The sequence below is a fragment of the Hypomesus transpacificus genome, chromosome 19 (genome assembly GCF_021917145.1).
Source record: "Hypomesus transpacificus isolate Combined female chromosome 19, fHypTra1, whole genome shotgun sequence".
Lineage (NCBI taxonomy): Eukaryota > Metazoa > Chordata > Actinopteri > Osmeriformes > Osmeridae > Hypomesus > Hypomesus transpacificus.
In genome coordinates, this window is record NC_061078.1 from 4488235 (window position 1) to 4628893 (window position 140659).

Consider the following 140659-nt stretch of genomic DNA (forward strand, 5'->3'; position numbering starts at 1 on the left):
AGAGGAGGCTGTCTATCTTTGGCTTCCTCCAAAATAATCTCAGCCTCGGTTAGACTTGGAAACCTGTTTCCTGTCAGCACTCTTCACTTAGGAAAAGTGTTACCTCCGTCTTCGACTTCATTGAGGAATGTGTTGCCTTGCCAGTTTCTTTTCAGTTTGTTTTACTCAGGAACCAGTTCTCATGTTCAGTATGTTCCCCTGCTGGCTGATAGACAGCCCACAGGGGAACTTCTTCCTATTCTGCCCACTTTACCTGTTTCAACTTTAGTTCCCCTGCTCAGTTTATTTTCTTTACGTCAAACCACTGAACAAAAAAACCACAGGGGAAGGTTTTTCACACCAAAAACCTAATTTAATGAAGCCATTTGTCATCATTCAAAGAATCCACATTGAGTTAAGTGCAGTGAATTGATTTCCTTCAACAGCTGTTGGAGACTTCTTTTGAGATTTCTTTGGGTCCCAGTTTGGCAGCTGTGTCAAATGAGAGCTGGGGCAGGCCAGGCTGTAGAATTGGTTCCCACACGGCCGCCTACCCTGGATCAATTCTCCCAGAGAGAGTGGAATGTTCCCAGCTCCACTGTGAATGAAGCACAAAGCTTTCAACTTCCTCACAAATATGCAAGAAATCTGCTAAGAATTTATGTTTCTCCTCTGGGTCACATTTGCACATTTGTGGCTAATGAAACCATTTGTTGTGTGTTTCACAGTTCTTGGAGTGTAGCCCTAATGGTAATTAATTGATTCAAAACACAACTGTATGGCAATTACACCATTTCTAGGGAGAATTGAATGAGGCTGCCAACATGTTCTGCATTAATAGCATAACCTTCGTTTAAACAAAAAAGCTGAATTTGGGACATCTCACCAAAGAGACTGCTCATTAGTAGCAAATGTGTTGAGTTGTTATTAAGGGATTTTTGGCCCTCGTTTCCCTCTTCAGTTGAGTAACAACATTAAAGACAAAGCTGTAGTTCTTTATTTCACTTAAGTCTCTCATGGTAAAACTCAAAAGACTTTTGTTTAGAGCATAAATAAGTGTCCATTCAGCATCATTCTTCAGTCCAGAATAAGGGTGAAAAAAACTTTTAAAGCTGTTTTTATGTTAATGTCAAGCTTAATTGGCATTAGAAAAAATTGCTCTGGCATGCTGAGGGGCTCCAAGATTAGCTAGAAGAGAAAGAACAAGATAAAGCCTTCAAAAGGCCCATTTCAGAGGAATTATGGTTTCCTTTGAACATCTTCCAAGTTTTAAATACATTAAAAGCCTGTTGGCATACATGTAAATTAAGCAGTACCAAAGCCTTTCCAAAGAATTCATGGTGAATCAGACCAAGAGTGCAAGGACAAATGCAAGGGAAAACACGTCCCAGAAGAAGTGGGCAGGAACTCTGCCATCAACCCACTAGCCCCTCTGTCTGTCTTTTCTTTCCCCTGTCCGCTCTCCCTCCCTCTATCCCTCCATCCGTGAGGCCAAGTGGCTTAGCGGATGAAAAGAACAACGTTTTGTGGAGCTCCCTGAGCAGCCGCAGATCCCTCACCCACGTCCAAAGCCCAGTGATGGAGCGTCCTGCGCACAAAAGCCTGTTCAGCCCCACTCAGAACACAGCGCCAGGGATCCTCCTGAATCCTCCTACCACAAGGCCAGGAATGGAGGGCAGCATCAGGGTTTCATGCCAAGGGAAGAGGTGGCTGGCTAAGTGATCACATCAGCCAACACTACACAGGGGATGGAAAGATTGGATAACATTCCAATATTTTCTAATTGTCTTGTGCACAGCATATGGGTTTTCTACTTGTGAAGACAAGGCCACATGAACTGCTTCACTATATTACTATCTAACTCAAAAGTCATTCATACTGATTCAGGAATGGCACACATCCTCTGAAATGCTATGCTTTGGGATGGCTGTGCCATTGAAGACACATGGCAGCATTAGATTCTGTAGGGCATGACAGACATCATATCTAGAAAATCCTCACATGAAGCCATGGTGGTCTTCGTCATAAAAAGTATGCAAAGTGCTTGCATGATGGGGTGACAAATTGCATCCTGTCCTACAGGACTCCATCAAAGTTTGAGTTTTAATGTGAGTGGTAATGCTATGGTGTGTGACACACATGAGCCAATCAGAGTGTGTGCTCAGGACCTGGAGGTATTCTGTGTATTCCAAACATTGGTGGCCCTCACACTTAAGTCATCCCACTACCACCTCCATGCCAATTTTGTCAGGATGATATCAAACAGGCAAGTACATGAGAGAAGAGAAAGAAAACATTCCCTAAGTGATTGGGTCATTACCTAGGTGGTGTCATCTAATGTTACCCTCAGTTAAGGATTGGTTAATAGTCTTTTAATACCACATCTGTTTGCATAATTAAATAAGGAGGTAGATTTCAAGTTCCTTTCAAAGGAATTTCAGGTAGTTAATTACTGTGACCTCTTATCATTCAAATACGCAAGGTCACATTTTCAGCTCGTTCAGTCGGTGGATACCGGAACATCCACGTGAAGTTCTCCACTGTACATGATCAAGTCATCTGTTTCTCCAAAAGGATTTGCGTCTTCAGACGAATAGTGACTTGAAAGCTCAGAATCTTCAAGAGGCTGAAGCACTTCATTTAAAGTTAAGAAGATTTAGATCAAAAGGTTAGAGAGAAGAAAAAAAAAACACTCAAAGGACGAACCCTTATGAGAAAAAAAAACGTGGCCCTCACAGTTTTAAGCTGGGCGAGTTCACGGCCATAGCAGGACACAGTCCGTTCCTTCACAGCCTTCAAGAGATGAAAGGAAAGACTGTCCGCTGGCTGTAGACGCCAGGGCTCTTTTGATTCTGGGCTAAGACACAGCGCGGCGACGTCCAAAGAATGGCTGGCAAAGTTTGTTTTTCGAAAAACCTCAAAGATGCTTTTTGAAAGTCTCCCCTATTAGAGCGAAGCGGGCCCAGAGAATTTGTACAATGTTAATTACTTTGGCTTGCTGTGATGCCCGGCTCGCAGCTGGGACTGCATTGTGTTGCTGAGCTGTTTGAGACCAGGGAAATAAGGGGATGATGACAGAGAAGCTTCGCTTTGTTTGAACACTTGATCAACAAGCCCCCTCAAAAAAGTAAACAGGACTCTCTTGGACTGGTCGGTCTGCTATGTGCATTCGAATGTGCTGATCCCTTTTGGAGGCAGAATAGAAAAGTCCGCAAGAATAATACCTCTCTACCACCTGGTGTGAGACAATAAGGGGTTTACCAAGCCTTACTGGCTCTCTCTTCATGCATTCCCTTGTTATAATCTTTGAGTCTCAAAGAACAGCAGTAAAAGAGAGCTGTTATTTTATTGTAGGGGGAGTGAGGTAATCTGCATCTTATATCATGTTTATTGATTATAAAATAGAGTAAGAAGATGATATGAGTGGGGATATGGAGACTCTCCTGATATCAGCAGTGATTAAGTTAGCATCCAGCTGGACAAACTGACGTGATGTGAAACACAAGCTGTGCTTGCTATCCTAAAGTAGTGTGTCCACTCAGGAAACACACTTCGCAAGATTTTCATAAATGTGTTTCGTTTGCAGAACATTTGCAGAGATGGAGTTCAGCCTCTTTGATGCCAGCTCTGAAGAAATCTCACATTTCTGACATTCCCAAGCTTTGGATCAGTCAGACAGACTATCTGTTTGAAATGAATCTGTCAAATAACTTCCATGTGAAACCTCCATGTGAAAACGAAAACCATGAGCATCCATTATAAGTTCCACTTCTGATGTACTGTAGATATTGAAGTGCTTCCATATGAAGAGACTTTTGACAGTAAAACAACTTCACAGACATCTCCAAGTAAACAATGATAGGAGACAATATTTAATCACATGCATGAGCTTGTACTCAAGTCTGCGCATCTGAGTTTGACTTCAACAGGACTTCAAATGCAGATCGCTTTAATTGACACGGCATTTCATCTTCAAACTTCCTTTGACAATGAGCGATTCGAGAGTATAATAATTACATAAACAATGCATTTAAAAGGCCTGTGTGAGTCGAAGGATAGTCCAAAACCCGACTATCAGAGAGAACACAGAGAACACAGAGAACACAGAGAACACAGCTCTGTGTGATCAGAGCTGCCTCGGACTGGGCCAGGGTGTGGAGGATGGGGGGGAGCTTTTCAGCCGTCTGCCGCTTCAAGACACACATTATATATTTCACAGTGCTAATTAAGCAGGCAATCACTTAGAGACGTCTTTCACCAGGTCGGCTTTGTAGTCGTGTGGAATTACCTCTCCATCCCCAAGAGAGAACTCTCTCACAGTAGAAACGTTCAAAGTTCCTGATGTTATCTCTCTCTCTCTCTCTACATTGGATCAATCCCAGACGCCTTCCCGTTTCGCCTTCCCCGTTCAGCCATCCTTCCCGAAAACAAAACAGGCTCAACAACTGAGCGGAACAGGAAGACTGCGTTAACAAAGTCCTGCCCAGTTACAAATCGGTCTGCCCCTGACACGTACGGTCACCTCGTTTCCTCCTTCAAGTAGGTTGTGTTGAAATACAGGAGTACAGGAAAGGTGCAGGAGGCCCAGAGTGCTCTCACTCCAGGAAGTATACTCCTCCTCTGCTGCACCACTGTCCTGAGTCAGGATCAAAACATGGGAACGTTCTTTCTCCTGGATTCTCTCTGAACCCCTCACACCATTCAGGGACAGATCTCTTTAAGCAGACACTGGGGCACCATCATTTCTGCATGGCTAAACATGGGCGTTCAGATGTGAAATATGAGGCCCGCCACCTCAAACAATTCCAAGGCTCTACTGCTATGTGATGTTGGGCGTTTCTTTACCATTATCTCTGTGTGTAGCATGCAGTGTTGCGTATGTCCTTTTACAGCATTCGGTAATTAGAGTTACGATCAGACAGAGACAGCTGAAACTCGACTGGGACTTTGTCAAGGTGAAGGCAAAAGGAAGGGACATCTGGAAGTGTTTTCGACATGGCAAGGGGACAGAATACATGGGGGAGGTGATTACCAAATAAATCTTCTGGGGAATGGTGGCTGAACTAATGGGATCGTTTTCCCAGTACTGCAGCTAACACATGGTCGCACAACATCTCCATGGCAAGAGATGGGCCACCATAAACGTAGGAAAACTCCATGAATTTGATCAGATGGGGTTACACAGGCGGCAAGAGTGTCAACTGTGATGTGTGCAGCCAAGATAAGCCAATGCAGGGGGTAGGGGATAGCAGGAGGTATGAAACATTTATTTAACCATTTAAAGACATAAACCCTCAGACAGCATATGACATGTCCTGTGAAGCATATCCACTGTGTTTGGCTCCATCCCTAGACTACAGCAGCCATTCGCTGACAGGGACCTCCCCATAATAGCGAGCTTGTGGGGGAGGAGGAGAAAAAGGCAGATGCGCTCCACCCAGCCAGACATACTCCGGCAGCCATGCTACTGTCTCTTGTTTTGACAGCAGAGACAGGCGTGCCATGAGTCATTGTTGTCTGTTCAGGGTGAATACCCTGCAGTTTTGAATCGCTTGGCTGGTCCGCGGGCTCTTCTCCTCTCCACTGGGTCTGTTGTTGTTCCCTGCCTGGCCCTGCCTTAGTTGATGGGGTAGTAGGTTTGCAGTGTTTCTTCCTCCCCCCTCCTCCACAAACCCCTGCAGTCAGACCCCTGCAACATGGATGGGTTGTGCCTCTGGAGACTGGGGCTTACAGTTCACCCTGACCAGGGAATCCTCTGTTTCAATTCATTGTTGTGATATTTGATCACAAAGTAGGAGTTGAGGATCCAACAATGCACTCATTCTATGAATTAAAGTTCATTGATCTGCTATATCATAAGTCAAATTCGATTTTCGTGAAGCAAATACTTTTTATGTCTATTTGTATTGGACTCCAGGGGTTGTATAAGCAGGCTCATGTGGTAAATGAATCCACAACGCTGCCTTTTGGGAACAGTTCTAGACACATGGCCCCTCATTCCTGGTATGCACATAGCAACTCTGACTGCTCCCACATTGAACACATCTGGTACGCAGAGCGCTGCCAAGCCCGAACGAATGAACAATAATTAACCTCCGCATTGATGTCATTGTTTGAAGCCTGCGACCAGTAAAATAACGAGCAGAGAGAAAAGGAAAAGCGGATTTAAGCACTTTTGATAAATATTGATACAATCATTAATCAAGCCAACCGTGCTAAAGGACTGCCCACACGTTTAAATTATTTCTTTGTTTATTTTCCACCCTACGGCAATCGGCTCTTCCATCTTTAGACCTGACTAAATGCGGAGGCATGACATTCTGATGACTGTGTAAATGTGCTCTGCAGTCTCATAGCCTGCTGACAGGTCGCAAACCGTACTCCTTTGTGCCGCCGCGTGGATTCCCAAAGTACACCGCGACTAAATCCCGTGCGGCTATAAACGATATTGCAACAAATGCTTTACGACGTGTGATGCTTAGCGGTGGACACTATTAATGGCAGTGCCTCTTTTGCATGTGTAAACTGGTCTAAGCCATAGCAGGTGCCCTGGAGCGGACAGTCTCTGCACAAAGAGGGCTGCTGTCTGGGGTTTTGTAGACAGGATATCCACAGATGTGGAACCAGACCAGATGGCATGTTCATCTGAGACAGAGGCAGACACTGGAGTCAGAGGGATAAAGAGACGCAGGGACGGAGGGGACAGGGCCCAGACGCAGGCCCCGGCATTAAGTCATGTGAGCACGACCATATGCGGGTGACTTTTTCAGCCGCTCTCCATTGGCTCAGCCTGTGTAGCCTGCGACATGCCTGCAGGCCACTGAGGACAATGGCCGCCTTTCTCCTTCAATCAGCATCAAAGGGAAAGATGAAAACAACCAAGCCATGGAGGGTCTCTTAGAAGTGTAAAACACAAATGTAATATGTGAATTATGTCCCTGTGGTGTTCTCAGAGCTGGACCCCAGTCTTTAAACAAACTGTCCTTGTCCAAGTACAGCCAGTTCAGGCTCCAGTCATTTCTGAGGCGTATTTGTCTAGAGAGAATGCCAGTTATGTGAGGGGAAACAAATGCGTGAAATCAAAAATGCTAGTCTTTGTGCTACCAGTCAAGTCTTTTACATCTGAACCCTAAATCCTTGCAAAACAACAATGGCACAAAGGGAATATCAGATGAAAGCATTAAAGATGTAAATAGCTTTTCTGCTGTGTGTGTGAGTGAGAATGAGACAGAAAGAGAGGCAGAGAATAGAGAGTGAGAGGAATAGAGTATCAAAGAGTGAGAGAGAGATGAGTGCAACAGGACACTGTGGCCCAATTAAAGGTTCAACACAGCTAGGGAGACAGAACGATTGAGCTTGTCGCCAAACTACAGTATAACCAGTGGGTAAGCAACAGACACAGTATGTCTCTCATCCCTTTGTAAGTAAACGGGTAGCAGACAGACACATGCACGGACAGACAGAGAACCCAAATGGGAATATGAGGGGAGAGGTGTACACAGCTGGCACCGTCCAATCTGGAGATGGTGTTGACAAGGCCAAACTGTCCATCTGTGCTGCCCAGGGCTTGTGTTCCACCCATATACAGTATTTAACTAAGCTCTGCAAGTCACTCTGGATAGGCTAAATAAAGACATAATCATAATGATACAAGTAGGACAGGGACAGGCAGCTAAGATAGAATTCTGTGACTGAGAGGGGTAGGTTTGGCCTCTGGCACACCCGGTCCGTTAAGGACAGCGTTAATATGACCGGTCTTCTCACTGGGAACAGAGAACAGAGTTCTGTTGCAAAGAAAAACCATATAACATGGAATTTTAGTCCAATTTGTCATCAAAAGGGGGTAAAAGAGCTCATTATGTGTGCTCTGCTCTTTCTTGACTATTAGATTGGCTAAGAAAGAAAAGTTAGTCATGCCTGCTTATCTCACAACCTTATAAGCACAGGATTAAAAGATCAAAGGCTGGTTGGGTTTAATATTATAGAAAATGTAAGCCCTTTATAGACATCCTTTAGACCAGGCCCTTTATCCACTTTCAATACTTAGATCAAAATGCTGAAAATTCATATTAAGTTCATCGAAGGTCCGATGTGAAATTTATGACCACACCTCTCTCCCATCCAGAGTGAGGATGGAAGCAGCTACTGATGTATTTCAAAGTGGAACCTTTAAGACCTTCAAGTCAATTCCCTGTTGATTACACGCTCCTCAAGAGTGTCTCGAATAAACACAGAAATAGGAGTTTAAAAGAGAAACTTTAAAGGAGACTAAGCTGAAAGTGAAACCACACTTGCCAGCTTGCTTGGACAGCTTCACACACACACACACGCGCTCATGTTCACACACACACACAATAACTCAAACTTAAGAACACACACAATCAAACATAGTCGCACACGCAAATTCAGACTTAATGAAAAGATCCAATAAGCACTCAATTATACACTTGAAGGAGACTGATGCAAACACAATGGCCTTCAAAGCATGAGATGGGAACTTGATGTTCTCAGGGGCTCTGGGCCACTCTAACGAGGATGTGTGTTTCTGGCACTCACATCAGAGAGCAAATCCAGCTTTGCTGTCCGACAGCCTCATGCTCATTATTCCACAAGGGGAATGTGCTCCACAACAACTAAAAAGGGGACATTGACTTTTGTGACAGACAGCATGCCTCTGACTGGGCCAACTTTGGGTGACTGGAGAGTTTCAACTCACCTCCTGCCCCTCAGCTTCACTCTGAAATCCCATTTATAGGAAGACCTGGACAATGAGCAGCATCCAAACAATTTTCTGTAAACTTTGAAGTTATCTTCTTTTAATCTGCACCATCGGCCTCATGCCAAGGCTTCAGCATGCCTGAAAAATGTCCTGTTTGATGACTTGTAGAGCCTAACTGGTAAGATCAACTACTCCCTATCCCTTTGAAGCCTCTACACACTATGTATACACACACACTGTCACACACACTTACACTAACTCAAACACACACAGCCAGGTGAAATAAAACAACTTGAGTGGGTGTTTTGGAACCAGTTCAATCACAGGTTTAGAGAACCAAGCAAGTTTAAAGGATATCCAGCTTGTTAGCACAACAGGAACTTACTTGAGAGACTTCCCATTGTTTCAAGGCTCAAAAAGTTCTCTAGGTATGGCTTTGTGAGGGTTGTGCTGAGAGGAGCTGTTCACTCAGACCAACTGTCAGGTACAACTCAACGTTTCCTGTATCTGACCTCTCCAGCGCTACTTTGACAAGCTGGCTTCAGCAGGGACTCTGTGAGACATTCTGATGTATTGTATGAGAATGTCACTCAGCATTAAGTGAACCTTGCCCAGTTATTCAGCTGGGATGTGACAGGTGCTGATGTTAACATGAGAGATGCTGAGATGTTCCCTCATCGAGTCACGGATTGTCTTTTCCTTCCAGAGCAGTCAGGAGAGGTAAGTGAAAATGACTTTATGCTGCTGTAATAACAACCTTCAGATGTTCTTAGAGCCAACGGCGAGGAGTATGGTTTCCTCCCAGAATGACCTGACCAGTTAGGCAGGAATTTCTTTGGACTTTTTTGATGCTGGAGCGCTGCTCATCATCAGTGGTTGAAAGGCTGGTGATTTGCACTTCACAGAGAGCTTTACTCTGAGCTCTCCCAAGCTCTCTGCCAAGTTCTCTTCCTAGGCTTCCATGTCTTGTTGTCGGGGCAGGTTGCGGATAGCTCCTCTTCTCTGGACTTAGGTACGTCATCTTAGGGCCCATCAAGATAAGAGATGAGCCACACATGCTTGCGATTGCCTTGGCTCTCAGATGCTTAGATGGACTTTATCTCTCTTTCTCTCTCTTTCTCTCCAGTCCCTCACATCTGGTTCTCTATGTTCTTAGTGCTCACAGGCCAATAAAAGCATGTCTAGGGATAGAAGGTGAGAGGGTGGAAGGAAGGGAGGAGATGGGTGGAGGGGAGTGGGGTGAAGTATAAACAAATGTACAGCTTGAGAGTTGGGGTGTGTGGTTTGTTTCTTTACTCATCTCCTCCCATGGGCTGTGATAAGGTCGGTGTTGGAACCCGGCAGCACCTCAAACCTTAACTTAAACAAACTGAGAGGAAGAGGCTAGACAGAGCGTCCCAAACAGCACCAGTGGACAGGATCTCTGAGGTCTGCCTCGTGTATTTTCGTGGAGCCGAGTGTGGGAGTGAAGACAGGGGAGCCAGGCCAGACGGAGGATCATTAAGGTTCGTTAGTGTCCCCCGATCCCCTGCCGCCTGAGGCCTAGTGTGGGGGCCGCCGCTCGCGTTGCCTCTCCTCTGATCCTGCTAAGACGGAGGGAACATGGAAGTAGGGGAAGGGAGGGATTGAAGGGAGGGAGCTAGGGAGCAATGGGGGGATGGGGACCACGCCACTTCCAGCAGCCCCAGAGACATCTGACGGCTCTGCAGGTCTCATTTCATCTGCCTCAGCCCCCAAAGCCATTAGACAGTTTAGCAGGGAAATGGCTGTTTAAATATACATCTGGCTATGTGTCAGCACATAGCAGCTCACATAGTAGATCCCTTCCAACTGCACACCGCAGCCAAGCTGAATGATCAATTCAATATTTAATCTGTCAGTTGCGATAGGCCGTTTAATGCATGCTCTTAATGAGCGCCGTCTCTCGCACTGACAGAGGTGTGGAGAGACAAATTGTTTACTCTGAGAGAAGAAAACAGTGCTTAGTGGAGTTTTCTCTTCAAATGTTTATGGCATCTGATGGGACAAGTATATTTTGAACAACTGCACAAATAGTGTCCAATAAAATGCACCGCTCAAAAATCTTACTTCCACTCCACTTCACTTTTTCCTTTCTACCCAGACAGATGATTTTCTGAAATCAGACACAAAGTTTTTCTTACCTATAGGCTAAGAGTTTAAGCATACAATGTATGCACGATGCCTTAGAGGAAATCAGGATATATGCATAACTTTAGGAATGTATACCTACGTATAGTGATATCTTGAACACTCCAGGCTATTGTACTGTAGCATTGATACCGGCTTCTACACTTTGCATGCATAGATATACATAAATGAATGACTTGCATAACATCTACAGGTTGCTGTAGCTGTTAATGTATAATAGCAGTACATGTACTGTGCAACAACTCAATACAAGTTCAGTGGTTCTACTCTTTGATCCTATTCTGTGAGCAGACTCGACCACATGTGATGTCAGTGAAGGTTAGGAAGAGACTTGACTGAGTGTGGAAGAATGAGTCTCAGGATAGCTTTGCTCGGTATATAGTTGCGTGTGCCTGTGTTTGTGTGTACCGTGGGGCCATCTAATGGGATTAGCATTTGAGCAGCTTGTTCCCCTAAATGCACACAATCAGCACCCCCCCCCCTCCACACACACACACCCCTCCCCCCTTTTCTCCACCAGTGCCCGGCTGTCTTACTCCGCACTTACCCTGACCCCTGTGACCCCAGTGTGACAGTAGGGGAGACCATGATTTGCCCCAGTGCACAGTTAGAAACCACGTGGGTGGGGACACATGAAGGGAAGGAAGAAAAGAGAGAAAAATAAATAAAAGATGTGCTGGGGAAGAAAGATCAAAACAAAATGTTTGGGAATCAATGTTTAGCAGCAGGATGAGACAGACTTCCTATCTGGAAACTCTCTGGCCCCTTGCTATGTTAAAAGAGAGAATGGAGCATGTCGACCAAAGATCAGGACAATGAGATGTTCTGTGGGGATGTCAGCTGTTACAAATAATCCTCTGATCTCGATACACCACAAATATTTTCTAAATATGGAACATGGACTAGTCAACCAAATGTCTAAACAACCAGATATCTGACACAGATTGGATAAGTCAACAAAGATCGGTCAACCACGGGGTCAAGCACATCACCATAAAATTGAAAATGTGATCTGTCATAATCTCTTGCGTAACTTCAAACCCCTCACCCCCCTCGTCATCTACCCTTCGGTTGTCACCTTCATCCCTTCACCCACTCCTCCTCTCCTTATCCTCCTACTCCTCCTCTTCCCACCCACCCTCTTTATGTGTGCTGATGGATGGGATCCATTGCGTCTTGTCATCCTTTAATCCTTCATATTCTTTCAGAACGCTCAGGCAAGCACATAGGCAGGTAAGCGCAGGCAGATAGGCAGGCAGGCCCAAGGAGAGGGTGTGGGCCTCTGGAGCTTAGCATTTCCCCCCAGCAGGATCTCTCGCTCTCTGTGGACCTCCCCTGGGGCAGGCAGAAGATTAAAACAAACAGGAGTTTAATCAGTGGGCCCCGCTCTTCTTCGCTCAGCCTCCAACAGAAGGAGCCCTCTCCAGGAAGGCTGCCGAAAATCAAAGCTTCCTGCTCGCCACTCGCTGCTGCGCGGATCCGTATCACAACAACAAAACCAGCAGAAACAATTATTTATTCCTTTTGATGTGGGTTTTTGAAGTTACCCTAACCTCCCCCCTCCCCACTCTGCCCTTCTCCCCTTCTCTTCCCACCACCCATCTTCCCTTCTACCCCCCTCTCACCCCTCCTCTTCTTCTCTGCTCTCTTATTTTTTACTCCAAGGAAACAAGGTCACGCAAATCCTCCTCCAAAAAGGGGGGCTTCTTTGAAAGAGGAGAAAACACAGGAATTATTATCTAACCCTCACATCTTGTCATGGAGAGCAGCTTTTTGATTCACTCTCCTTCAATTAGAAGCGACATGTTTCCATGCAAGCTCATTCCTGTAATGGGCCGTGTAGGAGGGTGATGGACTGCTTTATTCAAGCTGGCATTCACCCAACAGAGACAGACGCTGGAGTGTGTGGGTGTATGTGTGCTATGTGTGTGTGTGCATTGTTGGCAAGAGGTTATGGAGATGGGTATGTGTGCATAGTATGGCTGGATAGGTAAGATAGAGAGGCCCGCTATTTGATGCAATTAACAGCAACCCTTTATTTACAAAATGGGTGGGTTAGGGTTCTACAGTAATACTTTTTGGCAAGAAAAAGTTATTATTATAGAAGTATTTTGGCCATAGTTTTTTACGTTCTTCCTCAACATCTCTTTGTATTGTTAAATCCCTCCATTGCCTCATCTAAAAGGTTTGGCAGGAGAGTTCAGGAATAACACAGATGGTTATCACGGTCTCCTTATTCACTGAACGTTTTGATACTCAATTCATTTAATTAGCCGTTACATAATTGAACCCTAACATTCTTTTGCCAAACAGATTTTTTCCAGGTCAGATTATGTGCCATGAGAAACATCGGGCAAAATGTGGTTTACAGTGTCATGGTTGGGTGAATCTGGGTAACATTTTCACCATCTTTTTAAAAATAGTTGAGAAATTGGATACAAATAAATCCTGATCTAAAATTAGAAAGGGTGCTGCCAAGTTCTGCATACTGGATGGGTTTGAAATACAGTCCTCTCTTTTTTTTTGGGACAAAGTCAGCTTGTCTGTTTTGCTGACACGCAAGCTATGCACATAGACTGCAATCTGTGAATTGGTTTAAATAAATCTTGATATATAAATCTAAAGTTCATAATACATTTGTGCCAATTAGTGTAATTAGTGTAGTGTTGGCTAGACTAGCCCAAAGTTGTGCAGACCATGGCCAGCACAGTGGAGAGTGCTGACAGGGGCACTTTGTGTGACATGAACCAGGCAAGCTGTGGCCTGCTGGCCTTTCTCAAGGCCACATAGCCATGCTTGGAAAAGTAAGATCCATCCCATGCTCATGCAGCACTCATACTTCTATGTATGGATACCAGTAGAGGGCACCCATAGATGTTATGAAGGAGAATGGTGTCTATAAAATGACAAGTAGTTAGATAGTAGTTAGGCCTACCAAATACACAAAAAAAGGCACCAACATAATTTGAGACTGACTTGTGTAAGTACTGACTTCAAACGATGCTGAAACTTATTACTGCAAGTACGTTTCAGTTCCAACTGAGAATTCCGACATTGTAGTATTATTATTTTACTGTGTCATAACTATAACCGGTGGGAGAAAGACCACTTTAGATGTGTTATAAAATATTTATTGACTCATATTTTAAATATAGCATCAGCTTTTATCACAACGTTGCAGTGGCATGGAACCCACAAAACTGTAAACAGACAAACTGTAAAAGTTTGCCATTTAAATCATGTCCTTGAAGACCAAGTAGAGCTTGTTAAGCATTGCTTTTCTGTTTTACAATCCTCTTTAATTTGCCTCTCTGTCTGCCCATTTGAAATGAGTCTTTAATTAAACTCCAGCTAATTACACAACTCTAGAATGACTCTTGAATCGGAAAGGCTGGTGTAGGAGTAGCTGGCTTTGCTGGTGCAAAAACGGAAACACCAGATGACACCTAGACATGTTCTGCTTTCTCTGCTCAACGATATCGAATCCTTCAAAACACATCCTAGTAGCACCAGTGAGTACTTTATTGATCTCAAAAGGGAAATGAAGGCATTGCAGCTGGCAGAAAGAGGAAATGAAAATAGGAAATAAAATAAAACAGGTTACAAAAACCACAAATATAATATACAAATACAAAGAACAAGGCTGTACATAGGGTGAAATACAGGGTTAATACACATGTGGATCATGCACAATACAACTTACAAATCAGCTGAATGCAGGTGATCCACAGGGCAATGCACAGGTGACACAGGTAATACTGCTTACAATTCCTGTAGGGTGCTGTGGTTAGTCCCCAGAACAGAGCCTGCTTACCCGATCAGTTTGTCCACAAAGGTATTGGCCAGAGGCTCGAGGTGCAAGAGAACTAGCTTCTTCAGGGTCATGGGATGTAAGCAATATTGGTCTGTTGTTGTTCAGGACAGTGGGGTGTTCCTTCTTGGTCACTGGGACCAAGCACAAAGTCTTCCACATCACAGGGACCCATTCAAGGCTTATGCTCAGGTTGAACAAATGCTGGACTAGTCCACAAAACTGGGCGGCGCAGCACTTCAGCACCCTTGGGCTAAAGCAATCAAGGCTAGAAGTCTTGCCCCTGTGAAGCTTCTCCAGCTCTCTCTCAGCCTGAGCAGTGGTGAATGACAGGGTCGCAGTTGTGGGGGGAGGTGATGATGGGTTATTGGTGGAGAAGGGAGGTAGTTGGGTGATGGTGGGGACCAGGTTGAAGGGAGGGCAGACAGGTAGTGGGGTGATGGCAGGGGATAAATTAGAGGGATGGCTGAAGAAAGAAAATACAAATAAGATTGAATCTGGGGAAAGTTTGTTTAAGGCAGACTACAAATATAGAGCAAACATTAAAGAACAACTACCAGTCATCATCAACTGATAGTTGGAAAAATGTTGCACAGAAGAGTTGGACAAATGTCAGACAATTTCTCTCATCCAGCATTAACTACATAAGAGGCATCAGCATCATAAGCACTCTGCTTTGATGAAACATCTTTGAGCGCAATGGCATCAGGTAAACACCTGGATTTGACGCATCTTGAAGACTGATGAATATTCAAGTGGGATGTTCAGATGATAGGGAGGATAACGAAAGCTTGATGTGTTTGACTGAATGTTCCATTGACGAGTGAGAAGCTCCGGTTCTGCATATTGTGGTAATCCACATCGTTCAGGAAGCCACAGCACCTCTCCTAAAACATTTGACAAGTACTAAGCCCAGGAGCTCCAAAGACTCTTTTAAAAATGGTGCTGCCAAAAGTCAGTAGCCTGGAAACGTGTTCTTCTATCCACCTGACGTTATTAAAGGTGTGCTATTCTCTGCACCGCAACAACAAATAAGTGTCTTCTTAACCATGTGAAAGTAAGGGATTGGCCTGGGTTACCTCACACAGTGTAATCCTCAAAACCTGAAACCATTAAGAGCTTTGACAGGCTTGCACAGTCCAGTAGCTTGTCAAAGGACTATAGGGAAATCTGCACAGTAGTCTACAATTGGGGGAGAGAATCTCCAGCCAGACAGCAGCTAACAAGTCCCCTGTCTCTGGTGCAGAGCAGGGGAGCAGGGGTGGGGGCTGTAGACTATGACTGATCCAGCCTGGCTCCACTAAGCACCTCTATACATCCACAGGCTGGTAACTCCCTGGCTGGTAGGCTACACTGCCTCCAGAGACGACCCTTTCTACAGCCTCCATTCATCACACCCCACCAAGAACGTGGAACATTAGGATCCAAAGAGAGTTTGTCACAAAGGTTCACATTGATTTGATTAACATCTACGCGTACAGGCTGTATGAGCGAGGCCTGTATGGCACAAACCATCCATTTCAGTTCATATGATCATCAACCTCATCAACTACATATGGTAATTCCAATAGATCTTCGCCTTCTGAACGAAGAGGCCAGGCCAACTACATTGAATATAGTCCTGTTATCTGCAAATACATGGTCCCTTGAAAGGAAGCACATTTGTATTAAGCGTTTGATATTTCTGCTATCAGGCATCAATGTATCAGAAAAAATGCATAAACCTGCAGTGAACTGAGAAGCTACATTAAAAGGAAAATTAATCATCTCAAATGAACTGAAGGTTCTTTGTGAGGAATGCTTGGCAAGTGGTAGATGAGTCCAGCATGGGTGTGACCAAGTCCTGTGTTCCTCTGATTAATACTGGGCTTGACAGCAGGCATCAGGCCTGACTTACACATCAAAAAGACTACAAACTACATGGAACTGGTGGTGGCATTTCCTGCAAAACTCGAAGCAATTGGATTTCTCCGCCGTCCTCCCTAGCATGCAACGCTGCCTCTACCCCGTCTCTGGCACACGGTCCATTTGGGCTTGAACTGAACCTCAACTGGGAGCAAATGCTTTTAAGATAAGTCTTAGTGGGTGTGTTGCTGTTTTGGGGGTAACACAAAAGACCCGACAAGACCATTTATCTATAGATACTTGAAAGAAAAGAAAGAGGAAGAAAAAAAGTGTATTTCTACCTGATGTTCCCTTTTTTCTGGCAGGCTCTGCCAGCGCCTGCAATCCCTTTATCTGCCTTTCATTAGCGCTTCGCTCGCCCTCTTAGCAGGGCGGGCGTCTGGGAGACAGTCACTTTCTCCCAGCCTCTGATGTTCCTGCCGATTACAGAGCGGCTTTGAAGCTGCTGCTCTCTTCGTTGCTGGCCTCAGACAGCCCCATGCCATCTGCCGGATTGCCACCAAAGCAGCGGAATGGGGCAGAGACGCCCTCTGTTGATCTATGTCTTTCATATGTCCCATTTGGACGTGAAGTCACACCTATGCAATCTGCGGTGGGAACCCACCCGAGAGAGCGGCCCCTGCCACAGCACGCAAACACACACACACACCGACGAGAGGGAAGTAATGGCCCTCTGTAATTACCTGTACCTGTGGGCATCTGTCTGAAAATGAGACAATTACCGTCATCCTCTCCACAGTGCTTTTCCCCATCCCCTCCCACTCCGTTGAAGACCAGAAATGACATTCATGAGGGTCTTTCAGTTTTCCACCAGCCTTTAGGAGTTGATTGCACTATAAGGGCATGAGAGAAGGTGGGCTTGGTTACAAAAGGGTATTGAAAAAAGCTATCTGCCGACAAGGTATCGTAAAATATATCTAGAACTTATATTTACAATAACATAATAAGCTATATATGTTGCTAACCATATGACTCTGGTTGCTGGTATTGGAAGTTGGCGGGTGTCACATTTCAGACTCATTTTTCAGGGTTTAATGACAGGTCACATATTAAATCCTGAATGATGATGAGATTATATACACACACTGCATCCTTGTCTAGGAATACCACTCCCTGAATGAAAAAGAAAAAGTATTTGAGTTTTCAAAGACTATTTCCCAATGGCTGCTTCAGTTTGTATGAACTTTTCAAACAGCTTAGTATCTGACAGAAGACCGTCACCATGCTCACTAGCTTTGAACATGGGTCCCCTGGGAACTCTCCCCACCCAGGACCACTGTCTTCTGAGGCTTGTGGAGAAAAAAGGCCTTGAGCGACAGAAATCAGTGGCCCTTTCCCCTCCACACCCTCCCCTTGTCTCTCTCACACACACAAACACACCCACACGTACATACACACACTGTCAGCCTCCCAATAAACCTCCCCACAGAGTCACACATCAGAGTCCTTTTCACACACATGCGCACACACACACACAAACTTTCACATCCATTGTAATAGGGCTTTCAAAAACAGAATAATACATTAAAGTACCTTAAAGCAGAAGACACAGAGGGTGACGTGAAAGCATAAAAACATTAAGTAAGCCCAATGAAATATACATTACAGTAATTGGATCAGAGAAGACTTAGGCTGACGATAGGAGGAGCAGCAGATGCTAATGACAGCACATCAAATGACTTCATGTGGCACTTCACATGCCTGAGTCTATTCAGCAGCAGCAGCACCATGATTAACCAGCAGCACAAAGCTACCATGATTGTTGAAACTAGTTTGGATTTTGTGCAGGACAATAACACAATATGTCACTGAAACAGTGAGAACATGTAACATACTCATTCCTCTGAGGGCGGCATTGTCCAGCACAGGTAAGGGTCTTTTAACAGGCAGCAATTCTACATACAGTCTTAGGTCACATGGTGGGACAGACAGGAATAGTCTGATCGAGACAAACGGTGGAAAATCAAAGAGGAACACATGATGCAAGGCTCCAGATAGACATAGTCAGGCCCCCACATCACGATCACTCTTTGAGTGGCTGAGTGAGTGAATGATGGAGTCTCAAAGACATAGCTGTGACAGATCATCTGGCAGGAGAAGCAGAGGGACAGAATGATTGGCTTCTTCTCTTTGATGTTTCTATCTGTCTTGCTTTTGATGGCTGGTTATACATCTTCAAAACCCTTTACACGCTGACAGGCGTGATGACCCTAAACATTCATCTGTCACATCAGAACAGGACTCTACCAACTGTCAGGTTGAACAATAGACTCTCCTGACCAATCCAGTAAAACAGTGGTTATTTCTATTATATGTAATTTGAGTGCAATAAGACTAAATCCTTTGTGTCTTAGATAATAATTTTACATTTAAATCAGTTTGATTAATGTTGTATTGTTTTTTTTATGCACTGCGCAGTATTGTAGTTGCTTTTAATAGACAATAGCAACTGTTATGTGCAAGGTCAAACTGTTATGAATCATGACGGAGCATGACAAATGTCAGAACTACTATTCATGACACAGTATGTTATGCTAACACTGTAGAAACTGGATTGTTCCACTACTTTAAATGTCTAGAGATGAGTTTGGCCTTCAATGACATCCTGTATATATACAGAACCGGTTCAGTCGAACCATGTGCGCGACAGATAAACCATTCAAAGCCTCCTTTGTACTGTATGCATGTTTGTGTTTTTGTTGTGTATGTGGAGACCAAAAATTCTAATTCCATACTGGCCACAAAGTGGGAAGCGGTTTCCCATGGTTCCGTTGGGATGGTGCTTTCATGTGGAAAGGAATCTCTGGGTCCTCTCTGCCCCTGTGTTGTGACAGAGGATAATGAATTTCACAACATCTGCTATTTGTTAGCCCTGTTTGGTGTAACTGATCTCCTTTTAATCCCGAGACGTCCACGGACTTCCAAAGCGTGTGCAGTGCTGTGGCTGAAATGAAACAGATGGATCCCATGGCCTATCTGGGGAAGGAAGCAGGAGAGTGCAGGCAGGCCAAGCAGAGGCTGGCACATACTCTCATCGTCCCGTGCCCCCCTGTCCCCGTCCCCGCCAGTACCAGTATTGCTTTACAACTTCACTCTAGAGTCTGGGTTCTCCAAAGATCTAAATGAGATGGGGCCTTATTTTACTTATAGACCTAAACATTGACCCTTTTTAATCACAAAGAGAACAGAAACTCTAATCCTAAAATATTCAGATGTCATCAGGGGGAACCTCATCTTGATCAAAGTGTAGCCGTGCTGTTAGCACTCTAAAATCAGTATAGAGTTCGGAATGAGGATTGGTTTGACTAAATGGAAAATCGCATGTCAAATAAAACCTCAGAATCACCTCACCTCTTCTGAAGGAAAGTATGGTCGGAATGGTAATTCTGTCTCTTTTCGTTCCAAAAAATTTGGAATATGAGTACTGTATTCTTTGCCTCCATCCCCTGTCTCTTCATAAAACCTGGAATGTGCTTCAAAGTATGCACACTATCTTCCCTCTATGAATAAAACATCTGTCATTCATCGTCCCGCACAATATGTGCCGATTTAACAGAGCATATCAGCTTGGAAGGAAATGGAGGCACTTCTGAGTGAGGTGCACGGTCCTAATGGGCTCAGCCACATCCAAGGGATAGCCTATCTACCCTGTTGGACAGTTCCCAGTTAGCTGGCCTGGGGCACAGCGACTATGAAATGACGTTTTTGGAAGCCACAATAACAATGGGATGTATCACTAGGAGAAAAAAAAGGTCCTACAAAAATGTCTGTTTTAAAGCAGGTTTTCATGTTTGAAGGGGTTTGGTTGTTTGAACTTTGGAGAAGTAATGGTCTGGATGGCCTGGGGCTTAGTCTTTAGGGCAGCTACTGTTACAGTACAAATTATCCTTAGTTGGCCTTGCATGCTGGTCAGGTGAAGAGTCATAGTCACAGAGAATGTGTGGTGAGCACCATGTGGATCTTAAAGCTTTATGTCAAGCACCACAAAATGTCCTTGTAGAAAAGTTATGAGATCAAAGTGACAGTCTCTGAACTTCCTTTGCACATGTCAAACACTGTTCCCATTAGTTCCAAGTACTCTATGTCATATAAATAAGGTGGGAGTTTTTCATAGCGTACATATATTTTCATACTTTCCTGTGAACTAAATGGTATTTAAATGAATATCTGAATACTATGACTTCTATATCTTTGTAATAAAGGGCCGTTTAGGAAATAATTCAGACTGTCTTTCCACAAACATTTAACAGAGGAACTTTTTTTCGAAAAACTTTATTATAAAATATTAATCAACGTAACAAAAAAAACAGTTCAGGTGAATGCGCTTCATATGTGTATTATGCGAGCATTTCACATACGTGGCTGTGAGTTTTCAGTGTTATGAATGTCTATGAATGTTTCATATGTGAATGTGTATGTGTTTCATTTGTGTTTGTGTAAGGACAGTCTGAATTATTTCCTAAACGGCCCTTGTATCTATGACTTGTCTTACCGTCTCAACGTACTTCTTGTCTTTGTGGTAATGTTGAGATGATAGTGCCTCCTACTGGAAAAATATTTACCCGTGTTTTGTTTATAATATTGTCCTGATTATGATAGTTTCTCTCTTAAACCGATTCCCCATGCATATGTTATAAGGTCGAGGGACATCCTCACTCAAAAAAAACATTTGATCGATCTTTCAAAATGTATTCTTAATGCAAAAGTAAAAGTTTGTTGCGCCAAGCGTCATACTTTAGGACATGGCTCAGGCTATGCTTTTATTTTGAAAGGGAATGTGCAAAACCGGAAATGATATTGACAACCAGTTTCACGGTCCCAAGAAGAAGAATTCAACCGGAAATTGGATTACTCGCTGAGGCTGGCTTTAACCTACTCACAAAGAAGATCCCGCGGTGGTGCATCAGGATAACATAAACAATGGGAAAAAAGCACAAGAAACATAAGTCCGAAAAACACGGATACGAGGGTAAGACTTTAGTGACCTACACGATCACTGCCTCAAGTTGCAGAGATCTTGGCTATGTATGAGCTTTAGTGGGTGTCGTGCCCCAGGCTTGAAAGCTAGCTACTAGTTAGCTACTAGTTACCTAGCTCATTATTAGCCCGTCATATATAGCTCACACAAGCCTGTTAAATTACATTTACATTGCAACGTATTAATTTATCAGACACTTTTATCCAAAGCGACAAATAGTGCATATATAAAGTTCAGCAGAAGATCAAGTATCAGAAGTGCAGTAAATTCTATAGTGTAGATCTATATATTTCGGTATTCAGACTTGAGAATCTGACTATTTACATCGCAACGTAACCACACATCTCAGCAACACACGGTGAACCAACAACAATACTATCAATGCAGCAATAACATGTCGATCATAGTAGCATGCAAATAAATGTATGTTGAGCAAAAATAACAATACAACTGTGTTGCTCTTTTGCCATTTCGGCAACATACTGACATTCGAGAAGCAATACATAAACACATGGTTACTCCTAACTATTTAAAAAAGAAACAACGCTAGCTAGCTATTTACTCCCGTACTAACGGGCTGACTGGCACGGAACATCTTAAAGTTTTCAGCTGGCTATCTTTAGTAGACTCAATGCACTGCAGAAATATACTCACTTGTTACTGTTTGATTGCTGCTGTCCGCAGACTATGGAGAGAGACCACTCAAATTGGTCCTGAAGGTTGCGGGTAATGAAGTGACAGCCGGAAGCTCGAGTCTTGATAATCCTTATGACGAACAGGCCGATTACGACAAACCCAGCAAAGATAAGAAGAAGAAGAAAAAGAAGAGGGAAGACAAGGAGAGAAGCAACCCAGGTTCACCCCTGGATGACAAGAGAAAGAGAAAGGTACATTTTGAATGTCTGTAGGATGCCCCTGTTTTCCATGGAAACGTGCTGAAAATGAGAACAATGTCACTTTTTGTAATTTGCTTTTCAATAGTCGTTACACTACTAAGCTTGCTGGCTACATCTGTCACTGTTGTGTGGAGGGTAGTCCATGTTCTGACCTATATCTGTACGGTCTATGTAGATGATTAAGAAGAGAAAAGGACAGGACTCTTTAGACACAGACTGGGATGACAGGGAGCAGAGTCGGACTCCTGTCCGGTCAGAACTGTCGTCCTGCATGGCAAAAATGGAAGGTAATAAATATTTTTATATTTGCCTTTTTACTTCACTGATGTCCACTTTGAAATGGTCTTTGGAAAAATGTAATTTTATTAAGCACTCATAGCCAACATTATTATCTCTTCCATCAGAAAAGGAACAAACCCCTCTTCAGGTAGCTTTGAACCAGCTCATCAGACAGCTCCAGAGGTGAAGCATCCTACCAAACACATAACAGACCTTTGATTGAAATTGTATACTCAATTGCATTTGCATATTACATTCTAGTCATTGTATTCCTTTTTCTTGTAGGAAAGACCCCAGTGCTTTTTTCTCATTCCCGGTGACTGATCTCATCGCCCCTGGTTACACCTCAGTCATCAAAAGGCCCATGGACTTCAGCACAATGAAGGACAAAGTCAAGAAGGAGCACTATCCATCTCTGGAGGACCTGAAGGTATATCTGCACACACTGGCCTTCTTTTTCTCCTTCTCAAACCACCAACACACAGAATACCTCATTAAATAGTTCTGGTTCTATGGAGTGAAAATGATAAAGAGAGGATCTACCAACATTGCCCACTACACATGTGTGTCATCATCGGTCATTGATACAGGTGGATCTCAGAATCATGTGTGAGAACGCCATGATCTACAACAAGCCTGAGACAATCTACCATAAAGCTGCCAGGAAGCTGCTCCACTCCGGTATGAAGATACTCAGCCCGGTAAGCGTTTGCCTGAAGAGTAAAGTGGATTCTTGCACAAAGCCTTGTACTTTCAATGAAATGACACCAGAGGGCAGCAGCAAGCAGCCTGTGGCTCCACATTGCTACATGTCATTACAGTCTGCCACTACATTGCTGCAGTATCCCTACAATATGTTCACATACCTACAAACTAATTTATGTATCCAGTAATAAATATCCAACTAAAGTTGATGTTCTGTACCCTTTCAGGAGAGGTTGGAGAGCGTCAAACAGAGTATAGAGTTCATGGCTGACCTGGACAACCCTGCTAACAAGCCAGGAAAGACTGAGGAGGAAGGGGGCTCAAGCCTGGACCGCTCTCAAAATGGTGCCATTCCCACTGACACCAGTGAGAACTCCCAGTCCCCCTGCACTCCCAGGTGCTGCTCCTTACCCATGCACACAGATGATACTAAAACACCATTTAAAACCTGATTTAGGAGAGAAAGGAACCCTGATTTAAACACACGTTGCAAACATCTCAAGGTGCAATTACTGGCATGATCTTGATCAGACTAGCCTTTGGAAGGAAACTTCAACCGGTAATAAAAGGATCACGTCTTCCAAGTGTCACAATAACCTCTGATGTTTGACAGAGTTCATTTTTCACATTTTGCACAAGTGTGATTGATATTCTGTTAGTTGTTTGTTGTTGCCGCTGATGTAGTAACAAGAAGTGCTGCTGTGCTGTTGCTCACTTGAGACTGTTGTGACTGAGCTCATTTGTCAGAGACACGAGAGCCAATCAGGAAGTGGCACAGCTCTGCCCCCTGACATTCACATGTTATGGATTCCCTCCCAAGTGCTGTGGGTTTGTTTTCTTCCCTGTCTTTGGTGAATCAGTTCTTTCCACAGAGACACTGAGAGCTCAGAATGAAAGGAATGCCTGTGAGCGTGTTGGGTCTTGCACGCTGTCAGCACTGCACACTAGGTTTTACACCAGGGAAAAAAACATGTCTTTGAGCCTACCATTTCTTGGCCTCAAACTACCAAAGTGTTAGCTAGGTGAAGAAGCATACTTTTGACAGATAATATCGAAACATTGTGGATTAGTTTAAGGAAGATGCTGACTATGGAAACAAACATATGCAAAACATACTTTTTTGTCTCTGTCCTCGTTTTGGGTCATCAGAGTGGGTTCAAATGTCTTCCTTCTGGTCGCATCAGATAATCACAGCATCACTAATGGCTGTCCACCGCATTTGGGCCATATTGTGAAGCCCTAATTCTCTGGGTCAAAGCCTCTTACTCATCCACTCTCCTCTTTGCCTCTGTGTTCGGCTGTGTTTCCAGGTTGGATAAAGACTCTAAAGATGAGGCGTCTAAGGCTGTGAGCCAGGCAGAGAGAGAGCTGGAGGAGATCCGCAAGGTCATCCAGGAGTCTGGAGGCAAACTCTCCAACAGAGGACTTCAGACCGAGGTGGGAGATCCCCCTAGTTCACTTTCTTCATTTAGTATTTGTGCCATGGATGTCCACCCGATATGCAGTTGCTTGACACATTTGCAGACATACATAGGTACGATAGCCGTAGGTCACTTGACTTATTGAGCCTCAATTGTCAGATATCACTACGTGCTTAAGTTTTGTGTCCACAACCATGTTTTACATGCAAGTAAATGATACAGTGTTGCTGTTGTTTTTGTAGCTGGAGTTTAAGAGGCGGAAGATTGATGGCTCCACCACCCTGGCCATCCTTAACCCAGCCGATTTATCTGCCGGAGGTAGGTGCAACCAGGAAGTTCTCGGGCTCTCCTGCCCACTGTGTGCACGAGGGAGCAGTTGAACTGTGACATGTCACTGTGTCTTCTGCAGATGTGGGCTACTGCCCTGTGAAGCTGGGCATGATGTCAGGCAGACTGCAGAGTGGTGTCAACACCCTGCAGGGCTTTCGGGAGGACAAGAGGAACCGGATCACCCCAGGTAGGATGGAGGGTTCAAACACAGCAGTGGGAACATTTCACAGCCAATGTGCCTATCCATGTTTTTAAAAAGCCTACAGGGTTTTGTATCCATATCCGTTTCATATCATGAAATCTGTTCGTAGATGGATTGCATGTGTATTTCCAAACTCCCAGCCAGTCCCTTCCCCCCGTGTTGCTGTGTGTGGACGATGCATTGACGTGCATGCTCGGTGCTCCACAGTGTGCTACATGAACTACGGGCCGTACACCTCCTACGCTCCCACCTACGACTCCAGCTTCGCCAACATCAGCAAGGACGACACGGATCTCGTCTACTCGTCCTACGGAGAGGAGCCCAGCCTCCAGGGCTCTGAGAGGTACGAACCTCTCTCTCCTCATTCCTCTGCCCTCTCTGACTACCACTGGGCTGCTAACAGCAGACATTTGTGACATTTACAGTATAGAAGAAGATTAAGTACTGTTTTAGACAAACACGCTATTAGGATTCCTGGATGATTCAAGGCCAAATGTCGTCCTCTGAAGTTATGAGAGGAGGTGTTGGCGTGGGTACAGCTCGCCAAGGCATAGCTTCAAGCCACGTTAAACGTAATCCGAGCCTGCTACTTGTGCTTGCGGAGGGAGAAACTCTTCCGATTGTTTTTTGTTTGAGTGTGTGTCACTGGGTCCACAGCATCAAAGATTTTCTGGCCAAATCGGAGGAGCACATGTACAAATTGGCAGACAGTCTTTTGGATGCGATGACCAATGGAGAGCACTCCAAAACCATAGAAGAAGTGGTGAGTACTCAGTCACTTCCTTCTGACACATTTAGTTGGCTGTACGGTACTTTGTTGGCTGTACTGTTCTTGCGTTTTGCAGCCAAGCATCCCTTCCGAAAAAGACAATGGTCTCTGCTTGAACGTATAATGGTTCAATCGAACTGTAAAATGTTCTACAGTATTGTGTACTTGATGATGCTTGCTTGCCTTTTAGATTGTTCAAGATGGAGAGGAACGAGAGAAGACTTCAGAGGCCAGGGTTGAAATGGAGGTAAGACCCAGATAGACTACAGCACTAATAGTGATCCCAACCTGAGCTGAACCCCGCCTAGACTGCTTCTGCACACGGCTGTTGTGCGTCCCAGCTGTGTCAACAGCACAGCCATGGTTTTAAGCTGCCAACATCCACATGTGGAAAAGTATTTCCCCATAAAAACGCACCTCCCTCCACTACAGTCCCTCTTCCCTTCCTGGGATCGGGTGCATCCAGCAATCTCAGGGGCTCAGTGTCAGGGATGAGGAAATGCCTGTATTTTCTTTCCAGCTCCCCCCCTCCCATCTCCCGGTCATTTGAATGGGCTCCACACAGGGGTGGCAGGGCTGAGGGGAATCTGAAGCCACCAAACCCTGCTGAGCAACACTGCAGCCTCTGTCCCCGGCTGTTTGCTGTGCTTGGCTGCTCTCCAGATTAGCCTTCTTCCCTGCTCGGGTGGTGCTGCTGCTTTTTCTTTCTTTGCAGCAATTTCTTGGAAGCTGGGAATGTGCTGCTTTAAAAAGGACTGTTCCCTGAGTCTCCATCTCAGTCCTCTTTTGAGGAATTGGTGATTTCTAAGAATTGTCAGTTGCCAGGTGAGGGGAGTGCTGAAAAGGAAGGCCAAAATAATGTAGCAAACTGACTCCTTTCTCCTCACTCAGGTGATTACGCCCAGCACTACCAAGCAGAGATCAGCGTCTCTGAGCTCTGTGATTGGACTGGACCCGGAGACTGTGGAGGACCTCACTGAGGGTAAAGATCTTTGGTGTGACCTGAGGTTGAGTTCTCCGCAGCTAGCCTGTTAATTGGAACCATGAGTCAGAGTGTTTCATTGTAAATTCGCGTAGGCCTGTCAAACAGGCAATTAGGTAGGTGATTTTGAAGGGCTGCATGCTTTCCCTGGCCACTTAAGCGGGGTTTGGTTGAACGTACCCTTGTGAAAGAGATGTTGTGTTTGAGATCCAATTATATAGGTTACAATTAACTTAGGAAAATGCAGGTGTGAACCCCCCCGGTGTTTGTGTGCATCACAGAAGCCCAGCGTTTCCAGAACAAGTTGGACGAGACGACAAAGCTCCTCAATGGGCTCCAGGAAGCCCAGAACGAGCGTCTGAGCGCCAAGCAGCCCCCCAATATGATCTGCCTGCTGGCCCCCACCACCAAGGAGCTGCAGCTGGGTATGACTCGCTCTCTCTCTCCCACACACACACAGTCTCTGTAGGGTCATTCACAACCCTCCCTGGATGTCAACTCTCACTGTACCTTTTCTCTTCTCCCTGCAGCTGAGAAGGTGACTGAGAACTTGGCCCAGCTGACCAGCCAGGTGGGTCCTGGAGATGTGAGCAGCCTGTATGGTATCAGGAGGGCCATGGGCATCACACTGACTCAGGAGCCCCTCGTAGACCTGACCACAGGTAAGCCACCAGACACCAGTCTGCTGGTGCTCTTATCAGAGCTAACATATTTGATTTTGTATTAATACTTACCTTGTACAAAACTCATATGTTCCTCTTCAAATAATGACTTTTGTGTCGGTCTGGTTTTCTTTATAGTGGAGACTGCGTCCATGGATATTTCGTCTGTGGGTAGCTGAGCTTAGGATGGCTTCCCATCATAACATGAGATCTGTCTTGAACTGTACAAAAGGTGCTTTTTGTCTGACATTTGTAATTTCATCAAATAAACTTTTTATAGAAAGTTTGCTTTTGGTTGTCATTTACTCAGCAACTGCAAGGTCCTTGAACTATATGAATGACAATGTCAACCACTCAAACTTGCAAAACCATTTATAACATTCCATTACTGTACAAAATGTGAACTTTGTTCCTTGGTGAGACAGCATACAATTCACAGGAAAGCAACCCAATCTATTATAGCCCACCTTAGTCAGTCAAACACATAAGGCCCCACAGCAACAGTTTTCAGAGGCACACAGCGGCAAGAACGAGAGCATTCAGTGAGTAGACAGTTCTGCTTACACACAAGATACAAGACAGTCAGTATTGGGGGTTTGGGTAAAAAAAAAAAAAACTAAACGTGATTTACACCTTGAGTTGATCCCAGCTCTGGTCAATACAGCTAGTTATTCCCCAGCAAATGCGGAGAGGCAGCATAAGACATTCATACAGGTAACAAACAGGCCTACTCAGAAAACACTAGCTTTGACATACTGGTCAGCTAGTTATAATCAAGTTAATTTCAAATACTGTGTTTCTTACATTTATACCAAAGTTTAAATATTGTACTTCCTTCTGTTACGCCCATGTGTGACAGGACTGGTTGAACAACCAGGCAGAACAAAGCAACATTCTATTCAGCTTCTGTCTCATTCATTCAACAGAGAATGGCAAGTAAACTCAGTTGGCTGAAACAGTATTTGGCTTCAATATAGTACATATACATTTGTGCATCACAGGCAACAGCCGAACGGGGATAGAAGAAATATTATGAGACCTTTCACTAAACAAAAGTATCTAGTTATATTTTAGAAAACATCAGCTGGAAGGAATATTTACATCTGCCCTTTTCATGCATTTCATTATCACCACCAGAATACGAATCCAACCAGTCTCAGACAAAAGGGGGCCGACAAACTCTTGTCAAGTTCAGTGCTTGAACACAGTCTATTTTCATCCCTCAAAAGGGACAAGAGTGACAATGAGTTCTTGCCCTCTCAATCCAATCCTCTCTTCAGTCATATGCGACACTGCAACACTGATGATGGTCTAGAAAAGCTGAATGCCCCAGGGCCATGTTTCTGGAACCCTCTGTGTAGAGAGAAGGGAGGGGGGCCTATGTGTGGTGCCCCATGTCCTGTGCTCCTCTCCCCTCCCCAACAGCAGGCCAGCCGGAGCCTCCAGGGCCAGTGGTGACTGAGGCTGGCCTCAGCTCAGGCCCATGCCCTGCTGCTTGCTCATGTCCGTGCAAACAAAGAAGGTCCTCAGCTCGCCCTTCCCCTTGACAGTGATGAGGCCTCGGCACTCGCAGGAGTAGCCCAGCTTCTTCAGCACATCAGATGTTTCCTCTGTAACCTGTTTGGGGAGGGGGGGGATCAGACATGGATCATTTAAAATATTTATCAGAGCTTGATTGATCTTGCCTGGCATAGGGGGACCAATTGTCTAGTAAAAAAGGGGCTTCAGGGGCTCGGAAACTTTTTCAAACCTTTCAAAAATATTTTCTAAATTTTTTGTAGAAAATATTTTTCAAACATTTAGAAACCTTTTTCCCCAGAACCTTTTTAAAACCTTTAGAAACTTTTTTCCAAAACATTTGTAAAACCTTTAGAAACTTTTTTACTACAGCCACACCAAGAATTGTGTTAGCCCCACCATGAAACAAGCAAGAAAATTGTGTATTCTATTGTGTATGCATTCACATTGAAATTCAGACATTGATTTGAGCCCCACGACTGTATGGATTACTTGAATAGTGTTGCAAATAACCTAGACCCATGTAAAAATGCAAAAACACAACAATTTACATTTTGGGACAGGTCAATTTTGGGACACTACTGGGACAGTGAGGAAAAAAGTTTGTTGCGAGCCCTGAGTGACGCAAACACAAAGTGAAATAGGACACAACAGGCTTTATTGTTTTTGCAGTACCTGGATCTTGCCCAGTTCTCCAGTACTCTCCATCCTACTGGCCACGTTGACGGTGTTGCCCCAAATGTCATACTGAGGTTTCCTGGCTCCAATCACCCCAGCTATAACAGGCCCATGGTTGATCCCTGTGAAGTAGCACACAACATTACAAAGGTCTTAAAGACAAAATTGATCTATTTAATTATGTTTTTAGTTGTAGGCAAAATGTAGAGATTTATGCCTCCACTTCCGGCAAGTCAAGGGACTATCATCAGTCTGGCAAGAGAGGCCAAAGCCAGAGCCGTATGTAAATTTAACTTGTTGGAGCCTCAGATTTTTAATAAAAGTGTCTTTCCGCAAAGGAATTCAGTTCAATTATGTGCTGTACCAATTGTTTTGAAGAGCGAACCATTTCTTTCAAAGCTGTTTATGTTGCATTTCATGCCAACTTTTCCCCAGTGTTTATGTTATTCTTTTTATCATAACGTGTGCTTTTATCTCCCAAGTATTTTAAATGTTTCTACTAAGCTTAGGGGATCTGCTCAGAGTAAGCTGTCTGAGAACTTGGCTGGATCAGAAGACACTGGGAGTGTTCTAGTGACCAGACAATGCAACAGACAATGCAATATATTGAGACAAGGGTCTTGTAAGTGAATAGCGGATGCATGAGGTCCATGACACGTTGAGAACTGGAACAGGATATAGAGCAGACAGCACCACACCAGGCTTGGACACAGACTCCCCAAGCTCACTCACCCACACGGAGACGAAAGCTGTTGAAGGAGTGCCTGTTGATGCCATCCAGTTTGCCAATGAGGGCGATGGCAAACTCCACCATGTTTCCAATCTGGGCCTGCTGCCTGTCTCTGTCCTGAAACCACACAGGGATGAAGAATACAATTTGTTGTATCAGCAGGTCATAGCACTTCAGCATCTTGCCAATTGGGTTGTCTCACATATACAAGTTATATAAAGAGCTTTTGTTTGGTTCAATTCCCTTCAAGTATTTAGTTTGAGATCCGTCTTAGTTCATTGTATTAATGACGGTAACATCAAAATCAAATGCTTAATCCTACCTGGTTGTTCTCCTGTCCTGGTGTGCCACTGAGACCGGCAGCAGCCATGTATGTGCTGCCTATAGTCTTGATCTTCTCCACTCCACTGAACTTGGGTTTAGAGAGCAGCTGGATGTGGAAATGAGGATGGGATGAGAAGAAGGGGTTCGTTTTTTAATTCCCAAATATGACCACAGCCCGTGGCCTCACCTCATCAAAGTCGGCGATGATCTCGTTGAGCAGTCGCAGGCACTCCAGGCCCTCCTTGTTGATGTCACACTCTGTGTAGAACTCTTTGAAGTCGGGCACCGAGGCGAACATTACACACACGCAGTCGTAGGATTTGTAGTACAGGTCCTGATGAACAGAACCGGAGAACAAGTGATAAAGACTGATGCCAAGAATCATTACATCATAACCAAGAGTTTCGAACAGATAAAGGGGACGTTTAGGGTACACAGGGAGACATGTTTCTATGAAAAGGGCAGTGAAGATGAGTGGTTCTATGAGAGGGTGTCGGGTCATGTCCCCAGGGTCAATGCAAGGCTAGGCAAACACCTGTCAGCTCTGCTATAGTCACCTCTTGGACCTCCAGTACTCCCAGGATAAAAAATAGGGCAATACTATTTTTTTTCAGTTCTCATTTCTATTCTACAGTACACCAAAAGATGATATTGTTGCAGGTTTTTCCAGTATTTGATTTGACGTTGCTGTTCCAACACCAACCCAATCAACGATGGGCTGGAGTTCTGCTCTCTGCAATAAGAGAACTCGTAAGAGAGAGTGAGACTTTCCCAGGCACCCAAACACAAATAAATCTTTTCAGATGAAGAACAAAAATATATATATAAATGTCAGGAGTTAAAACAATTATGTGAACCTATATAAAAATTAATTTGTGAAGAAACTTGGAATTGGCAACATCTGTGAACTGGATTGTGCACAACACTCTTATCAGTGATTTGTAAAATATATTGATATGATGTCTGTTTTTTGTCAATTTTCAGTAGCTGAAGGGGTAGTGGCAGAGTAGAAGCTTTCTCCACAACGCTGACACTTAACGATAACCAGCATGTCACAAATCACAATAATGATACATTGCATTTAAATCCCATCTACCCAGAGGACACAAAATTCCTGCATCCTGTGGTGTGAGGTGTGAGTTCGACCTTTGATCCCAGAGGGAAGACAGAAACAGTACAGCTTTAGCAGAGACCGTCCACTGGGTCAATCTAATCTAGACACCACCTCCATGGATCGCTACTGTAAGCCAGTGGAGATAGGACCCTGGTGTGAGACACAATGGAGAGGAGACGATGAAAGGACAGTATATGGGAGAGTGGAGAGTGAAAAGGAGGAGAGTATTTAGGAGAAAGGAGGAGAGTGTGGAGGAGCAGAGAGGACGAGGGGAGGATGTGTTGGGCTCATCCATCCATCCTGGACCCCTACCTTGTACTTTTCAGTAAGTAAAGTGTTTGTGAGGAATCCCACCTCGTTCTTTTTATTCTCCCCGACAAACAGGGCGGCCACGTGGGCGGGCAGCACGTTCTCCAGGAGCAGCCGGTTAAGGTTCTCCCGGGTCTCAATCTCGTCCTGCTCTGTACGGTTCTTGTTCTTCAGTAGGAAGTCTTGTCTGAAGCAGGACTCGTTCTGTGAAGCGGGAAGGGGGGAGGGGCGGGGGGGGGGGGGGGGGTTAGTGGGTGGCCGGGGAGAATATAGGGATGGAATACAAAAAAGGAATGGAGAAGCAAAAAGATACAGAGTTTTTCTTACCTGCTGTGAGATGAGGAACATGGTGACCAGGAACAGAGTGATGTACATGCAGCTCATCACCCTGGGGTCCTTTACGAGGCCCAGTCTCTTCAGTATGAGATCTCCAGAGCTGCAATACAGAGGTCAGGGGTCACCAGGAGTAACATCACGACCCTCCTCCCAAGCAGACATTCTTCCTTCCTCCCCCCTCCTAAGTTCCTCGCCTGTGTGGCATGCTTGAATCGGTCCACTCGAAACCACAACATTCGACAAAATCGTGTTGAGCGGCGCGTGTCCCACCTGCTACAGTTCAAGTTGTCGTTGAGCTGAGCATACAGGATTTGCTCGTAGGAACTGAACAGATCACTCCTGGAGCTGAGGATTAGGATGTAGTAGGCAGTGGAGGCCACTGTGAGGAAGAACACCTTGAGCTCGAAGCTGACCCTCAGGAAGACCCCACAAGCTATGAGTGCCAGGATACAGCTGTACACAGAGTACTGTATGTGAGTCAGAGAGAGGTGGGGGAGAGAGCAAGGAGAAGAGAGGGAGGGAGATCCAAAAGGAGTGAAAGAGAGGAGAGAGAAATGCAGAGACAGATATGATTAGATGGATGACAGCCTCAAAGGTTGAAGCTCTCAATCCTTCAACTGTTTTGCCCGTCATTTCCGAAACAAATCGGTGGCAGATCTAACTAGAGGCGGCACCGCCACTCACGGGCAGGTAGAAGAGGTCGCCGTGCTGGTCGTGCAGGTGCGAGTCATTGGAGCGGGTCATATCCAGAATGTCACAGACAGACTGCACAGGTTCTGTCTGGATGAAGCACTGCAGGGGGGAGAGTGGACATGATTGACAGTGGCTAGTGTATGGGTCAGAGAATGTGAAGCACTTGGGTATGACGTAGCTAAAGATAGAGCCACTCGTGATGCTTTGGTCTTCTGGGTTAGATAGAAACACCACAGAGAGCTGAGACTATGAGCTAGTAGTATGGAACCAGGTGATGTAACCGGGAAGTCTGTTACCAGGTTGAAGACGGCGAGGATGACGATGACTGCAGTGGTGATGGTGGCCAGGGGGAGGCGCACACATGGCTTCTTCACCACCGCTTCTGACACGGCAGACAGCCAGTGGCAGGTAGACAGCTTCTCTGGAAACAACCGCTGAAAAGGAGAAGAAGAGAGGGGCATTGAGATGAGGTTGAGCGAAAGATAGAAGGGGGGGGGGGGGGGTTGAGGGAGAGAGAGAGAGAGAGAGAGAGAGAGAGAGAGAGAGAGAGAGAGAGAGAGAGAGAGAGAGAGAGAGAGAGAGAGAGAGAGAGAGAGAGAGAGAGAGAGAGGAATGGATGGAGAGCGGGAAGCAGGACGAGAGAAGGGAAGTCGTTTGTGTTATCAAGATGAGCATGTGACACAGATATGGTCATCCATCTAAAGACTCATCATGTGTGATTGACGCAGCACTAAACGTTCCGGCTATTTCTAGAAGGGCAGAATGTGTGACAGGATGCACAGGCAACCCGTCTCCCTAGATTGGCTCTGAGATGCTATGAACCAGGTGTCATGGTCCAATAGAGGTTGACTGTGTTTGCTAATAAAATAACCAGTCAATGACATTGTCACATTAGTTATCACAAGCACTAATAAAGTACTATCAATAATCCCTCATAGTAACACTCCCAGGGCATAAAGTAATATTTACGATTACAGGTAAGAACGATATATAAATGTATCAACCTCCCCAACCTGTTGGTTTGACCACTTTTGGGGGGTCCAAGTCTTAATTAGGGGGGTCAACCCCCCCAAGCCCCCCCGTAATTCGAACCCTGAAGTCCATGAATAGATGTGTGGCTGTGTTGTGAGGTCAGTCTAAGCCTCATACTGACCTGTAGATGACCCGCAAAACAGATGCCCAGGGTCAACAGGAGGACACAGGCCAGCACTCCAAAAGAAATGCCCAGCCTTCTGGGACTAAAAGAGGATGAAACACTTGTGGTTACTGTCTGTATATGTTACTTTGAAAAGCAAATATGCATTATTTTAAACACCAAAAAGGAAAAACGATTCAAATGGCAGGTGAAAATCAATTGGGGGAAATGCCATTGGGACATTGTGTGTCGAAGCATATCACAACTCACTCTTTAGTGACAAACATCTGAACCATGAAGATGCAGAAGAAAATGAAGGTGGCACAGCTGATGTAGTGCTTGAACATCGGCAGGTCTATGGCGCGGTACTGTAAAGAGGAGAAGACATTTATAACCTCTGTCTTAAGTTTTGTTTTTCACTCCAAGAAGGAAGTTGTGTGTGTGTAGGCGAGATGTCAGAGTACAGTGCGTTCTGAACTGTGTACTGTGTTGCTGAGCTATATTGAGGGGAACGAAAACGTTGATCTTGCTTTCCATATGAAAGCTAGACGATCGGCCTTGAGAGAGACTGACCTGCTTCTCTAGCTCTTTCTTTGGGAACCACAAAGCTAGGCTGCTGATCTCCTCAGACTTCACCCACTGCCTGTTGACAGACAGACAGACAGACACGTGTAAATACTAAGGGGGAAACAAATTACACATTCTAGCTGTGAACATCTACTCTCAATGTGTTATTAGTCAGAAATGAAAGACAATGTTCTAGTATTGTCTCTTCAGAGAGACTCACTTGTTGCTGAGCTCGTCGATGGTCGTGGTCATCTCATTGTGTAGCTCCTCGTCAAACTTGCTCTTCTGAGATTTGTTCCTGGGTACGGGCAGAACGTAGTAAGGGAGAGGAGGACAGATGGACCCAAAGACCAATACACAAAACGTCCAACGATAAGGGGGAAGGAGACAGGGTCATGCAGGTTATTCTATCCCAGTTAGCGACGAGAGGAGGCAACTGGTTTCAGGCCATTCCAGTGAATTAGTGGAAAGACAGGTTGGGTGTGTGCCAGTGAGAGCGGCCTACTGCGTGTGTGGCGGAGGCAGGATGTCGTGTGTTAGCTGAACTCTGGGGACAACAGGGGATTCTCCCAGCAGTACCCCCTGCTTTGTGCCCCATGGCCCATCAGGAAGGAAACGTGCACCCACCCACACACACACACACACACTTCTCCCAGTGTTTACAACAGCGCATACCTTTAGTGGGGAAAGAAAAGACAGTTTAAAAAGCACTTAGTGAGGAGTGGTATCAGCCAGGCTTATGGGAAACTTGTGGAGACCTCGTGTCGCCCTGTTACCCAGGAGAAGAGCAGGATGCAGCTCTTCACATTGCGGAGGTGGGAGGGAGAGAATGGGGGGGAGAGGGGGGTAGAAGTGGCCTAGAGGTTAGTGGGGGAACAGCAAGTCTCTCCTTGTGTGGGAGGAGAGCTTGCGAGCCAGGCCGTACGGCCCACACTCACTTATGGGTGCTGGGGGGAGCGGGCAAGGAGAAGGGCTCCTCTACAGACTCGTCAAAGCTGTCGGAGAACAGCAACAGTAAGAGACACATTGATAACGGTGACACAGAGAGAGAGAGAGAGAGAGAGAGAGAGAGAGAGAGAGAGAGAGAGAGAGAGAGAGAGAGAGACAGAGAGAGACAGAGAGAGACAGAGAGAGAGACAGAGACAGAGACAGAGAGAGAGAGAGACAGAGAGAGAGAGAGACAGAGACAGACAGAGACAGACAGAGACAGAGGAGTGTGACCGAATGAGAGAACACACTTCTACAGACCACATCACAGGCAGAATGCAGGGGCTGGAGCTCTTACCCATCCACTTACAGGATCTGCATTCACTAACCACACGCCAGACTAAAGGTCTTATAGGGCAATTTAGCTGCTGTGCTCACATGAAGCAGCTTTGCTTTTTGACTATCGTGGAAAAAAGCTACTTCTAAGCCCTTGCGCCCGAAGAAAAAGACCACATAAAAACATGTTTGTGCTTTTTGCATGTTGGTGTAACGTTATGTGGCTTGGTGTAATCACGATGATTTAATATTGCCATGAGGTCATTTCTGTCCAGCTGTTAGAAAAAATACAATTGGATCCAGCTTCATACAAATCCATGAACATACTCAGAGTAAGCGGTGTAAACATACAGTATGAGTAATCAGAAGAAGTTTGTGACGTAACAGTAGTAGCATGAGGCCAGTCCAGACCACATGTTTACTTTTGAACACATGAGGCCCTCGCTTGTAACAGCGCAAACACTTCTCACCTCTCAGGGATCTTAGAACAAGGGGCTGAGCGCAGGGGGATGTCCTAAAGAGAGACACAAAACGTGGGAAAGAGAGTGACCTCGTTTTCACTTGGCATGGAGATAGACATGCATGTACACAAATCAGTCGACATTTGAAGGGTCTCGTTCCGTATGGTACCTTGCAGCGGGCCTTGCCGTTGACCATGGCGTCAGTGGTGTAACTCTCGCGGCTCTGCAGGTGAGCGAAGGGCTTCACGGCCCCCCAGGACTCCAGGTAGCGCGTCATGCGCACCGACGCTCGCATCTTTAGACCGTCATTTACCCTGGGCTTAGGGACGCTGCGGCTGTTGAGGGGCTGGTCCTTAGACTGACACCACACACACACACACGAGGATGAGCGGCCTTACATTCAAGAAGCGTTAAAGGATATGAAGGTAGCCCAGAACAGGGATCTCACTCGTGGGTCTATGACCAGGTGTGTCTGGATGTTGAGCTCCTTCAGGTAGGTGTCCCTCAGCTGCCCGTTGCCTTCCTCCACCTCATAAGCCTTGTTCAAGTGCTTGAGGGTGGCTTTTGTGATGTGGACACGCCTGATCAGTGAAGAGAGGAGTTACGACAAGATGATCCATTATGAAAAAAATGGTGTGTTAATAGGTAATATGGCCTTAGTAACTCATTTTGGCAACAAATTGTTAATAAACATCTAATAAATGCCTTATTAGCTATTAACTGATGTTTATTACAAGTACCTGGATCTAAAGCGTTAACATAAGTTTTCATGAATGAATGTTGTGAGTTTTTACATACACAGTACATGTATGCAGATATCATACACAAGTATGAGTATACATGACATCATGTAAACTGCATTTCGGCATTTCCAACTCAAATCTGAACTTACCCAGGTAAGCCTCCAGATTCCATGTGATTGGCCAGGGTGACATCATGTGACCATACGTCAAACTGCCATTTCCGAAGACCAATCACGCCACAGAGCACGTTGCCGGAATGTACGCCCACTCTCATGTTGATGTCCACACCTGTGGCCTCGCGCACCTGTCTGAATAGGCAGGATCAGAAAACCTGTCAGCGCTGTGGGTCTCTCACCTGGGCTCTGTGATCCTTTCTTATTGCTTTGATTTGACATTACAGCCATCTGGCAGGGGTGCTCCAGTATTAAGGTTTTCTTCTCAGATGAAGCTCTTTGTTTTGGCTGGGCAGAGAGAAGCAGAAATAACCCCTCCCCCTTCTCCTTTTCTCTCCTCTCTTGCCCTCCCACAAACACTTCATACCCCATTGCATTCCTCTGGACTACACACACACACACACACACTATTCTGTCAGACAGCCTACTTCATCACCTTATCCTACTGGATTGTTCATGCCTAAGATTCCACCCCAACAAAGTCAACACCGCACTACAGCCTCCTTGGAAGCACTCCATGTATACCAACACTACAGGGGACAATAACGGTTAAACGTCGTCTGGAACTGAAAGAGGTTAACCACATCTGATAGTTCAGTCTTTTCTCCTACTGAGACCCAGTGTTCAACCCCCCTGACGTACTTGATGGCCTCGCACATATCCAAGCCCATCTTGACGCAGTTCTTAGCGTGGTTGGGCAGAGAGACAGGGAGGCCAGACACACAGTAGTAGCAGTCTCCCAGAATCTTGATTCTCATGCACTCGTTCTCCTGTGAAGAAGAAAACATACCACCTTAAAAAAAAGGAGGCTTTTTTTGTAGATATAGCAAAATGTTCAAAACGTGGCTTAATATGTAATCAAGAATTGTCTTGAGAAAGTACATAGCTCTGCTTACGACATTTAAACCATAGCTGGGAGGTCAATATTAACTTAACATATGCACCAAAGATATGAATGATTGACTCACCTTGGCAATTTGGTCAAACTTCCCAAACAGTTCATTGAGCATAACGACTAGTTCCTTGGGAGAGCAGTCGCTGGCCAATCGGGTGAAGCCCACGATGTCTGCATACAGGATACTAACGAAGACAGAAAAACAATGACTTCAACACCAGCAGAGAGGGCACAAACAGAAAGAAGGATTCCACTGGCCGTGAGTCAACAAAGGTCAAACCTCTCAGATGGCGCCATCATGAGACCCAAGTATCAGTAGTCTATCATCAGTGGGTTCTGACAACCACACTCAGCTGGTCAATCTCTCTGATGTTGCCCCAACTAGGAACACCATTGTCAGATAAGAGTCAGACTCTGAGGGCGTTGACATGAACTGGTAGTAATTGATTAAAGCTGGCTGGACAGTGCCAGGAGGGAGGGTATTTAGGGAGTGCTTTGACCCTTACTAACAGGGGAATATGTTGTGATATGAGTTTGGCCTGACTCACTATCTACTCAGAGCACCTGACCTGTTTTATATCCAGTGTGTCTAATCACCGGCTCGCTGTTGGGACACAGTTCTGCAAGATCCATCTTGCTGGCTGAGAGAATGGCTGGGAGGCCGGTTGTCTGGGAAGCTGGCTGCAGACCAGCACAGGACACATTAAAGCAGCTGGCTTGAAAGCTAGCATCAGCCAGACAGGGACACACCCAGATGGTCAACATGAGCCAGTGGCAGCACCACATAACCAACAGCCAGGTGGTTCTCACTGGGCTAATGATCTAGTGTGTTAGTCCAGGTGAATTACAGGGGTCACATGGGGATTCCATTGGGTGTATCCTTCAGCACTGCTTTGCGATGGATTTAGGAGAGGATAAGACTTAGCACATTAATCTGTCATAATGACAATTGTCATCCATTCTCTACAGGTAATCTAAGGGCACATTGTTTTGTTTGGGGGGGAGGGGTTGAATAAAAAATAGCTACAAACATGAAGACAAGACTTGAGTCTGAACAAGGGTTCAATTGGTTCACAAATCACAGTTGAGGTAAGCAGACACTGTCCCATCTCTGCATGGGATAACTATAAGCTCTCTCTAAGAAGTTCTCTCTAAGCAGTGCCAACATCAGCACTCGGCATCATCACTTTCTACATGAATGAAAGCCCATAAAACAAAAAAAAGCTTTATCTGGGTCACTGCAGCAAACACATCTCATTTAGAAACTCCAGTCTCAGTTCACACAGGGGTGAGGGGTATACGTGTATGTGTGTGAGGGCTTCTGTCATGGGTGCGTGGCTGGCGGTGCAGCAGGGGGGTTTTGTTTTGAATGAATGCCTAAATATAACACATTTTCCATGCGGACCGGGCACTATGAGTGTAAATGTATAAATGGACATTCCATTGGATGCAATTGGGAAAGGAAACTAATTTGATTTGTGGACCTCAGTACTCTTAACTATTCACACACTACAAACATGCCACAGCAGAAAAAGGAAAGAAAGTAAAAGAGGGAGTAAAGTTTAGCAAAGACATAAAAAAGAAGACTGAATGGAAAGGAAGGAAAGAAAGATAGGTAGGCAAAAAAGAGGTTCAAATAATAGAGAAAAAATAAGGGTTGGCTGAATTTTTCCATGGGGAGAAGTGTATTTTCTTGATGGCATACTGTGGCCAGTTTTTACAGTGTATAGCTGTGCTATGAGGCCCTGCAGTTGTTAGAGGGGGGGGGGGCAGTATCTGGAACTCAGGAAGAGTCTCTGTTGTACCTCACGTTCTCGTGCCTCTTGACATAGAGGCTGTGGAAGTTGTTGTCTTTTACGAGTCGCTGCTGCGCCTCCTTGTCTTTACATTCCTGCAGACGCTCCATGATGGCCAACTTCATCTTCATAGATATGTAGACCGGCAGCACCGACTGCAGCAGGTTCTCCTGTGTACGCACACACACACGTCAACGCCACACACTCTGGCACACCAAACATTATGAAGCCATAAAAGAAAGCCCAGTCTGGTTATCAACCAGCTGTCACAGTGTCCACCTGATCTGCTAACTGGACTAACAAGGACCCCCATTCACCCAGCTTACTGTTATAAGCTTCATGATCAGTGAGAGGGAACATCACATATGAGGCTTATGAACCCATCCCAGTCAGCAGGCTATCAAGAACAAAAGGCGATGATGTCTCTAGGAATCACTACACAGTCATCCTTGTTCTCTCCATCATGGCGTGAGTCTAATGAGAAAGGTGTCTGACCCTCTCTTCTAACTCTCTCTTCTCAGCTTTTTGGTTTTTGTTTCCCCGGTACTTCAGCAGGAGTTATATAAAGACCTCCTTTTGCCAGTCAAACCAGCAGTGACTAGATATAATCTAAGTTGTTTTACCACCTACAGGTTCAAAAGACCGCTCCGCTTACAGTGAAGCTTCAAAACTTTCTTTTATCCAAAGTGGCCTTGGTGAAGTCAGAACTGTAATTGATCAGGCAGATCTTATCTGGACACAACAACAGTGCCCTAGTTCTCAACAAAACTGTTAGTATGTGTGTGTGTGTGTGTGTGTATGTGTGTGTGTCAGTACAAGCCGTTTTCAACCCTACCATCCCCTTTCTGTGACTGTACTCTTTGGCTAACTGTATACTGTTCCTTTTTGTCAGGCTCAATTCAAATACAACAGAATGTCAAATGTTAACGATTATATCATTCCCTTCTGACGTGCTGGGCAACAGGGCAGCCTTCCTTTCAATGTGATTTCCTTTCCTTAGCGACAGTCATAACAAATGAAAAAATGATTGCAAAGGCCATTTCAAGCAGAGGTCTCAGTAGACATTACTTTACAACTCAATATCGTTTATCCTCACAATTATTCCAATCAAATTTAATTTGGTTTGGATTTGTCTGTTAATGAAAAATAAAGTCAGCTGGCAAGCTCCAAGGGCATTGGGTTTAAATAAAGTCCAAATGGAACCAGGTTGAAGGCATGCCTATTCAATCACCAAAATAAATTCCCACCCTTTAATCGTTTTATTAAGATGGTATTCTATTTTATTTAGTTGTTTTTTTAATTGAAACGACACACACACAATAATCTGAATATGGCTTTAGTGCCCAGTATTTAGAGTGTGGAAGACCTTCAGAGTTACTTATATGAAAACATGTAGCTATTGCTAGGGTCGGGAACTGAAACTCCCTGACCGGTATGTACTGGACTGAATCAGAATGCAGATTTCGGTGCCACTTATATGCCTGAGCGGTCGAAATATTTGCCCTCTGGTGCTCCGAAACGGACCGAAACACCACTATAGCCTACTGCATTAATGTGGTGTCGGAATGATCGGAAAAATACCCCAAATGATACCCAACCCTCAGCTGTAGCCAGTCCTTCAACACTAGTCAAGTCTCAGCTGGTTGAGGAGCTGTAGAGATGTGGTGCTCCTGACCTGCTGTCTCTTCTCAATCTCCAGCTTCATGCGGATCCCCAGGCAGCGCAGGGTGTCCTGGAAGGTCTGCCTCAGGGTTCTCTCCATCAGGACCTTGTGGAAAGCCCCCACCACGCTACCACACAGGAACACCACCGCATTGGACAGGAGCTGGGTACAACGGAACAAATCAGACACAGTTAAAAGGACCTCCTCTAATGGCCTAGTCGACCATACCTCATAAAATGGCTCTGTTAAACTCTCCTCTCAAAGTACATCTAAACATCTCCTCTCATAGATATGGTAAACACACGCACATACACACACACGAGTACTCTGAGGTGCCATCCTACCTGGCTGGCTAGGTGAGGGGGGATGTGTGTGGTGAAAACGGTGAGCCGCAACGTCAGGACCAGGATGTGGGCCAGCGAGGTGATGATGCTGAGAAGAACAGCGTTGGACATGGGGAAAGGCAGCATGGTGTAGACCGTGAAGATGATGAAGAGGAAGAACGGAACCTGGGGAGAGACAGGGAGAGAGAGAGAGAGAGAGAGAGAGAGAGAGAGAGAGAGAGAGAGAGAGAGAGAGAGAGGGGGGGGGGGGCAAGAGAGAAAGAGAGAGAGAGGGGGGGGCAAGAGAGAGAGAGAGAGAGAGAGAATCTGTGAGATTGGGCATAGAACTCCACAGACTGCAGGAGAGTCAGTCCTGTTCCCCAACATGGTGTTTTCTTCATTGAGTCAATGCTTTTGTGTTGTGTGTGTTTGTGTTACTGACATGTTTGAATACGAGTTCAAACCTTTTAAAAGCACACTAAGGTGCAAGTAGTAACACAACGGCATTCAGTATGCATTAAGGGTGACACTAGATCTTCTGGGTTTTTTTATGCTATTAGATATCAACATTGCGTGTAAGGACAACCACAGACAAACACACTTCCCATCAGGATGGAGGAAGATAGTACCTGGTCCCAGGGCAGGATGAGGGGTCCGCTGAAGATGAAGGTGAACCCCATGGTGAGGTGTGTGACCCAGACCACCATGCCCAGCAGGCGTCTCCATCTCTGGGTCAGCGTCTCGGTGCACACCAGCACGAAGACGGCCAGGAACACGCACAGGCCGCAGCTCACCACGCTCACAAACGCAAAGTGCTCCTCCGCACTCTGCAAACGCAAAGCCGCCGCGCGGACACGGGACACATGCTACATGAACAAAAACGATCACCCTCGCCAAAGGAGGACGCAAACCTTAATGACACCTGCGACTGCGTGTGTGTCTGTGTGTTAGTGTGTGTGTGTGTGTGTATGGCACACAGGAGACAGACGCAACACTCAGATCAATACAGGAGACAGACAAGAGACTGACAGACACAGTGTCTGCAGAGCGAGCGAGTCTGGGCTGGTTCCTAGCAGACCCTCAGAGTGTCAGTCTCTTTGCTGTGTGTTTGTGTATGAAAGGGATCCGGTATCTCCGGCAGTGTCAGAGTCTATTCATGCTTATATCAGGCTCATTCCACATCTGGCTTTGCGTCACGTCCTGCTGCTGGAGGCAGCATCTTCCTGATTGAGTTAGGTGGCTGGGTGGCCGAGTTATAGATTGGGGGGGGGGGTGCCTTTGTGTGCTTGTCTTGTGTGTGTGTGGAGTGAGAGAAAGAAAACGAGATTGGAGAGAGAGGGAGAGGTGGAGAGAGACAGAGAGAGAGGGAAATATCGAGTATGTAAAGGTCCCTACTCTAGGAAGGCCATCGCTGCATTGTATATTGAGCATGTTGGTTGCCATGGTAGCAAGTCTGAGGGCCTGTACTCAGAGCGCACAGAGCTAGCCCGCAGCCCAGCCCACTAATAACAGCCAATGGGCTATGCCCTTACCAAGCCTTGTGTATGGACAGAACTGTGTAATTATTCTATATGTTTATCTAGTGAACCCTTTTGGAAACTGTAATATCCTACAGTGAGGGCTAAACCTATAGGGGCTAAACCTACACACACACACACACACACAGAATGTTCCCAAGCAAAGCTATGAGCCCAAAGCCATGTACAAAACCCACAATCTGAAAGCATTCTCTTACATTCCTCGATCCCTTGTTCTCCCTCTACTCAGTCAGAATTTAAAACACCTTCATTTGACTGCAAACAACAGGGCTCACCGAGCATTTCTCTCTGTTCTGTCTGCCTCCATCCGTCTACTGAAGTGCCACTTAGAAGTGAATGTTAGCACTCTCTCTCAGCGCTGGACCCATGCCCTCACACAGGTACCAGCCATGGAGAGGAGAGTTATACAAGTTCACACAGACTTTATGACACCACCCTCAGCTCACACAAGGACTTGTACTTAACAAAAAAACCCTAACCCCCCCCCCCCACCCCCCCACTGGGAAAACATTCCATCCAGATCTCTGTCCAGCCCTAGCAACAGCCAGCCATCTCAGACACTGCGTGTGAGAAGGGACATTTTGACTTTAATACCGGTGGATGGAAGCCTTCCCATATATCAGTGTGTGTGTGTGTGTGTGTGTACATGTGTGTGTGGGTCCAAACGACACAAAGACTAGGAAGTAGGTCCTGTCTCATAGGGAGAGCAGTACTGAGAGCCGCTGATGAACAGACTACAGGCTGACTTGGGCACCACCACGGACACTTAGGCTGAGATAAAGCTGCTTTGCTCCTGCCAACCTGGTGAACCTAACCTACCCCCATTCCCTGGCGGAACTACAAAAAAAAGGGCCCTGAAGACTACACCATCAGTCACGCAACAGTGCGGAGGACTGTGGGGATCAGCTCTGTACATTTCTACCTGGAATAACTTCCTCCATTTCATTCCTCAAGTAGTTGTTTTATGACAGTTACATTGCCTGCCTGAAAAATAAGTGAAGAAAAAAACACACACACACAGAAACCAACCACCCCCTTTGGACAAATGTTCCCCCCATATGACGGCTGCCTTCATACGACGTACAGTACACCTAACAATGGTGTCTTTAATGTGTTAATGCCCCTATCTCCCTGCATTAGCTGTCCCTTCATTCATTGACTCCACTGGAGACAGCAGATCCCTGGGGTGAGGGATATCCACAGCTTTATCTGATTACATGTTGGCCTATAATTAACAGGGCTCTGTGTGTGTGTGTGTGTGTGTGTGCATTCTATGGTGTGCATGTATGTGCGTGTCTGTGATTGCACGTATAATCTGCTTGTCTATGTGCCCGTGCGTACATCTGTGTGTGTGTGTGCATCTGTGTTTGCATCTATGTGTGTGTGTGGGGGTGTGTGTGTGGGTGTGTCTGCTCACCAGCTGCAGGGCGAAGAAGAGGATGAGGAGGACTCCACAGCAGAGTATGGACAGGCCCAGCAGCAGCACCAGTGGCTGGAACTGGCTGATACAGGAGAACTTGCGGTACAGAGCCTCATGTTTCAGCTCCTGGTCGTTCAACAGGTACTTCCCCTTGGCTGGCATGGCGAACACTCCTCCTCAGACTGGCATAGCAGGTCCAAATAGACGTTAAACCAACCCAACTCACTGTAAGTGTGTGTAGTGAGTGTGTGCTTTAGAGTGTGTGGGCCCAGTCTGGTCCACAGTTGCCGGCTGTTGTGGTTCTACAGGCTGTTTTAAGTCATGATGCAGGAGTGCAGTTGGTGCTGTTTTTCCATCCAAGGCATCTCACGGGTCTTGGTCCATTTTCTCTCACCGTTCTTTGCCCTTTTCCCTCTCTCTTTCTCTCCTTTTTGTTACCCTTCTTTACGCTCTCTCTTATCTCCTTTTGTATTTGGCAAAAAGACACCGTTCTTCCTTGCTGGTTACTGGGCTCCTCTCCTTAGAGAGGTTGAATAATAAACCAGTGGCTGGGAGGGGAGGAGAGACAGAGGGAGGAGGAGGGAGGATAGACGGGTCGTCGAGGGGTCCAGCAGGATTCAGGATGTCCCAGAGGCACTGAACAGACGGAGAGGCCCGCGGCAATTCCACCCACTGGTGATAGTACAGTCACTGACCTGGGGAAGGGGAGGAAAATGAGAGAGAGAGACAGAGACAGAGAGAGAAACAGACAGAGACACACACAGAGAGGGGTACAGAATTAACGGTGAGTGCAGTAAATATACACTGTGGCCTATAAAGAGTTAATGACTTTGCTTTGAGCACTTTCTCTTGCGCTATTACAGGGTCATAAAATTCAGTAAAATCTTGTTGCTTTCCACCCTAAAAGTCACTCTCTCACACATGAACAAACACACGCAGATACACACACACAACCAAAAACAGGCAAAACTAAGCACATAAGCTTTCCTTTGAAATGTCAGCTTTGAAACTAATATGACCTCTTATTAACCAATATTACTTTACAATCTTTCTTTTCTACAGAAACATCAGTGATAAATTGAAACAGGCCCTCTGTGACATGCTTGCGTGTAAAAAGGGCTACACAAATAAATGTTGATTTGAAAAAATTACAGCTGAATCCATTTAACAGGAAATGACTAAACTGTCTGCAACTGGATAGAGTAGTTAGACATCCCCCAATTACAAAGACAGCGCTTATAAACCCAGGGCAGGGGTCTGTAAATATATATGTACACATTGAGAAAGCCAATGAGTATTCTCCAGAGTTCTTCCCAAGCTTAATAAAGCCCTGTCTGTGTTCATCCCAGCCCCAGCCCCAGCCCCAGCCCCAGCCCCAGCCCCAGCTTGGCCCAGGCGTCCATGGAGAGCTGCCATGATGACGACAAGCTCCTCTAATGAACAACATTTCTATGGGGCAGCTTTGCTGGACTATATACGCCATCGAGGGATGATCTCCTACTCTGTTGAAAATCACACTGACGGCTTAATTTTCTCCGACAGATCACATGAGCATTGTGGAGTGGGATTAGTGCATGCTAAGAGCAATATATTTTCTAATGATGTCCATGACAGAGTAGTAAAAGATTAACAGAAAAAGCACAATGGACTATATTGAAACTGAGTCACGCACACTCCACAGTCCTGTCACAAGAAACGACTGTTGGAAAACATCAATGAGGGCCTTTTGAGTCAATATTGTATTACCTGTGAGACAACAACAGTCTACCAAGTTAACATGACCGATTGGCTGGGTTATGTGGCTGTGTTGTGTTGGCTGTGCTTTGTGCGCCTATCCTCCTCTCCCAATAAGAAGGCCTCTAAAATGTCCATATTGGCTGTACTGTTCCCTCTCCATCTGCTGGTTGGCAAACAGGAAGTTTGCCCAGTGAATCACAGGGGCCATGTTGTATTTACAAATCAGATGCTGGAGGAAGGAGCTTGCCGGGCTCTTTTGGAAACACACAACGTCCTTATCTGTCAGTTTAATACGGGAGGGAGGGAGGGAGGGGGCAACGGCTGGTCTTTGTCTCACCTAATGATAAAGAAAAAAAAACATAGAACAAAGAATCATAGCTAGATAAAACTTTTAAGTACCAGGAGGCCAATGTGACTTCTCGGGTCCGAATAGAGGGATAATGTGAACAAACCTGGCATGTTAATCAATAGAAACCTAATTTGTGTCCATCTGACTGCTGCAGTGCACAAGCCTTTGTTCCTAGTTTGTCTCCTCATGTGGTAACCATCACCAGATGCTTCATGCCATAAAAGAGCTGTGAAATGCAGAGGTGCTGGACCAAAAACAGGAGACACAGAGAGAGGGAGGAGGGGGTGGAGGAGGAGGAGGATAGGGAGGAGGGACACCTGTGGGATGTGTTAATGGGGAACCAGCCAACCAGTCAGGAAGCCAGGCAGGATCTTCCACCCGGCACAGGAGCAAGCAGCTTAGTCACAGCGGAGGGGATGGGGGGGCGTGTAACTGTGGTCTTGTCCCATTTACAGCCAGGTTTACATTTTCCCTTTCACTGCTTCTGACTAGGACAGGCTCCTTGTGGCTCTGATGTGTACATGTGCAGTGCTGCAGCATGTCTGGTAACGCTGGGTGACTACCGGCTCACCCAGCCCCCTTGCCTCAGTACACCATGTTTCCCTACTCAGCGGCACCCTACATTCTGTGTATAAAGGGCGGTAGTTAAAGCAATGAGGAAGGGGGGGGAAAGCACATACTGTAGTCAGGATCTGGCTTTTCTCTGGGCAATAGGGACCTGAAGACAACCTTCTTAGACATCCACTCACTGTTTACAAATGGGAAATGACCAATTAGGACAATATACAATGCAAACACACACAGGAACATCTAGGCTACTTATCCCCATATCTTGTACATGGGAATTGTGTAACAATAACTAATTTAGATGAATTGGTCAGTATGAAATGTAACTTCTGAATCTCACCACCTACCGATATTGATAGTTCTTGGCAATGATTGGGTAGTCGTGCATAACAATGAACATCAGTCTTGAATTTGTCACAGGTACACACATTCACTGGCATGGCAGTAACTTGAAAGTGGGAGTGCCTGTACTGTATGTTACAGTATGACACAGTAGTGAACGTGTGAAGGACACACCCACATGCACACACACAGGATTATCACTAAGCATGACAGGGCTTGAGTATGGCAGTCAGAGTGGCCACTACCTCTGCCTCTCTCTTCACAGAGAACAAGGGGACGGTTATTATCTACAAGCCTCAAGGGAAACTTCTGCTTATCACCATTCCACAGGGACCATTTCTCCTCTCAATCTGCTCTTGCCATCCATTTAAACTGAGGGGGGGGGGGGGCGGGGGGGTCACTAACTAACTAACTAGCACACAGGTTGGTATCAACCCTCCATTGTTTGTTTTTGGCTCCCTTGCCATGACTCTTGTAGGTGATGCTCCCTGTCACCCTCCCAGTCTGTTCAGCCCATGTACTGAATGACAATTACAGGGCGATGTTGTTGTTGTTTTTAAAGGATGACGCACTGTACAATGCGCAGTGGTGAAGAGGTCAGGGCAGCTGGAGGCCAAGAACACACAGAGGCCAGACAGATGGCAAAAGACTGCAGAGCTTCCAGAATGTTTCGTTTCCAGACACTCGCCTAGCCGCTCGAGACAACGGCTTGATATTACAGTCCCTTCCCTGACAGTGCTTTATACTGCATTTCTAAAGTTGCCATGGCGAGCAAGGAGCCAGCGGATCTGAGTCCCCGATGCCGAAGCGAGGCCGGGAGAGCGGACAGAAGCGTCCGCTTCAATAGACTGGAGTCTCTCCACCGCAGCATGAATAGCAGTAACTGCACTGTATTGTCTGGGAGGCCTTTTTCCCCTCTTTCAAAGCCAGGCGATTGAAGGGAGGAGGCGGGGGTGGAGAATCTCAGAGCGGATTCCCAAAACTGTCGTTATTGACTCTCTTAGAAAAGCGCCAGCACAAAACCCTGCTGACGTCAGCCGCGGACAGAGCCATGCAGGCCTCAACACGCCGTCTCAAGCTGCCTGGCCACGCTGAGGCCCGCCCAGGGAAAGGGGGAGACACTGGAGCTTAAGAGACACTGGATGTTGCTTTGTTTTTGTTGTTTTATCTGAATGTCAACAGGGATTTTATTATTAAACCGAAGAGTAGGTGTTGAAACCTTTGAGGGTGAATATGGCCTGGGCTACATGTGGGCGTGAACTCTTCACTTTTTTCATGAGGAAGATGGCAAGTGCGAGTCATCCACCAGCTAAATCAATCCCTTCACATATGAAGCAATACAGTAGTGTAAGCGGATAACCTATGACCCACTATTATTTACTGCCTTAGTTACTACGAATAAAATGCCCAATGGCAATCTGGCAAGGCCTTAAACAAACCAACACAGGCTTTGTGGGCTTTTTATTGCGAGCAAACAAGCAGGTCTGTATAAATCCTTTCTAGTGTCCTGCTTTCACGGGTTCCTTTTGGGTTACTCTCCACATGGTTGGACAATGAGAAAAGGACAACGGTCATCCTTTATGATAAGCCCCATTCACGGCTCTGTCCGTTTTTAGGAAGCCAGGTCAGGTCAGGGTTGAACATTCTAACCTCCAATCCTGGCTCCCATAGATCAGCCAGCTGGATCGTGCACAGCTACCTGGCATCATCAGAAATCCAAAACCCCAGCAGTCATTCAGAACTGTTTGTATTAATAACAAGAGGCTACTCTTTACTCGGCAAACAATATATGGAAAATACTGATTAAATAAGAGAGTGCAAATGCTCTCTTGAGTAGGTCAACATGAGAGGGCTATCTCTTAACCATTGGTAGTGTGTTTCATAAGCCAGAGAATGCTTTCATATTCTCTAACCTGACAGAGGTACCTGAGGATTCACACAATACTGAAAAGCCTTGCCCATCTGTTGAGGATAAGCATACTGTAAAGCTCCATTTTATAAGAGAGCAGAGAACTTTTCGCTGTAGTGGAAAATGTGCTTTGGACAAAATGGATGGAGGTCCAATACAATCAATGGTCATCTCTAACTACTGTGACCACATGCCACAAAAGGACAGAGATCCAAACCTTGCATCACATGGCTCTTTCAGGTAATGTAATGTACCTGCACTGCAGCAAATCCTTGCTGGACTGAAGTTGACACTGAACCAGGGATTTTACAGACTAATGATGACCAACTCTGCTGCCTGACGTCGTTATCTAGTTATGCAGAAGCCTGTTAACGACCATTCATTTGAATCAGGTGTGTTGGAACAGGGAAATATCTAAAACATGTAAGACGGGGTACCTGAAAACAAGGGTTGAGAACCACTGCTCTAGTAGATCTGACTCTAAATACAATGGTGTTTTCCATCCAAATAGATCCACGGGATCTTCGACAAATGGTGATGTCATTTTTCAAGACGATTTTGGTTGGTCAGTACGCGGTGCTTTTATTAGGTGTTGATCTGTTAACTCGAACTTAACCTGCTACGGAGCAGGTCAGGTGTGCACATGAATTACCATGGTGATCTATCCTGGTAAGAAGTGAACCACCGTGGTTACACTGAAAATCCAGAGTTAAACCGGAAGTTGCCTCACTAACCCTAAATCCGGCTTCGTAGTATTGGGCTCTGATCTGAATGATCTGTAAACACCTGTAAAATCCCCAGCACTTTGTCTTTCTCTTCTGTCCACTACGGCTGTGTTGAACAAACTCAAAGAAAATGTTTCGCTCTCTCCAAACAAAATGTTGCCAAGTTTCATAAGGAGACTGTTCCATTCATTTACGAGGTACTCTTTAAAGATGTTATCCTTGTAATCCAATGATGATGTCTGATCAAGCCCCAGGGGCCAACACAACCCAGACAGTGGACAGAACACACCCCCACACACCCCCCCACACTAAGACCATGCAGGGACACCAGAGTCCACCTCATCCCGGCCTCACAAATCAGCCAACTGGCTGCACAGCTGGCATATGTACAGCAATGCACATGTGGGATTAGATTAGGCACCCCACCCCTCAGGATCATCCAGCCATATTGAATTAGCGCCGTGCTGCGAGGGGAGCTGCTAAGTGCTAATCATGTTAACAGGATCCTGTCTCAGGGCTGCTTTCACCTCGTACCGCTTCTTTCTTGAGGATAAACACACACAGGAGGCGCTGGTGAGAGGGCCGCGAGGTCGGAAGCTGCCCCTTGTCCTTCAAGTGTTTCACATTCACTTCCACAAATGCGCTGTCACGCGGTCACAAGTGGAGGCTATCCATTTTGTTGCAATAGCAAGTCAGCACGCATCCGTGCACACATACACACACACACGCTTCACTTCCTGGAAAGAACATTGATGTTATTGGTAAGAGATACAAAGGATATCATGCATGGATGTTAACGCAATCTTACAGGGGAAAACCAATACCTACGTTTGATCACTTCCATCAGACAGGGTCATTTCCTGTTGTTGAGATAGTGGTAGTATTGTGATGAAAGCCACTGCGTACACACACAGCAGAGCAAGACAACATTCAAGTCAACAAACACGCCTTCCCTACAGTTCAAAGCACCCTAAGGGTCTGAGAAAACCAGAGCCTGACAAAGAAAACCCAAAAGGAAAGAATACACAGAAAGGAAGAAGAAGAGAGAATTGTTTTCCAGTCAGTGCAGCCAACCACATCCCCATTTCTGGTTTCATAACCCCTCAGTCAGCTGGCTTCTGGGACAGCCCTGGTCAGGGCCCACTGCCAGCCCCTGCCTGGGCACTCTCAGAAGCTTAGCTGTGGGAAGTGGCTCCTATACAGTCTCAGACGCACCCCCTTCCACCACCAAGACCCACCATACACCACACAAAACCAAGATGCCTTCTTCCCCATGCTCACAGACGAACCCGTTTTGTATGGTTCTTCCCTTTGGCACTTACTTGGTTTTTGACAATGTATGCTTCATGTTTTGGCTGCTTGCAATATTTGTGGCCATCTCGTTATGATCAGTGACCTATGCACTTTTGTAAAGCTTTCTCTTGGAAGTCGCTTTGGATAAAAGCATCTGCTAAATGAATAAATGTAATGTAAATGTTTCGTAGCCATCGAAGTGAAACCTCGACACAGAGGCCTCGGCATATCACAGCAGTGGAGTGCTCCGCCAGTTAACGATGGGACGCCATTCTTGAAAAAGGTGTTGTTCGGGCCCGGGAGGACAGGATACTCAGATCTACGTAACGACGGTCATTTTCCTCAGTGCCATAAAGTTGAGGGTGTTGACAAGGCCATCTGGAGCATGCTTGGTGCACCGAGCTGTTACACTGACACAATCTCCACTTGGTAATGAGTGGAGCAGTTATAAGCCTCACGTCCAAACACCAAACTGTGTGTCTAAAGAGTGGATACAGTAGCATGATTTGGGGTCAGATGGCTGAGCGGTTAGGGAGTCAGGCTATTAATCGGAAGGTTGCTGGTTCGGTTGCTGGTTCGATTCCAGTCTTGCCAAATGACGTTGTGTCCTTGGGAAAAGCACTTCACCCTACGTTCCTTAGGGATAATGTCCCTGTACTTACTGTAAGTTGCTCTGGATAAGAGCGTCTGCTAAATGACTAAATGTAAATGTAATGATTTACTTATATGGCCTAACAGACCTAATTGTCCTGTCTATCAATAGATCATATCCACCCACTCATCAAGTGTCCAGCTGGTACTTTCCATACTGGGATGTTGCTTTGAAGCTAAAGAACTAAAGCAGGCATATTCCTCACCGTATTCCCTGTAGGGCATCACCAGAGGTTCGGAGGAAACATATTCCATGATGTTCCTCATTAAACACATGCCCTGTTTTCTTTCGGAAGCACAGACAATGGAGGTGGAGGAGACTGGAGGGAAATCCCTGCAGTGCTGTAATGTGCTGACCTGCAGCCACTGGGTTACTCCCCTCGAACCATGCTGTCTCCACCCGTGTGTGTGTGTGTGTGTGTGTGTGGTGTGTTTGTGTGCGTATGACTGAGTCAGTGAGACTGTGTGTGTACATTTGTCTGTCGTTGTGTATGTGTGTCTCTCTGTCTCTCCATCTGCATATGAGTGTGTATAATGTGTGTGTGTGTGTGTAAATGAAATATACATTTAATAACGTTGCGAATGAATGAAATCAATTACAAGGCAAACATGTTACAAAATGAAGGTTAACTCTTACCTACGCTACCATGATTATTGTAATTCAGAGAGACAGCAAGATGTGAGCAAAGAGAATGAATACAAGGACAAGTCAGAGCTGAGGAGAAGGTCTCAGGAGATGAAGGATCCACAGAACAATGCTTCACCGTTCCATTTATATACAAGGACAACCAATCAAACCAAATCTTGACCCTTACTTATCAACATATGACTAGCAATGCACAGTAAATTACACAATGGGGTGAGAGCCATCAAGTAGAGACCCCGTCCAGCAACTCCAGATTTTAGCATATGAGAGGTGGGGGCAGGATGACACGCAGCCTTCCAAAGGCTTTCATATGGAAACAGCTTGGAGATAACCTCTGTTCCACAGTGTTTGTGGAGCAGGGGCAGGTTTGGTTTTGAATGAACAACAAATTGGGGGAAGCCACTTTTACACAGATAACGTGACAAAAAACTGACAACAAAAGAATGACGCACTAATGGGTAACGCTCTTATTCCCTGTGACTAATCACCAGCAAATATAGGAATGAGGATACATTGGTAGCACTTAGATGAGCACAGTCAATTCACAAGGGCATGATAAATAAAAATGCTTATCATCATGCAGTAGGTCTATCAGACAAGAACACACACACACACACACACACACAACTATCATATTGCCACAAAGAATCCATTCAGGCTCAAACCGCAATGTTCAGATGGACCAATCCAATGTTCAAACGCAGCAGTGCATTAGTGTAACACTAGAATGAAGCTTTTAGGGACAGGGGATTAAAATTCCCTGGGTGAGTCCGTGCGCAGACTCTGATTCTTCCCCACCATCAACCGTGTTTTTTTAATCCTTGCTAGTGTATATCATATGATCTGGAATCATGTAGCCTTCATATTCTCATGGCCAGCGGGGGATTAGAGCTGTAACGAAAAACTTCATTGAAGAGAGCGAAATATTGTGTGTGTCCTCCTGCAGTGGCCGATGGTGATAACCCTAGGGCTGATGGTACTGATGATAACCCTGGTGATAACCCTAGGGAGGGAGTCAGATGGCTGAGCGGTGAGGGAGTCGGGCTAGTAATCAGAAAGTTACCGGATCGATTCCCCGCCGGGTCAAATGATGTTGTGTCCTTGGGCAAGGCACTTCACCTTACTTGCCTCGGGGAGAATGTCCCTGTACTTACTGTAAGTCGCTCTGGATAAGAGCGTCTGCTAAATGACTAAATGTAAATGTAAACCCTAGTGCTAATGATAACAGTCCCGGGGCGTTCTGATACAGAATCAGACTCTTCCCACATTTGGCCTCATGCTCTGTGGCCACTTCATCTGAACAGTGGCTCTCATGACCCAACATGGACGGTCCTGGCAACACCCCTGACAGATGCACGATAAAGCCTTATACAGTCTGATAGGTGTCACTGACATTACATCCACTCTCCTTACTTGACACTTTGCATTCATTAGCCAAGAGAGTTGAAGGCATTTTTAGAATGCTTCAAGGATGTGTCAGTTCTAAAATCTAAAGATTCAAAACTGTCAATTTCTTTACTTTGAGGACTTCAAAAGAGCACAGTGTGTCAACCTGTCAGTTAACTGCAGCATGTTAATCATCAGGGGCACGACCACTTACTCAGTTACCACCGTGTTAGAAGCAGAACAAATCTCTTTCAGTGCGTTGATCCGAGTGTGAATGTTGTTAACCTCTAGGGTGACACATGCGCCATGGTGAAGTAAGTAGTTTGACGGTTAGGTCAAGCAGGAAAGGCCTTTTAATTGATCTTCTGCAGCTTGGAATTGCCTTTCTGTCTGATGCGACCACTTCCAGCAGTTAAAGAAGGACAGGAAAAGCAGCAGCAGCCTATTACTATGAAGAAAAAGAACAGGAAATCACAACCCTGAAGAACAGCCTTGTACGCTTTGCCTGAGCAAAATACAAAAGAAACAGGAAAAACTGTGTGGTTTGTGTGATTAAAAGAAATGTGTACTGTATACATCAGAATGGAGTTTTGGAATAGGCACCAGTGTGTATACATGTGGTACTTCACTTCAACTTTTGGTGACGAGCGTGTGTGTGTGTGTGTGTGTGCCAGGTAAGCCAGTGCACTTAAAAAGCAACAGCTGCCTGGCCCCAGGCCCAACCACTGAGGACCAGAATGTCTACCCACACCCTCACACACACCCTCACACACACCCTGACAGCGCCAAAGAGCATAGCAGTGGAGTGGAGCATGGATAGACACTGGACAGCCTGGGAGGACACAAATCACCACTCAAGCAGTGCTCTCTCCTTGATGAAGTTGCATCAACAGCTGGCCCTTTCAGCAACTGGGGGAAAAAAAATAATCTATCCGATACGGTGGACTGTTGGGAAATTAAGTCAAATCTCGCACATAAGGGCTAAACTGTGTTAGCTTCTGTTGGCCATAACAGCTTAAAAACATTTTTTTTTTTACATACACTGAAAGTCCAAATGAGTGGTTGTCATGTACCCTAAGTGTAGCACGACACGCACAGTCAAGGTCTCCATTACAGCTGCTCTGCACTAAAAAGACATCCAGACAGAGGGAGTGACGCATGAGAGGCAAGGGGGAGCCCAGGGGAGATCTCATTACCGCAAAACGTCCCCTCACAGGAGAACTGGAGTGGATAGAGCCCGAGGATTTGGCTAATGGCATCCCTTTCCCTCGGCTGCTGTCTTGTCATTAATGTTGATTATGGTGCTGTGTCCAACTCTGGGTTTGACTGTGTGTGTGTGTGTGTGTACCCTGTCTGTAGCCAGAGTAAGATGTCAGGCTCATCGATATTATAACCAAAACATCCTGTATGACATGGTACCCCTGCCTCTAGAATTGTCCCAACCCCTCCTCATCTGCCTTGCTGTCTCTGATGGCGTACAGCACCTCCTCAGTCTCAATGCACCCCTTGTTTACAGCCGGCCGGGCCCATATGTGCAGGGCTAGGGTTACAGGCCCAATTTAAAAGCTCCCCCTGTATTCACCACCAGGAGCCAAGGAATGTTTCCGAAAAAGATTATTGTCTAGCAACCCACACAGGCCAGGAATGTCTGGAAGGACGAGCACCCTTTCAGTGTGGGTTCTGTGGTAGGGATGGATGGTGAGGAGGATGGAGGGAGAAGTTTTCTGAATGTGTCTGCTCCTCCCAGGCTGAATCACTTTTGGAAAGAGATGACCCTCATCTGGATTCATGAGTATCCCTCCCAACACTCACCCCTGAGTCATGGTTTATTCACCACTGCTCTCCCAAAGTCAGTATGAAGACACCATTTCAGGGCTTCAGCACTAACCCCTTAAGGTATGTCCATCACTCGAGTGCCATTGTCGTGATTCAGAGTCGTTTACAACTTTAGGGACCCATGAAACCTATCTACATGCTCTTTTCAACTTTAAAGAGCAATTTGACATGGCTTCAAAGCATAGCCCTCAGAGGTAGCTAATGTAGCCATCTGCCCAGAAGCCACAGGAATTTCCCTACTTTCGCTAGATTTCACAGGGCTCATTGTTCAGAACCTTCCAAATTTCCACTTACCACCTGGTGTTAGATAACTACATACATATACTCACACACTCACTCACTCACTCACTCCACATGTATGAAAAACGGGGTGTGGGTTTGAAAAGGACCCATAAAGCACAAAAGTTGAATGTTTTTTATGAGGTGTCCTTCAGCTCCACATGGTATGCATTTCCACTGGCAGTGTCACATGTTTCAAAGTAGTCCTGCCAAAACAATTAATTTCAGTTCAATTTATTATCCTAATGATTTTCATTGGCTACACCATCATAGACGATGACGTTTTGCTAGAAGACACAATCACGCTCCTCTGAACTCATGGTGTTGCTTCTCATAAGTAAACATTTGTTGGGAACTAAGCCATTGCTGTAGATGTCATGGAAAGATTCTGGCGAGGAAGACATGAATTATCAACGTCATCTCTCAGGACAGAAAACCGTTCTCTCTCCATCTCTCTCACTACACCCCAATGAGGATGACTCGTGAGTACTTCTTACAATGTTTAAATGTCTGAAGTGTCAGAGCAGGAAATGACTGGCCAGGGCAATTGTTCTTTACAAACTCTCTCTCCATCTCTCTTTCACATAGAAATGTCTCAAACGCTCGTCTGCTACAAGCAAGCATTATGTTGTTCTACCTGAGCCATTCTTGCCTCAAGGCCAACCTTAAACTGTGTCATGTAGAAGTCGTCAACCACATCGCCTCATTTCCTTGGCAACCATGACTCATTTCCCTGACAACACTCTTGCAGGGCAGATTCATAAAGAGAAGCTCTAGCAGCTGCAACAGTTTCAGTTATCAGATGTGGACGCACTTTATAATTTACCATTATCCCAGAACAAAGCTGACAGTACATCATCAAGTTTTCAGATTGAGATACCTCTACCAAACTGCTATACCAGAACCTGCAAACCCCCACATAATGTTAGCCCATCCCAGGCTCTAAAGAATGTATTTAATATTTGCACCTCGACCAAATACCTCTCAAATAATGTTAAATTTTTCGGATCACGTATGAAAGTTAGGTAGAATCCAGAACATTGTAGGTGTAAATCTATATCTGGTCTGACCTCACCTGAAAGCCAAGACTGTAGTAGCTTCCACAGGGGAGGTCACTGGTACATATGACAGCCTAACAAAGACACTAGTGTGGGGGGAGGAAGCCCCATCCAAGTTAGCAAGTTACCCACAAAAATCAGCCACATTCACCATCACATAATCCATCATTCATCCACTTTAGGGAGTCCTCACAGCTCTACCTCACCCACAGCCTCTCTTCTCACCGTAAACCATTCACTCGTAATCAAACTCAAAACAATATGTCTGTTCAACCAGCCTGTAAGACATGGCGTAGCATGGAAATAAACTTGTTAGAAAGAACCTCCACCAGCATGACACACACATACTACTATGACAAGCCAGAACATGCCACCTAGGCTACAATGGGCTATCTGCCTAAAACCCTAAACACACAGTATTACGTAATGCAATCATATGCTTGGTTGTTTAGCAGTAATTATTGTCTTGTGAGCCCATGTCAGACCAGTCTAAATTCAGAAAACAGAACTCACCAAAGACCACACCCTTCCAAACCATGTGGGGTCGCCCCAGGTACTTAGTTACAGGTTCAACTCCACAGTACGGCTTCCTTCAGTCTTCCCAGTGGTGTTGATCTATGCGAGAAAGAAAGACACACTGCTAAAATAGGTGAGCTCTGCAACTCGCCGTCCTCAATGGCACTTCTCCGGATGGGGCGCTGTCATAGGCATTACATAACACCCTTGAGCCACAAGCACAAAGAAGGCTAAAAACGCCATGGAAGAGAGAGAAACACCCACAGATGAGCACCCAGCCAAAGCGCCCGCATATATACTGTTAGCTACAATCACATGGATTCACAGATACACTTATCACAGAATTCTCACTGACGCAAGCATACACTTGACCATGGAATGCATGGTCATCTGGGATGGTCTAGATCCGTTACTAGAACTACTACATCCTTCGGTCAACGTCATCACCACCGTCAACAGTGTCAGCATCTCTGTGTGTTATGTTTAATGCCTAAACGAGTCTTGATTTTGGAATGTCTGTTCCAGCTCCAGCCACCGGAGCCATCGCTAACGAGCAGTTTCACAAAGAGCATGAAAGGAGAAGCCACCCTGTTAATTGCACAATTAAGCAGACAATATAGTGAAGAGCCCTTTCTCCAATGATGGGCTAGAGTACCCTAAGCCCAGCGCCACTGAAACAACGGCCCACCTCGAACCGCAAAAAAACTAATGGATTTGAGGTCCTCTGGATCCTAAAGTAGGCTTATGAGCCTTCCAGCTCTTCAGAAGAGGTAGACGGTGCTCAAAGCCATAGGCATTGGTCAGGCTCACCATTAAAGGGTCTCCCACCTATAGCCATGCGGTTTGCTGTAAAAATCCATCTACAATCTGTCCAATAAATGGACGTCTACGTCCCTTATTCAGTTTCCAATATGTGTGAATTTAAATAAATGATTAGGTGTTCTTGTAGGAAAGTGTACATTGCACACAAAAGCTGTGCTTTTGAGGATTTGCTTGGAAGTGATCTCCTAGCCAATAAGATGTCAGACAGGGGTGGACAAGCCATCAACCATGTTGTTCTGTTAAACTGATCCTATACCAAATTAGCAGGCGTTAGCTCGCTTTCTTAATGCTTACACGGAGGAGTTGGTTTGAGTGTGATTTGATTCAGCGTGAACCAGAGCACGAGAGACACATATGTCCATACGGGATTCAGGAAGGGTGGTGAATGATGCCGATCATCACTATCCCAATCCTAATCACCGCCACCACCAGCACTAAAACAGTCCTCAGCAGCAGCTGAGCAAAAGCTCCCCCAGACACAGTCCACCTCGCCTCCTTTCTCAGAACTCTCCTTCGTTGCCAAACTGTGAGAGAAACATGCCTGTCTCCCTCTTGAATGTCAGGAATTGGTTGTTTGATTTGGATTTGGTGGCGAGACGCTTTGCTCAGTTAACAGCAAGAGAAGCCATGTTGACGATTGGACTTATAGGACCAAGTGAAGTTCCAAGGAAGAGAGAGGTCAGTCTAACTGCAGCTCACTGTGTAGTGCATCACCTCAAGCTGTGGAATTGTATCAACTTTAAATGGTTTAATATCAATACTACATTACTAAGATAAGCTTTAAGTATGCTGATATAGAGCGGTCCAGGTACACCTTATGAAACATGGTCCACATGCCCAGAATGGACCCACACAGACCCATCACTTAATAACACAGCCACTGAGTGAAGAGAGAGAAGGACAGAACAGGGGGAAGGCTCACTGGGAGAGACTGACCTGATGTAACAACTTGGGTTGAGGTACCGGTACAACGCAACAACATGAAGTTTGATCTTTCATTGACTTCTGAGGACGCTTCCTCCAAATGATCTTCTCTGCCTTTTTTGTTTTGGAGTGGAAGAATTCCTTGGCTTACAGGGAACAATAAAGGGGATATCCTGGGAGTGACAACGGAGGACGTTACCCCAAAGGTTATCTTTTATCAATGTGCTGACCTCATTAGGTATGGAGATAAATACCTGCCAAGTTTAACTTTCCAACTAGATCAAACATGTTGGTCTTGAATGTATTCTGTTCAAAGCTATGAGAGTATGTACTTCCAGCTGGAACCTCTCACATTGCAATAACCCCTACCTTGCAAGTCAGGCTTTGACCTCAAATGTGTTTATTCCAAGATCTGCAGGTTTCATCCTCACAAAAAGCATTGGTATTCTTTTGTTTACAAAATTTAGAAAATTCAGTCATCTCTATAAATGTGTCACCAAGCACTGTTCATCAAACATGAAACAAAATACAGGTTTTAAATGGCTGTAAAGTCACTTGTCCGGTTTTATATTTAGTTTCAACTGCATGACTAGAATGCAGGATTAACACATGGATCCGAGTGATGTCTGCATTTTAACATGCTGGGTGGGATTGAGCTAAAGCAGGATTAGAGAGGGCCTTGGCAGCAGTCCATGCAGTCATAGTTAATGAGTCAGATTACTGCTCAGTGTTTTTCCCAGGGATTAGCACACTGTCCACACCGAGGCTTCCCCATGTCAAGCCTGACATGGGGGAGAGAGACAGGAAGAGGAGGGATGGGGAGCAAGAGCGACAATATGAAACTATTACATCTTCAATTAAAGTCTGCTGACATCATCGCTGGTGAGAGGATGGAAGGATGGACTTCTTGCATATTTTATGTATGTATGTGTGTGTGTGTGTGTGTGTGTGTGTGTGTGTGTGTGTGTGTGTGTGTGTGAGAGAGAGAGAGGTGCTCCTGAAAGTGAGACAGATACGGAAGTTCACCCAGGAGAGAGGGAGGGAGAAAAGAACGAAGGAAGGAAGTCTTTCTCCCGAGTGATAAATCAGCCTGAGCATATCCTCCCTGCGCAGTGATAAGAGGAGACAGAACTGAACAGGACTGTCCACATCTCATATGACTACCTGAATGGAATTCACACTGGCTCCTCCAGACACAGCTGTAACTTCACTGTTACACGCATGTCTTTTTACAGAAGTCTTGGAACAGTTTGGAACAAAAGCACCCGATTAAATGTCAAGATATCAGTCTTGGGGTGGAGAGAAAAACCTCCCCATGCGCCTCACTGGATAGATAACAACACTAGAACTGTAGCAGAGAGTTGAAGTCTGTGTGAGTGTTTGTGCGTGTGTGTGTGTGTGTGTGCGCGTGTGGATGGGGGGAGTGTACACGTCAGATTCAGGCAGCTCTAACTGATTGTGACACCCCAAGGTCCAGAGAGAATGTACACAACGTCACATCTTCACTTCCTGTGATTGCTGCCAGTTTCACTGGATATGATTTCCATAAGATTTTAAAGTCCCTTGATTTTACGAGTGTGTTTGGGAGGTGATTAGACCCCAGGATTACATTTCTCCAGAGTGGAAAGAAAAGGGATTAGTGATGTAGTCACCCAAATGATTAACACACACACACTTTCAATCTGTAGGCATACTCCTGTACATAATATGCAGAAAGTTGCAACCAGCAATATAAATGTGGATGTGAATCGCTGAAACAAAATGGCAACAATCTATTTAACATTGAGACATTGGTTCATGACAAAAAGAGAGAACAATCCTGCTGTTACTTAATAGTAGCCATATTAGGTATTAAGTTTGCAAGTGACCGGAGTCATACACCTTTGCTGTGTTTAAAGTCCCCCACATCCAGATTCCAGACCTGTGCTTTCCATGTCAGGGCTTTTCATTCAATCTAGGGTCAATTAAACAAACGAACACGCATCTTGATGATTATTTTTTTCTTCCAAAAACTGTGACTACGGTAGTCAATACACTATGCCTCCGCTTTCAAGGGAACATTCGTCTGTTATATTTTTCAGTATACTGTAGAGACAACAGTACAACATTATTTGATTAAATATGCAATGGGATTGCAATAAAGCCCCGTGTTTATCCTGGGGGGAAGCAGATGAATTAATCCAGTTGATCTGGTCAGGGCACTAGAGAAACATGGAAAACCTAGTGATCTGTAAAATACTGAGCGTAAATATAAAAAGGATAAATCTTCTTGGGTCACATTCTTGAAAGATTATATCCTGCTGCATATTTGTTAAAACGTACATTTCCTGTACCTAAGGTTGAAGCTTGGACTGTTTCAACAAAAATATTCTCATAGTCAAAACACAAAATAAGGTATTTTGTAGGATAGCCTACAAAAGATGCTATCTTCGGTCAATATTTCGAATCAACGGACGTCGTTTACCATGTAATGGCTTTGTACTTTTTGTAGCACAGTAGCCCATACTACAAGTCACGCTTTTTTGTTAGGTTTTCAGTGAACTACTAAAAAGTCGGTGCAATTTATTAAAGCAATACTGAACGTAAACTTCAGGTGAACCAAAAAGCCGACACTTGAGACAGTAGATGCAAGTATGTAGCAACATTAGACGACAATCATAAAATAGACCATCAAGCCAACAAATGACAGAACTTATAACATTTTAGATAGGCTTATCGAAACCATCATAGCCAAGGTATCATTCACCACAGACTTCATAAACAATTTCGATTGCTTAAGCTTCTCATAATTTATCTCACCTGTGGATGTTAATCTGTCGACTCACACGCGTGAAAGAATTGCGCTTTATTTTCAAGGTGGAGTTTGACGGACACTTCACATGCTCTGGTTTAATTTCGCCGCGAGCATGAATGTTCGCGTGCGCTATCCGGTGCGCGCCCCTTGAACTTGCTTTTCAATGCGGAAAAGATGTTCATCGCGTAATCTTCATTGAACTCACTTACCATTGCAAAGTGAACCATGATAAAAGATTATAACGGTGCCTTATTCAGACTCCCAAAACGTTCATGCTTTTTTTTTTACATCTGTAATGTAAGCAAACCGGGTTGTTAGCAGATTGTTGCGGGAAATACAGTTGCCTAAAAAGGCTGGAGAACGAAACGCACACACAAGCGTCCACATGTGCGCACAGATAACCTACTAATGCCTCAAGGACATAAATTCCTAATCCTTAGAAAAATGACTCTTCTATTCAATTGTACTCTTGTATTTTATTGCATGGATTTGAATAGCTGTAGAGAAACTACAATTCAGATGAGTTCAGTCCTCCCAGAGAGCAGAGATGATAGAAGATTCTGATGGCACCGATGACTTATTGAGTGTCCCCCGTGGTTTAATCCCGGATCAGCACAAATATACTGCATTCAGGCCCAAACTATTTGAGAACAATCTCTTGTCATCCACCCAAACATCAATATTAGAAGCATATTCATTCAAGAACACAAAGAACATACTTATATTAAACTAGAGAGGTACATTTTAGAGGAAGAAAATTATGCTTGATTTACCAGTAGAAGTGTGGTGCTTTAAAAAATATAAGAGGTGACTAACTGTAGTGAGTAACTGACTGAGCAACCATTACAAACTGTAGTATTGTGGTATTCTAGAAATAGTTCTAAAGCGAGTGATATTATAATCGATCCAAAAGGAACTGGCAATTGTCAAGTCTCCAGTTGAAAAGTTTTCAAAGTGTACATATCACAATATGGCTAGTGAATTATCTTTTCCACCCCCTATGCATAGGTCAAATATCCAAATGCAATATTCAGTTGCCAATACAGTGACATCTTTGAGCCTAGAATGATGCCACCATCTACAGGTTAGAGGAAGAACTGCAAGCAGGGGTTGACATGGCCGACACCGAGGGATCGATATGTGAATGTGTTTCCATTAAATTAAAATAAGGTAAAGAAAAGACATTACCAAGAAAAAAACTCTGCTCCCTTTTGAACTAGGTAGACCAGCCACGTAATAAAACAAAATGTCCCCCTTTTGAATCATAAAAATGTCTCTCAACTTAAGTAACTTGGTCACTCAACTATTAATGAAATAAAAGGCAATGACAAAAGACCAGCGACATTGTACTGTACCTGACAAATAGTATCCCCATCCTCCCAGTATACCCCTCTCATCTCATCCAAAACATTGGATACAAGGATATGGGTTCTATTGTTATACATATGGTATTTATACTATATTCATATATAATTATAAAAAAATAAATACATTTAAACAAATGCAAATTATTTTGTAATAGGTAAAATACCAAGGGGAAAATATTACCACCCACATATATGGATCCATTGAGCTATTCATGTGTAGGATTAGCTAAAAACCATTATCTCCTGTGCTAATTTTAATCAGTAATCTGAAAGCCACTGAATTGTTGTGTAGTGCAGCGCAGTGTAAATACTTCATCTACAGCCCTTGATGTGTTAGGCTGAGCAAACATAACTGCTAACACTGTCACTGTGTCACAGTCAGAGAGCAGCAAAGTACAAATAGATGCTGATGATTCATGTTGGCAATGGAACCCAACCCTACCCCTCGCCACACTTGGCTTTACCAAATTGAGAGAAATGTGCACAACTATGTCAGTATATCTTGTAAAAAGTTATATGAAACCATATCTTTTGTAATTGTTTGTTTTTGAGGCTTTTTGCATGTTTGTCCTTTTTTTTTTTTTTTTTTTACAAATCTTTGTATAATCTGCTTACATATAACAAAAAATAACCACCCATCAACAAAATAAAAATCTCATGCATAAGTTATGTCCCCCCACTTACATTTTTGGGTTATCCTCTTTAAAAATCTGTATACACATTTTTTTCATTTTCTTCAACAGAACATTTTTGTACATTTTTTGTTGTCATTTGTCTCTTTTATTCTTTTTTTATAATTATTTTCTTCCTTGAAATTAGCTCGCAGCAGTTTCAGGTATTGCTCCTCAGGTCCACTGGTTTCAGGCACCTTCACCAATGTTCCTCCCAACCACTAGAGGGCAGCACAGTAAGTTGTGTAGGTGCTGGATGTGGCTCTGTTGCTGGGCAATGTGTTTATGTTCAGGAAGCAAATGAACACATCCTTCATGATTTTTTTTCCTCTTTCTGTTCAGGTCCAAGAACTAGGCCCCCATTTTTTTCTCATATTTGTTTTCCTTCTTTTTTTGTTCTTTTTCAGCTATAAAAAGATGTCCCCTTAAGAGCTTGAAACAAGAAATATCCTTATTACTACTAACAACCTCCCGAGATTGGAGATCTGGCAGCAGATCTAAGGACAGTCAGGCAGTTAGTGAGAAGGGGACAGGGGGTGGGGCCCTATCTGCAGAGGTCTTCCTGCGTCGCATCACGCTGGGGTTTCCTCTTCTTGCCATTGCCCTGGTGATGTGGCTTGTTGCTCTGGTGGCTTTTGCTGTTGGATGTAGAGCTCTGCTGGCCACGGTTGTTCTTACTGGTGGAACGTGATGAGCGGCCCTGGAGAACCACACAGACAGACACCTTGTTAGATCCCTTACAGGCAACCTGGAGTGAAATAGTGGTGAAAACTATAGAGTTCACATCAAGTCACAAGCCTTTTCCATTGTAAGATGTGTTTACACTTGACAATGAACATTCTTTTTGAGTGCTTCATAGTCCAACGGCAGAAAGGAAGGATGCCCCTTTTAGAGAGCCACTGCAGGAAGCTGTTCCATCCCTACCTTGCCGCCCTTGTTGTTTCCAGTAGGAGTGCTGGAAGAGTGGCTCTGTGCTCTGTGATTGGCCACGCTCGCTGAGGTGTCTCTGTTGGCAACGTTGCCCCGGCCAGGCAGCTGCTTGGCTGTCTTACAGGGGGTCCCGTCAGACTCCTGCGGACGAGACAACCGACAGTCGGGTCAGAAGTTTAAGAAGAGCAATTTGCATGCCGTCAGCTCTTGTAGATTTGTGTGTTTCTATGAGTGATTATGTGTGTGTGTGTGTGTGTTGCAAAGCGGGTCTGCGCTACTTACAGCGTCACTGGAGCTGGAGGCGGTGGAGGAGGAGGGGCACAGAGGGGAGGAGGAGGGGGAGGAGCGTGACGAGGGGGCCGGAGAGGAGGAGACGGAAGAGGTCTTGCTCCGCGGCGTGGGCGGCAGCACCACCACTTCCTCTGAGAGGTTGTTGTTGCATTCATCGAGCTGCTGAGGCTCCACCAGCAGGGTGACATCATTTCCTGCAGCAAAAGTACATGGAAACACAGAGGTGTGAGGAGACGCAAAATATACAGTACTGCATGTAATGAGGTTCTACCTCAGAAAGGCCTATGATAAACTATGACTACTACTATTACTACAAAAACAGCTACTGTTTGTAGATTAGGCCCCAAAACACATACCATTGAGGGCAGGGTCGTTTTGAGACTGGGGCCCCCACTCCTTGCTGATCCATTCCCTGTACTCGTTCACTTCCTGGGTCACTCGGATTATTCGTCCCAGTATACTGGAGGTAGAAAGATCGGGGAGAGTTCAGTAAATGTACACAGGTTAATCCCATAGCCATGCTTGTGGTACAAGGGTCTTTGCGCGCCCTCACCTCTCGGCCTCGTTGTTGGGGTAGTGTTTGGCGATGGGCGACACGGCGTGGCTCAGCACCACGTAGGCGTAGTCGAACGCTTGCTTCACCTGCATGGCGCCGTACGAGCTGCGGCCCACGTCGTTCTCTGAGGGGGAGCAGGGGGAACACGCCGCTTTACTGCACTGTTGCAAAACACCCTGCCACCTTTGACTTTAATTGATGTGGCTTCTTTTTTTTTAAATTTATTCCTCAACTTTCCCATTTAACATGTCAATGTTTTCAGTCGTAAAAGAAACAGGGAAATAAAAAGACACAGATTCCTACTGGCCTGATGGATCCAGCTATGACAATTCACTACAATACATCATGCCAGAACGGCTACACAAGTAAGCCCCTAACATAGAGGCCCAAGCGCTCACCTGGTTGGAGAGGGTCTTCGATGTAGAGCATGGAGGGCCTGTATCCGTCCATCATGCTCTTCTGGACCTCGTCCTTGGCCACGTAGCAGCCTCCGTCCTTGATGCGGATGCCTGTCTTCAGGTAGTTGAAGTGGCGTCCATACAGCTCAAAGAACTCGATGAGGAGGACGCCCATGTTGGTGTTGGGGCTGCACACGTCTTCCCTGTAGTGGAGCTGACCAACACAGGACATGATGTCAGACATGACACTGGGGGGGGGGGGGGGGGGGGGGGGGGGGTGAACAACTAGTTTTACTTGTGTATGAGTGAGACGTAGAGAGATTAGATTACTAGTTCACTATAAAGACAAGAGAAAATCCAGAGTGAGAAAGGCCCATATTTACCATAGCACAGTCAGGTCATATGGGGGTGGTGTATTGGAGGAGAGACACATATATAAGATAGGTTTGAGGGGGGGGGGGGGGGGGGGGGGGGGCGGCTCACCTGCAGGAAGCTGACAGCCATGAGGAAGAGGCTGTAGGAGCCAATCCCTCCAGTGAACACCTCGTTCAGGTCCCTCTGCAGTAGGAACTGCTTCAGCACCAGCACCAGGTATGGGAGAACCGGGTACTTCTACAAGGAGGATGGGGGGATAAGAACTGGTGTGAGCAGAAGCACAGCTGTATCTGGAGTTATAGCACCCCCTAGTGGCAAATTACTATTTTAGAATGAACATAACTGATACCAACTGCGTTCAGAATACTCCCATCAAGCCCTTTTTGCTTTGCTATTCAACTGGAACAGTTGAACTCACCTCTTTGAACTCTTTAATGAGTCTGGCGGCTCTAACGCCACTCTTTACGTTGAAGCTGATGTCCACTTTCACCTCAGTGTAGGAGTCGGTCAGCTTGATGATGGGCACCTGGTAGTAGCAGGGATTAGCACTGTCATTTATACACGACACAAAAACATTCTCAAAATTAACACACCCACACACACACTGTGCCTACCGTGGCCTTGTCCAACACTTTGACAGAGTTCTCATCGGCTATGTTTCTCTTCCGGAGAGCCTCCTCCAGGGTCCAGAGGGGCAGGGTCTCCCACCTCCCAAACACCACTAGGTCGATGTCACTGGGGGTGGGGGGGGGGGGTCACAGGTCAGGAAATAGTACTACATGTGACAACCTCAATACAGAGCTCCCTCTCACACGCACACACAAAGAGCTTAAACCCACTAATCAAGCATTCGCAGTTTCACGTCAAGAGACCAGTAATCAACGCGACACATCAGTACCAGTGTGTGTATGACGTTAGATGAAACAAGGTTCAAAACATGCCCAGGCAGTGCTAAATGTACCACAGTCTTAACCCTCCCCCCAAAAACTAAGTCAAATGATTACAAAATGGGGCCAGCAAACACTATTCTCTCCACGCCCACAAAGCTCCTGAGCCCAGCTCAGTGTGCTCCAAGGCCAGTTTACACTAACAGTATGGGAGGAGAGATTAAGATAACTGGTCACTCAATGGACTTATCAGGAGCAAGCCAGAAAATCAATTGAGGTTACCTTGTTGGCAGATACAGTCCGGTGCTGAAGCTCCCAAATACTTGGACCTGTGGGGAGGAACACAAACAAACACACACACACAGAGAGAGAGAGAGGTCCCAACAAGTCAATTAATCATTCATCTCATTGACATCATGCATGCAATAAATTTGCTGTGGACTACAACCTGCTGTGGCATGTCACTCAAAGATCAGCACAAAAACAACTTGTAAATTCAGGTATTGAAGGAAACGACTCTCCTGACATTTAGTTGTGTCAGGAAAAAAGTTGCCCTTCCCGCAACTGAAGCCAGTCATTGTGTTTTAATGTCAGCTTTAATGTATTTCCTGTAAAAAGCACACGCTTTCAACCTGTTTGTCAAGTTTCACAGTTATGATGACTTGGTAACCAGTAATTGCTCCTTCAAAAAGGGAGGAGATAGGATCAGAGCAAAAAAAAAGAAAAAACAGCAACAACAAAAAATCATAGTACTAGGAATACCTTTAACAACCTCAATTAGTACACTCCCCTCATATCGTGGGAAAGACATTTTGTATTTGTAATTCGGCTCCCGACCAATTTGCAATGGGAATCCTCATTACGCTGTTCAGATGAGGGGCAAGGCTCAGTCTGAGAGGGGCAGAAAATAGCTCTAAGCCCTAAACCTGCCGTTATGTTCCATGAAGCACCAGCACCCGCCTTTACTCGACTGGCAGGATAAATCCTCCAATCAGCTTAGTCGAGGCATGTGATGAGGACATAAAACAAAAGGCGAGCTGAACGGCATGCCGAACGCTAGTTCCGGGAGGGGGGGCGACGCCGCCGCTACACAGTCTTGGTTGACCTGTGAGGACCTGTGGCAGGTGCTTAGTCAAGAGATGCAGAGAGACTGGTCCCAAACGGTCCTCCTGCAGTTGAACTAAACTACACTGGCCGGAGGTGAGATCCCCCTTTGTGTGACAGGTAGAGTGTTTACGAGTTAAACGCTTGTGAGCTCCCCAGTGTCTGGGAGCCCAGGATTAGTACTGTCCTGTCTGAGTGGCTATCACAGGGTATCACACAGCTGCTGGCTCAGGCCTGCGCTCTGGCCTTGGATCATAGAGCCAAAGCAGAAGGCTGGATCCTGCCTCTCCAACAGTTTGTTAAGCTAGTACAGTATATACACACACACATATACCTATCAGAAGGCTCAAAGTCACAGGGAATAGGACACCTGGGCACTGTTGATTAGAGGGCCTAAATAGAACGGTGGAAAGCAGATAAGAGTGGACGGGACAAGATCCACGTCGGTACCCGTCTACGAGACTCAAACAGGACGGGGGGGGAAGTGAATGAGAGCAGCGATCCTGCCCATGTCATCCCTGGGCTTTACCTCAGCGCTGGGCCACAGGTCGTTGATGACACCCTTGATCCTGTCCACCACCTCCAGCCTCATTCGCTCCTCCTCCGGCCGCGGGGAGATGTACGCGTAGAAGTCAGTGATCTCCTCGTGAAGCCTGGCAGGGCACATGGGAGGAAGACAAAACCAAATAAATGCACAGTCAGGGGAGAGGAGTATGGGGTGGACAAAGGCAACCATTGTATGGATGATATCAGAGGATTTTTTTTTCACAATGGAAACTGTGTTTTGTGTTTTCTTGCATGAGCGCGTATTGCATTTCATCTTGCTAAACAGCCCACAACAGATAATTATCTACATGCCCTACATTGCACTTGTGATGGGAGTGCTCTCAATAGAATGTTCATCTCACAGCTCTGTGATAGGTTACGAAATGCAACGCATGAACATGCAAACTAGCTTCATTCCCTCGGGATAGCTGGGCTGAAGAGCTTCTTGACAGTCAGCTGTGTTTAATTTGCTTTCCATCAACATGTCAAAGACTTGTGGTTATCTGTGACCTTCAATCCAATGAACAGTTCAAAAACATTGTTATGTGTGTTTGACCTGAAGCATTTCAACAATTAAGCTACAGCTTCCTATAACACTTTGATTGAACCTGAACCTACTGACAATCTAAAGACACAGCAAACCTCAAATAAAGATGAAAGACACTTGTCATACACTCAGAACCAGATGATCAGTTTTGCTTTAATCCTAAAACCTGTTCAGACTTCTTAAACTAACACCATATCGGTTTGACAAGCCTAGGCGATGGCCAAATACCTAATGACGCCATTAAAACATTTTAAGCTGCCACTGACAAGCTTTAAATGAATATTAGCAAGGCATTACCATCGATTTAGTTTGCTTAGATTGTTTGGCTGATCGGGCCAACTTGGCCCTGCCTGGGCAGGGCGGCCTGGTGTGCCTGCCAGGGCTGAGGTTGGCACGACCCAGGGTGCCGTGCCCCAGGACCTGTCTGACGATGTGTCAAACAATGGCCACTGGAACAAACCCTGGGTTCTCAGTGGGGCTGGGACTTGTCAGCAACCAGCCATTCAACCAGGCAGTATGTCTAATACAGATCATGTATATGTACACATACTTATTGTGTTCCCACAGCTGATCCATAAGATTAAGACCTATATGTGCAACATTCTCTCACATACACACATTTCAAACATGTCATACAGCTCAAGATCCCCCCCCCCACACACACACACACACACACACACACACACACACACACACACACACACACACACACACACACACGTCAGCTGCCTGATGCCATCCACCCCTTTGACCAGGGCAATATGCAACTTTGTTCCGCAATCTGCCGGCTGACTCCTGAACGTTCTAGATAGCGCGTGGTAGAAGGGACAGGTGTGGGGGCACAGAGAGAGGAGGAGGGCCCAGCCAGTCAGGGGCCACAGGGCCTAACGACACGCTGAGCCACCAGGGTCACCAGGCTCTCAGGGTCCAAGGCACAGTCACAACCACCAGGAAAGAAGTTATAATATTGTCGTCTATGGGCATTCATGTAACCCAGTAAAAAGCTAGAGAACTTCCATGAATAGGAGGTCTATAATCTCTCTACCAGGCATCTGTATGTCAGGACGGGAGAGCAGAGATCAGGCGTGTTGTCAGGTGATGGTGGTGAACACCATGGTAAGCTGGAACACAGCGGAGCAGGCCACTCCTCGCTGCCCACTGGCTCGGCCTGACGAGTCGCACATTAACGGGCACACCCACACACACACAGAAAAACTCAAACAAAACATGCATGCACAAAAACAAGGCTACGGGTCACAGAAAGACAAATAAAAATAGACGTACAAAACATGGAAAAAAAAGACGTACAAAAAAACAAACCACACACTGTGCCTCAGATGGCCATGCAAACACGGCCCAGAGTCTTACAACACCACTTCCTTTGGCCTTTCTCTTAAGAAACGAGTAAAAAGGTTGAGAAAAAAAAACACTTTCCCCACATTACAAACAGTAGTTACAAACTGCCAGCCCGAGGGAAACATGTGAGGAAGACCAACTACTATCTGACGGATGTCCTTTCTGTCACCCTGACAATCCTTGTGTGCATGTGCGTTTTATGTAACACACCATCTTGGCTTGACAACACTACAGCCAGGGCTCCGCCTCTCAGCACACCTGTGGGTTCTGGTTGAGTGTTCCCCAAGTAACATTCCAGTGTTACCCAAGTAACACTCAACCAGCGTGGGAAGAAATGGTAAGTGTAGCGAAACTGAGGCGTACGTTGATTCTGGGGGGGGGGAAACTGCAATTCTCTCTGCCTTATGTCTTTGAGTTTGAGTTGCATCAAGGTTAAATCCTTCTACACCTTGACCAGGGCGTAAAGCAGCGTCTAACGCCACGGTCACCAGTCTGTCGGGGTTACCTCCCCCTCGCCCTGCAATCAGGAGCAGAAAGAAGACCCCCCCCCTCATATTCAATGTCACATGTCCCTTAGGGAGTGAAACCTGCTTTTCAACACTGGTCATGCAACAGCACTACACTGCAGGTGTGCGAGACATGCCTGTGTGAAACAGCAGGCTCTTTATACTCCAAGAAACATGGCAGGCGTACGGCACCACTCTCCTTTGCTGTCAAAAGGTGGGCTATTACGCAGCAGTCATGCCGGGTAGGGGAGGCAGACGGGGTAGTGCTGGGGGGGATGGGGGGGACGGGGCACTCATGTGTGAGATGAGGTCGCCACGACATACCAGGCGCCTTTTCTCTTCACCCTTCCTGTCTCTATTTTTCTCTTTCTGGTGGTCACTCAGTCATGAGAACAGGAGCACACACCCACTGGCACTGCAGCATGCATCCACGTAGACATGTGTGCATTCTGAGACAGACAGACAGACACACAGACAGACAGACAGACAGACACACACACACACACTGCAGAGGCAACCTGACAGCATTCATCACACCCAGCACCACTGCAACAATGACTGCAACGTGAACACACCCCAGAGTCAACACAGACAGGGCTGCAGCGGACACACGCCTAAGTCACTCCAGCTGGGTCTGCAACAATAGAGGACAGGGAGGGGGGGGGGGGCAGGCTGGAGGGGCAGGTTAGACTGGCGGTCTGCCACAGGGCCTTGAGACAAACTCCTGAAGACTTCCTCAGTCAGATACTGTAAAGCACTCACTGAGTGAATGATATTGCCACCTCCGCCCAGTCTCGCTCGCTTTCATTTCATTTTTTGTTTACACACACACACCATAGTCCAATCAAACTTATCAGTTACACGTCCCGACACAATGACTGATGTGTTGCTAATATCAGGTGAAATCACCCCTCCTCAAATTGAAAAGTTATGGCGATAGCAATTTCATTTCCATGTGCTCCGTCTCCCAACTGTGATAACTGGATGAGCTTCCTCTAAGTGGCCATCTAAAGAAACTGTTCTACATTCAATTCAGCCAACCATCAGTCAGACTGTTCTGTCTGGCTAGGTTTCGTTTCCCAGTACAGGCTGCAGCCCAGTTTATTCTGTTTGTGTGTGTTTGCTTGTGTGTGTGTGTGTGCGTGTGTGCGTGTCTGTGCGAGAGACAAGAGCAAGGGTTTCGTTTCAGGGTAAAAGGCTGAGCCAGGTTGCCTCGTCACCCTGGGAACAGCATTAACATGTGTGTGTGAGATTGGGGGGGGGGGGGGGGGGGGGGGGAGTGGCCTCCACATGTACATGTGACCAAATTCCGCCCTGGTAAGCCCCGCCTTTTGGGTTATATTACAGGCAGGCCTGCACCTGCCAGAGAAACACAAAGACCCTTGGCACCTTCTATCAGATAATCTGCCTGCATTTATCATATGAAAATGATGTAATCTGCTTGGAGCCTGCCTTCCAGAGGGCTGAGCTGGATCATCTCAGTGTAAAGGCAAGAGAGGAGGTGGAGTCGGCCAAAACCATTTAGGAGCCACAAGACGGTTTCTGCTGGATAAAACAACAGGCACAGTTCTGCAAGGCAAGGCGAGTGAGAGCACTAAACAAGTGCAAGTGAGCTTTGAAGCAGGAGTGTGCGTGCAGCGCTGAAACGGTTTGGTGTGGTGAAAGGGGAGGGGAATCTGCTAGGTGAGAGAGAGGAGGTAGTAGCTGTTGCAGTGAGACTGAATGAATGAGCCCTCTTTATTCATCAACCCGGCAGATGTGCCGCCTCGGTACAAAGGTGTGTGAGACAGTGTGCATGTGTCTCGGTTTATAACCCGGCTATAATAAATAAAAAGGTCTTTAAAAAAACAAAAAAAACAAGAAGGACTGAGCAAATGACTTACTACATATATTTTTTTCTCTTTTTTTTGGACCCCCTACTAGGCAGGTCCTCCTAGCTAGTGGAGCGTGCCTCGAGGACCCAGCTATAAATATTACAGAAAGGGATCAGGGACACAAATAACAGGGTGCTGTACCACCACGCACATGTTTCAGTGTACCAGTGGCACCTTCACATGGCACAGGTCCCCTTCCCTTCACGTGCCTCGACCACCACTGGGCTGTAAACCTCCCAGGTCATAGCTTATTAGGGCCGTGGTGCTGTCGGCAGTACAGTTGGCAGCATTTCCCAAAGTAAATATAGGGTCCTGCTCCCCCCCCCCTCACTGCTGTTGCTGCGTGACGAAGCAGGGAGCCGTACAACAGCACATCACCGCCACCATAGTGAGGAAAAGAGGTCAACCACAAGCGGGCGAGCCACCAAGGTGTCCATGTCTCAGAGATGGCCAATTCATTAATGTTTCATCAAAGTACTTCAGCCAGGTCCCAGACTGGTTAGGCTACCGTGACAAAAAAAATGGGTTCAGGTTTCATTAAGAAGTAACTGTAAGAGAAGCCCACAGAAGAACAGGATCTTTGCTCGTAGTACGAGCCGACTCTTTGGCCTAACCCAAACTATCTGGCAATGACACGACTGTGTCCAAAAATCTTGTGTTTATTGCTGTAGTAAAACAAAGGTTCTGAGAGTTCTGCATGGTGGAAAACCATCTGAAGTCGATGAAGAATCTACAACTCCGACATCAGACGGTCTGTCGTTCAGTGATGAGAGGTGTCCTCTTCTGATGCTGAGAGAGGATCTAGGCCTAGAGGATCAAGAAATCCCCAAGTTGAAACACACCACTGACAGATGGACCAATGTAGGTCTGGTCTACTGAGATCAAAAAGAGGAAACTGACAAGTGTTAATCAATGAGTTTCACCCCCACTATAATTAGCCTACAAACGATGTAGGCTATAAACTGCTGTGCATACACACAGCGAACGGTTTGCCATCTGCAATTTAGCATAGCTCCGTCTCATAGCTTTTATTTTAGAGAGCGAGCCACTAAAAATAGAAGATGTAGGATATGTGACAGGCATGACAGGGGCCTGTTGGAAGTACCGTGTTGAATACATGGTTGCAACAAGCAACAAGTTCCTGAATAACTTGAGAAAAATGAAGAAAATAGAATCCAACCATCCAATCACATTTACATGTATTCATTTAGCAGACGCTTTTATCCAAAGCGACTTCCAAGAGAGAGCTTTACAAAGTGCATAGGTCACTGATAATAACAACAAGATAGCCCCAAAACATTGCGAGTACAAACATTTCAATCGAACATGACCATATCACCAGAACACAACAACCACCATACAGAACTTCTCCAAACGCAATCTATTTATCCAAGCCTTAAAGCTGAACTTGGTCATTAGAGAAGCCCTCTATTCCAGTACTCCCCCTTTCACATGGGATGGGCGAGAAGTTATGGTAGTGTAATGTTACACAAAATCCCCAAAATTGCCTAACTCCCCAACTAAAATCCTGTTTCCTGTGTTGTTCGCTGACTTGTCTGCATAAAGTCTTCAACGATAGCGATTGGATATGAGAAGGGGAGGGGGGGGGGGGGCGGGGGGGGGGGGCATTCCTCCTCAGTGCACGTGGGAGGACTGAGTTACAGAGGGTTCCCCACACGTGATCCAGGGGGGGTCTGGTTTACCATCCATGCAAATCTCTACTCAGGTCTACAACAATTGGCTTGTAGCCAGAGAGTGAGCAAAAGGGAGACTGTGTGTGTGTGTGAGAGACAGAGAGAGAGACAAAGAGAGGGGGGGTTGAAAGAGAGATAAGTAAATGTGAGAGAGGGGTGAAAGAGAAAGACATCTCTCTCACACTCAGACACAAGCCACCAAGCTGACAAGGGAGCTCAGCCACAGAGGTGATGTGTGGGAGCCGAGCTATAGAGGAATCGTTATAAATCTCTCAAGTGGCGGTGCTATATAACCATGAGCCAATGTGGCTCACCAGTTTGACATTAGCAACGTGCTTCTATGGTCTGTGCACCACCGATCCAACACGCGGACCCCTGGTCTCACTGAGAGATGACATCATACAAAACTAAAAACAGCTGTTGGTCACAAAGAAAAAAAACTTGACTGGCTAAAAAAAATCCGAAAATACATTGAGTTGAACAGAAGTGTGCTTCAGAGTAGAAGATGGGATTTGTACGCCAAAAAAGAACTAAAATTGCTTAAATACCTGCTCTCTTTTTAGTCTTAAAAGAGAGCAGATTCATTTTGGGAGCTTTCTTTTTAAAAGAGAAAAATAGTTGCCACGTATGATTTCACGTCATCTCCCACATAAGTCACAAACTTTTCAGGTTTCAAAAGAACACAAAAGATTCAATTCTGCTTCAAAACAATGCAGCCTCTAGTAAAAAGCCTATTTTTATTCTGGCTGTTGTACTAGACTAGAGAATAAGAGGTGGCAGAACTCCCCAGCTACTCTTGCATCTGATTGGTCAACAGCTCCATGTGACATCATAGCAAAGGAGCTCAAGTTTCCTTCAAGTGGAGGGGCTGGGTTTGTTTTGGGCGAGCGAGGCCAGGACATGCTCAGCATGCGCTGCATGTAAACACAGATCCCCTTCCAGTGAGAGGCTGGACCTTCTGGGGCTTTTAAACAACCAGTCCAGAAAGACTGCATGCACACACACATACGCCCAGTCCCTTCATTCTCGCCCCAGCAACTAAGAACGGTGACTCACTTACAGAAAAAAAGAAAAACACATTTCCCACAGTCTGACTTTTTCTACACCCATCTCATTGCGAATATCAAGGTGATTGTACGAAAGTACAATTGTAATAGTTTACGCCCCAAGGTGTCACATGCAAAGACAAATGTATTTGGATGTAAAGGAGTTCCTATTAGCTTTCTTTCCAACGTTTTCCCGACTTTTGGGAGAATCACAATGAATTGTTCACAGCTCATAGTTAAAGGCTTAAACACTCTTATTTGCATAATGTAAATTGACAGATGGTCTTTTATTTGGCAATTTTGATCAACATTTGGTTGGTTGGTAGCAGGCTAGCTAGCTAATATAGCTTGGCACTGTGAACTGAAAATAAATAGTGAGACTGAGAGCCTGGTTGCGACTGTGATCCAGGCTGTATGGCTAAGGATGGGGGGTATTAGTGTAGCTAATCACTTAGGAATGTCCTTCTGCAAACAGTGTGCTTCAATATTACTATAAATGAGGATCAGCCAAAGACTTTGCTCCAGGGCTCTATACATGCTGCTAGTCTACGCATGTCAGGCACAGGAGAGAAAGAGAGAGAAACCACACACACACACTCACTTCCACACCTTTAAAAATGCTTTTTAAACTAAACAACCCACCCTTTTCTATAGTGTCAAGTAGGAAGAACAGGCTTTCCAAAAATAGGTCATCATTGACATTGATGATTAGGCTAGTTATATGTGAAATATATGGCTTTGAAATTGTGTAGAAATCGTTTTGTTTTAGCAAAAAAACTTTTTGGGGAAAAACTCATTTCAACATACATCTCTCCCCAAAAAAATCAAGCCATCTCTACTAGTCAAAACAAATGACAATCATTGTGAACAGCCCTGATTTAAAGTATAATGTCTTCAACCAAGGGTCTACAGGCTGGACACTGTTCACAATCAGGTGTGTAACACAGGTGGGGGTAGTTTAAACTGTAGCTACATCATACTGACCACATAGTTGGTAACAACTGTGAAACAACAGGTATCTCTTAGGAGATGTTTCCTGTGATTGTTTGTACATGGCCATTGCAAAGTTTTAATTATAATTGATAAGTATTTTGGACAGTTTATTTTATGACTACCACATTTCTGGATTAAGGAATTTTCACACAGTCAAAGGTGGGATTGAAAAGTTATTGCCGTTCTGCAATCTTGTTATTGCCATTCTGGAGAGTAGACAGGTGCGCCTGTGTTATCTGACACGCGGATATATCATGGTCATAAACAATGTGGCTCGTCTATGCAATGTATATAGTTTGATAAAGACGGTTATTATAATATTAACTAAGAACGACAAGCTGTAGCACATTGTAAGGGCGTCACAAATCGTGACGGCTCGTGACGGCCAAATGGCAAGCCAAATATGGATACATGCTGGCCTAACCGTGTAGGAATTTGTATGAGCCAACGACACTAATCTGATGTAAGACCCTCTTGCTCCTTAACTTCTGCTAGCTACAGAGTAATATCTGTAGCAGCTAAAGACGCTAAAACTGTTGATATGTTTGTAATAGTTGCAGGTGATGAGGGAACTGAGTTAAGTCTTACCCGACAATTCCGTCTGAGTAGTTCCTGACTTTCCATGGCGTACCCGTGAAACTAGCACAGCCCCCAGTCTGGTCAGAACCGATGCTGCCACTGTGCAAGAGACTGCTATTGAATCCAAAAGTGCTAGCCTTGTTGTCTCTTTTCCTTTTGTTGGGGTGTCCTGCGTTGTCCGGAACCCCTCTCCAGACCACAGCGACCCCACTACCCACTTGGCCCCCTCGTCCGCCGCCCCTCCCCGCAGCTCGGTTGTTGTGGTTGTTGTTGCTTTCCAATGGTATAAAGTCTCGTTGTTCCACTACATCACTGTCTCCCGTCGAGTTCGACATTCCCTGACTCCTGGGTTCACTGTTGGTGACGCCTGAGTTGACAGCACCGTTTTTGTTGGAGATTATCGTACCCGATGCCCCGTTGATGTTCAATTTCGGACTCGTTGAACTTGTCGTGCTAGGAGTACCCGTGCTATAGTTGTTATTTACGTGGAAATTACCCAATCCTTGTGTCGTTTCCCAAATCTGCACCCACAGGCTGTTAGCTGGTCCGCGTTGTTCAGGCTGAAACCAAGCGATTCTTGGATCCATCAAACGGCACTGCAGGCACACTGCCCCGAGCAAGGCTCTGCTCGTGTGAAGCTAGACAGGTAGCCTAGCCTCAAAACGCTAGCTAGCTAAGATTTAGCAGCTAACTCGTTTGCTTCGTTACTACAGGTTGCTATACAATATATTTTACGTGTGGTGGATCTCCATATATTTAAATGAAAACCATCTGCTACGAAGGTGACGAGACGCTGTGCGATGTGTTCAAGGTAGAGCTGTTCGCAAAGTTCGGATTCTAGAATGGAGGAAATGTGCGGCCGTTGCCTATCGAAACGATTCTGACCCTTTCCTCCTGATCGTGGGTCCCTCAATGGCGGACCACACAGTGACACTGCGCAGGCTCGCACTGACAGAAAGGAGGATTTAAACAGGGCGGAGAAATAGTTGTTACGCAAGAGGAGAACATCTTGTTACTTGTTACGTAACAATAGGCAATTGATAAATTTTCTGACGTAAATAACTATAAATCGAAAACGCATTTTCATTGTGAATAAAAACTATACATTGCATGAATAAGCTTTTATCAGTAGCCTACAGTAGCCGTATTTCAGGTCATTTGATCTTTCATCTTAATAACTGTCCTCTTAATGTGAACCAATCTAATTGCTTACAAAATAATGTTGCTGTTCAGAATAATTTACACATTTCAATTCGAACATACATATATATATATATATATATACGATGCATAGTTAAATTGAAAAGTTTTACTGATGAAAACAACTCACACCCTGTTAATACTAGCCTATACAGGGGAACAGCTCATTTACTACATTTACATGTATTCATTTAGCAGACGCTTTTATCAAAAATCGACTTCCAACTACCTGAAGTGCGGAGCAGTCATAAAAAATCTGATCTGGAAGCACTTTTCCAGTAAATCACATTTCCCATGAAGCCATACAAGACCACAGTAATAAATGTGAATCAAGTTACACTTGTCTAATTGTAAATGTACTGTAATATATTTGCTATATATATTTGTTTGCTATATATATATATATATATCTATCGTAATTACACATAAAACAGGCACACAACCAGCAAACCATTAAAATACAGTACAACAAAGTGTACTTTAATTGTATAAGTTGCATTATGTCAAGCACAAAAATGTGTCCTTTCAAGCAAACATTACAACATATTCAACAAGTTTGAGATATTGTTTTTCTCATTTATATTTTATACTCAAAATCATTTTGAATACTCACTGAATAAAGTAAAATGTTACATTATTTAGACCTGAGTCTGTGTTAAGAGAAACAAAACAAGCAAATAAAAAGTCAGCCATGGTTGTTGATAAAGAACTGATAGTGGAGTTTCAAAATCCCAGGCCATTTTTGTCCCAGGCCTCAGAGGGCACTCAGAGGACAAGCCATATCATGTCAATCAGTGGGATGCAGTTACTTTTTCACCACCGTCTCCAAGTAGCCTATGAATCTCCTCAAGTTGACTTTGATGTTGTCTAGAACACACAGCTGTTCTGGGGTGTACTTTCCCTTCCCCTCTTTACGAATCTGTGAGGGAGGAGCCAAGGTAGAAATCAAACACACGGTTCAATTTAGTCTGTGTATTCAAAAGAATCATGTCCTGGAATGTTCCGCCACTCTGTACCTTAGCCTTGAAGACAGGTTGAAGTGCCTTTAAGGCAGGCAGTAAGAGGATGTTTTTAGCTGCGGTCTCTGCCTCCTCTCCATCCGCAAAAACATCAAACAAGGCATCCAGAGCCTCACCACACACCACCAAGTTGGGGTCCTTAGACGCTACTTGGAGTAAGGCACTGCCAATCATCTAAATTGAGAAGAGATATGAAGACATTCTGTTAAATGAATAGTCATAGTACACTGGAATACTGGATCGGTTCAAAGGGAGGGTACCTGGAGGTTGTCTGCAGTGCCCTTCTCTTTGGCAAGTGTGCTGCCTGTGATGCCCAGGATTGCCAGGGCGTTGACCCTCACACTGACTACATCACAGCGGGTCGCAGCCTCACTCAGGCTCATCAACTGCTGGGGACTCATACACTGGGATACACACACACCAATAATCCGTCATCTAAAACATTTACTGGCGTGAGGCAGTGCTGAGGTACAGGCTAAACTGAGAGCTGGATGGTCTAGACAGGTTAATTTGGCTTGAGAGAGAAGGCTGCCGGCTGCCTCCTACATCTCACCTGTGGGATGTTTTTAGAGGCTATCATCTGTAACAGCGACCGCATGGCACTGGTGACTGCCTCCAGAAACTCCTCCTCCTTTGGGATGGCTAAAAAGTCCAATTATTAAAACAAACTTTAATATCAAAATATGATTTTTTCATTAGCATGTGATATGAGGATCTGACCTGCAGAGCTGAAGACTAGTGAGGACAGGTGTTGGGCTACAGCCTGGAGGGCAGCTGCCCCCCCCAGGGACTCAGCATCCATGGTAGACAGGATGTTGTGTAGGCAGGTAAGGGCCCGGTATTGTACCCTCTGCATTCTGGTAACAGATAAGACTTGGGTCAACTGCAGTAGATGCACCGTTCAGTTCTCCTGTTCTAGTGACAAATAGGCGAGTGAGTTACTTTTTAATCAGGCATTTCCACATGGGATCCTGAGAACACACATCCATTGCTTCGCTGCTGGGGAACTGGGTCTTCTTGAGAATCTTAAGTTTTGAACAGAGATAGAAATCATGTCAAACACTCTCTCAGTTTAGCAGTTTATATGTTGTGTATATGGGCGATGTGTTTGTGTGTGTGTATCAAGCCAGTCATGCCTTCTCTGGGATGCTGTAGTTGGTGAGCGCTCCGTAAACCTCTGCTGACAAACACAAAGGGGACAGCAGACTGGAGATTCCGTCTGCAGAACCGTCAGGACACGTCTCACTCTCGTCGCTGCTTGACATCTCCTCCCACTCGTCGTCTGACGGCTCTTTAAACACACACACACACTGCTGAGGGGGCAATGCTGGTGGTGAGTCAACACAACAGCAAGCTTCCATAAAATCAATGGAAAGCTATTCTTTAATCTTTCATATAAATCATGTTTTTCCACTCCAGGTAATAGATTCAAACCCTGGGACGAGAGAGCCCATGATCCATGACGAGATGGCTAACAGCTGTGTCACAGACTGTAATGGCGATGAACAGTGCCTAGGGGGGTCAGCACTGCTGCCATGCCTAGAGCCTGCACTCCCCTCACCATCAGAGCAGCACATGTTGACGATGATCTCCAAGGACGTCTGCTGGGCTGTGAGCAAGGCTGTCGCCTCCCTCAGCTCCTCCTTCCCCCGCTGGACAGAGAGACAGTCATGAGATTTATCAACAGTTCTGCACACACTCACTGGTACCGATAACCAGTTGGAGACCAGATCCCTCCCGTGTCTGATACTGTACAATGGAAATTAGTAATTATACAAATGTACGTCTATATCTACAGTTTACAGATCTGTTGCCAGTAGCATAATCAAGGATGACAAAGAAAAAACATTATGGCATACTTGTAATAGAAGAGGGTATAGTCAGTGTTGATGATTAGTATGCAGTTGCCACTTCACTACCCTTAGGTAGATCTCAAAAAGAACAGGGAGCCACCCCTATCTTGCCATTCATCCACTACTGTCATCCACAATTAGAGGGCCTCTCCCAGTGTGTGGGCTGAAGGGGACGGCGGTGTCTCGCCAGGGTCACAGCAAGGGAGCTGCAGAGTAATGACGGGGACACTGCCATGTCCCAGGTTGAACCCTGCTGTGTGACAGTCCCCGCCGAGCCAGCCGGCAGAGAGCCTCTGCCCTGGGGATTAGGACACGGCTGCCTGCACAGACACAGTCTGACCCCATCTTTCCCCCGCTTCCACATGACTCACTGTCTCTCTCAGAACTTAAGACACAGACACAGGGAAAGGACAGGGGAGTACATATAGTCCGACTCAGCATCCTACAATGTACATGACAAAGAGCTCATCAACACAAAGTGTAAAAAACGTACAGGCAAAAGGTCAGAGAAGTCACTGTCTATCTTGGCCGCCTTGCCGTTCCTTCGTAGTCCATCTTCCTCCTCCTCGGCGTCCTCCATTTCCTCCACCACCATGTCCCTCGCTCCCTGCTCCTCTGCGTCGGCTGTTGGGGAGGCGGTGGCGTGGCGGGTGGTCTCAGCCTGGTGGAGCTCGGGGATGAGCGTGCCGGCGTCCAGCTCCAGGCTCTGGGAGAGGGTGGTCACAAGGGCGCTGAGTGTCTGGGCCTGGCGGGCCAGGGGAAGGCTGCTCTTCATGTTCCACACTGACCCTGGTGGTGGAAAGCAAAACAGCTCTAAAGGAAGGGGCGGACATTCTGACCGCTCTCACAACCCGCTCTCAGATTGAATGTCATCATTGAGAACTTTTATAGTTCTGCTACTCGTCTTTTATTACTCCAACAGTGCCCTAATATTCGAGGACAGCGTGTAATTATTCTAGGATGAAGCCTAGCACAAAGCACAGTGAGGTGCGGAGGCATACCTGCAGCAAGGGTCCTTAGCAGTGTGTGGGCCATGCCTGGCTGTGTTGACAGCAGCACGCTATCCAGAGCCACAAACACTGCAGTGTTCATGCTGCACAGTAGCTCCTGGTTGTCCTCAGTCACTGTGTGTAAACAGTGAGCTGTGAACACAAAACAACACACACAAACACGGTCAGAAAGGATCCCAGTGCAGAATAAATAATGACTAAATACTGATATTGGGCTTCCTAATGAGTCTTACCAGCTGACAGAGCCAGTTCCAAATTGTGTGGGTGTTGCTCCAGACACTGGAGGACAACATCCAGTAGTCCTGCTTTGTTGAACAAAGACAGAGCCTGGCTACTGCTCTCACTAACAGGGTGATACAACACAAAAGTCAAATGTGAAACATACGCAGGGGCCATCCATTTGCAGTTCTCAGAAAGGTGGTTGGTTACTGTCTAATAGAGTAAAAAACCCTTTTACCATCTTTAAATCACAAGTGATGTGGCTACAGTAGTGCAGATACAATAAGGGCCTTTAGAAATCTAAGCTCACCATAGATTCCACAGCAAGTTAACCGCTTCATTGGCTACATCTTCTGCTTTGTTTTTCTTCTCTTTCAACGAGAGGGCGGAGTTGGTCTCGAACCCAGTGCAACACTGTAGAGAAAACAAAACTATCAAAACACAGCACGACCATTGTTTTAATCACCCCAACAATGCCTCAAATGCGTTTCCAAGGCGAGTAAACCTCGAGGCATTGAGAATGTAGGGCTGTATTGGCCTGAGTGATACAGACCTGAATGATACAGTCCCTTTGTCACTGGTCACTCAGACACTCGTCTGGGACAGTCGTTGATTTGCACAAAAGGGACTGTAATGTTAAAATGACAATCACACTTTAATGACACACCTCTGGAAAGGTGGTCTCAACAGTTGAAGACGAAGGTGAACTGAGGAAGACTCTGAAATTATCATTTAAAGTTGTGTTCTTGTAAATATAGTCCTAGACAGCTTTTAATGTCATGTTTGATATGATTTTGTTTCTTATTTTACGCAGCGTAATGATGATCCAATTAGAATTGGTATGCATTAGACAACCTTTCTTTCATATGGCCGGTGTCCTTATTTTAGTATGCAGGTTTGGGTGTATATATGGAGAAGATTTACCAATCATTTGGAGTTTTGTTTACTATACGAGCTCCGGTGCATTAGGCGCCTAGTTTCATTGTGAATACCTTCGTTAACGATTACTCCAAAGGTGTGTTTTGTATTTGATTGTTTCATCATTATTCTATTGATAATCTTCTAATTTAGATAATAAACTATCATTTGTGCATTTGAAGTTACCGGTTCTCCTTGTACATATCTATCACACGAAGGCGGTGAAAACCAAATTCATTTCACAGCCGGGAACAAACACCAACCCTGGCCTTACAAGAAACTATCCTTTTATGTCATTCATTAAATCCTTGGCATTTTAAAACCTTGGAGTACATTCACTGCTTTGCAAACACACCTTTATACTAAATAGGATTAACACTAGCAAACCTGTTTTAGAAATCACTGCGTTAAAGAAAGCCACTCACATCTCGGAGCAGCACTGTCAGAGGCGTCATTATGTCCTGTTTTACCATGTCCTCACACACTTCATGTCCCCCACATGCACTCAGGTTCCTGTAAAAACAGAAGCACGTATACAATTCAGTGAGAGGATTATCAGTGTCACAATTGTATGAACAATAGTGAAGGCTGTATGATTAGGAACAAATCTGCTTAAACCCAGAGGAATCCACCTACAACTTAAATTGACTTGGCAACATTGTAAAGCATAACGTATATGTATGTGTCTGTAAGTGGTTTATCTAAGAAGTTACAACAATATATGTATTTAACTTACATCTATGAGGTTTCATTACTTCACTCAAGATCATCCACCTTAGATGTTAGGGGTAAGCAATACTCTAGATTTACCTGAGCGCCCCTGTGGCAGTCTCCCTGACAGCCAGGCTGGGGTCCAATACCAGGGGCCCCAGGCGCCGTACAGCATCCCTCTGCAGGAACCCAGGGATTGCCTGGCTCTGCTGGACTACCCGTGAAATGCTGGCACAGGCAAATTCTCTCATATCTGCACAGGGACTATGTAACTGATCACATGGAGAAGCGGTGTGACTACACAGCATACTCAATATCAGTACACAGGCTTTAATGTAAGGACTGAGAAAAGTTGTTTTGCCAAATGTACCAGAACTGTATGCACGCGTATGCATAATTTGTTGGAAATCCATAAGATTGGAATCTGACAAATGGTTACCACTTACACATAATGTAAGATTCATGAAGTATATTAACATTGCTGAGAATAACATTGAGTACATGTATAGGGAGTGGTAGCAGTCTCCTACTTTCTCGAGCAACTCCCCGGCTGGAGAATCAGTTTCATCGTGGTCGTCTTCCACCTCCTTTACAGCGTTGGTTGGAAGACCGACTGAGTTGAACTGGGGACGCTTGAATTTATTATTTTTACTCTTACCCATTGCTGGGTGTTAATTAAGTACAAATTGCCTAAATAGATCTTGTCGTGGGTGCTGACAAACGAATCCACATTACAACTCAGTAGTAGCCATGTGGAACATCGGCATCCATTCGTTCACTGCCGTAAAACGGTGCTCACAAAGTCGCAAAGGAAATGTCTGCCGTGTTAAAAAGCTACGTCGTAAAAAAAAAAGGTCAGACTCGAAACCACAACACGCAGCTAAATACTGTAAATCTGGGCTGGAATTAAGTATTTTCCATTTTGCTTCTGTTAAACAATGTCGTAAAACTGCATCCATATTCTACATTTCTTAGTTCGTTGTCATATACCAAGTAAAAGTCCCCAAACATGCTTTTGGAACAAATAAGGATAATAACCATAAACTGTCATAAAGTATTGGGTAACACATACAAGGTAGCTAGTACAAAGTTTGAAAACTTTGCTCTGATTAAATTCCCCTTAGCACATATTATTGGACTTCAGAATTCACAATGTATATACTCTGTTTAAAGCAAAAACTCCCAAGATCACATGGTTACCTGTAACAACATCTTGACATTTAAGTATTTATTATGTGTATAACAAGATAGTTTGAAAATAGAAACATTTATCTAAAACAAATGCACATTGTTATAAATCAACACATGGAAGCAGAAGCAGCTGTACAAGGTGATTAACACTGAAATGCAAAGACATTTCCCAGTAATTTCTTCATTACTTCAGATGAGCTTCCATTACAGCATCAGTGCTTCCTCACTCAGCCTTCTTCTATGTCAGGTTGTTTTAGGATTCTGGAAACTGTGTCGTCCAGAGTCAATCAACATAGTGATTAAAATAACACATCATTCCCCACCCTCCTTCCCAAGAGTTTTGTTATTGGATGTTTGGTCGAGGTTTGAGAATAAGTTTTCCCGTCTGTAAAATATAAAAGAAAAAAGACACAAACATGACTAGTCTGCACAGGACCTTTCTAATAATACTTCATTTACATACACAGAATAGTTGGGTAAATTTCACTTACATCGTCACAGGACATGTTGTATTCTGCTAAAACCGTCCGACAACGAGCTGCAATACTGATGCAGGGCCAGTGAAGGATCTGACTGGTAAAAGGGTGAGTGACAAGTCTTTAAACATGTAGCCTGCTGATGATAGGAGTGAAAACTTTTAACTCAATACAAGAAAGGATACATTGATGGGGCAACAACCCGTTTGTGTATTCCAGCGAAGAACAGAGCAATTAGAGTGATGCAGCTGATTGTAAAGAAGGGATGATTCCACAGCGACGAAAAAAAAGACACCTGCAAACAACGAGGTGAGAAGGACCATTTGTTTAGATAAATATAAAAATCTTCACTCAATAACTAATTTGTTTTGTTTTCACTGACCTTCTGTGTGTCAGGGTCTATCAACCAGTTCCACGCTCCGGTAGCCGTACAGACAGAAACCACTATCAGAATCACTAAAAGAAATTGAGATTGTATGAAATCCAAGCCTTGTGTATAGCTAGGTAAACATGTCTCCATTAGAATCACAGAGGCATCCAAAGATTCTTACTTCGCCACCGACCAGTTGCAGGCTGCAAACAAGACACGTACTCTGTCAGTCTTCTCTCAAAAGCTTTTAGATCTGCAAGACAAACAGCATGTTAGTGCATCGGATTGTCATCTTCAATCGTGCATAAGTACATAAATAGAGATAGTGTTGAGCACAGCAACTGCGCTGTTGGTTAAACATCTCAAACACACTCATAACGAGTGAATGAAAATCACAATATTAAAAAGGAAGATGCATCTTGACAGACAAATGCTAAAGCTTGCTATATGCATCGACAGTCAAATACATGGTCAGCCCAGGTAGGCTACTTGACAGCAACTTTGTTTCACGGACGGATGAAACTAGTACCCAACTAGATGGGATAACAAGTAGTTAAAATTGTCAGTCTGACAAGTTAGCTAGAAAGCAAATGGAAGATACAGCCTAAGTTAAACATATTGATATACAGCTAGCTATATATCTAATTGAGATTAAGCTAGATTTATGTTCGCGCATTAGCAGTACTGCTAACTAGCTAGTAGCTTGTTAGCAGCACGGAATCATTTGGCTGTCTAAACAGGTCGCTCTGCTCGATTTATTACTCCCAGCAGGACATTTCAAAGCATGGTTATGTATGGAAATCAAGAACGCTTCAAACATCAATCATCTGCAACAATCCAACGGAATTATCTTCCTTTCCAGGAAATAATCTGAGCCCAGCCTCGCACGCTAGCGACTAAAAAAGGTTAGTCTAATTCACTTCAACAACGTTCTTTATCGTCCAGTACACACAGCAAATTGTAATAATGATATTCAATCAAAGTCACGTGTAATTTCTGGTAAGTAAATTAGTTTGCTTGCCATGTTGACTACCTTCGGCCTGTTCCAAGGAATTCATTGCTCACTACCCGGCTCCTGGTGTTTGTGCTCAGTTCTCCTCGGGCCATAGGACTTATACGCAAACCAACGTGCATTGGACGTTTTCTATAACTGCAAAGTCATTGGTTGAAATCAGACAGACGTTATGAAAGTCAGTACGTTTTCATCTGATTGCAGGCATATTGCCTTTTCATCATAGTTTATTTAACAAATGTTATCAATGGTATTTTGATGTATGCAATCAATAGAATAAATTGATGATGATAATGAAATGTGCCTCCGTAGACTCACTCCAGCTCTGAGGGCTCTCATTAACTCTAAATACTTTTCTAGGGGAATTGAGTTTTTGAATGAAAAAATATTTCTAACTTTACTAGCCTCATGGTTTTAAAAGACAATACTGAGTGAAAATAAAGTGGGATGATTTTATTCATGTTATGAATGGATACAATCATTCAGATTTATTTCAAAAATTATGATCACTCATTTTTGAGGACATGGATCATTTTAACAGTCAGAGAGGCATAAGTCAGCAAACACAACATAAATTTGCTAGCATAGTGCTGATTTGACTTTGACGCTACAGAAAGCCCGTTTCAGCGATAAGGATACATTTGTTCCTGTGCTTAGAAAGTGTATGCGGCTTTGTTGTTTACAGGAACCAGCTTGTTCACCAAAACCACATTAAACTTTTCTTTCAAAACATCTTCCACTTTATTTTCAGGTATATCTTTCATATCCAGAAGATCCACACCCTCCTTGTAGTTAAAGGTGACTTCACTGAGGGTACAGCCAACAAGCACTCTGAATCCCGTGGCAGTTTGCAGTGAGCAGATGGACTTGTTGGTGAACAGAGAATTTGGATCAGTCTGCAGGCAGTGAGTTGTTTTCAAGAAATGATCGACTCCTTTGGGAACTAAAGTAAAGCAGTAGAACCTCTTTGTTTGGCTCTTGTTCAACAGACTTGAGTTGGCAAAGTTTTCATCAAGAACCAAGGGCTTTCGACCTGTCTTCTCCAAAATCCAGATGTCTCCATCTTCTATGAGGCGGAAGACACCAGGGGGCTGTGTTTGGTCCTTTCCAGAGACCAGTTCAAGGGGATACCATATTTGACCAGATACTCCATAGCTGACATCTGCAATGTATGCAGTTCCATCAATGTAAATCTTGTTGATGAGATGAGTGTCTGTCGGGTTGAATTCATTTTTAATGGTGTTAAAGACTCTCGAGCCAAGAATTATGGGATTGTAGCCTAACTCCCTCAGCACCCAGGAAAAGAGGAGGTTATTCTCACAACACCAACCTCCACGTTTGCTTTTGACAAGCTTATTGAATATGAGCTCAAGATCCATGGTGATTTTCTCACCACAGTGAATACTTAAGTTTTCAAATGGTATTGACATAACATGCTGCTTGTGGATCATTCTAAGCGTTTCAAGATCTGGTTTGTCAAATGGACCATGAAACCCAATCTTCTTAAAGTACTCTTCCAAATTCATTTTGTCCTACAGGTAAAATACATAGTACAGGGAATTAAACCAAAGCAATATAAAATAGTAAATTTACAATGTTGTTGTCAAATCCACAAGAGGAATATTTGGTGATTTTACATTTACATTGGAAGAACATTTAGCAATTATGAACATTGATTTCCATGCAGGCAGGCTCTATCCTGTAAATCACAAATCTATTAAGTATTAGTGAAACTTGCTAATAGTATCACTTAGGCATACTTAAGTGACTCAGCAAAACTAACCATACCGCTGAATATCAATTTCACTTACTTTTGAGCAATGAATGATGTTCCAAAGAAATAGTTAGGATAGTCTACTGAGTTCTCTGAAGCACTGGCAAGTTTGTTTTAAGATAAAAGCAGACGTTTGCTTGAGAAAAAAAAAATCCAGACCACGGCTACATTTTTTACCCTTTTCCCAGAAGTTAATTCTCATGCAGTGTATAGATTCTAAAGCAAGGGATCGGTGTATGAATCACTTGTTACCCTCATCATTTGCTTTTACATCAGTGTAGGAGGAGCAAAAGTGCATTCAACGTGTGTGCAATCTCTGAACCTTGTTCTTTTCTGGCTATTAAACAGTAAAATAATTGTCAAACTAAAATAATATTATGTAACAATAGTAAATCATTGTCCCAGCATGAGCAAGGTTACGTTATTGTAACGTTAGCTTACATGAACTTAACAAAATGTTATATTCGATTTTCACCTCACACTTGAAACTCTGTAATCGCTAGACAAAATACAAATGTTATTGAAACAGAAACTACAGTACAGATCTACGCTGCGCACCAATTATTCTAAAGTGCGGCCCCTTACTATCCGCGCCACTGAGGGAGGGAATGTTATGAGTAGTGCTTTTACGTTGGCATGTCCTTATGGCAATCACAGGCGTAACAAATTACACGTAACTTGAACCAAGAATTCACTTAGTTTACCATCAGCTCCTCCCATGGATGTCGCGTTTTGTAACTGAAATGTGTGCTGTGTCCACGTAATTATTAGTCTATTTAGGCTGTTGATAGAAACTGGGCAAGTAAAAGGTTAGTAACATCACCGGATTAAGTAGACATTTAAATTAGACGAGAACTTGCGCAATAGTAAATAGGGTGACGTGAATGCTGCCAATCGTGGTATATCATCTCTTAGCTCTCTTATTGTTCATTTACATTGTATGAGACAGTCCATTAGGCCTAGTGAAATGTGACATAGTTTTACACGTTATTGCAGTCGTGTAGAGGTATCTGATTGCTACACTTTGACACACGTGTGTAGCCTATCGTCCCATTTGATTTCTTCTAAGAATGGCATACTACTTGCAGTAGTTTGTATGCCTATTGCAGACAGCAAACACATCTACTTTAGGTGTCTTTATGGAGAAATCTTTGTTCATTCTAGGTCAGACAGTCAGCTTTGAGTAATGGGAACTTCACGTGTGGACACCTATTTGATAACCGGTGGGAGTGGATACTTCGGTTACCGGTGAGCCCAAATGATTTAATAACATAATTACTATTAATTGTTATACAGTGTTTGTTTTAAAAACCCCTGTTAAATTTCAGTTGTGGGGAGCCAACAACTTCTGAATGTGGTTATATTAGTTGAGTGCCACTAGGGGGAGTTATTGCATTAGATGAGAGTGCACTCACCAATGCCTAATCGTCTATATATATTTTAACTGCCAGAATGTCTTCTTTCATATTAAAACTGTACGTCTTACTTTCCTCAGACTGGCCTGTTCACTACTACAAAGGGGGGCTAAAATCCTTCTATTTGACATGAGTCCACCAAGCCAAGAGTTGCCTGAAGGCATCACCTTTCTAAAAGGGGATGTCCGTGACTATGTGCAGGTAGTGGAGGCTGTTACTGGCATCGACTGCGTTTTCCACATTGCCTCCTACGGCATGTCTGGAAGGGAGCAGCTGAACCGCCGTCTAATTGAGGACGTGAACGTCCAGGGAACAGAGCACATCCTCAGAGCATGTGTGGAGAGAGGAGTGCCAAGGCTGGTCTATACCAGCACCTTCAATGTGGTCTTTGGAGGTCAAGTCATTGAGGGTGGGGATGAGACCCTCCCCTACCTTCCTCTTCACCTCCATCCTGACCACTACTCCAGAACCAAGTCCATAGCTGAGATGGCTGTGATGGCTGCTAACGGGACAGCTCTGGAGGATGGAAGTGGGGTGCTGCGGACTTGTGCCCTGCGCCCAGCAGGTATATATGGGCCAGGAGAGCAGAGGCACCTGCCTAGGATAGTTGGCTACATAGAGGCTGGGATATTCAGGTTTGTGTACGGGAAGCCCAGCAGTCGCGTGGAGTTTGTCCACGTAGACAATCTTGTGTCTGCACACATTCTGGCTGCGGAAGCTCTTTCTTCAGACCATCAACACCGCTCTGCCGGCCAAGCATACTTTATTTCAGATGGCAGGCCTGTCAACAACTTTGAGTTCTTTAGGCCTCTAGTGGAGGGCTTGGGTTACTCTTTCCCAACACTGCGTTTGCCTGTATCTCTCATTTACTTCTTCGCGTTTCTCACCGAAATGATTCACCATCTAATTGGCCCCATCTACAACTTCCAGCCACTGCTCACACGCACAGAGGTGTACAAGACTGGGGTGACACACTACTTCAGTATGGCAAAGGCCAAGGCAGAACTAGGTTACGAGCCCCAGGAGTTTAACCTGGATGAGGTTGTGCAGTGGTTCAGAAGCAGAGGTCATGGCAAAAAACCCATCTCACCCATCAAAAGACTGATGATCGATATATTCCTGGTGGCTGCCTTTGTAGCTGTAGTTCTCTCATACATCCCAGTGGTTGGGAGTTTGTCTGTAGTGTCTGGATCTCAGTAATATTTGGCACCATTTCAGTTATCTATAATGGTAACATGTGGTATCAGATCAAAATAAAAAAAGAGTCTGTCATGGTTTAATTTGTTTTCTGATGAGATGTGATCTTTTAATCACTGTTTCAGATTGTAAATGAAAAAATACTCAAAGAAAAACCCATTAACAATTTGTATTAAGAACATACATATGACACCAAACACATTACTTATTGAGTTTAAATGTTTTAGACACTCACCTTTTGGAAAGTGTTTTTAAAATCCAGAACGGAATGTTTGCTTTCATTTTGTACTTACTTGTTCCACTAGCCCACAAGCAAGCACACAAATACAAGCATTTACAAAAGGTTTCTCGAACCATGATTATATATTATAAAGAAATCCTTTTTTACTATTTTTTTTGCCGTAATTTCTAAACATTTTATTTGAAATTTAACAACAACAAACTTCTGTGGCTTGCAGGTGACCACAGAGAATACATCCTGCATGTCTCTTTGTCTGGTCCTTGACAGCAGTGCTATGTACTAGGACTCACTTTCATTCATTATTGTTTTCTAAATGTTGTTTGACAATAGGTTTTTCTAATCTAATTTTTGTAGAATTTCATGTAATTATATGTTACAATTCTCAGAACTGTATTGAATAAAAATTGTATTAATCACATGCGTATTGTCCTCTATTGAAATGCTCAAATGTGGGCGGCTTGTGCAAAAGACAAAACCTGAAATATGTTTTTATTGACTGTTAACACAAAAAATAATAATACACCAGCTATGTGAGTTATTGAATGTGTAACAACACTACTGTTGATGAATTGCATGAGAAGGACCTTTCAGAACAAGGGCATAATAGCAGACACTTTTTACTTTGTCTGTGTGTCTCAGAAATATTTTGTCCATTCCATACTGTTGTCTCAAATTCCCTTTACAATCCATTCCTGTTTCAATGAACCTTTTCCTGATAGAGGCAAAGGAAGTTGGGCCAGGTGAGACTCGTTCTTTGTGCGGTTTTAGACTGGGATGAATACAGCCGTACTCTCTCGGGACTATTCTTTTTCAAACCCCGGCACCCCCTTGCTGAGTTGGTCGCAATCATTGTTTCGCTCCAGCATTAACCACATTCCAGAGAGCCGCAGCGCACCCAGTCTGCTTCCTCGCATTCCATCTCTACGAACGAGTCCTCTGCCTGAAATTGTGTTTAATAGGAATTTTGACCACATCTACGAGCTTTTGCGTGCATGTAGCAAATAATTATAATGCTCTAGAATATTTGCCTCACTTGAAATTTGTACCTGACGATTTAAAAGAAATGTTGAGAAAACTAACAAGGGGAAATTCCTCCGCGTAGCGCGCCATTGACTGTAAAGACCTTTCAACTTAACAAAAACTGAAGTTGACAAACGTATCCTGTCGTTGAAACTTTGAGAAAGAGGTTTATATTTTAGAGAAAGAAAACCATGCACTGCGCTGAGATTTCCAAGCACATTGGTCGTTTGGGAAATGAGCGACGCTTGTAAGCCAGCGTTTTGTTATGATTTCCATGTGAAATGCAATTACTGCTATCTCGTACTCGGTAGTTGGCTGGCTGAGTAGCCTAGTGCACACTCTCTGAACTTGTTTCTCGCCCCTGGAGCAAAACATGGATCACTATGAGGAAGATTTGGGACTCCGGGCAAGTAAATTGATGGAGGATCTTTCTTTATATGGAGCATACAAAGATGGGATGTACAATGTAAGGAGGGACTTGGTCATAAACCCTGATTTAGATTTTTCGGTTCCAGCGATACCAGAGCAAAAAAGTAAGACAATGAATGGTAACTCTGCGCCGCACCAGCAGCTCCACACCGTTGAAAATTACATGTCTGGGAATAAAGTGTACAACGCGGCTCCCGTGCGCCCCGTGAATGGCAACCGAGCGGTTCCGGATTTTTGTACCCCTCAAAGAGACAGCGTTTATAACGAGGACAGCTATTGCACCAAATCCGAAGTTGCTTTGCCGTGTTATAGCGGCGCGTCTGAGCGGCATAAGAGGTATTCCTTGGAAGTGCAGGGGCACAGGTACAGCACCGGTAGCGCATTCGACGGCGTTATTCTCAACAAACCTTTACCCATACCTGGCAACAGATGCAACAGTATCTGCGTAACGCCGAACCATGACGGTAGATACAGTGCAACCAGCCCTCGTTCGAGTTTAGCATCTTCCCTGTCCTCTCAGGAGCAAAGCAAACATGCAAGCCCGAGGTCGAGCATCAGTAGTCCCCGCACGAGTTTGGTCGTGCCTGGACAAGACAAATACACAAGTCCCAGATCCAGTCTGGTACACTGCGAAGGGAGCAGTGTCCTGAGTCCCCGGTCCAGCTATGCAAGCACAGCCAGCGACACAAGTAAACATTCCAGCCCAAGGGCCAGTCTGAACAGCTATGACTGCTGTAGTAAGCCCAGCAGTAACCGCACAAGCGGCATTAGTATGGGATATGACCAAAGGCACATCAGTCCCAGGTCCAGTACGGCAAGCCAGTACTCCTGTACCACCAGTCCAAGATCTAGCTATTCTGATTCTCGATACATGCCTATGGGGAACCATGATCTTGATGGTACAGTATTGCATGGCATGCCAATGACCAGTCCCCGGTCTAGCATCTGCAGCCAGGATGGCAGCGCAAGGCCAGGCATGACAACAAACTGTGTTGTTAGTCCCCGCTCCAGCATCTCAAGTCACAGTTCTAGAAGTTCTCGTAGCTCAAGGGGATCTATGAGCACCTACCCGGATCTCCAACTGCCCTCGCCTCGCTCCTCAATGCTTGGGACTAGTTTGCATGAGGACACACTACTTCAAGATTTTGGAGAGGCAAATGGTGTCCATAATCGAATCAATTTCCAAGCGCTCTCTGCCATGCCCGATTTCCAGCCCCAGCAGTCAGCCCAGCCAGGCATGAGTCCAGAGGTGACTGCCGGTTCCCCATCATCTTTCAGTTATGGGGTAACCTCAAAAAACTCAGCCTCAGGCCAGAGGTTTAAGCTTCCTTACCAGGTGACCCCATGCAGAGAGAGTGGACCAAGCCAGGCAGAGAGGAGGCTGGAGGCCCTCACACTGGAGCTGGAGAAGGAGTTAGAGATGCACATGAAAAAAGAATACTTTGGTAAGTATAACTCCCCTAGAATACCAGTCAGCTTTGATCAAAAGTGTGTTTTGAGAGACAGGCCTACCCAATCCTATAGCCAATCACATGTTGAACACATTTGACAAATATTCTAGTGGATAGGTGTGATTATTAGTAGTTATACAACTGTGTGGTTTTTATGACATTAATGACAATCAGCTTTTTAGGCTTCAGTGTTGAAATCCCGAAACGATTTAGCTAGCATAAACAAATGGACAGAAAACGTTATGACATGAGTAAGACTAGGCTAGGTCTTTTGTATTCATGTCTTGTTTAGCATTACACACATTGCAGTCTGGTGTGAGGGGTTATGAACTTGAACTTCAGTGGAGGCCATTGGTCCTCGAATGGGTTAGCAACCTCAACCCAAGCAACATTTGGAAGTAAATAAGCAACTGAAAAACCACACAGGTAAATTCTAAATTATTTCTTAATTAGAAAATAGAGCTCTATGAATAAATCATACTCCTTTAGACTTAACTGCTGTGTTTGCTAATGAGTGTTGGGCTAACTGGAGCATCAACTGAGTGTGATCTGGCCTGCATTGTCCATACAGCCACTAGTACCCAGACCACTGATTGGTGGAAAGAGCTGGCCTGGTCACAGCAGTCCAGAAATTGTCCAATCAAATGGGGCTACTGTTGTCCAGAGTAGCCCATTTACTATTTCCTTTGGTGTGTGTGTGTATGAGAGCTTCAACTTCTTGGTAGAAAGGTGGGGTGAGCCCTACTTTCTTAAAATTGGACCACTGTCCCATTCAATAAACCACATGATCTCTTGATTTGTAATCATCCTTTGTCTTTGGAAACCACAGTGCAATTGGATTGTGGTTACATTGTTAAAACGCTGTTTTACTAGAGATATATTATTACTGGCCATGTTTCACGGCATGTTGTTACAGGCAATTCCATTGGTCACCCTGTAACCTATACGTTTGTAACATATTATCTGATTTACAGTGTCTTTAATTCTTCTATGTCTTTATCAATTATAGTACTACTTCATATTTTTTTATCGGTGACTGCTGATAAAAGTACTGAAAATACTCCTAATAGAGCTTTGTTACCTCATAAAGGTCTACTTGCATCTTCAACAAACCACATGTGTATTTTATAATGGCAACAACAAGTCCCTCTGTGGCCTTTGCAGGGAAATACTAATTTCTGACTTGGCAGAGCTAACGTTTACACAGCACTGAGTGCTGCTGAATGGAATCTTCTGTTCTGAGACAGCAGATCCCCTTCAGTGATTCAATGGTCTTGCTGAAAACGGGCTCAGCAGTCAACTTCTGGAAGGGACTTCTCTTGGACACTTCTGCCTGTCTCAGGCTGAGTTTCTACTTGACGCGTTGTGTTTGTCGTTTTGTTGTGCAATGTCTGAGGTGTGGGTGTTCCCCCAGGATCAGAGGGTTCTACTAAAGTCAACAACTTTCTCCCGGGAAATGCCATTAGAACATGCCCGCCTCTGAATGTGCAGCCAGACACAGGACTGTAGTCAGAGAACAGTGGTGTGATTCTGCCAGCCAGTCAGTTGGCTCAGAGTGGGCTGGGTTTATTACAGAGGAGCAGGTGAGAGCAGAGAATGCAGACACAACCCCCCTCCCCGCTTCCAAAACCAGAGCCAAGAAAGACGGCTCAGTTTCCGTGGCGACGGCGGAGAAATTGATGGCTGGGGCTTTGAGGCCTGTGCTGTCGCGCTGCGTGGTTCAGCCTGCAAGGCCCCTGTGTGGCCTCTGTTTGTTGTGGTGGCGAAGTAGCTGTGAATCAACAGCTGGCAGCAGCAACAGCATTGAAGGTCCTGAGCGGACCCGCCCCGCCCCCACCCCAGCTCCTCACGACCCCCTCCCCCCCCCCTCACACACACACACACCCCGCCCTGCCCCCACCCCTGCGTAGCCCTTCATTAACCAGCCAGTGGGGAGTCGGGCAGCACCAGACACTTGGCACACGATGTTGGCTGGCGGGCCAGACATGGCTGGTGGGGGTCAAGTCTGATCACCTGCTCAGAATAATAATGACAGTAGTCATACACACATGCTGACATAGAGAGTAGAGTTTGAACCAGTCACCCTTTATAGCAGCCCATCAATACTGGACACTGGATCGCATCTTCACATGCTATTATATAGTAGTGGCAACCTGGAATAAATGAACTAGTACAACAATGGTCTACACAGTCTAAACAGGTTTACTGTTTTCAGACTTCCATAGTGCCCTTACCGTTCAAGGGACTGAACATGTATGTCTGTTCTCATGAGTGATGTCTGGGCTGTTTTTATGGCCTTATGAGTTTTGAGTGATGTTGTTACAAGTGACCCTGGAGTAGTGAACAAACTGTCCCTGTGTGAAAATGTGTTGCTCCCAGCATGACGGAGGACGAATGAGAATGATTTACAGCCTTGTCTCCACAAATATGCCGTGTCTACAACATAGCGACTTAAGTTTAACGAGAGCATAGACCTGAACTATCTACATGTTACTTATCGAATTTTTGGCTTAATGGTCTACAAAATTATTGTATTGCCGTAGGTATGGGTGTTGCTCTGCTACAGATACCAAATACCAACTTCTTAACCTGAACCTAAAACCTTCTTTTTCTCTTTTGTGTGAAGCACCATCACAGTCACATCAGTGACACATGGAAAACATGGCAAAGTGTAATGCAACAGTTTCTTCCCCCACCACCCTCACACCCTTTTCCCTTGTCCTGTTGTTGCCCAAATCCTAGTTATGGGTTTAAACTGTGTAGCAAAAGTAATAAGGAACTAAAACACAGACTTTTTTTCCTGGCTAGTTTTAATTATGATTAACTGGCCTGCTAAGCTCCTCTACCCATTTTCATGTAAAACACTAACCATTTAATTGTACCATGTACTAGAGACTTCATTAGAACATTTAGGAACTACTCTAGAATCAACCATCTTACCATACCGTTTCCCCCTCTTAAAGCAATTTCTCTCCATTATTTCATTTTTCCTTGCACGACAATCTTTCCATCTTAAATTTCCATCTTACGGATCTTCAGTAGTGTTGATGATGCGTAAGGTGGTTCACATTATGAAGTGCATGTGGTTCGTAGTTTTGTTTACATTTTGTTAGCAAGCTCTAACCTAATTGTAGTGGAAATAAACTTTTTTAAGCACAGTGGAACTTTGTGTTAAGAGAAAAAATGGCACACCAAAATCTTTATAATGTTAAAAATGTCCACATAACTGATTGAAATACTGTTGCTTTACTCCACTTTATTGTCAACATACTGTTTTGCAATCAACTCAGTGTAGCCTAGCTATCTTGGTAGGGAGATACTGTGGGGGTTTTAGGCAAGTGCATGCTGTTGGAATGCAGTAGAAGTGGATGGAGAAACTGAAGGAGACCTTGGTCTGGAGAATGCACAATAAACTGTGTGTGGGGGGCAGAGGTCAGGATAGTGACCTGCTTTAGATACCGGCAAGTGGTGGGAGTCCACAGAACCACACACCCACTCACACGCTCCAAAATGGTTATCACATTCTCTGGGGCACTTGACTAACTTCTGAGGGAACATAGATCCTTAACCTGTCTGCAAGCATAGTTAGCATACACTTGCTAGCGGTGGGGATGGAAAAAGATAAACCCCATTGCTCAGAAATGTTCCAGATGTTACTGTAGCAAGGACATACAGGAACTCACTGGGCCTAAACTATGAAGTGGTCTAGGGAGTCAGGTGGCTGAGCGGTTAGGGAATCGGGCTAGTAATCAGAAGGTTGCCGGTTTGATTCCCCGTGTGCAAAATTACTTTGTGTCCTTGGGCAAGGCACTTCATGCTACGTGCCTCGGGGAGAATGTCCCTGTACTTACTGTAAGTCGCTCTGGATAAGAGCGTCTGCTAAATGACTAAATGTAATGTAAAAATTGTCTAGGTTTGTAGACCGTGCAGATTGGTAACCTGCAGCAGTCTAATCACAGTCTAACTGCAGTCAGCTGAGAAATGATTAGAATCAATCTGTTTGCCAAATACTATTTGGTCCAAGACCCTCAGACAGAACTCTCCAAACTAGATTGGACCTATGTCTTGTTTTTCACTCTCTGATAGTAAGGTTGCCCTGTTTCCCAGTATTTCAGGGTTGCTCATTACAGGATGCAGGGTTAACAGCTGAGATTTGGGATCAAGCTAGCTGGCAGTTGTTTTTCATTTCCTTGCCAAAGGCTATCACAGGTATTTATTTTGGCTAAGCCCTCATAAAGATTAAGATGATTCATCATTTAGTTGTTATTGTAGGGAAGATAGCTCTTAGTTTCCCGGTCAGTTATCGTTTTTTAAACGCAGGAACAGTCAGGAGTTGTAGATTGCAATAGAAAGGCCAATATTTGACTTTGATCCTACTGAACTTTACAGAGGCCATGTTTAAAGGAAAAGCTATTTGCTAATAAATTTCATGTGCTTCACTTCCAGTGCCCTTTTGGTGTTTTCACAATGCTAAGAGAGTTATCATATTACAGCTATAGCAATGAAACAGCTAACGCTATATATAGAATGTGTGGCTTTTTAATGAGTTCTACTTGTTTCATCTCTCTGAAATGGATTCTGAGACTCAATGATTTGTCTGAGATGAGACTTTCTTCATCAGAGACATTGTGGGGGTGGGGGGTGGGGGGGGCATTTGAGTCAGCCCCCTGTTGGGATGTTGTGTCCTGTAGGCGTGGTGACCCTGGACTCACCCCACCCAGGCTTTGACCCTGCACTCGCTATGGAATGTGACCCCGACGGAGGCCATCTTGTGCGTGAGAGCTTGGGGGATCATTAGTCTATGTCCACATACTCTCCAGTCATGGCCTTCCTTGCTTCTGTTCTTCCTTAAGGCCACAGAGGGAAGTTCCACTGAGGAACCAGACAGACTATAACCAGAGGTTTCCAGAATCCTGTGACCCTCAAGGCTCCACTCCTAGTTTTCTTCTCCCAATTTCAGTCTTTTACAATTCAGTGGTTCTTCCCCGGATCGAGTTCCACCACCTGGCCAGACCCACTGGTTTGCACTGGTCACCAGGTAGCAACAGGTCAGGTGTGGGAGGGTAGTGTTTGACCCATGAGAAGAGAACACTGAGATACTGGTTCTTCAACAAGTTCAGTCTTTAACAAAAAAAAAATTAAGTAAAAGAAAAACAACTACTGGCTCACCTGTGTCTAACTAAATCACAAGATGGATGATAACTTGTATTTGTTACCTTTTTCAGGTATCTGTATCAAATGTGGGAAAGGTGTGTATGGAGCCAGCCAAGCCTGTCAGGCCATGGGGAACCTGTACCACACTAACTGCTTCACCTGCTGCTCCTGTGGTAAGTTGGCAGTGCTCTGTCATCATCGCAGTTCTTCCCTATCTGTTGGGTCCTCTGAACACTTCAGTACCACTTCATTTCATGGGATAAACATTGTAGGTGAGTTGTCAAATTCAGTGTAGAACATTAGAACATGTTGTTAGTGAACAGCTTTGAAATGAGGAAAGTTCTGAAGACTGGAGTGAAATCAACAGTTAACCTAAAGGATGTGGAGATTGGGTGTGTGCACTGCCACTTGTCACCTGACTCCAACACTCCTCTCGTGTTTCGAAGTGAAACGAGGGAGATGATTGAGTGGTTGGAGCAACTTGGCCTTCATTCATGTCCGATGTAGGCTTCATAGATACCGATCCCTTATCATTTACACGTAACTCAATCCACATAAACACACTTATTGTATGGATGAAACATAAGGTACAGTGTCTTTAGTCCCAACGTCTTTCAATACTGTTCTCTGACCTCATAAACATTTTCTTCCTCAAGTTTAAATTGTACAGAAGGGCTGTGATGTGTATTATTGTGTATTAGTTTGGCACATTAATCCATAGTAAGTGAATACGTTTTCCTCTGCTAGTTCTTTTGTTACCATCTCAGTTTTGTTCTCAGTGAACGAAGGCTCTACTGGTCATCTCGACTATTAAAATGTCTTGATCATTTATCTGTAACATAAACTCTGTGATGTATTATCTGGTCGTCTTGTGAATGTTTGCCTTTAAGCAGAGTGTTTTGAAGGCCAATGAGAGGTTTAGTTTGAAAGTGCCTGCGGATGTCATAACACGATCCAGTGATTTATAAGGACTTTACGCTTTTCAGGGCTTGTTTGTTTGTTTCTTTCAAATAGTGGACTAGATTGTGCCAAACTTACGGTTGTGTGAGAGTCAGGCCTGACCAGTGAGGGACAGACGGGGAGACTTTGCTGAGACATTGCTCGCTGGTAGCCTTGGGCTTTGTTTAACCATGCATAATTGAGCCCTCCTCTTGGCTTACTCCCATGGTTGCACCCTTTTTTCATGAAATGGCCAGGAATGCAAACTACCCCCCTCCACTTCAGCCAGCCAGCCTTCCCTCGAGGACCTCAATCAGACAGTCACAAAGTGTACCAGGCCTGAATATCTGAGGGGGGGGAGGGGGGGGGGGGGGGAGGCCTGGCATGGGCTATAAGCAAACAACACACAGACCCATGCACATGCACATACACATGCACACACACACTCAAGCATGCCTGTTTCCCGTAACGTCACAGCCTCATAGTTGTAAGTCGCACCTGGCCAGCCTGCCAGCCAACCGGTCAGTCAGCTTGTTGTTTTATCCGGTATTTAAACCAAGCCCAGACGGGATCTCACCCACATGTCTTTGCTCTGCCAGCTCGTGCCTGTAATATGGGTCATAGCTGATGAATCAGTATGTTTCTGTAATATTACCTGCCTCTCCAAGCTCACCAGACACTCTAGAGTACAGCCGTAGGCCTCACATTTGTGGAACCTGTTTATGATGCATGGGCTCGTCTCGCCACCTGCACCTGGCACACAGGGTGCGCCCAAAGTGTGAATAAACATCCCACTTCAAAGTGTGAGGTGTGGAACTGACCTTATGTCTGGTGATGTAGCTTTGTGGTTCACCTGAACTTCCCCAATGGAAGACAGTGCACATTGTGAGGCGGCTTTTGTAGAATAACAACGGATTACTTCTCCTCTGTCCTTATTTAAATCAAATGTTATTGGTGTAGCCCGTTTTACAAGCACTGTCACCGAGGTCTTCAAATGCCCATAGGAACTGCACCAAAACCAACTTAAACCCTCAACCTCATTGGCTGTTTGTCTTGACTAACATGGATTCTTGGGGGAGTCAAGGTGTGAAAGCATTATCCATGAGAGAGCACCATAACTTGGAGACATTAATGCCTGGGAGACTTTGGGGGTTTCCTATGTATGAGGTGTCTGTGATTCTCTCAGAGCCACATTATGGTAAATAATGGGTTCCTAGTTCTCCCATCTGGAGACTGCTAGAGCCACAGCTCAATCTGCAGGCCTGCACATGCTTTCCCTGCTGTCCCAGGACACAACAAACCCCCGTCTAAAGTTCCCCTCATTTGGGTGACTCACCCCCTTCAGCATCCATCCTTTCCTGCCTACCCCCAGCACTGAGCTGAGCAGACCCTCCCTCCATCCCTCTCCCTCCATCCCTCTCTGCCCTCCCTCTCTGCCCTCCCTCTCTGCCCTCCCTCCCCCTCTTATCCTCAGCACACAGCCTGCAGGTGATAAAGGCCTACTTGTTCTGAGACGAGAGAGTGGGAGGAGAGGGAGCCACTGGGGGAGGAGAAGGGAGAAGGTGTGTGGGTGTGGAACCTGAGAAATGTTTTCGTTCGGCATCCAGAAATCTGTTTACAATGAACATAATGGATGCTGCGTGGACAGTTGAATTTGGAATATGTTAATTTGTACTCTACTTGGGTATAATTTAATTGTGGATTCAGAAAATGTTGTTGTTGAATCCACCCTCATCTATCTTTTATTTACTTTTCGTTTATTCAAAGCAGGCTAATAATGTATTCTTTAGCAGATGCTGTTATCCAAAGCAACATACAGGGGTGGATCTGAGCTTGTGACCTCTTGATATTCAGTTGAATGGCCTTCCACTGAGCTTATTGTGCCTAAGGCCAGCGATCATATTGTTAAAAAACAAGAGTAGGATTTTATAAAAATTCTGTCTGGACTTTCATTGTCTGCTAATGGCAGAATGTTTGTAGTCAAGTCATCCTACAGAGAACAATGAGTCTCTCTAACCAGTAAGACATATCTGTCTGCACCTCAGAGTGTGATCACATCACTGGAACCAGGGTACACATCACTGGAACCAGGCTATACATCACTGGAACCAGGCAACACATCACTGGAAACAGGCTACACATCACTGAAACCAGAATACACATCACTGGAACCAGAATACACATCACTGGAACTAGAATACACATCACTGCAAACAGGCTCCAGATCACTGGAACCAGGCTACACATCACTGCAAACAGGCTCCACATCACTGGAACAGACATGGGGCCGGGTATTGTCCCCCTTATGCTCTGTTTTCTGATGAGTATTCCCCAAATCATAATCACTCTCTTGTTGGTTTAGAGACAACTAAATGACCGAAGGGTGACATCACTGGATCCCTTTATGGTGAGGTCACACTAGTCCTGGCTCCCATGTGGGTTTGAGAGATGACCCAGTTGTAGTGATATTTTCAGATGCCAGGGCATGACCTCTGGACTGACGGTGCTTTGACAGACCCTCCAGGTTGCAAGGTGGGACAGTGATTTTAGTACCTTGAACAGGTTATTAGATTGTTGTTGTCTCTGTACGATAACACACAGCATGTGCATTGATAACCGTTGAAGGGTCAAGAATTACACATTATTTCAAGATCTGCGCCTCTATGGGCATGTCCGTGAAACGGAACCTCCATGAAACAGTTGAGTCATGGGAAACAGGGTCCATACTAGCAAAGTATACAGGGGGCGGAGGGGGTTTGGGGAAGGGGGGGATCTCAAGTGTAAAATCCCAATCAGAGAGATTTGGTTCCTGGACTCCATGGAAAATGCCTCATGTCCCACAGTGCTCAGGGGCTGTGAGCTGAGGAGGGGGTGGAGACCTGTGCACCCCTCTCTTGTGACAAAGGATAGAGGGAGAGGGGGAGTCCTCCCCCTCTCCATGAGGGAGGGAGGGAGGGTGGTTGAATGGGACCAGCCAGTGACCTCAGGCAGAAAGAATGTCCCCGTTTGCTCATGCGGCCCGCTCCCCTCGGCAGCAGCATCACAGTCAGCGGACAGAGGCTTTGTACTCACCTCCCTCTTCAGAGCACAGGCCGCAGACAGAGGCTTTGGACTCACCTCCCTCTTCAGAGCACAGGCCCCAGACAGAGGCTATGTACTCACCTCCCTCTTCAGAGCACAGGCCCCAGACAGAGGCTTTGGACTCACCTCCCTCTTCAGAGCACAGGCCTCAGACAGAGGCTTTGTACTCACCTCCCTCTTCAGAGCACAGGCCGCAGACAGAGGCTTTGTACTCACCTCCCTCTTCAGAGCACAGGCCGCAGACAGAGGCTTTGGACTCACCTCCCTCTTCAGAGCACAGGCCGCAGACCGACACACAGACGTCCCCCACCGCATGGAGTATGTCCATCCCAACCCCAAATGGTTTTAAATGCTTTTAGTGACTTGAAAAAAACAAAAAACACTGAGTGAGATGATCTTGAAGAGGATGGAGTAATTGTCCTTCTTCATCCCTCCTCCATCCTCCAAATGCCACTGTGTGTCTGTTTAAAAGGCTCACCTATTGTTCCACAGCATTCTTTCCCGACAACCGATAGTTAAGTGGGAGTTAATGTATTGCTATCTCCCAGCTTTGTGACACTGTGTGTGTGGTTGTGCGTGCGTGTGAAATACAGCAATTGCATACATTTGGGTGCAGAATAGGGGGAAATGTCTTTCCCATGCCGGGCTACCCCATAAAATCAATGGCAGCTCAGGACGGCAATTAAACGGGACTAATCCCACAGATTTATGAGCTGCATGTGCTTCGTCTGCCAGGCTGTAGGGTAAAGTCATCGCTCCCCGCCAGAAACAAACGGCTGCCATTTACTCCATCTGAATGGGCGTGCTTTTAAGGCAGGCAGGCAGGCATGGCAGGGGGTGCAAAAGGCCAGCTCCCACAGAAGAAAGAAGGCCAGATCTCTGTGGGGTCTGTGGTTTAGACCTGGTTTAAACCTGGAGCCAACCAGCTGAATGACGCCCCATCTCCATGTGGCAGAGCCGGGAACCTCAAAGCGCGGACTTTTGGGGGAAGACCTGTTAGCTGTGGAGCTCCCTGTATCAAACGTAGAGAGAGCCTCTCTTCAGGGGTTTATTGTTGGACTGTGTGTGGTGTGTGTGTGTGTGCACACACAATGAAAGGGGAGCCCTCTGGGGTTTTGAGTAGGGAGTGAGTGGTTGTAGTTTGTACAGCAGATTGTGGTTGCAGTATTGATTGTTGTGGCTGGCTGGCTGATTGGCTGGGATCTTGTGGAAATCAATGCCCAGAGGACCGGCCCAGTTGTGCCAGCTGATTGGATGGTGTCACCCAGCCAAGCAGCCATCTGCTGCAGCTACATCCTTCTGTTCTAGCCCCAATGGAACAGCTTGATGAAGCCCGTATGAATGGAATATTTTCTTATTTATTATTCTGATATACAGATAAACATTTTCAACTCTATATGGAACCGTTTCTTGATGTTGTGTATTTTGTGTTTCAAGGTTGTTCTACAAAATGTCAAACATCTTCAGTCTGTACTGCTGTCTGTGTTGCTTTTGTATGCGTTTAACTAGGGGAGGTCCGTGAATGTATCCATAATGACGCGTGTTGTCAACTCTTCTTTTTTTCTCAGGGAGGAGACTGCGAGGGAAAGCTTTCTACAACGTCAATGGCAAGGTCTACTGTGAAGAGGACTTCTTGGTGGGTGTAGTTTGCCTGCCTGTGTGTGTGTGTGTGTGTGTGTGTGTGAGAGTCCAGCTCTGTAATGGGAAGAGCTCCTAAGAGGCAGTGGAGAAGTGCTCCATGTCCCTGGCTCTTTCAACCCTCTCAGGAGGGGAGGGGGAAACATTCTAGAACCCTCCAGGGAAAGCAGACCTTGTAGCGCCGCAATTAAAGTGATGCACCACCCCACCATTTCCCACTAATTTCCCCCTAATTTCCCAATGGAGCACACAGTTAGACCACTGCTCTTCATTTAGAGGAGGAAGAGGGTGTTGGGGCAGCTGCAAGTCTCAAACTCAGGGTCCGTCTGCTTTGGGTCACCCCCAAGGAGAAACACTCACCGCCCCTCCTCTCAATTGGTCAGCATTTAATTATGGACTGTCTCTGGCCTGCAATCTTTCCAGTCATTCTATTGTTTTCTGAAACATGAATAATTGTCTCCTCATACTTTAACGGGCAGCATGAGCCAATAGGAAGCAGGTACTGTAGATCCAGAGATGGTCCAAGAGGCCAGGTGGTGGACGTGACAAGGCATTTCCTCCTCCTCCTCCTCCTTTTCCAGCTTGTCCAAGTGTTCACCATCTCTACCATGTAACCAAGGGGGGAGGAGTGGAGGCTGGCAGATGGTATGTCTAAGGAGGGGGTGGGAGGGCAGCCTGCTGAACTCGCACCACCCACCTCCACCTGCTGCTCCGAGTCCCCCTCTTAACACTGTCATCAGGTCACGACCCCGAGGGCATAAGCTCTGCAGATGGTCACCCTGCTCTGAGGCTGTGGCTTAGAGAGGACACAGACAGTGTTAGAAAACAAAAGAAGGGAGAGAGACACAAACAAATAAACAGACAGAGAATGACCGAGACATGCAGACGGGCAGACAGCGACCCAGACACTCGTCATGAGACAGACAGGAGAGGATTTCGGCATCCATCACCTCAGAGCAACACACTCACAGAAGCTTGGTTGAGCTCTGTTATGTCTGTGGAGGACACCAGTTTCAACTGCAGAGGAGACAAAGAACAACCACAGATTCCAATCCACGACATAAAGAGCGCAGCAGCTCCACCTATAGATGGGTAGTGTTAAGAGGGAGAAAGAGAAAGGACAAAAATGGAAGCGTGAATATTGAATGCATCTGGATTGTTGTGCATTGAAACATTGACTTTGCCGTCTTTAGTCCCAGGCAGAGTTTGGAGTTTCCAGACATGTCCCAAATATGTGATACTGCCCCCTATTTCCTCTTGGGGGTGGTATAATGTCAATAGTATGCGCAAAGCTATCCGTGTTTGACGCGTCCATGCCCCTTTTTCTCCCACAGTACTCTGGTTTTCAGCAGACGGCGGAGAAGTGCTTTGTGTGTGGCCACCTCATCATGGAGATGGTAAGCGTTTGTTCCTCGCCGACGGGCCTCCTCGATAACAGCTGGTGTTTTCACTGCGCTCTTCGCTTGACATACCAGCACACCATGAAGTGGCTTTCATCGTGTCTGTGTGTGTGTGACTGTGTAGATCCTCCAGGCGCTGGGCAAGTCCTACCACCCGGGCTGCTTCCGCTGTGTGGTGTGTAAGGAGGGCCTGGACGGCGTTCCCTTCACCGTGGATGTGGAGAACAACATCTACTGCGTGAAGGACTACCACACGTAAGCACCACACGCACGCCATCTTTCTTTTTTTACTTCCGTGTTCTTGAAAGAAGTAGACCTTCCTAGTAGCGGTAGTTCTGCCAAGTACTGTGTACGTATTATACAATAGAGTGGCAGGATACATTAAAGTATTTTCCTCAAGGTTGTCACTGTTTTGCCACACAGGGTGTTTGCCCCCAAGTGTGCCTCCTGCAACCAACCTATCCTCCCAGCCCAGGTAATGAGCCATGACATCCCTTTGTCTATCTGACTGTCTGTCTGACTGACTGTCTGACTTGTCTATCTGACTGTCTGTCTGTCTGACTGTGTTTCTGTGTGTGTCCTAACAGGGCTCCGAGGAGACCATCCGGGTTGTGTCCATGGACAAGGACTATCACGTGGAGTGCTACCACTGCGAGGTGAGGTACCACTTCACCCGAGGACTGTGTGTGTCTGAATGTGTGTCAGTGTATTTTATCTCAGTGTGTGTGTGTGTGTGTGTATCCGGTCTAAGTGCAAGCGCCGGCAGACCTGTGTGGTGACTCATTGACCAGGTACACTCCCATGTTGAGCCGTGGCTCAGCGCTGAGCTCAGCTGGGGGGCTGCTGTTGTTCTTTAACCTGTCGCCTCACATTGAACGGTTTCCCTGCGAAGCAGAAATAACATTGCCACCCTTTCACCCAATGGCATTAACAAGGCATTTTTTTTATGCCTTGATACCTGTGTATACAGTAGTATTCCTGTAAATGAGGAAAGCAAAGCGCCAGAAACTGGTTAACTGGTTTACCTATTTAATCGAAGCACATTCCATTCCATGCTTGCCTTATATTGTCCTCTAGCTAATTGATAAAGGAATTATGAAAGCAGACAGTAATGATTCTGAGAAGGCTCATGGCTGAATACTTAGCAGCAACAAGGGACAACACAGTTAGGTGGAGGATGGGGAGACACCTGACAGGACACAGAGTCTGAACACGTGCACTACTGAGGGGCCAATCAGTGGTCACATGTTCAGAAATTTGAAAATAAAAATAAAAACACAAACAAATTCAGATCAAACATTTGTATGTGTTACAGTAAACTTTACTCAGGTTTGACACATTGTATGGTACAGAAAAGTCAGACCCAGACTCAATATTACACAATCCACACACATTACAGATTGTCATCATGGTAAATGTGCCTCTGTGAGCCCATGTTAAACATTGGATCTGTGTATGTGCTGTGTCAGGACTGCGGCCTGCAGCTGAATGATGAGGAGGGCCACCGCTGTTACCCCCTGGGAGGCCACCTGCTCTGCCACTGCTGCCACATCCAGAGGCTCAAGGCCCAGGGCCCCTCCTCCCACCCGCCCCCCAGCTACCCCCTGCATGTCACCGAGCTGTGAGGGACCGCAGGAAGCCAGGGACAACCACACCTGCCCAGAAGGAAGGGAGACCCGCCCCATGGACTCTTCACCGGTTGCACAACCCCCAATCCCCAGGTCTGTCTTTCTGGCCTGTCCCCCTCGCCCCCCCTCCCCAGCGGAGGGGAGGTGGGAGAACATGGACCTCATCCATGACATCTCCCACTGCAGCCCCAGCAGCACAGGGCTGGGGTGGGAACGAGTCCATTGCTCTTCTGGCATCTGTTTTTCTTTTTTTTCTTTTTTTTTTCGCCTACGAACCCTGAGGCCTCCGGCCCACCCAGAGGCCCCAGGTGACGTCACAGCCCTGACCCCTGCACATGTATCAAAGAGAGGGGGATGAGTCGGAAGGGAGGGGGCCACTCTCTTCTTTTTCCTTCTCTCTCTCTCTCTCTCTTTCTCTCTCCCTCTCCCTCTCCTTGTTCTTCTCCACCATTTAGATTCATTCCATTGTGCTGAGGGAAGCAGTGTGCTACATTGTGTTGACCACTCCTGTGTCACAGAGAACACTGTGCACGGGGGTTTACCAGCAGGCCGGGGAAGCAGGCCCATACATTCCAGCTGGCTGGCAGTGCCTAGGGTGGGCATGCTGTGCCTTCAGAGTGGAGCCTCAAAGAGGAGCTGGCCCCCGACCCCCCCCCCCCCCTCCCCCAGCACAGTTCCTCTCGGCTATGCAAGGGTATCCAGCACCATTCCCTGACTGTGGAACTCTTACTCCCCTTTCTCTCTGTTCGTGCGCCTTCCCAGACCCCCCGATGTTCCAGAGCTTTCGCCTCCTGGGAGTACCAAACGGCGGGGACATTGGAACCACACACTTGCCGTTACCAGGCAGAGCGCCGACACTCATTCCACTTAGCAGTCTTAGACGTGACCTTCAGAGATTCACAAGCAGTGTCTTAATGACTTATTATATCACCAGAGAGTTAGATGCACATAGATCCTCTTATGTATGAATATATATTTTGCAGGCATTTTCCACATAAAAACCTAGACGTAGTCTCTTTTTGTCGTTGCTGTGTTCATATCGATCAGAATTGGAGGCAAAGGTGAGCTGTAACAGTCTTAGGTCTCTGAAGTGTATTGTCTGGTCTGTCGTACCATTTGGTCTCGAGGTCACAGGCCTCAGAAGCCCCTGGGTGGTCAGGGGCTCATGTAGACCCACACTGTTGTCACAATGTGGCTCTTTTCATTTTTCCAGACACTGGTTTTGTCTTGTGTGTCTTCACTGTTAATACAGTGTGTAAAGAGTCTCGAACATTTCCCCTTGCCTTAAGACAGAACATGTGTTTTGTGTTTGTGTGTGCCCTGTACTGGTCCTTTAGATTGTCCGGACTGTTGTGGGAGGAGGTCCCTGAAAACCCGGAGTTGCTGGTCCCACCCGCGTCTTTAGGGAGCCCCCCCCCCCCCCCCCCCCCCCCCCCCCCCCCCCGTTCTTTCTCATTGCTGGATATGCTGATGTGTGTATGTGTGTTTGTGTGTGAGAAAGAGTATATGTGTGAGTGTGTAAGAGGGTTGATGTGTGTGTCTGTTGGTGACTGTTTGTGTGTGAGCAGGACGCCAGTGGCAGGGCCATGGTACAAGCACCTCCTAAGTAGGCAGGGCAGCCTACAGGAACAGCCACCATCAAACTCCACAAACCCATACTATATATTTACTTTTTTCTAGCTTTCTGTCTCTTTCTCTTCCTTCTCTTTCTCTCTTCTCCTTCCCTCTCCTCATTCTTTCTCCCTCTCTCCCTTTCTTTTTCTCTGTCTCCAACTGTGTGCGTGGGCTCATCTTGTCTACTCCCAGTCCACCTCAGTCACCTCCACTACTACTGAATCTGTCAGACGGGTGCTGTACCAGAGATTAAAGAGAATGAGGGGCCCATACAGGCATAAAAGGCTTTTCTGATGTAACCCTCAATGAGATTCCTTTGAATGTAATTATTAGTGTTCGGTGTGTTTGGCAAGCTGTATTTCTGTTTCTCTGCTCCCATTTGTACATTTGCAAAGACAAACAAAATGCTGTTTTTGCTTGGATGTTCCATTCGATGGTAGTTGAACTGAATCTCAGCCTAGTATGAGATTCCTAGTCAAGGAATGTGTATTTTACTTGAAGACTGAGGCAATGGCATTGAACTGTAGTTTGTAATAGCACAATAAGACCCACAGTATGAATCTCAAATCATGTTCATTAAGGCAGAATTTTCTTTCTTGACAAGAGTTTGTCCCTTTTAAGGATGTCTTAATACACCTCTTTTTAAAAATACTACTTCAGTTCCATTTTTGTTGCATAGCACAAAGCTAGTTTCCCTGTACATAAAGAGGCTAGTTTCTGTTTCATTGTCTGAGATCACTACGAGTGAGAGTCTCTCTCTCTGTCTTGACAACTGTCACACCACTTGTGTATCGCTAAGCGTTTGATTACCTAGATGGTTCATAAAAAGGAAACTAGATTTATTTATCTAAACATGAAAAGTCTAAAGTTATTTAATGTATTAAAAAATCGGGACGTATCATTTAACTGTAGATGATATTATCTGCTTTTTCAATAAAGTGGTTTTGTAGCTAACTTACACCAAGTGATGTTGTCTTTTTTGTTGTATGCGATTAACACATAGGGAGTAGTTAATTAAGGAAGGCTAACCCCTCTCTCTGCTAAATAAATCACACTGCTAATTTTTAGGACAATATGGACAGAACTTGGGAACCTTATGGACAACTGCTTTTCACAGGCCATGTTCCCAGTGGACATTGGGATGGTTGTGTTTCAGCCTGGGATGAAACTGTCCCAGAATGCAGTGCGGACTTCCTGTTAACTACCATCTCTTCCTGCTACTTCAGATGTTTGGACCAGAGGCAGATGCTATCTCTAGATTATAGATGTGTATAATTATATCCAGGCACGCAGGTCTCCAGTGAGTCCAGTGAGAAAAACAACCAATTTCTCTGTCCTGATGCCCAAATAGACCTGACCCTGATGCCCACATGCCTGATGGAGTCCCAATGGGGTTGCCCTGACAGAGCCTCCAAACAAACATCCTCAAACTTGATTGTTAAGATGTTTTTACAAGCCAAATGTCATAGAGTTACTTCACAGATCAGCACTGATAACCAACCTAAACACTCAGAGGGAAGACTGAACTGAAAAAATTAAAATAAAAGACTGAAAAAACGTATAATTTGTCTTTGGTCAATGATTACCTTTCAATAACACTGCAGCATTTATAAACTAAATCAAATCAGCAGGCTGTCTCAGCAAATGACAAGATGGCACCCCTGGGGGTCTCTTTAGTGCAACATTTGGGCTAAATGGAGCATAAAGATGGATTATTACGTTAATGCTCCTCATAATCTCTAAAGGGTTAATCTCCTTGTCTTAATTCACGCAATCTAATGTACACAGTCCTAAACAGTTTATATTGGTGCCCTCTTATTAAAATGGTACATTGTTACAATGTATTCATCATAGGTACTTAATTGCCTAGTTTGTTTGAAAGCAGAGGGAATAATATATCTGTGTTTAATCAGTGGTTTCAGACATTGACCTCACATAGATGGAGTACATTGTGGTCAGGGTAGAAAATGACATAGAGTTACCGTAATTGTTCCGAGCTGTCCTGTTTCCAAGAATAGGTCGAATGACAGATAACCTTTTTCAGATACTTTTTAACAAGCTAAACTATGTTTTGTGAGTAGAGACAAATTTGACTTTGCCGTTTGGCTCCTTTTTACAATAGCTAGTCATCGGCAGAAACAAGAAATGGCACATCAATGGCACGGTCATAGTCATCCTCTTCTGCAATGATAGAGGTGAGTGAGTGAGTGAATGAATGAGTGAGTGGTTGTCACTGGTAAATATATAATTACAGTAGAACATAATTCATGAGTCATGACTCATGAGCTCAGGTACAGACTACAGAGACATAAATGCCAAGTTGTTATCCAGTCTTCCAAAAACATACCTTATACAGTACAGCAATCAGCAACCCTTGTTGTATCATAATTAACTAACAGTGACATGCTGAGGTCAGAATGAGCATAGATAGAAACGGTTGTGCATGCGTGGGAGTTAGCACTGCATGTCCTTGACTGAACATTCCTAACAGTCATGTTCAGTGTGAGGAGAACACCGGTGTTGGTTGACAGTTCCAAGAGTTTGGGGCACAAAGCGCCCTTTATGTGTGCGAGGCTACCACCCTGTGACTCAGGAAGCTGTGTGTATGTGAGTGCAGGTTGCCAGGCCCCAGGGACCCACTAGGAGGTGAGCTCTGTTTTATCACACAAAGGAAACTGCTTCCATCCAGAACATTGAGAACCCTGCAGCACAAGGAACTAGAAGCTCAAATACACGCTCGTTCCAGGATTACCTCATGACCGACAGGATCTTTGTTTTGTGAAATTTCAACCTGTATTAGCGGCCCTGTAAGAGTAGAAATGAGTAGAAATGTAACTAAATGATTTACTAATCGAAGAGTCATGGGATGTTATCTCTTCATATGGAACCAGTCACGTAATGATTATCGTCTCAGGCTACACCCTTGTGCTACTTCTTTGATATCAACAGTGTCAAAAGGCTCCCTCTGACGTCAAGCACTCCAGAGATGTCACAAAGAAGACAAATATGAAAATATTTCAGCTGGGAGATCCGACAGAAGGGGGAGGTCCCACAGGAGCACAGCTGCTCAAGTCTGGGTGAAATGTTGATTGTCGGAAGGGTCAGGGATGCATTTGCTGTCTCACCGCGTGGATGACATGTATGAGATCAGCTCCAACCCTGGCAGACAGGGAGCCAGAGACCACCTCGAACTCAGAGCAGGGCCATGGGTCTGCTTCTACCACCAGCTGCATGACAAAGTCAGCACTGCCCACGCACTTCGACTAACCTTTATATAACTCCAGTAGTCGTGGGAACAAGAAGCAGGGCCTCACTGGCCCCCTGTTTTACTGCCTGGACAGTCGTTAATATAATCAGAGTCCGAGGAAGACAGGAGGACTATCCTCTGGGTAAGAGCCATTGGGGGAGTGTGCATAAGTATTACAGTGCATGAGTAATGTCTGGAGCCCTTAGAACTTATTTTCAGAGCTGATTTTGCAGACGAGAGGAACAACACAGAAAGATCAAAGGAATCCTTGTACAGTTCAAGTGGGGATGGAATCCGGCTGTCAACCCGCAGAGCGAATTTCTCTCACCAGAGAATAAATGGTTTGTATCTCAGATGCAATTTTGAGTTCTTGCCCTTGATAAACTATGTGACCTCTGAGCCGGTCTATATGCTGAATGCAAGTTAATGGGTGAGGATGAAAGCAGAGTGAACAGAGCAGGAATTTGAATAATCTGTTATCTGATGTGGTGTAGACCTACCACACAGCTGTCTGACAGGTTGCTAACAAAGATATCCTCCTGGTCCCTGAGCTGTCTGGCACCTTGCTGAACTTGGGATTGTGAGTGGAAGTTGGCAGGGCTAATGTTGCTATGGTAACCGGGGTTGTCAAGGGAAAGTCTGGGAAACTGTCCTAAATAGTACGCAAGGAGAATGACTGACAGATCCACCAATAAAGCATAGAGAGGAATGTGAGGGTATGCAGTGGCATTGTTCTAGAAACATTTCAGGAACGTGTCCTCAACCAAACACCTTCTTTATGTTCCAAACATTCTCAAGCTCTAAACTCTTTCTCTCTCTCTTACATCAAAGGGGTCGTTTGTGTAGAAGAGCAGAAGCTAAGACTTTGTTTCTTTTATGTCCTTTAACAATCTTGGACAGTGTATCCTGTAATAGAGGAGGGAGCATGAGCTTTCATTAGATCATACAGAAGATCATTCACTTAGAATTAATTAAACAGTAGTGAACTGGAAGATAATGTGTTCTGTTTGTTTGTTTTTTAACCTTTGAATAAATACCAATAAAGCTCTCCCATTACCTTAGTGGCAAAGCATCAATTACAGGTTGACTCTGTTCAGAATGAAACTAAAAACCTCTTGTCACTGAGCCAAAAAATAAGACTAAAAGTCTCAAGTTACAGTATGTTTGAAGAAAAGTATTGTTGCCAGGCAACTGGATTGCATAGTTCATCACTAGTGGCTGGGGTCTCTGAGTTCCTCTCAATTTGCTCTTGCAGGAGATAGTAATCAACAGCTATTTGGTGCCAAAACAATACATTATTATGTTCTGGGAGTTCAGTACAAAATTCCAAAATGGGGTGAAATATGACTCTACCCAGGAAAAAGGTGCTACAAGTTAGGTCTCATTGAAACGCTTAGATTTCACCAGCTACAAATATTTTGCAACATACTAGTAAAACATTTTCATGATTCTCATTTCACATGATGTAAAAGAGAATTAATATATAAATTAAAGGAAACATTTAGTGTTAACTCGCATATTACCACATATATTTGGATCACATTTTAGCGTTGACAGTCCCATTTCTCTAATGGAGCTTAAACATACAGCAAGAAGTTTGATGAGCGAGAAACTGTTTTGTACTGAGGGATGGTGAATCAGATGATGTTTGCCAGATGTTATTTTTTGCCTGCTGTTTGTTTTTCCTCTGTAAATGAATGCTACTTATCTGCTTGTGATGTCTAGGGATTTGTGGTAGATGGAAAACCCAGAAGATCTTTGGCCCTGTGTTCCAGAAATAAATATAGCATTGGTTGCTGGGAGGCTGGCATTGCCATGGTGAAACTAGGAACTCAGCGCCATCTAGTGATCTGAGGAGGAAAATAACTCCAAACAGATTGTGAAGAGGCAAGGTAATAGACCCCATGGTCAATCACTGAAGGGCATTAACATTTATTTTGTGTAATGATTTCTCTTTCAAAACCCTCAGCCCCTTCAATGGACAAGGATAGTGTAAGATGTCATACCATCTCATCCATGAAAAACCATTTTTCCCCTTATAATAGTAAACTCAACATTTAGGTAGAATACCGTCTGACGGCAACACACAAACAGTCAAGACGTAGACAGACAATAACAATACAGACAAAGATAGTGCTTTCAATCTTCTGTGTAGAGGGGACAATCATTGCTGTGGCTTAACAACGGTGCGTTTACAGTGACCTCATCACAAACATCCCCTATCAGCAGGGTTCAGTTGGAGAGCATCGTGGAGGTGAGGGATGTGGTGGAGTGGGGAGTTTACATTTTCTTTAGAAGTTTTTCTTGAGGAAGTTAATGAGCCCGTTGGTTGAGGAGTCGTGCGACTTCACCTCAGTCTTGTCTTGCAGTTCGGGCTCGATCTGCTTCGCCAGCTGTTTGCCCAGCTCCACTCTGAGGTGAGATCAGAGAGAGAGAGAGAGAGAGAGAGAGAGAGAGAGAGAGGGGGGGGGGGGGGGAGGGGGAGGGGGAGGGGGAGGGGGAGAGGGAGAGGGAGAGGGAGAGGGAGAGGGAGAGGGAGAGGGAGAGGGAGAGGGAGAGGGAGAGGGAGAGGGAGAGGGAGAGGGAGAGGGAGAGGGAGAGGGAGAGGGAGAGCTCAGAAGGAGGACCAGAGGGGGGAAGGAATTCCAATGCTGAATATTTGATCAATTGGATAGACTATTCTATAACACTCACCCCCACTGGTCAAAACTGTTGATCTCCCACATAGTGCCCTGGACGAAGATCTTGTGTTCGTACATGGCTGAGGTAAATACAAAAGGCATGAAAAATCATTAGAAAGGTTTCCACATCAAGACATATTGAAAATCCATCCCAACAAACCATCCATATTAAGGTCTTACCAATAAGTGCCCCCAGTGTGTATGGATTAAGTTTCTTGAAGATAATTGAATTGGTTGGCCTGTTTCCTTGGAATACCTTAAAATCAAATTCATAATAAAAAATGCTTAAATCCCTGATTTAAAATCAAAGTGTTCACTTGGCCAACATTATAATGAAAATTGAATTAAATTATAAAAGCAATTAGTCATAACAAATTATAAATATCAACCAGTTTGATTCCTTAATAAGAACTATTCATTATTCCATAAGTGCACACAACGCTGGTGTCACACTGACTTTGTGTGGCAGCAGCTTGTCCAGGGCCTCTCCCGTCAGGCCAGCAGCTTCCAGCTCCTTCTTAGCCTCCTCTGTGCTCTTCCCCTTCATCAGAGCCTCAGTCTGAGCCAGGAAGTTAGCCAGCAGAATCTACAAACCCACACCAGACAGGTTCAGTGTTGAACGTGTGTCTCGGTGGAAAGCACTGCATTCAGTGACGCTTGCTTATTAAATACTGGTATAAGCCTAATAGAGAATTAAACCAAATATTCTGATCTGGAATGTCCTGTTCCCCCGGAGGTACCTTGTGGTGAAGATTGTCTCTGATGGGGTGCTGTGATTGGGCAGGGATGAGAAAGTCAGCTGGCACCATGCGAGTACCTGTCAAGGACACAATTACATTGTTCTCAGTTTCAGTGGGTTATTAATAAACTGAAGTTACGTATATTGATTACCCAGTGATTAGACAGCACCTTGGTGGATAAGCTGGTAGAAAGCATGCTGCCCATTGGTTCCTGGCTCTCCCCAGACTATGGGCCCAGTGTGGTAGTCCACTCGTGCACCATCTTTTGTAATGTACTTTCCATTGGACTCCATGTCACCCTGCAGAACCACAGCTTTATTTAGCGCTCCTTGGTACTTCCCATTCTATGACATATCTTTGCAGTTTCTGGTCAGTTTTATACATCTGATTATATCTGTCCTTGTCAATATGTAGGTTCAGAGCAAGTCACAGATGTGTAGTTTTAATTTAAATGCACTTGAACAGTCAAAGTTAACCAAGAGATGCGGTGAGCAGACAGGGCCGTGCCTGTTGGAAGTAGGCGGTGAAGCGATGCATGTACTGGTCGTAGGGCAGCATGACGTGAGTCTCGGCATGGAAGAAGTTGATATACCAGATGCCCAGTAGAGCAAGGAGAACGGGGGCGTTTTTGTCCAGAGGGGCTGTGCGGAAATGGTTGTCCTATGGGAAAGGAGACAGGGGTCAATGCTTATTTAGTGGATCCAGATGGCGAAATATATCAAGGCTAATGGCTAGTTTCAGAGCTCTTTCATACAAAGTCAGCATGATTTTTGGTTTACATACCATCCAGTGAGCCCCAGAAAGAAGCTTCTCAAAGTTATCAAAGCCTAAAGGTATAAAACAGGAGGGATGTCGTGAGTAATGATTCAAAACCCAGTCTATGTTTATTAAAATCAAAAGAATGATGCAGCGTCATGGAATGGCAAAGTAATTCAATGCTGTTTAAATGTGTCACATACCTATGTGCAGGGCAATGGCCATCCCAATAGCAGACCACAAGGAGAAACGTCCACCGACCCACTAGAACACATAACAACATTAATCCCTGTCTACCACCCCCCCCCCCCCCCAAAGAAAAGTAAACTTGCTCATCTATCAACAAATATATATGGGGGTGATGATGTTACTGACTAACTAACATACCTTAACTCAACTATTCGCATTGGGAAATATATTTACGTTTTTCCTTCATTATGTCCTCATGTGAATGACCTTATGTGCTGCAGCCCATACTGTAACTTGTGTGCAGTCGTGTATCCCCTATCATAAAGGGCATGTTGGAGCTGTCCAGCCTCCAAATACCAATAATGTAACTAAATGTGGCACTCTGACCTTTGATGCCACCCAGCCTTTAGCGTAACCTCTGCAAGAGAAGGTCACCACCAATAATAATCATCCTCTTCAGGGCTGAGCTACATGAAGGCTGGCTTCTGATTACTCAACAGCTGCCGGTTCAGTGCAGGCACCTACTTCACAGGTCAAAAGGGTAGTCTATTTTTAACCCTTTCCTAAGTCACTAAGAAAAGGCCCTGGCTGTGGGGAAAAGAAGAGTGGAGCAGGAAGTTTGTATGGTTGAATAACAAATACTCACGTCCCAGAACTCAAACATGTTCTCTGTGTCAATGCCAAAGTCCTTGACTTTGGGCTAAGAAAGAGCAACAAAGAATAGATACAATGAATGGATCTAACTACAAATGCATTCATACATGTACAACTATGTTATGCAATAGGTGGGAACTTACAGCATTCGTGGAGAGAGCCACAAAGTGTTTGGCAACTGCAGATTTCTGTTCGGGAAGGAGAACAAGGAGACAGTGTAGGAGACAGCGTTTTGAATGTCAAATAAACATGTAGACATGCACACATTTAAATTTCCTTATGATACCTACATCTTTTGCTGCATTGAGGAACCATTCTTTAGCAGACTCAGCATTGGTGATTGTCTCTTGGGTAGTGAATGTCTGAAGAGGGTTGTACATGTTATAATGCTGCAAATAGATGCTGCAATGGCTAAACATAGTTTTGCTTTGTCATCATCCTAAGCTCAACAGTTTACTTCCTTATTGTTTAGAGATAATCTTTTTCTTTTTTTTCTGTGGAACATCTTGAAATAAAATACTGTATTTGTTTCAAGGCTTTGTTCAGAAAAGTGAGAACAGGTAGGTCTCTTAACTACAACTGAGTTGGAAAAACAACCAAAACAGGCACCTTAGAGGCCACAATGAAGAGGGTGGACTCAGCATTGAGCTGAGCTAGGGTCTTGGTAATGTGTGTGCCGTCGATGTTGGAAACAAACCACACACGGGGTCCATCCTTAGAGTAAGGCTTGAGAGCCTCTGTGACCATCAGAGGACCCTGAACAATTAACAGAAAACACACAATTATGTTTCGTCTGAAACTTTTAACAAAGTAGGCTATCACATTAAATGATGTGCTCACCAGGTCTGATCCACCAATTCCAACATTGACCACATCTGTGATGGCCTTTCCTGTGTAGCCCTTCCACTCACCACTACGAACTTTCTGCGAAATATGTAAAAGAGCAGGGACAGTTAGGTAAACCACTTATATGTCCACCAACATGAGTTCAGTCAAAGAGAAACACAAGACTCACATGACAGAAGCCCTTCATCTTCTCAAGAACCTTGTTGACTTCAGGCATCACATCCTTCCCTTCAACATTGATGGGAGTGTTGGAGCGATTCCTTAGAGCCACGTGGAGCACCGCACGGCCCTAAACATGCAGGAGGACACAGGCCATCGTGTAAGAGGTGAGGAGATCCTCTTGTGGCTTGGCTTAAAAGTATTGCTTTAAATGTTTTTTTGTGAAGTTGCATCATTTCCCCCTAAACGGTACACTACAAAGCAGGTGAAACTGTACCTCTGTGAAGTTGATCTTCTCTCCAGAGAACATCTTCTCCCTGGCAGCATCCACTCCTCTTGACTTTGCCTAAAAAAGGAGAGACATCAAGCTGTGGGCACACTTTCTTCTACAAAGTGATAAGGGAAAATGTGTCTGAAGCTGATAAGATAAATATAATCCAACTAAATGGTTTATAGATCAACATTCAAATGCTGTTCAATTGCCTTTTCTCGAGTAAAGTAAGATAAATATTTAAAATAATCTACCAGTTCAACCAGCATCTTTAGGACATCTTCAGTGAGGAGATTCTTGGAGAAATCTAGAAGAATCTCTCCATCGTCGGTTTTTAGTGTTGTGCTGTTACAAAATAAAAAAATTGATACAAGATTCTGTATTTAAAAGTTCAGAAGTAATGTTTATTGACATGGAGAACAGCAGCAGCTGTGCATTCTCCCACGTTATTACAAATAAATATTGAATGAAAGAATAGCTGAATGTTCATTATGTTTTTGATCTTGTATACATCATGATCATGATGTATAAATCATGATCATATCATTAAAACAATAATACTAATAATATTTTGAGTGAGGAAAAGAGTTTCTACCTGAGTTTGTTGAATCTTTCCTTGTCAGCTTCAAACATTTGCCTCATGTTGAGGCTCAAGGCATGGGCTTTGTACCATTCCTTCAGTTTCTGGAAGTTGGGGTCACTTGTGAGTCCCATAGTGTTGAGTGGGGCTTAATGTGGTCCTTGCTGCTCACCTATCCTGGCTGAGTGGGACTGACTGGGTAGAGGGGAAGGCTTTTGAAGGGCAACAGATTGCCCCTCCTCCAGTGAAACTATTCAGGGATCATGTGTACACCACATACTGCAGGCTAGCAGCAACTATGCAGGATATTTTGATACAGTGACATTACACTGTCGTATTAGTTGAACGTAAGCATGCTTAGTTCAATTGTGTTAATATTTCGCAAAATGACTACATTGCAAAAGCACTGTTTAGTTTCATTTGATAAAGAAACTGTATACAAATAAGAACATGCAAGACACACTGCTGCATGATGCTGCAGGGCTGTCTACTGTAGAAGAGTATAATTGGTTACGGAATTCATCATTGTATTTTTATGTAAATCATATTATAGTATGCATAAAACATATGTACCAGTGGCTCTGTCTCTAACCAGTGTTTGAAGTACATTTGATAACAATTCGGTTTCAGGAGACCACTAGAGGGCGAATTACTCCACAAATTGACTGGCAAGCGTTTTTTGGGAGATAAAGCAAACGGATCTAAATGTCTTTGCAAAACACTCCCAGCAACTGCAGGAACAGTTCATAAATCATGCACAGTAACAATTTTATTTTCAGGGTTGTGTGTGTTCCTTTGTAGGTTGGATTATAGTTTAGCTAAACTTGGCACTTTCAACATGAAATGTATCTCACGCGCGCAGAGGGCCCCCTTGATTACATGGAAAACGTCATATCCGATGTACACAGACAGGGATTCGCTGTCAAAGAGGGTGGATGCCTAGTAGCTGGTAAGCGATGCGGCGAACCACTGAGACTATCACAATTATTATCTGTTTTTAGTTTAGATAACGTTACAAACACTGTATATAAAGACAGAGTTTATTTATACTAATCTATAGAATTCACCCATGGCTGTTAAATGTACAAAATGTATCTCTGTCAGGGTTGAACATCGTGTCGCAGAGCTTTGCTAGTAGTGACTGCTATCAAGTGCTCGCTAGCTAATGCTAATTGTCGTCGATTAGTACGCTAGTAGTTGGCTAGATATCAGTCGCTTGGCTCAATTTTGTATGATTAGTCGAACTAGCTAGAAATGTTAACCCAACTGCTTGGTTGGGTGCGTGTTAGTGTCAACCAGTGTGTGTAGGCTATGCACACGTCAGTGTTGTAACAACCATGGTTAAATCTGAACCCATTTAATTTACTCTATTTCTAGGTACTACTGTAAGTACCCAGCTAACAAAATTATCCGGGAACATTTGTTACCGGCGTTAAAAGACCATATTCAAAGCTATCAGTTGTATGCGAAATAGTGTGCCAGTGCCATCCCGGGAGTTTTGGATTGCGGAGATGGTCGTCTGTTTCGGCATGGTAGCTATCAAACGTTATTCTGTTGTCCTTTGGAAGTGAGAAACATAACATACATTCCGTGTGTCCCGTTTCTTTGCTAGTCTTTGCTAATGTAAAGTGTGCGGTATATGATTATCAAGAGAGTTTAACTGCAATTTGTGGGTGTCTGCATACATGTCAATTAAGTGCTGTAACATAGGCTCATGGGTGTGGGCACTCTGGAACTTCCAGTGGAGTGCCCCTAAACCTTTATTTCCATCATCGTCGAGCATTGATTATTAGACGTATGTGCAGAAACGCTAATATGTTCAGAATTAGTTTAGGTACCAAATGTATCCCAACAAAATACCAAAACAACCTTGGTAGATCAACTCAAATGATCTTTTCAGCTGCATGGAGTTTCGATGAAACTGGCAGACTGCGCTTGCGGGGATTCCTTTGCACCTTCCTGCTAAATAGTGATCGGATTCATAACTAAATAGCCGCTAGCTCGCAAGCTGATAACCAAATGTTTCTTGTTCGTCTGTGCATTCATAATTCCCAACATACTGGGTAGAGTCGAGGTAGGTTTTTAACCGGCTGCCTTTGATTTTATGGATTCATTACACTTATGCAGTTGGTGTCTTGCATGTTGCCTAACGTAAATTCAACCTGGGGGATTCTGTACGCCCAGTTTCTGCTTGCAAAAATAATGAACGCCTCCGGGTCATTAGCTAGTAATCTATCCAGCTCGCTAATTTTACCCGTTGCATCGTTACTTGACTGTGTTCTTGCCAGTAAAAAGCAATTGGGACTGCATTAAATTGTATTTTTGAGCAGTAGGCTTGTATAAGGAATCATTTTGCCATCGCTATGCTTGCGTATCATTGCAACCTGTATGCTTCTTTCAAACCACAAAGCACATCTTCAAGTAGCTGCTGCAGTACAACAACAAAAAAAGAGAAGAAAACATACTTTATTGGAATGTATATCCTGTTTAGGCCTCTCCAGTCTGAAATTAAATGGATACAAAACTTGTTTAACGGATTTCTGTTTTTATAAGAGACATAAGAGCCCGCGTGACTCATTTCATCTTACTCTTGATCAGGACGTTTACAATGTCCCTTATAGTTTGTGCTACATGTGAGAAACGCGTATGGTTGACAATACAACAGATTTCTTCCTGGTGGGTTCTAGATTGATACCTGTGTAGACTACTTTTGGTAAATGCACGCATGCGTCTATGGAAAATGTACTTGTATTGCTAAAGTTGCAGCTTAGTTTTTAATTGCTGTCTCTTACCGACATGGTGAGAATTAAATAAGCAGTTATAGTGTTAAAGTTTGATCACAAGCTGAGTCTTTTTGGGGGGTTCACAAAGCATATTTTCCCCTAAGGATTATGTACAGCTGTTGTATATCAACTTTTTGCTCCAATGATTTGGGGTCTTTTTGGTTGTACGTTGCTCCAAGGAGCTAGTTTTTAAATACTTTATCTGTTGATTACAGTCACATATGTATTGCAATGGCTATTCATTCATCACTCTACCACCACCCTTCTTCAAGGACCAGTTTTTATGGTGTCAGTTATTTTTACTGAGTCACCCTTTAATCAGCAGATGTAAAGTAACATAGGCTGTCTTTGTTTAGACTTGCGATTAAGCTATTTTTTTTTGTAGACTTTGTTTAGCTGCACTGCTTTGTAAAGGCTATTCCTTCTTCAGTTAAAATATAACAATGGAATCCTTGATGGGAGTGTAACAAAAACCAGATTAACACATTGAGTCTAGCGTTTCAAAGGTTTGTTTTCACCCATCTCTAAGCAAATGCCACATGGAAAAGCGGTGCTCTTTGATTACCTACACCATATTGAGGAATGTTGCAGACGCTTTGTTTTTCTTTGTTGTGTTTTTATAGAGTGATTGTCTGGTGTCCCTCGAGGGTTAGTGCCTCTCACTTCAGGTCCTGAGAAAGTAGGAGCAATCATCTCTTCCAATGATGTCATAGGAAAACAGGTGTAGCAGCAGGAATGAAGCCTAATGTTACCTGTTAAGAGCCACCTGGAATCTAGCTTGCAAGATAGGCCTCTGTAAAATCAGATTCATCTTTGCTCCCCTATCCGAACCACTTTTTTCACAAATTCTCCAGATGTAATAGGATAACTGTTGAGCCCTGATGAACCATAAATCTTGCGTTGGCTACTGACGGTTCCCTTGTGAAGCTGAGGTGGACTTTTTAAGACTGTTAACTACCCTGTTGCTATTTGTCTTTAAAGATGGGATCTGAAATGACTGGTTCACCTTTAGTAGTGGCTTTGCTCATGCATTCAAATGGGTTTGTGTGTGTGTTGTGTTATAGGATTTTCAGATGGATTCACAAGTTTGCCAAGTGTGTGTTTGTGTTGTTAGGCGTTGGTTAAGCAAATGCTGTCTACTGGCTTTGATCTTTTAAATTGCGTCTACAATTTAAAGTAAACAACGTGTGCAGAGAGACTTGTAGGTTGTTGGGTCATAGTCCCCTACGATTGCAACCTAGTAATATATTCACCTTTTGCCTCCTTGGAAACCACTTAGGGTAGCTGAGCTATTGTCAAATACAAGCTCTGGGAGGCGTGCTAGCAATAGTCAGTCAATGGGTTTTAGTTGCTATTTGCAGACTGATTTTGTTCTCTCAAGCTGCCATTGTGCTTAATGCTTAAGATTTGCCACTGAAATTAACTATGGCTTAGGCCTATCTATAGACTTTGGACTCTTTCTATTAGAAACCCATATCCTTTCCAAGCCTGTTGCTGAAAATAAAATTCAGACCTTTGTCCTTGCTAAAAATAAAGAAGCCCATTGGCAAGCAACCCTCAAAATCTGTGACCTCCGCACTTCGACTAGCCCAGCATTTTAATTGTCACTTTTAGCCACAAAGGTTTGCAAACAGTCCCGAACACAACTGATGTAAGATTTACTTTCATGCCCGGAAGTCCCATTTGGGGATTAAAGGTGGTAAAAGAAGAACATGTAGAGACTCTTATAGTATGAGTCAATTTTATATGCTGTACATTGTCTAAAAGGCTTGTGCCTAGTCTGTGACTTTTTCACTTAATAATACTGCAGAAATCACCCACCTAAGCTAGCAACCAGCCCTACCAGCAGTGCTTTCAGTGATTCTGGTGTGGAGTTTTGAAATGTGAGCTGTGCTTGTTTTTAGTGTGTAGTTGAATGGTGCTGTAGTCAAGAGACGCCAGGCTCTGAATAGGAGGTGGCCTGAGTCAGAAGGTCACTCAAGTCTTCCGGGCCATGCGGTGGGTTACAGACACTGAGAGAGTCCATGTGCTCCACTCATGACTAGCGGTGAGAATCCGATCTGCCACAGCCTGACTTTCTTCAGTTCTTTCTCAAGGTTTTGGTCTTGAGACTTGTATGCTTAGGGGGGGAAGGGATTCTACCTGTTGAACATGCATTGCATGTGTCCTTATTCTTTGTGTGTATACGGTTAATAGATTCACGAGGACTTCATCAGCACATCTACATTTTGTAAACCCATGGATAATTGGCTATATTTTCTTTTCTTTCTCTCGGTTAGCCTTAGTGTCTGTCAAACAATAAGGGGCCGGGGTGACCTGAGGTGTGACAAATGAACCCCTAGGTTTCTGAACAAGTGCATTGTTGGTGTTGGAATTTAGGCTTACCAAGGCGCCACTGACCTGTTGGCTCCCAGCATACTCTTTGTTTCAGCAGTCTGCTATTTATATGTGCCTGCTGCATAAGCTCCTTATGTCGTCTCCTGTGATACTACAGGTTAGGCCTTACATAGCAGTTTTATTTGTCGACGGTGTTTCAGACTCAGAAAAGACTCTGGCGATGATGATGTTGTACAATAAATAACAGCTCATATTCTGCCATTTCTGTCTGAGAATCATGCAGCTGCATGAGGGTTTTCTTTTTTCCTTTTTTCAGTGTGTTGGTATGGAGGGGTTGGAGCCAGCCACAATGCCCTCCTTGTGTTCTGTGGGCAGGCAGAGCCTGGCTCGGCTCCTGTCAAACAGTTGCTGGCGGCACTTGTCCTGCCACTTGGCCTGACCCTCGACCTGTCTGCTGACTCCAGATCCCTCCATAAGTTATCTTCTGATGGATTCGGAACTGCACCCGGATTTCTCTGTGACCACAGACTGTAAATGAGAATTGGAATTAATCATTTGGTTGTTGCGAGGAGTTTCATGAGGATTTGGGCAATTTATTTATGTGAAACTGCATCTGAAAGTTTATTTACCCCATACTTAGGCTCGGACTAGGCATACAAATAGGCCTAGTCTACAAAGGAGCAACAGATTGACATTTCCAAGGGTATGTTATTTTTATTTTTTTTAAAGGTTGGGCTTAGTTTACCTTCCCGACTTGTTTTTGAAGTGTGCTCATTTTGAATCCACAGAACTGCGATCTGGGGGAATGCATTCCTTTGCTTCATTGGCAACAGATGTAGAGAGGACATTTTTTAACTGAACCTTTGAGTGCTAAAAACAGTGCTGCGGAGCTCAGGGCAGCTGTTTGGCTGTGGAGGCTGAAATAGACTTCATGAGAAGGGTAATGTAGGGCCTGTGGTCGGGCCGGTCTTTGCTTCACAGTGGCAGACGGATAAGGAGCTGTCAGCATAACCAGCAGCTGTCCCATCCGGGCTAGCTTTACTTCGCTTGACGTTCAAGAGCAGCACACTCGCTCTGCTTAGGCTTGATAAGCAGAGAACCTTCCCCTGAATCACCTGTATTTTTGACATTACAGTTGTCCTTTTAAGTGCTGTCATGTTAACGCCTGGAGCTTTACGCAGGTAAATCATACTCGGTTCAGTCGTTTTGTCACTGGCGACAGAGAGCTCGCTCCAGGAAACCTAAACCTCTTTCCTGTCCAAGTGCAGCAGCTGAGATGCACAGTGAGTGGGGAGGCTGAGGTAACATTAGCCCTGAGTGCACTCTGGTCTGCACTGCTGAAGGAAGGACATTAAAACCAGGCTGGCGCTTGGCCAGACACACTGGACTGGGGTACCATCCTATCACATGTTTGTTTGGGTGCGAGCTCTAATACGCTGTGCACTGGAACAAGAAGCTGGCAGGCCATCCAGGGGGTAGTGAGAAGCGGGTCACGTCAATATTGATACTGGACACGGTTGGCCACAGGTGGCAGTGGTTTTGGAGCATTGACGTTGTCACAAACTCCAGCTGTAAGGTATGTATGGAAAGCTTTCTTGGATGGTTGGACTGGATGAGAGTCAAGTCACCATGGGGTAGAACAGTGTGGACCAGTCTCCTTTTAATGCAGTTCTTGGCTACAGTGCACGGTTAAAATGATAAAGTACCACCGAGGCAGTTCTGCCTTTTAGTTAGTCATTCATCAAGAGTTTGGCTCCCCATAATGTGATATTTAACCAGATCAGATATATATATACTTTTTGGGGATTACTACTTTTTTTGTTTCATGACTCAGGACTGCTGGGTCAGACTGGGTTGTCAGAACCAGGTTTCCTGTTTACCACTCCATCTCTAATATCCCTATTTACTGGGTTAAGCAGCAGCCATTGTGGGGCATCTGGCAGCTCCCGCAGTCTCTGTAATCCAGGGGATTTACAGACCGGAGCACTGCTCAACCAGAGTCACTCACTAGCCTCCACTGTCCCAAGTACCAGGTTTGAGGTGGACTGCTCTGACATCCTCTCACAGAGGAACAATAAAGTTTTCCCCCCCTAGACAAAGCGTCAGGAAGTACGCAGACAGTTTAACAGTAAGTTGGAACCTTGTGTCTTAGTACTGTCTTATTGTCTTTGGATAAGGGTTGACGGCAGGTCTTTCTCTGTGGTGTCGGGTGCTCTCTCCTCGAGGAGGTAGACCGCTGGGCTTGCTCGCATGTGAGGACCCCCTTCACGTGGGGGGGGGGAGAGGGGGGGGCGGGGGGTGTTCTGAGAGGCGGCGCACCCCTCTGTTTTTGAAAGGAAGTGGAGTTTGAAGGTCAGTGGAACATTGGCGATAAACAGGGTTGCAGTGTTGGAATGTTTGTGTGGTTGATAAAGCGCTGGCGTACAATGGCTGTCCTGTTGAAGTGCCCAGTGACAATGACAGGGGTGTATCCAGTGTTATCCTGAGGAAAAGATGAGCCTTGTTTTTATTTCCTGTGGCCATGGGATGGTCCTCATCAAAACACTGGTATTTAACATGGATCTGGTCAATAACAGTGTTTCACACAGTGGGGGGAAAACATGTGATTGTGTCTACTTTGATAACTTTTTGGGGCTGACTTTGAGCATCTTATTCATTGTGTGGTATTGTCAGGGGGCTGCTTTGGAATATAGCCTTCACGCTGGTATTACCCAGGATGCCACTTGGCTCCATTTGTTTTCTAAGCTACCATTAGGTTAGGCATACGCGCCATATTTTCTATTCAGTAAGTGTCAAATCCCTGGATTTCTATCCATTTATTTTTGTTATCGTCATTGCTCACATACAAGGTGGTGCTTGCTTAAACCATGCAAATAGGATTAAACTCATTTGCGTTAGTGACACAGAGCTACCAAAGCAGGGTAACAACATGGTATGGGCATCTCATACCAGTGTTTCCCACACACAGACTAATTTGTGGCGGTGCGCCACAGAATCAACACCGGCCGCCACACATTGCGTTTCGTAAAACATTTTTTTTTAATCGCTATTTAGGTTCAAACACGCAGCGTATTCGTTCAGCTGCATTTCCTTTCCCCTGCTCTCCCTCCGTCTCTCTGTCACTCATGCGTCTTTCCCACATATGCACACAGTCACTACGTCAGCACACGTTAGCAACAATGCATACACATGCCGTTCTAGTAAGACCGACAGATATCAGCGAGCCTTCAGCATTAGTGCCGTAGCTAAAAGTCGAGGAAAGTTGAGGCTACTTTTCGCTAAGTACCTTACTCACATTTACATTTAGTCATTTAGCAGACGCTCTTATCCAGAGCGACTTACAGTACTCGAAGTTTCCCCTTCGTTCTTTTGGTGAGAAGTCTCAAGAGCTAGCTACTTACTCGGCGTCATGGAGCCAACCAGTTAAATAGTTGTTTACCACTAGCGTTGCTACATGCATAATGCAGAAATGATGTTAGTTGTTGTTAATTTGTGAAGGTGTGAATCATTTTGGATTAATATTTAATGTAACAAATTATTAACAAATTAACTGTGTAACGAATTATTAACGAAGGAATTATTACGACACGACCCCCCCCCCCCCCCCCCCCCCCCCCCCCCCGGTCTGACAACCCCCACCCCTCCCCGCCACAATTAGATTTCTAATCTGTGGGAAACACTGTCATACTAAAGTCTTGAATGGGAATAGTGTTACTCCTACTGCTTGTATTCCATTAGGACAGATAGCCATTGTTTACCAACTATGACTACTAGCTTACAGATAGATTTTTTGGGGGTCGGGTTCTCCTCGCGAATCTGTGTGTGTTGTGTGTATTCTTTCTCAGGCTTTTCTAAAGTGTACATTTGACCAGATCTGTACTTCACTACATTTGTGTCTGTGACATTCTTGTTGGATTTGGATTGATAATAAATGAAAAGATTGATTTGTCCTGTTTAGTGCAATTGTTAAAGGTGTAATTATTTGCAAGCTTAGGATTTTTGTATGATTTCAAAAGAGGGACAACTTTTCATGAAACAAAGCCCATCCTTCTGATGTCATGATAACATTTCCTTCTGTCTCTCCTCTTCCTCTCTTAGGAAATGACCTAGAGGCCTTACAGATACATTTGTGCTTTGTCGCTCTGATCTGCGTCTGTGGAGAAAGCGAGACCTGGAAGCACATTTGTTTCCGCGGTGACTAATAACTACCTCAGCCAGCCGAAGGAAACGAGGAGGAGGCCCTCACCGTTTCCCAGCCCAGAACTATCAGCTGGCCTCCACAACGTGTCCCCCCCTCCCCCACCCCTCCCCACACAAACACACACAGTCTCACTGAAGAGGACTTTTGACGGACCGGTTCTGTCGGCCCTCGACCTCACACACACTCACGCGGAGGGAAGCGCAAAGCCCCCGCAGTCCCTGGAGCCCGTTAGTAGTTCATTTTATTTTACTTGCTGTTGAACAGTGTTGCATTTTTCCAAAACTTCATTTTGTTTTGCTTACAGCTTTTAAAAAAAGATTTTCTATTTTTATTAGTAGTGTGTGTGTGCTAGTAAACTTATTTATATATATATATATATGTGTGAAGAAGAACTATATGTATATACTTGATCTCTTATACAAAGGAGGATACCATTTTTTGCTTCCATTTGAAGGATAAGTAATGCACTTTGAAACTTCTGGGCTGCGGCTCTACTTTGAATGAGAGTCAGCTGAAGTGTCTATTTTTCTCCCACTTGGTAGCTCATCGACCCTTGACTCCTTTGTGAAGCTGAAAAACCGGAACTTAAAGTTGCATCATATTTGCCGGTTTCGTTTGCTAGGACTGTTCCATCGTGAGCTGCAGCAGGGCTGCACGTCAACATTAGCCATTGGACGAGCAGGTCTTGAAGCCGCCGCCCCTCCCCTCCCAGTTGTCTCTCAGCAGCTCCTGTACAAGGCACAATGAGATGATCCTCTGGCAGATGGAACCCTTAAGCTGTCTTTTTACATAACTTGAAAAAGTTCCAGGACTGTAGGGTTGTGTCGTTTGTTTTGGTGGTGTTTTCTTTTTGAGAGAGTGCGAGCTTAGTGGCTGGCAAAAACAGGAGTTTCCTGAGGCGGCCCGCCACTTATGTATTGTTGCAGCGCACAGGAAAGTAAAATGGACTACAAGCGGCGCTTTTTGCTCGGCGGGTCCAAGCAGAAAGTGCAGCAGCACCAGCAGTACCAGATGCCTGAGCTGAGCCGGACCCTCAGCGCCCCCCTGGCCTCCACCTGCTCGGCCCCTTCTCCCATGCCCCCTGGGGTGGCCATGCCTGGCAGCTGCCACCCCGCTCCCAATGCCACCACGGCTGTGGCCGACATCCAGCAGGGCATCTCCAAGTATCTGGATGCGCTCAATGTGTTCTGTCGGGCCAGCGCCTTCCTCACGGACCTGTTTAGCAGCGTGTTCAGAAACTCTCACTATTCCAAAGCAGCTATGCAACTGAAGGACGTGCAGGAACACGTCATGGAGGCGGCCAGCCGGCTGACTGCAGCAATAAAGCCTGAGATAGCCAAGATGCTGATGGAGCTGAGCGCCGGGGCCGCTAACTTCAAAGACCAGAACGACTTCAGCCTGCAGGATGTGGAGGTAAGGCTGGCCCCTGGATTGGCCGCCAGCACACACGCATCATGCATATACTCAGACACCTACACGTCTTCAAACAAGGTCACACTATTGACTTGCCTGAAGAATACCACGTTCTGTCTCTTCATATTTCTTGACACTTGATGCTTATACACACTAGATGTATAATAATAAAAATAATACATTTTATTTGGAGGTGCCTTTCAAGTCATCCAAGGTCACCTTACAATAAAAGAATACAGGATAGAAGCATGAAAGATAGAAACAACATTAAAACAGAACATCAACATAAAATCAAGTGAAGTGCACAGGGTCCAGTTATAATTTATAATAAGCCTGCGGTATATCGTTGGCCTGAGAAGCAGTGTCTTGGTCACTTAACACTCAAATTCAAGATCTACCTTTTATCCTTGAAATTTCTTAGACTTCATGTTGTGGGTTTCTGATGCATGAAAATGCCCATATTCTTTCAGGGTGCATGTCTCCTTAAAAAAAGGATCTCTTGGCTCAGACAAAGCCCTCACGCCCAATGTGGGGCTGGTGCTGAGATCTGAGGGAGAGGTGTGAGAAGCGGTGAGGAGAGGTGAGAAGCCGAGAGGAACGCTGGAACCATCGTTAATCACCCTGCGTGTTCCTCTATCATTTCAGGCCAGCATTGTTGCTGATCTGTTAAATATGGAGGGATGTTTTTCTGAGCCATCTTTCTGCTCATACCATGTGGTGTTCAACGTTAACTGAATATTAACTGGCTAGCATCCCCTGGCACTGTTGCCCAGCTTTGTACATCTGCCACATCTGTGCCAAACCAAGTCAGGCAGATGAAAAGAGATTTTCAGAGAAGTGCCACTCCCAAATTGTGCTCCAAAGAAATGCCATCCTTCCCTATGATTAGGATAGCCGTTAAGCCATGGGGCAGTAATATCCTTTTGCATGGTGCGTTTCGTGGTTTCTGCTTCCTCTTCCCAGGGATGAAGAGAGTGGTTCCAAGCTGCTCTTCTAAGCTGTGAATGGGCTGGATATTTAGTGATGGCGGTACCTCTGTGGATGTGGCTGTGCCCAAAACAGGAAAGACTTTTGCACCACAGTTCGTACTACTGACTGTCTGTGGTTTCGGGCGCACACACATGAATATTAAAGGAAGCCCAACTCTGTGAAAGTCCAGATTTCAGGGCTGGCTTGGCACTTGCTGTTCTCTCTCTCTCTCTCTCAGCTTCTGTCTGGGTCGGGCATGAATAGTGGGTTTGTTGAAGGGGGGAAAGGTAGACTGTTGCTTTACCTGGCAGTCCATGCCAAGGTGTATGAAAAGATGAAACTGGATACAAAAGACACTCAGACACTTACGATGGAATTGTCTTGGTTGAATGAAAGATCCCTTTGTTATCAAAGGGCTTGACTTGTTTGAAACTTTTAAAGCATCATCGTTTGCTTGTTGTAAAGACATTGGCAAATTTGATTATATATATATACTAAATTGCCACATGAATGCTTAAAGAGACAGTAGACCTACAATAATAATTGTATTAAAGCTGGGACCTGGACATGAAGCTACCTTCTTCAGTGACTGAAAATGTCAGACAGAATGTAATATCCCTTAAGTCTCAAATACAAAAGTAGCCTAAGCCAAGTGTATGCCTATGCCATTGTCATCTTAGTATTTCTCAATCAACCAGCATGGAGTTGAGACTGAACTGATGATGTCACCAGCAGGATTTGTGTACGTGACCGATTACGTTTTTTCAATGTCAGTTTAAGAATGTGCTCTGGCAACTGTTCCCAAAAGTACATAAATAAATAGAAAAAAGTTGGTCTGTTTGACCAAAAAAAATAAAACGTTTGGAGTTTAGGGAAATCTGGAATGTGAGGCTGGATAATTTTTTCTTCTTTTTCTTTTCCCCCTCCACCAAGAAATCCAAAAAGTCCAGTCAGTGTGGAAAACAAAGTGTTTTTTTCTTCTTATTTTATCTGAGCCGTGCTCCGGCTGCTTGAAGAGTCTCAGCTGCCAAATATGCATGAAAATGTCATGGTTTAGAGGACATCTACCAAGCTCATGAGCGAAACCACAGAGGAAGAAAATGTGGCCAGACAGGAGTCCTGAAACAGGAGGCCATCGTCACTGATCAGGCAGACGACTGTACAAGCAGCATGCCCGGAAAACCTTGGAAAAAGAACCCAGTCCTGATTCAGCTGCTGGCTTCTGCGGTCCTCTCTGTTGGATCATCTGATGGTTACCTGATCAGATGCGGTCCTATCATGTGTCTTATCAGGCCTACCTGGCCTGTTATGCACTTGGGTTACTGCCACTGTGTCGTATCATTCCCGGTGCCTGTAGTCAGATTAGCTTAAACTCTCAAGGCAGTGTCTTTTTGTGACAAATTGCGGTCAGTTTGATAAATGAGAAACATTTCAACTGTGTCGAAACATTAAGCTGTCTGAGGTGAATGTAGGCCGGGACACCAGCATAACCTCTTGTGGTGTCATCCTTGGAAATGGCCTCACTATGCTATAATAGCTAGGATATACAGATTATTGAGGAGATTGAGCAATTTACGGACAGGCATTAGAAGACTGGGTATTGTGGCATGTGATTTAAATGTTTTCTAAAGCTTCTCCAGGAACATTTCGTAACAGTTCAAAAGTTGCTTAAAACTTTGGCTACATTTCTGTTTGAGTATCCATCAACTTCTCTGATCTGTATTATTCTCAGTAGTCTGTGTTTTGGGTTTAAATGAGACCAAAGGTCTTGGCTGTTCTGCAATCGTACTCCTCATATTTTCCATGAGAATGTTGGACAGTGGAGCCTACCCCATGTGTGATTAATTATCTGTTGTTGTAGCCTCGTCTTCATGTCAGTCTCTTTTATCCTAAAAGCTCTCTGCAGCACAAGCCGATGCCTGCCTTGTGGTGACATGGGGATGAAAAGGGGGACTTTTTATATTGTTGTCAGTCCTGATCGTTGAGTCAGTATCTGCTATGTCAGTCCTTTGAGAGAGTGACGTGTTACCACAGTTCCTATATTAGCGACGCAACATTAGCTTCCCACATATCACACATCCTGCTAAGTCCTAGACGCCAACCAGTACTGCATGTTTGACCCATTCCCGTACATTCTGTTTTGGTCTGATGTCAATGAGGCACTGTTCTCTAACAGGCTTCAGCCCTGCATACTGTCAGCCACTTGTTTTCCATGATGTGTCGTTGAAGAATGAGGATGGCCTGGCCTTGATGTTCCTGTCTACTTTGAACCGGAGCAACATATTTCTGTCTTTACAACTCAGCCCAGAGATATTTTCAGCATGTACCTGAAAAAGACGGCCATGTGACGACAGAGCTGTCCGCTTAGGTGTCCTGTTGCCCTCATTTATGCTAACTGGACAGCAACAAACGCTCCTCTCCTCAGTCCGGATGGTTCTCGCACCCTCTGGGCACGTTAGGGGGAGGCCCGATCCCCACAAGTCTGGCCTGCTGCCCTGTGGAAAAATGAGCACAACAATGACCAGTAATGTCTAGGATTGAAGGCACACAGCCAGCTGTTTTGGTTCTCATTTTATCACAAGCATTGATTTGAGCTCTTTAAACCGAGGGCCTGACTCTGATTTATAGCAGGAATGACATTCCCTAATAAGGAAGTAGCTGTTATTTAAGCTTGTGGATGCTGAAGTTTATATTGTGGGTTGTTGTTGTAGTAGGTGGTGCAATTGAGAACAGCATAACATGGCCTTAATACAGACCTGGTTACACAGCATCTAGTTGTCACTTATGTCCTAGAGAAGTAGCCATTCTGAAATGTCTGGAAAAGGTTTGCTTCAGAAAATAATGTTGTGCGCTTGTTTATTTTCCTGGACGCATTGAAGGTTGTTTCTCATTTGCTATCCCACAATGTATTGACGTCTTTTTTCTATTTTCATGGCTAATTTGTCAAATGTCCTACTGTCTTCGTTTTTTTCTATAAAGGGGAACTTCCTTAAGGCAGTGGATTTACGTGAAGCATTTGATTCTGGGTTGAACATCTTATTATGATGAATAGAAAAAATCGTAGGTGAAGAGTTGGGCTATTTTGGGACAAACGGCAAAGTCACCGAAGCAGACGTTAATGGCGACAGCACCTCACTTATAAAAATTTGAAATGCCTGAGCTAAGTTGTCATCTCTTGGCTCACAGCCATGTGTTTTTTGAGAAGTCAAAGAGCTTGTCATATTGAGACGCATTGTGGCTACATACTTTCCAGTTTGTTACAGAAAATATAATTCAAATTTCTTCAGTTCAGTATGTGCCTGTGTAGGACATTAATTAATACCTATATATTAATATCAATATATAAACCTTAATGTGAGAATTATTTTCCTATCCTTTTCTCAAGTCCCTTTGGAAATAGAATTTGAGAGTGTAATTGGATATTGACTCTTACTTTTTTTTCCCTCTGATAATGATGATGTCGTACTGATGGGTGGTGTTTAATGTTTTCCAGGTGCTGGGCCGCTGCTTCCTGACTGTGATGCAGGTTCATTTCCAGTTCCTGTCCCAGGCCCTGCAGAAGGTCCAGCCCGTGGCCCAGTCCTGCCTGGCAGAGGCCCTGGCCCAGGCCCAAGAGCGGCGCACCAACGCCCGCTCCCAGAGCACGGGCCCTGGGCCCCTCACTGAACTGGAGGAGGCCTCTCGCTCATGGAAGGGTGCAGCAGAGGTATGCAGAGGGGCAACTTACCCCCCAGGAGCCCCCAGAGTTTCCTGGTCTGGCTGCTGGGGAAATGGGGGTTGGTGTCTTGGAGGTGAAAAGCCCTGTCTGTTCTACATTCCAGAGAAATGCCGTTGGCTGCAAATCTCACCCAGCCACAATTTCCTATTTCCTCTTAATAAAGCTTGTGTATATGGACCTGTGGTGCCATGCTACACGACCATCCTAAAATCCCAGCTCCTGGAATGGAGGATGGAGGCCATTTTGTGAGGGGAGCGAGCTAATCCCAAAGCTAATCAGTCCCTCTGGCCCATTTTGAGCTTTGTTATGTACAGTGAGCCAGAATGGAGAATAGTGACCCGATTGATCTGCTAAGCTCTGGCATGTGGAGTGGTTGGGCCCTGGAGGGACAAGGCCTGGAGATCCTGATGGAATGTGCTGTGCTGTGGTGTGGTATGGGCCTTGGCCTCTGCTGTGAATTTCAGACTGAGGGAGGCAAGCTCTCTGCATACTCGGTTACAGTCAATGTTCTCTGGCCTCTTATTTGCCTTATATTAATCCCAGTGTGTCTGTTCCTCTGACCAAGTTCAAGTCTTTAATTGTCAGATGCACAGAACACAGGGTCAGACAGGGCACTGAAATTCTTAGGACAAGACAATGCAAAGCAACCTGGCATAACATAACATATAAATACCTAGAATATAGATGACATCTATGGTAAGTTAACCTGAAGGAACTGTGTTTCTTCACACTGTGTGTGTGCTCGTGGCTGCTCCAGGCGACAGGGCGGCTGAGGGAGAGGGGTCGGGACGGCTGCCTGGCAGGCCTGCAGGTGCAGCAGCTCTTCTGCTCCAACAACATCACCATCCCAGAACACCAACTGAAGGAGCTCAACATGAAGACAGACAGCGCCTTACAGGTGAGAGGCTGCTGCTTCAGCACTGCTTCAAGTCAATGTGTTTGGAAGTGTGACTCGGCGACCTAGTTACATTGACCTGATGTGTACCCTTCTGTCTCTACTGCTGTTCCTCCAGGCTTATAAAGCAGCGCTAGAAAGCCTTGGCCACAGTGAGTATGCACTGAAGGCTGGATTTCACCTCAGTCCCAAATCTGTGGAGTCAGCTTTGCAGGTAGGTTGATTCTCCCAGCTTGACTTGACACAACATGTAGAGGAGAGGTACATGACATGATCTGACTGACCATGATGGGGATCTGCCTCAAACCATTTGTGTGTATTTTTGTGTGTCCATTGTCTGTGCGTTGCGTGTGTGTGTGTGAAGGGCTGCTGCAGCGAGGCTGAGGCCCAGCAGGCCGGCAGGATGCAGACCACCTCCCAGCCCATTCAGTGTGAACTGCCCACCATCCCAGTTCAGATCGGTTCCCACTTCCTGAAAGGAGTGTCCTTCAACGAGTCAGCAGCAGAGAACCTCAAACTGAAGATGGTACATCCCCCCCCCCCCACACACACACACACACACACACACACACACTTCAAAGCATCCTGACACAGACCTACCACAATGACGGGTGGTTTCCTCACATGTTGTTTTGTGTGACCTTCGCTCGTGCCAGAGTACTTTATTTTGCCCTGTCAGTTGCAAGGGGTCGTTTGGAAGGTCATGTCTGTTTGGACCCTTGGTGAGTTATGTGCGTCTTGGCCTTGGCAAGGCTGCTGTTTATAAAAAAGACTTCCTAGTATGCCTGAACAACTAACTGTATAAACCGAATGTTGTGCAGCCTAGATTTCACACATCCGGTCGTCCCTAGCAATCTTTCCAGTGTGTAGATTACACCCAAGCCAAGTGTTCATCCCAACAGGGCCTTGGGTCTCTGGAGCCAACAGGACAATGCGTCACTGTGTCCCAGTGTTACTGCGTGTGTTGCCACGGCGGCGGCGGCAGCGGCCTGCTAGCCCGTCTCACTGGCAGCCTCCTCTGTCTCTGTCTCCTCAGCACACCATGTTGCAGCTCATTAAGGAGGCGGTGGGCCAGAACGGCGTGACTCCCAGAGACGACTCCCCCGTCACCGAGGTCCTCAACCAGGTGTGCCCTTCCAGCTGGAGAGGGGCCTGCAAGACCGCTGTGCAGCTACTGTTTGCCCAGGCGGGGCTGGTGAGTACAGGGCCGGGCCACACAGTACATTCAGTGGACTGCACCACTATAATTGTTGATGTTACTGTTATTGGTGGGGGTGTTTTATGGTCCAACCTACCAAGAAGAGAGAGGGGATGGGGGGAAAAAATAAGCTTTTTTCATAGGCTGGATAATATACAGCAGACATAACAGACTTCACCTGTTAATCCGGTTAGACAATATTCATTGTGTGATTGGTCCACTACTTGGGATATGTGAGGCAAACTGACTTGACATGAAACTCACAGGTCATGAGAATGTTAATAGTTCAGTCAACAGTCAGCGTGCTGAACTGAGGGCAGGTTCTTCATTAACGTTAGTGTTATTTAACCCACACACAGCATTGTAAAACAACCTTGTTTACGGTACATCCTCTCGTCTGTGGATGAACTAGTCTCTTTTGTAACATGTAGCCCTATTGTCTGTGAGGTGGGAAGCTATGTAGGACTCCTTTTGACTGGCTGAGGGGCGCAAACAAACCCTGGTGTTGACACACAAAGGAGGCTCACATTCCTGCTCCGTCTGGGTGAGGCACAGGGTCGCCCGGGTGGATCTCGCAAGCGGTCCTCTCGCTCTTCCCAGCGGCAGTAGTTCTTCCAGAGTTGCAGCTCCGGTGTTTATTCCCCCCGTGTGGTCTGCTTGGCTGGGGGTGTCTGTGTGGGCCCAGGCCAGGGTGTGTTCTCCTTCATCCATGCAGGCCAGCGCAGCCGAATGTAAAACAAAAACCTGGGTGATGGATGGTCGGGCTTTACGTGAACTCCTTATCAGAGCAGAGAAGCACGGGGAGTCACCATAACAACTCAGCTACACAACAGTCCTGCTTCAAAACCATTACTCCCAGTTGACGCTTTCCAGGAAAAACACGTTATTTCTTTTTGTGTTTTGGTCATTGTCTATCGCCTTCCTTGTTGGGCTCTTTTTTGTGTGTGTATGTGTGTGCATGACGGGCCTTAGCTGTGCGATAGCCCCAGGTCCTGAGGATACACCTGCTCTATAAATAACAA

The 140659-nt window shown here is 45.1% G+C and overlaps 10 protein-coding genes across 17 annotated transcripts in view; 4 read left to right on the forward strand and 6 right to left on the reverse strand.

Moving 5' to 3' along the window:
• Positions 1–21411: 21411 nt before the first annotated feature.
• brd7 (bromodomain containing 7) lies at positions 21412–28090 on the forward strand. 2 transcript variants are annotated; one of them, XM_047042137.1, is made up of 17 exons: positions 21412–21552; positions 22246–22448; positions 22633–22744; positions 22862–22919; positions 23022–23166; positions 23327–23437; positions 23672–23838; positions 24752–24878; positions 25105–25180; positions 25272–25379; positions 25602–25737; positions 26052–26157; positions 26354–26410; positions 27055–27145; positions 27427–27570; positions 27676–27807; positions 27946–28090. In XM_047042137.1, exons 1-17 carry the CDS (start codon positions 21504–21506, stop codon positions 27984–27986), a joined length of 1863 nt encoding a protein of 620 aa, XP_046898093.1. In that variant the 5' UTR covers positions 21412–21503; the 3' UTR covers positions 27987–28090. The 2 variants fall into 2 exon arrangements, with proteins under 2 accessions (XP_046898093.1, XP_046898092.1); XM_047042136.1 differs by having other exon boundaries at positions 21413–21552; positions 23669–23838.
• A 71-nt stretch (positions 28091–28161) lies between these two features.
• adcy7 (adenylate cyclase 7) lies at positions 28162–63569 on the reverse strand. 3 transcript variants are annotated; one of them, XM_047042132.1, is made up of 28 exons: positions 63326–63569; positions 58778–58879; positions 45484–46181; positions 43158–43355; positions 42550–42714; positions 42218–42367; positions 40552–40712; positions 38820–38931; positions 38494–38621; positions 37828–37986; positions 37384–37516; positions 37105–37293; positions 36945–36988; positions 36150–36206; positions 35432–35509; positions 35218–35287; positions 34915–35012; positions 34663–34747; positions 33806–33943; positions 33501–33608; positions 33087–33283; positions 32808–32916; positions 32526–32684; positions 31245–31391; positions 31056–31163; positions 30736–30850; positions 30001–30125; positions 28162–29424 (listed from the first exon to the last, which is right to left on the reverse strand). In XM_047042132.1, the coding sequence occupies exons 3-28, from the start codon at positions 45646–45648 to the stop codon at positions 29278–29280; spliced, it is 3345 nt and encodes a 1114-aa protein (XP_046898088.1). In that variant the 5' UTR covers positions 45649–46181; positions 58778–58879; positions 63326–63569; the 3' UTR covers positions 28162–29277. The 3 variants fall into 3 exon arrangements, with proteins under 3 accessions (XP_046898088.1, XP_046898089.1, XP_046898090.1); XM_047042133.1 differs by lacking the exon at positions 58778–58879; XM_047042134.1 differs by lacking the exon at positions 36150–36206 and having other exon boundaries at positions 63326–63568.
• Positions 63570–63776: 207 nt separating this feature from the next.
• Positions 63777–79977, reverse strand: tent4b (terminal nucleotidyltransferase 4B). Its single transcript, XM_047042135.1, has 12 exons — positions 79050–79977; positions 70429–70552; positions 69078–69124; positions 68523–68643; positions 68327–68434; positions 68017–68145; positions 67534–67747; positions 67133–67259; positions 66936–67039; positions 66571–66773; positions 66283–66429; positions 63777–66058 (listed from the first exon to the last, which is right to left on the reverse strand). The coding sequence occupies exons 1-12, from the start codon at positions 79625–79627 to the stop codon at positions 65903–65905; spliced, it is 2058 nt and encodes a 685-aa protein (XP_046898091.1). The 5' UTR covers positions 79628–79977; the 3' UTR covers positions 63777–65902.
• A 729-nt stretch (positions 79978–80706) lies between these two features.
• heatr3 (HEAT repeat containing 3) lies at positions 80707–86785 on the reverse strand. Its single transcript, XM_047042433.1, has 15 exons — positions 86501–86785; positions 86070–86242; positions 85685–85772; positions 84652–84755; positions 84356–84465; positions 84114–84254; positions 83606–83901; positions 82821–82911; positions 82396–82550; positions 82202–82284; positions 81980–82116; positions 81813–81901; positions 81520–81663; positions 81257–81433; positions 80707–81159 (listed from the first exon to the last, which is right to left on the reverse strand). Exons 1-15 carry the CDS (start codon positions 86630–86632, stop codon positions 81046–81048), a joined length of 2034 nt encoding a protein of 677 aa, XP_046898389.1. The 5' UTR covers positions 86633–86785; the 3' UTR covers positions 80707–81045.
• Positions 86786–87166: 381 nt separating this feature from the next.
• Positions 87167–89550, reverse strand: cnep1r1 (CTD nuclear envelope phosphatase 1 regulatory subunit 1). 2 transcript variants are annotated; one of them, XM_047042436.1, is made up of 6 exons: positions 89041–89550; positions 88189–88260; positions 88020–88093; positions 87823–87932; positions 87653–87707; positions 87167–87546 (listed from the first exon to the last, which is right to left on the reverse strand). In XM_047042436.1, the coding sequence occupies exons 1-6, from the start codon at positions 89063–89065 to the stop codon at positions 87505–87507; spliced, it is 378 nt and encodes a 125-aa protein (XP_046898392.1). In that variant the 5' UTR covers positions 89066–89550; the 3' UTR covers positions 87167–87504. The 2 variants fall into 2 exon arrangements, with proteins under 2 accessions (XP_046898392.1, XP_046898391.1); XM_047042435.1 differs by having other exon boundaries at positions 89029–89131.
• LOC124482083 (arylamine N-acetyltransferase, pineal gland isozyme NAT-10-like) lies at positions 89458–91298 on the reverse strand. Its single transcript, XM_047042434.1, has 2 exons — positions 90831–91298; positions 89458–90551 (listed from the first exon to the last, which is right to left on the reverse strand). The coding sequence occupies exon 2, from the start codon at positions 90543–90545 to the stop codon at positions 89673–89675; it is 873 nt and encodes a 290-aa protein (XP_046898390.1). The 5' UTR covers positions 90546–90551; positions 90831–91298; the 3' UTR covers positions 89458–89672.
• A 199-nt stretch (positions 91299–91497) lies between these two features.
• sdr42e1 (short chain dehydrogenase/reductase family 42E, member 1) lies at positions 91498–94057 on the forward strand. The gene is made up of 3 exons (XM_047041958.1): positions 91498–91602; positions 91958–92041; positions 92289–94057. Exons 2-3 carry the CDS (start codon positions 91980–91982, stop codon positions 93406–93408), a joined length of 1182 nt encoding a protein of 393 aa, XP_046897914.1. The 5' UTR covers positions 91498–91602; positions 91958–91979; the 3' UTR covers positions 93409–94057.
• Positions 94058–94399: 342 nt separating this feature from the next.
• LOC124481468 (WT1 interacting protein) lies at positions 94400–111247 on the forward strand. Its single transcript, XM_047041395.1, has 8 exons — positions 94400–96540; positions 101772–101873; positions 107289–107356; positions 108693–108755; positions 108883–109013; positions 109182–109233; positions 109346–109414; positions 110228–111247. Exons 1-8 carry the CDS (start codon positions 95040–95042, stop codon positions 110381–110383), a joined length of 2142 nt encoding a protein of 713 aa, XP_046897351.1. The 5' UTR covers positions 94400–95039; the 3' UTR covers positions 110384–111247.
• A 5893-nt stretch (positions 111248–117140) lies between these two features.
• gpib (glucose-6-phosphate isomerase b) lies at positions 117141–122316 on the reverse strand. Its single transcript, XM_047041396.1, has 18 exons — positions 122139–122316; positions 121798–121888; positions 121550–121618; positions 121283–121402; positions 121108–121191; positions 120877–121023; positions 120558–120629; positions 120411–120455; positions 120260–120313; positions 119628–119688; positions 119452–119495; positions 119176–119328; positions 118838–118967; positions 118669–118745; positions 118386–118514; positions 118109–118184; positions 117942–118008; positions 117141–117659 (listed from the first exon to the last, which is right to left on the reverse strand). Exons 1-18 carry the CDS (start codon positions 122255–122257, stop codon positions 117539–117541), a joined length of 1659 nt encoding a protein of 552 aa, XP_046897352.1. The 5' UTR covers positions 122258–122316; the 3' UTR covers positions 117141–117538.
• A 670-nt stretch (positions 122317–122986) lies between these two features.
• LOC124482263 (granule associated Rac and RHOG effector protein 1-like) overlaps positions 122987–140659 on the forward strand; it is a 24129-nt gene continuing 6456 nt past the window's right edge. The window contains exons 1-8 of one of the 4 annotated variants that reach the window (XM_047042753.1): positions 122987–123072; positions 131342–131671; positions 131987–132857; positions 137320–137532; positions 138302–138442; positions 138558–138653; positions 138804–138965; positions 139476–139634. In XM_047042753.1, the coding sequence (XP_046898709.1) occupies positions 132357–132857; positions 137320–137532; positions 138302–138442; positions 138558–138653; positions 138804–138965; positions 139476–139634 (1272 nt within the window). In that variant the 5' untranslated portion in view covers positions 122987–123072; positions 131342–131671; positions 131987–132356. Of the gene's footprint in view, positions 123073–123094; positions 123656–123708; positions 124198–131341; positions 132858–137319; positions 137533–138301; positions 138443–138557; positions 138654–138803; positions 138966–139475; positions 139635–140659 lie in introns of those variants that run through there. The other 3 variants (XM_047042752.1, XM_047042754.1, XM_047042755.1) reach the window with 3 other exon arrangements.

Excerpts from the sequence above, each read along its gene's own strand:
- tent4b (XM_047042135.1), bottom strand. The coding sequence starts at position 79,627 with ATGGATCCAAGAATCGCTTGGTTTCAGCCTGAACAACGCGGACCAGCT. Across the intron at positions 68,644-69,077 it reads GGACTGTATCTGCCAACAAG|TGACATCGACCTAGTGGTGT; the intron begins GTAACCTCAATT and ends CCCCACCCCCAG. Across the intron at positions 67,260-67,533 it reads CGAAGACCCTCTCCAACCAG|AGAACGACGTGGGCCGCAGC; the intron begins GTGAGCGCTTGG and ends GCTCCCCCTCAG.
- cnep1r1 (XM_047042435.1), bottom strand. The coding sequence starts at position 89,065 with ATGAATTCCTTGGAACAGGCCGAAGGTAGTCAACATG. Across the intron at positions 88,094-88,188 it reads TGCAACTGGTCGGTGGCGAA|TGATTCTGATAGTGGTTTCT; the intron begins GTAAGAATCTTT and ends AATTTCTTTTAG. Across the intron at positions 87,708-87,822 it reads CGGGTTGTTGCCCCATCAAT|TATTGCAGCTCGTTGTCGGA; the intron begins GTATCCTTTCTT and ends GCCCTGCATCAG.
- LOC124482083 (XM_047042434.1), bottom strand. The coding sequence starts at position 90,545 with ATGAATTTGGAAGAGTACTTTAAGAAGATTGGGTTTCATGGTCCATTT.
- heatr3 (XM_047042433.1), bottom strand. The coding sequence starts at position 86,632 with ATGGGTAAGAGTAAAAATAATAAATTCAAGCGTCCCCAGTTCAACTCA. Across the intron at positions 85,773-86,069 it reads ACTGCCACAGGGGCGCTCAG|GAACCTGAGTGCATGTGGGG; the intron begins GTAAATCTAGAG and ends CTGTTTTTACAG. Across the intron at positions 83,902-84,113 it reads GCTAAGGACCCTTGCTGCAG|GGTCAGTGTGGAACATGAAG; the intron begins GTATGCCTCCGC and ends TTCCACCACCAG.
- brd7 (XM_047042136.1), top strand. The coding sequence starts at position 21,504 with ATGGGAAAAAAGCACAAGAAACATAAGTCCGAAAAACACGGATACGAG. Across the intron at positions 23,839-24,751 it reads CAGTCCCCCTGCACTCCCAG|GTTGGATAAAGACTCTAAAG; the intron begins GTGCTGCTCCTT and ends CTGTGTTTCCAG. Across the intron at positions 26,158-26,353 it reads CCAAAACCATAGAAGAAGTG|ATTGTTCAAGATGGAGAGGA; the intron begins GTGAGTACTCAG and ends CTTGCCTTTTAG.
- adcy7 (XM_047042133.1), bottom strand. The coding sequence starts at position 45,648 with ATGCCAGCCAAGGGGAAGTACCTGTTGAACGACCAGGAGCTGAAACAT. Across the intron at positions 42,715-43,157 it reads TCATCCTGCCCTGGGACCAG|GTTCCGTTCTTCCTCTTCAT; the intron begins GTACTATCTTCC and ends GTCTCTCCCCAG. Across the intron at positions 30,851-31,055 it reads CAGGACAGGAGAACAACCAG|GACAGAGACAGGCAGCAGGC; the intron begins GTAGGATTAAGC and ends GTGTGGTTTCAG.
- gpib (XM_047041396.1), bottom strand. The coding sequence starts at position 122,257 with ATGGGACTCACAAGTGACCCCAACTTCCAGAAACTGAAGGAATGGTAC. Across the intron at positions 121,024-121,107 it reads GAATTGGTGGATCAGACCTG|GGTCCTCTGATGGTCACAGA; the intron begins GTGAGCACATCA and ends TTAATTGTTCAG. Across the intron at positions 118,746-118,837 it reads CTACCAGCTTATCCACCAAG|GTACTCGCATGGTGCCAGCT; the intron begins GTGCTGTCTAAT and ends TGTCCTTGACAG.
- sdr42e1 (XM_047041958.1), top strand. The coding sequence starts at position 91,980 with ATGGGAACTTCACGTGTGGACACCTATTTGATAACCGGTGGGAGTGGA. Across the intron at positions 92,042-92,288 it reads AGTGGATACTTCGGTTACCG|ACTGGCCTGTTCACTACTAC; the intron begins GTGAGCCCAAAT and ends TACTTTCCTCAG.
- LOC124481468 (XM_047041395.1), top strand. The coding sequence starts at position 95,040 with ATGGATCACTATGAGGAAGATTTGGGACTCCGGGCAAGTAAATTGATG. Across the intron at positions 107,357-108,692 it reads ACTGTGAAGAGGACTTCTTG|TACTCTGGTTTTCAGCAGAC; the intron begins GTGGGTGTAGTT and ends TTTCTCCCACAG. Across the intron at positions 109,014-109,181 it reads TGCGTGAAGGACTACCACAC|GGTGTTTGCCCCCAAGTGTG; the intron begins GTAAGCACCACA and ends TTTGCCACACAG.